The following is a 129,475-nucleotide window of genomic DNA, read 5'->3' on the forward strand; positions in this document are numbered from 1 at the left end:
CAGAGGATTCAGAAAGCTTGAACTCACACAGCTTTAGATGATGAATTCAATACTTCAGTGGGGTTCTTTAACAGCACTGCAGAAAAGTGTCTCGCATGCAGAACTTCTCATGAGTTACAAGATCAAGTTAAAGCTTTGTAAACCAGGCCCTTCAACTAGACAAACATTTCAGCTAAAGCTTTCACCATCACACACTATAACAAAAACTCTGTCAAAGACAGATCTTTTCATTTCAGGATGCTCAGATTGCACCTGCTCTGTGAATAAATGGAGATGCACAAAAAATAAATCATTTAAATACAATATTAGTAACATACCTCCCCAGCCATGGATGTAAAATCAAGACAAGTCTTATCAGTGTCATGAGAAAGCCCCACGAGGACCTACATCCACTGAGTCTGGAAGCAACACCCCAGTAATGTTGTTGAAGCTGACACCCTGGCATCCTTCAAGGAGCTGCTTGATGAGATTCTGGGATCATAAGCTACTAACAACCAAACGAGCAAGATGGCCTGAATGGCCTCCTCTCGTTTGTAAAATTTCTTATGTTCTTAAGTTCTTATGAATGTGCACAATGTGAATGTGACAGACAGACATCTCTTCTTATTCCCAGATTCTGGTTCTGTCAATACACTAATGAACACCCTCACCAAGTGTCACCACAACTGCACTTCAAGATAGAAATGTGAATATGAACCAGGTAAAATCTCTATTAACTGAACTAATAGGGACCAGGGATTGTTCATTAATTGTTCAGATAATTGCTTTAAAACTGTAAAATTGTTTATATGAGTCCCAATAAAATCTATGATACCCCTTTATCTTTAACATCATATGTACAGTACTGAACTATATTTTAAATCCCGGAGGTTGAGGGCTGAATAGTGCATTTTCAACGATAACAGGGCAGAAAAGCACAGCACACAAGACAGGATCACCAGTCCATCTGAAAAGACAGAAAGAGTTCAGATCAGCAGGGCTGAGAGACGGGTCAGGATTGAGGAGGCTGCAGGATCACCCATTGATCCGAGACAGAAAGAGTTCAGATCAGCAGGGCTGAGAGACGGGTCAGGATTGAGGAGTCTGCAGGATCACCCATTGATCTGAAAAGACAGAAAGAGTTCAGATCAACAGGGCTGAGAGACGGGTCAGGATTGAGGAGTCTGCAGGATCACCCATTGATCCTGTTGCTAATAAAAAAAGTCTACTTGTAAAATAAAATAAAGATACACAGAGCAGTTTCATGAATATCAAACAGACTTAAAAGGGTCAGAACAATCTTTTACTCCATAAAAACGTTCATGGAGGGCAGATGTTGCAATCAACATTATTAACTAGCAATACAAAGTATATTAGTAGGATTTTACATTCAGCTCTCAGAAATCCATCAATAACACAGGAGACCCACAATCACTGGATAATGAAATAAATACTTTATCATAGAAAACGGTGCTTTCCTCTTGTGGGAACGAGCCATTACTAATGTAACGTTTGTATTTCACCTCCTAGCAGAGCTAAATGTGAACGAGCCATTACTAATGTAAAGTTTGTATTTCACCTCCCAGCAGTGCTAAATGTGAACGAGCCATTACTAATGTAAAGTTTGTATTTCACCTCCCAGCAGAGCTAAATGTGAACGAGCCATTACTAATGTAAAGTTTGTATTTCACCTCCCAGCAGTGCTAAATGTGAACGAGCCATTACTAATGTAAAGTTTGTATTTCACCTCCTAGCAGTGCTGAATGTTTGTTTAACACCCCCTCCCCACATTGTGTGTGTGGCCTGTGAAGCAAATAACAAATTCAGTGTATATTTCTTAAATAGAATGTGACACATGTTGCTAAAGCTGATAACATGCTGGTAAATAAAGAAATAATGCTGAATAAATCAAGCGCTCGTGTGCTCTCTTCCTGTGCTCAGTTTAACACTTTGTTCCAACAGGAAGTGTCAGTGAGCTGCTGTAGCTACAGTTCAGACCAGTTCAAAGGGCCTCAGCAGCATCAGCATACATTACTGTGAGAGCACTTTCTGTACCACTATTTTAAATTTATTGTATATATATATATATATATATATATATGTATATGTGACCAAGTTGGCCGTACCTTTGGGTTCGTGACCCAGAGATAAAAACATTTATTCGAAACATAAAACAAACAAACAAACCCCCTGCTCTCATTGAGCTCTCACTACACACATGCAGATCACTGTCTAACATGCAGGACAGCTAAGCTGTGTACCTGACATAGAACACCAAAACAAAACACTTTAATACAAATTTTTATAAAACCAAACGTAGGTTTTAAACAGACCTTTATGACTTTCCATCAGGCTCTTCACTCAACAGCAGCAGCCTCAAGCAAACTGACTGCTTCCCTTTTATACCCTGCACCTGGCTCGAATTTACAATAACTACCAGGTGCAGGTGATAATTAAACAAAACAATAAAACAATTAAATTAAACAAAAGCAATTACCTTGGCATAAAACAAAACATTTTTATATTGCAGGCCCCTCTGTCCAGCTACATTGTGTTATATATATATATATATATATATATATATATATATATATATATATATATATATATACAGTAACAAAAACTTTGTTAAAATAACGTTAAGGTTGCAGTTCAAAATCACAAGTGTCAGGAAATGCGACGTTAAGGCACGGAACCTTAACTCACCCCTATGATGCCGATGCATCGCATCAGATATGACAGCATACATGACATCGGCAATGACATCAGCAATGACTGATCACATGACACATGCTCCACCAAGACTGCCCAGAAGGACATTACCTGGGTGTGTTTATTGGTATGTAGAATATTGTGCCGTCAGCTATTTTTAGGAACTCATATGACAATAACAAGACAAAGGAGCACAGTTTGATCTTCATTCTCCATGGCACTGTTCCAGAAAAAAAAAACCTTTTAGTGAGTGAGATACATATTCAAATGCATTTGGTAAACCAATGGTCTTGGATAGATGTGTGGCAATGCCATATTGCATAGTGGCAAGCGTGCCTAGTTTTGCATTGGAAGTAACAGCAGTAATTATGCAACACCTATATCACGTTGTGACAGGAATGACTGGGCGGTGAGGTCACGGCAGAAGAAGGAAGGTAAGTACTGACACCAGGCCCTCAGTTTTCAAAAAGAAAGACGCGGCTGGCCGCTGTTTTTATAAAGCAACACAAAAATAAATAAATATTTAAACAAAAACACACTGTGTGCTCACAGAGCTAAATAAAAGGTTTAATTATTATTTATTATTATTATTTATTTCTTAGCAGATGTCCTTATCCAGGGCGACTTACAATTGTTACAAGATATCACATTATTTTTACATACAATTACCCATTTATACAGTTGGGTTTTAACTGGAGCAATCTAGGTAAAGTACCTTGCTCAAGGGTACAACAGCAGTGTCCTCCACCTGGGATTGAACCCACGACCCTCCGGTCAAGAGTCCAGAACCCTAACCACTACTGCACACTGCTGTTTAAACAAAACAAATCTCGAACACAAAATAATAAATACAGGTCAGGCTGGGCTGTCACTGTCACTGTGCCTGTATATCTTTTTAAATACAGTTTAATCTGTCTTTCTTTCTTTCTTTCTTTCTTCCTTTCTTTAACGTAACGCAGCAGCCCTTTATGTCAGTTTAAAGAGGTTTTAATGGACAAGACATAAGGTTAATTTCACAAGGTCTTCCACAATGAAATCCTTCTGGTCACGGGCACATTCTTCTGGGGTTTTTGTGTGTAGGCATTTAAATTCTCACTGTCTAACTGTGATGTCGTTTTAAATCTTGCGAACAGTCAGTCTGTGTTTATGGGCTATATACCGACTATATATATTTGGATGGGGGTGTTTTAATGGTTTTTATGGGTTAAAATGAAAATCAGAATCCCTATTTATAATGCAATCTTCATTAACAGTAAAATAATAATAATGAACATGAAACATAAATGTAAATAATTATTACAATTGAGAGCAATGATTTAACATATTGCTCATTATTCCCTAAAGTTAGAACTTTTTAAAAGTGATTCTATTCAATGTAATGTTAAACTGCAGTTACAGTGTGATCTTACTGCAGTGTGGTGTTAAACTGGAGTTACAGTGTGATCTTACTGCAGTGTGGTGTTAAACTGCAGTTACAGTGTGATCTTACTGCAGTGTGGTGTTAAACTGCAGTTACAGTGTGATCTTACTGCAGTGTGGTGTTAAACTGCAGTTACAGTGAGATCTTACTGCAGTGTGGTGTTAAACTGCAGTTACAGTGTGATCTTACTGCAGTGTGGTGTTAAACTGCAGTTACAGTGAGATCTTACTGCAGTGTGGTGTTAAACTGCAGTTACAGTGAGATCTTACTGCAGTGTGGTGTTAAACTGCAGTTACAGTGAGATCTTACTGCAGTGTGGTGTTAAACTGCAGTTACAGTGAGATCTTACTGCAGTGTGGTGTTAAACTGCAGTTACAGTGAGATCTTACTGCAGTGTGGTGTTAAACTGCAGTTACAGTGTGATCTTACTGCAGTGTGGTGTTAAACTGCAGTTACAGTGTGATCTTACTGCAGTGTGGTGTTAAACTGCAGTTACAGTGTGTTCTGACTGCAGTGTGGTGTTAAACTGCAGTTACAGTGAGATCTTACTGCAGTGTGGTGTTAAACTGCAGTTACAGTGTGTTCTGACTGCAGTGTGGTGTTAAACTGCAGTTACAGTGTGTTCTGACTGCAGTGTGGTGTTAAACTGCAGTTACAGTGTGTTCTGACTGCAGTGTGGTGTTAAACTGCAGTTACAGTGTGATCTTACTGCAGTGTGGTGTTAAACTGCAGTTACAGTGTGATCTTACTGCAGTGTGGTGTTAAACTGCAGTTACAGTGTGATCTTACTGCAGTGTGGTGTTAAACTGCAGTTACAGTGAGATCTTACTGCAGTGTGGTGTTAAACTGCAGTTACAGTGTGATCTTACTGCAGTGTGGTGTTAAACTGCAGTTACAGTGAGATCTTACTGCAGTGTGGTGTTAAACTGCAGTTACAGTGAGATCTTACTGCAGTGTGGTGTTAAACTGCAGTTACAGTGTGATCTTACTGCAGTGTGGTGTTAAACTGCAGTTACAGTGTGATCTTACTGCAGTGTGGTGTTAAACTGCAGTTACAGTGTGATCTTACTGCAGTGTGGTGTTAAACTGCAGTTACAGTGTGATCTTACTGCAGTGTGGTGTTAAACTGCAGGTACAGTGTGATCTTACTGCAGTGTGGTGTTAAACTGCAGTTACAGTGTGATCTTACTGCAGTGTGGTGTTAAACTGGAGTTACAGTGTGATCTTACTGCAGTGTGGTGTTAAACTGCAGTTACAGTGTGATCTTACTGCAGTGTGGTGTTAAACTGCAGTTACAGTTTGATCTTCATTCTCCATGGCACTGTTCCAGAAAAAAAAAACCTTTTAGTGAGTGAGATACATATTCAAATGCATTTGGTAAACCAATGGTCTTGGATAGATATGTGGCAATGCCATATTGCATAGTGGCAAGTGTGCCTAGTTTTGCATTGGAAGTAACAGTAGTAATTATGCAACACCTATATCACATCTATAGACAATAGTGCAAAGAGTGACCCGAGTGACAGTGAGCTCAATGAAAGTGTTCTTGTTTTGTCTATGATTGTGTCTACGTTGGCACGTACGCCAAGAAGCATGATAGCTACAGTCCAGCACAGAGAATTTTTTTTCCAGTGTAATGTCCATCTGGGCAGTCTTGGTGGAGCATTTGTTATGTGATTAGTTATGTGAACATTCATGTTAAATTTAATTACAAAAAAAGACATATTCCTCTAGACCAGGGGTGGGCAATTCCGGTCCTGGAGGGCCGGTGTCCCTCCTGGCTTTTGTTCCAACTGTGTTCTAAATTACTTAATTAGACCAATAATTAGTAATAATTGGTCCAATTAAGTAATTTAGGGCAAAGTTGGATCAAAAGCCAGGAGGGACACCGACCCTCTAGGACCGGAATTGCCCACCCCTGCTCTAGACGATTAGATTTGACCTCTGACCTAAGCAAAGACACCTTTATATTGTCTTTTTTTTTTTAACATATACTAATATCGAGGTACTATAAAAAATAAAAGATGTACTTCAGTGAGTTACAGGTTCTGTGACTGTAAACTAAAGGTCTCCTAGTGTATGATGACATCACAGAAACTCTCCAAAGGTTTATTATTTTGATAATGTCCTTCTGGGCAGTCTTGGTGGAGCATTTGTCATGTGATTAGTCATTGCTGATGTCATTACTGATGTCATGTATGACGTCATATCTGATGCGATGCATCGGCATCATAGGGGTGAGTTAAGGTTCCGTGCCTTAACATCCCATTTCCTGACACTGAACTGCAACCTTAACGTTATTTTAACAAAGTTTTTGTTAATGAATTTCCATAGTTTCTTTCTTTGTTTTACTTGAATCTACTACAGTATATATTTCTAAAGTCTTACACATGTGGAAGTAAATATGTTGTACAGCATCCCATGAAGTGGAGACCACACAGAAAAAGGCAGCCAGCCTGGTATAACGCAGGTGAAACAGGACTGTTCTAAGAGATCCAAGTAACACACCGCATCCCAACACATTTCTTTTGTTTTTCACCCAGGGTCAGGGACATAAGAATGTGAGATCAGCTACTGAAATGTGTCATCTGGCTTATTTATGAAAACATCTGTCATCATGCACATGACTTTATTATACAATACAGCAAATCCAGTAATGAGACCAGCTTTGTTGTTGTGTGCAAAATTTTCTACTGCAAAAACATGCTAGTAATCATCTATTAGTGAAACATATATAATACTCCATACAGCATACCGCATATACAGTGTGATGAACATGAGACATAAATGCAGCCTATCATATAAATATTACAATCGAGTGCAAATGTTAAACTTATTTAAGCATTTGAACCCGAAGGAGCGCTATTAGAATATGGATCTGTTAAAAAATAAAAAAAATAAATAGTTTTTATCCTGATTCAGGTTCTTTCAGTTTAATCCAAGTGGACCCTGTGGTCTACTTCCAGTTGTGGCGTAAATAGCAACTTCATACAGCACTGTATTTAATTTAAATATTCTACTGACATGCAGCTGTTCAGACTCTGTTTTGTGACGGGTTTGTTATCAGTAACTTTTTTTTCTTTATTTTTTTAATAGGGTTTGAGTGCATATTTTATGCAGCCAGCTGAATTTCAGTATGTTAGGCTATTATTATTATTATTTTTAGGCTGAGGCGGGGCAGTTTGGGGTGGCTGTTCAGAGCGCTGGCTCTGAAAACGCCTCCTGTGACGCTGGTGTATGGACTGGCCACATCCTGCGTTCCCTCTGCCTGCCGGTTGGGCCCGGTTGTTTGCTGCTGATGTGCAGGCCTGTAGGCGATGCCTTGGGTCACCCAGCAGAGCCGTATGGACGAACTGTTCTGGTGACAGTCCGCATATGAGAAGCTAGCCAGCGGCTCCACCTGCCCCAGGCAGAGACGCGGGGAGGGAGCAACGCAGCCATCTGCTGGGACGCCTTGTGTACCCGGTGGGATTTCTGTAGGATCTCATCCACGGCTGGCCCAAATATATGTCCTGTGGATATAGGTGCATCAAGCAGCGCGGTCTTATCCGCATCAGGAACTCTGGCTTGTGACAGCCACAGCTGTCTACGAGCCACGATCAAGCTAGCCAGGCTCCGGCCAAGAGCTTGCCCTTGGAGACCGGAGATCTGCAGCAGTGTGCTGGACAGGAGACGCAACTCCATGGCCACCAGCTCGGGGAGCGGGGCCTCGCGCAGTACACCGTCCAAGTAAGCAGTAAGCACACTCACTGTGTTAGACAGCTGAGTTGCCTGTGCCCCTGCTGTATATGGGGGTTCGTCACCCTACACTGAGTGTTCGGGCACATCGAGTCCCTCGCCAATCCACCTACCGACAGGGCCTTAACCAGGGCCACGATGGTGGAGTCTGCCAGGGGGAACCCTGCCAGGCCAAGCTTATCCGCGCCCTCCAAGGAGGCAAGCGGTGCTGCATGTTTCAGCACACTAGGACTTGAGGCTGGATGATCCCAGGAGAAGTGTACCTCCTCCATGAAGTCTGGGAAGGCTGGGAACTGCTGAGGGCGAGGAGCCATCGCCTGCATCCAGAACACGAACCGGCGTGGTTTCGCTGGTGGCGTCCAGGGGACCTGCAAGAAAGCTGCAGCGCATCCCATAAGAGCCGAAACTGAGCTGGACAATGGGGTGCACTGGCTTCCGAGGCCACCTCGAAGCAAGGTTCTTCCTCAGCACGAGTCTCACCCACCTGCATGTCAGAGGAGAAGGAGGCCCCCTCCCCAGAGGCCGCTATGAAGAGCATGTCCTCCTCTTGCATTGGCTGGGAGGGGGGGGGTATGGCAATTGGGGCTGCAACGGGGCCTGGGCGGCTGGTGCCTGTTTAGCCAAGAGCTCTAAGACCTGGGCCATCTGGGCCTTGAAATCCATTATGTCCCTTGCCTGCTTGGAACGCTTCACCCTTCTCGCTCGTGGCGATGGGGAGTGACTGCAGGCAGCCTGCGCATCGGGGATGTCTAGTAAGGGGTCCTGGGACAGGTCATTGAGGAGGAGCTCTGGGGCTCCAAGAGCTGCCGACGGTCCAGCCATAGAGGACATGGAGCTCAACCTCATGGCCCTCCCCAAACGAGCTTCTTTCACCCGGGGCTGGAAAGCCTCACAGATGCTACAGGCCACGTCCCTCTCGAGGGCCAAGGTGGCATGTTGAATGCCCAAGCATCGCACACAGAGGGTATGCTTGTCCTCTTGCGGGATATTGGCGTTGCAGGCCGTGCAAGGGTGGAACCCCGACTTGCCTGACATGGGCCTGGTGTTTTGCATGGACCGTGCAGAAAACACCACTTGCACTGCACTCGAGCACTGATAAGTGTGAATGCCGTGCGCTCACCTACTAGCGCTGTAGCAGAGGGTACCTCACACCTAGCACCACACACTGAGTACCATAGCCACCTTGTGCACCACATACCGTGCCACACCGTATGTCTGTGCAGTAGTGTAGTACCAAGCACCGTGTGCACCGCGTGCAGAGCCCGTGCCCACCGAGTATCGTGCAGCACCGTGTGTTCTCGCACTAGCGTTGTGGCAGTGGGTACCAAGCACCGTGTGCACCAAGCACCGCACACACCGAGGACCGTGCAGTGCTGTGACTCTGCACTGACGCTGACGCACTGGGTACTGTGTGCCGTGTGCACTGAGCAGTTGTGCACCGAGATACCTGAGTATCAAGGGCTATGCGTGCGCCACAGTACCGAAGCACCGGGGAGGCCACTACACAATGTGCCTACCCTAAACGCATGGTCAACACACTGGTCAGAACGTAGCTTATACCAGGGGGATACAAGGCCGAAGCCCCCGCTGGGCGTGCTGAAGCAGACAGCAAAACACTATTTGTTTACAAGGCCCGATTAACCGAAGTGGGCGGGCCTACACAGCCGGCAGGGTCTACTCGACAGCGGGGATGCGGCAAGGCCTAGCCCCGTGGAGGAGAGCGTGGCTGGAAGAGTCACTCAACAATGGAGATATGGCAAGGCCTATCCCCGTGGAGGAACTGTGTACTCTCCAGAAGAATAGACAACCACTCACGGATGACTGCACAGGCAGTCGCTCACACATGACAGACAGATACAAAGAGCGGCCTACCACGCAAGCGAGGAGGCTGCTGAAAGACAGAAAGCAAAAAAGACTTGGTCTGGGAAAGCGGCAAGCCAGCTTTCAGCACGAATGCAAGTGAAATGCAATCGACTCGATTCGACTCGAGAAGATCTTTTCTATCAATACGCTCAGCTCAACACAGAGGTCTTACCGTACCGTCTTGAGAAGGAAAAAGAGAAATGGCTTCCTTTGGATGGCAGTTTTATCCCCTCGGTGGGTGGGATCGAGTGCATCATCCCAGGAAGGGGCCTATCGGCAGCTCTGGTATAGAGAGCTCAGCGATACCTATCTAATGGGCAGGCATATCCCATACGTAATGTCTTTGGTGGTCGTCTTCAAATTGAAAGGGAACCCAATTCCAACAGAATGAGGAATGTTATGCAAATGAAGTGGGTACCTAATTAACATATCCCCCCGTGCAAATATCAAAAGGGTTGACGTGGTCGGAGTGAGTATTTTCCATCTAAAGTGGTTCCGCTTGTTTCAAAAAGTCCTAATGGAGATGGGAACCTATTTCAATCAGGCTGCCCTGAATATCAAAGTGTCTTCCTACAGCCCAGAACTCGCTGTCTCCGTCTGTTTGAACATGACTCTTATCCTGAACGATCATGGCGAATTAGGAACGAGCCCACAGGTGTTGAAGATAACACAATGATAGACCTGTGGTCAGCGTACTTGCCTGCCATGACGTCAAGGAGTTAACGTGTAAACAGGCTGCAGGTGTGGTTAGGTAGGGGATCAAGGTTGGACTATGATTAATTCTCATTAGCTTTAATTGGCCTGCACCAGTAGCCTGTAACCGTCCAATTCCAAGTCAAGGGTGGCTTCCAACCAGTGAGCAGTGTGAGCTTATCTACAACCAGTACTGAACGGGAATACAAAAGAGAAGCTAAAACTGCCTTTGTGACTGAAATCTTCTTTCCTGGGCCGACGCTGTTGGAAGGGAAATACAGCAAAGTGGAAAGAGACGCTGCTGGTTTTCACATGCTGGGGGACAGGCTGAAGCTAGCAAGAGACCTGGTAAAACCCAGGAACCAATTACTTCAACTGGACGAGGTTAACTGTCCAGTTAGTTTACATTGTTTTTTTTTTGTTTTTTTTGTTACACAAATCCTGTTTGAACTGTTTATTTTCTTTATATCTCATCTCGCTACTAGGATTGTATTTTCTTTTGTGAAGTAAGCAAGCAAGTTAATTTTTTTCCCTTTGTGAAGTTTAATAAACAAACTTGGATTATATTGGAAAAAACTGTCTCACTCTCTCTCTCTCTCTATATATATATATATATATATATATATATATACACAGTACTGTGCAAAAGTTTTAGGCAGGTGTGAAAAAATGCTGTAAAGTAAGAATGCTTTAAAAAATAGACATGTTAATAGTTTATATTTATACCTAGAAGAATTGATGCTGTTTTGAAGGCAAAGGGTGGTCACACCAAATATTGATTTGATGTAGATTTTTCTTCTGTTCACTCACTTTGCATTTTGTTAATTGATAAATATAATCTATTAACATGTCTATTTTTGAAAGCATTCTTACTTTACAGCATTTTTTCACACCTGCCTAAAACCTTTGCACAGTACTGTATATATATATATATATATATATATATATATATATATATATATATATATATGGATGGGGGTGTTTTATCGGTTTTTATTAATTAAAATGAAAATCAGAAGCCCTATTAATAATGCAATCTTCATTAACAGTAAAATAATAATAATCATCATGACCATGAAACATAAATTTATATAATTGTTATTACAATTGAGAGCAAGAAATTAACATATTGCTCATTATTCCCTAAAGTTAGAACTTAAAAGTGATTCTATTAAAAGTAATATTAAACTGCAGTTCCAGTGTGCCTATTGTTGGACCTGCAGTTTATTGTTCAAAGCCATTTAACATAATGAAGGTCCTGACCAGTCGATAAAGTGCTTTTAAGAGGGTTATATTGCTATTAGAAGATGGATGCGTTGAAAAAATAACATTTCCAGTTTTTGTGTTTGTTTTTTTCGTGATTTTATGCAGCACTAGTTTTTGTTGCGAATTAATACAGACACGTTCCTCCTTATTCTATGAGTGATGCGGTTTGCTCAGGATTCCACCTGCGGTCCGGTCGTCTTTACTCGAGCTTCATCCCAGCTGTGGACACTTCGTGGTTGTTTATCGGGTAAAAGTTTCATGGAGCTGCTCTTCAGTTCAGGTACCTCGTACAGAAAAGCGAACATGTAAAGAATAAAAGCACAGTTAACTTTTAATCTTTTTATAAGGATTAGAGTGCATGTTCGTGTGTTTGGTCTCTGTGTGTTCACAAGTCAAAGCCTCCTTCCTGACTTTAGAAAAGACAGCGCCGAGCCTGTGTTGTTATGATATGCTGAAATAAAGTTACTGAGTGTATTCAGACTGCATCCAATTGATTTCTTCAACTCATCATTCAAACCAGAGACTAGTTGTGGTTACTGTGTTGACGCCGACAGCAAACACTATTCTCGTCCACGCACTTGGACTCACAGGGCCCTCTGGTGGTCCTTTAAGGAAAGTACACCTGCGGCAACTTTAGGTGATAGAAGTAGGGATCTACCTAAATCGCGATTTCGAGGAAATCGTGAAATTGAGGGGTCACCAAGAAATTCACCTTTTAGGGGCAAATGCATACAAACAAGTACTGAGAGGGGAAAAAAAAAACTCGTTTAAATGAACTACTGCACAACGACGCAACTACGTGTCTTCCTGTTTTATTCCTTCGCCGTCCCGTTTGCATTGCACTTAAGCAAATAACAAACAAACAAAAAATGTCCACCAATAACATTTACAAAATAAATTCTCCAAAGCAGTTAACGTTGTTCTTTACTATTCAAATGACAAAGTTTTAATCAGCCTATCAGTGCGTCTTTACTGCTTTTATGTGCTGAGTGTCACAAGTGACAAATTTCAATGGGTTCCTGGGTGTTTATGTTGTATATTTTAAATGTGCGTAGAATCTGCTCCTCTTAAACCCCTGCTGTTTGTTTTTTGCTGTGCTGATTCATGGACAGGGTGCAGTTCTGCCTAGCAACAGGAAGCCCTGCCTGGTTAGTGCCACGGCCAATGGTGCTCTAGGTAGGACTATATAAGGCAGGGAGTTGAGACAGGAAGGGAGAGATGTGGAGGCAGGAAACAGAAGACTGGACTGGACTGGACTGGACTGGACTGGACTGGACTGGACTGGACAGGACAGGACAGGACAGGACAGGACAGGACAGGGCAGGGCAGGGCAGGGCAACAGGAGTGCATGCAGGCAGAAGCAAGTAGCCTTGGAGGAATCATTTTGGGAAATCGACTGTTTGCTGGATTATTTTTCTTCTGGCTGGAATGCTGCTGAGGGAACTGGCCAGAGTTTCAATCATTGGATCCAACGGGTTTGGAAAAACCTTTTTTATTATTCTTATCTTTTTGTGCGGGACAGTATAGGACAGAAGGCTGTATTTTGTGGCTGTTACTATATGTGATAACCAACATAGCTATCTTATCTAAACAAAAAAAAAAACCACAAAGGGATTCACATTCATGGTTTTTTTTGTTACTTTATTGTTGATTTAATTTGGACACTTTAATTTTTTCTGTTTTCTTTTGTTCATCGCTTTTGTTACTGCACTGTTTCTGGAACAAGATACGGGTTATTGGTTGGTGTCCCAGCTTTTGCACACCTGGGCTTTTCTCCCCACGGATCTGGGAGAGGGCTTATATTTTGAATTCTACCCGCGCTGAAAGCATGGAAAGAGGGAAACACGATGAAAGACTGGCTGAAGGGAAGTTCTTTGGGGTGTTGGTTGATCGGCCGGGAGAGGTCCAGCAGACAGCAGCTGTCCTACCAGCGACGAGGAGTCCGATTACGGACCAAGCAAGTTGGAGGGGGAGACCCCGGGAGCGTGGGATTTACCCCCGTTTGGTTGTTAGTAGCTTATTGATCCCAGAATCTCATCAAGCAGCTTCTTGAAGGATCCCAGGGTGTCAGCTTCAACAACATTACTGGGGAGTTGGTTCCAGACCCTCACAATTCTGTGTAAAAAAGTGCCTCATATTTTCTGTTCTGAATGCCCCTTTATCTAATCTCCATTTGTGACCCCTGGTCTTTGTTTATTTTTTCAGGTCAAAAATGTCCCCTGGGTCGACATTGCACCCTAGTGGTCATGATGGGAATGGTGACCCATTGTTTGACCCTGGGGCCCCACTAGGCTAAGAGAGGTCATATCTACAGAGTAGAGAAAAACTCAAAATGAACGCAAAAATGCATAACAGTACCAGATATGTGACCTTAAAGTAGCATAGTCTGGTTCATGACAGGAGGCGCTTTGAATAAAGTCATGCTGTAACCCTTTCAAGACCAGCTTATTTATTTAAACCTGCAGACAATGTCAGCAACTGCTGGTGAACTGGTGATCAGCTCCGACTTGGGAACTGTTACAAAGTGAACAGCAAATAGATTAATTTAGGAGTGTAGACAACAAACAGCTGATATAGATCCATTCAACCAGCACCCAGTCTCCTGAACCACACTGTATAGAAAGGGATCCATCGCTATAGAGCAGTCTCTGTTCAGCCCCTGTGCTGCCCATCACCCAGTCTCCTGAACCACACTGTATAGAAAGGGATCCATCGCTATAGAGCAGCCTTGTCAGGGGACTGCAGTCTCTGTGAAAATAGTAATAATAATAAAAACATAGATTGAGATTGAAACTTTATTGAAATAAATAAGCAAAAACACATTCAGAAATACAGAGTAGTAGAGTATCATTATCATGCACAACCCTTCATACAATACAATGACATGAATCACATATTTTCTTTGGTACAGCTCGTGTGATTTCTATGTGTTTGCATGAGATGAACATGTTTCATGAATGCATGGATTTGGTTCCCCTCCCCTGCTCCCCATACACTATAATGAGAAATAAAACTTTTTCAGTGACCCTGTTATTTTTTGTTTTTACAGCAATGTAAATTAAATATCATCAGAAACAATAAGACATTTCCATTTAAATCATAAACTGTAGCAAACCACCCTACTCATAGCCTTAATGACTTCACCCCATGTTGCATTGCACCCTGCAGACTGCACATATATTTCTGTGTGATAATGCAGACCTATTTAAAGACCATAGGGGGCGCCACAGTGCTAGTATATGCTGTAGCTTCACTTGCATTGCGACAGGCTCCAGTCCTGGAGGGCTTTTCCTCCAGGTAGAAACGCAGCCATGGTTGGAACGCAGACCTGGACTGGAAGAGACCAGCTTGCTGAGCTGCACTAGGACAACTCCTCTCACTTACCAGACAAAGGCTCAGAGTGACCCAGGCCAGAGCTGCCCATGTCATTCACTGGAGGATCATGTGAAAAACAGAACTGTCCTTCATCTGCCATCTACTTTAGCCCTGTCCTCCTGATAACAATTCAACACCTGTATCCTGGCTGTTGTTTGTAATGTACTGCAGCATTAAGACCTTCCAGGTGATTGTATAATTATACAGGAGCTTCCTCCCTTCCTCCCTCAGTAAATGTGTTTGTGGTGCCCTCTATGGGATTTAATAGTACACTGCAAGTTGTACATTCATTCTGTAAATCCATGCTCTGCCATGCCATGGTGAAGAGGCCTGTTACTCTGTTATCACTCTGAATATATTCTTTACAAGGTGAAAGAAACTTGCACCAGCAACTAATGTAACCTCTATTAGCATCATTTACTACATTAAAACACACACACACACACCTCACCTTAATATAAATATGTGCTGCACCAGTAAATAATTTAACATATATTTAAATTATCATTAAATTAAAACACACACACCCCATCACCTTAATATAAATATGTGCTGCACCAGTAAATAATTTAACATATATTTAAATGATCACTAAAGATTAAAAAAAAACACCCCATCAACTTAATATAAACCAGTGCTGCACCAGTAGATAATGTCAGATTAATGTAAACCAGTAGATAATGTCAGATTAATATAAACCAGTAGATAATGTCAGATTAATATAAACAGTAGATATTGTCAGATTAATATAAACCAGTAGATAATGTCAGATTAATATAAACCAGTAGATAATGACAGATTAATATAAACCAGTAGATAATGACAGATTAATATAAACCAGTAGATAATGACAGATTAATATGAACCAGTAGATAATGTCAGATTAATATAAACCAGTAGATAATGTCAGATTAATATAAACCAGTAGATAATGTCAGATTAATATAAACCAGTGCTGCTCTGAAAGCCCCCGCTTGTCATTGTGGGCGCTGGTATCTCACGGCTTGAAGTACTTCTTCTTCTCCTCCTCCTCCTCCTCTTCCTCCTCCTCCTCCTCCTCTTCCTCCTTGTGGAATATCTTCCCGTCTTGTTTTCTCCAGCGCAGATTAACACCGTCCATTGGAAAGTTCTTGGAGAGGTGCTCCCGAATCTGAAACAGCAACACAAGAAACACAGTGTTATCAAGGAGCACCACATCTCTCTGTGTATCTATCAGGGAAACGAGAGGACACTAGAAGGAACTAAAGGGAAGCAAAGTCAACATGAGATTAGCTCATCAGTGTCACACGAAGCCCAGTACACAGGAAGCAGTGTCAGTTTGGATTTCTGAAAGGGAATGTCACCTACCTGCTCTAAAATGGCTTCGCTCACTTTGGGGTCCTCAAGATTCACTCCTTTGGGTATGTTTAGTTTGACCCTTGCTGTTGCCATCTTATCTGTGCAGTCAAACAGAAGAGTTCACACAGCCATTAAATAAACCCCATGTCAAACAATAAGACCCCATGTAGTGAGTAATGTGCCGCACAGAAGAGTTCACACAGCCATTAAATAAACCCCATGTCAAACAATAAGACCCCATGTAGTGTGTAATGTGCAGCACAGAACGGGAGCAGCGTTTCCTTTTTAGATTCAGAGATATTTGCAGATTTGACTGAGAAAGGGTCCATTATCAGTTAGGAACCCTCGACGACGCACTAACCCTTTGAATGTATTCATTTTGTTGCATTATACAATTTTGAAATAGAATTTAATTTTAAAAAAAATGCCTTGGTTTAATATTGCTAATTACAGCTTTATTAAAACACAGGTGGCATAGAAAGAAATAAAAGTAAACAATAATTAAACACGCAATTCATTTTCCTTCCTTACTTCGGGAAAGCCCCGCCTTGAATGCAGTGTCTTAGATCTCAGTTTTCAGCATAGTGAATGCAGTGTCTTAGATCTCAGTTTTCAGCATAGTGAATGCAGTGTCTTAGATCTCAGTTTTCAGCATAGTGAATGCAGTGTCTTAGATCTCAGTTTTCAGCATAGTGAATGCAGTGTCTTAGATCTCAGTTTTCAGCATAGTGAATGCAGTGTCTTAGATCTCAGTTTTCAGCATAGTGAATGCAGTGTCTTAGATCTCAGTTTTCAGCATAGTGAATGCAGTGTCTTAGATCTCAGTTTTCAGCATAGTGAATGCAGTGTCTTAGATCTCAGTTTTCAGTATAGTGAATGCAGTGTCTTAGATCTCAGTTTTCAGTATAGTGAATGCAGTGTCTTAGACCTCAGTTTTCAGTATAGTGAATGCATGCTTTGCCATTGTTGCCGTCTTATTTGCTTTCTTGTTTCCTCTACATGTTTATGACTGGCAATATGATCTTTTAATGGTATTGACTCATACATGATCAACGGCAGTAAAACTTGAACAATAGTGTCCCACCATCCTCATAGAGATAATCAGATTTTGTTTTAGCTCTGTCTTTCACTGAAACATTGCCTTTTTTTCTTCATTGGTGCAGCTGTCATGTTGAGTTTCAGCAGCAGAGACACGTGAGTGAAGTCACCTAAACTCAACTTGCATGAGTGATGAAGGTCATGGAAACAGGGTCCTCACCATCACAGCAGAAGAAGGGCAACTGAAAGTTGCAGCCATAGTCGATCCATTCACCAGTCTGTCTCATCACCACACAGTTTTGATTGCCTCCCCAATTATTTGGTTCCCAATATGTCCAGTTGTGAAATGTGTAGTTATCCCCCTGGTGTAACCACTTCCAGGGCTCATTGAACAGGCCTATCCAGAAGGGCTTGCCCTGCGCTTTCTTCACTAGGTCTTCATTTTCACTGGCGTTCTTTATACTGACGAGGTCGGTGTGGTGTTCTCTACAGTACTGCTGAGCTTCAGTCCAGGTTTTCAGTTCTTCAATCAGGGTGTATCTCTCAGTGATGTTGCTGGTCTCTGTGAACACAAACAAACAGCAGCTGAGAGGCTGGGAGCTGTGGAGGTGAGCTGGCTCTGAACCCATAACAAACTTTGTGTTTTCATCAATCCTACAATTTAAAAAAAACGGTGTCTTGTTGTGACAAGAATGGCTGAGTGGGTGACGTCAGACCAGAAGACAGGAACACAAACGACAGAGATGTGGAGTTTGGTTTAAGCTGAGCGCGTGATTGCGATCAGCATTTAATAAACAGAAAATAAAAGGTTTTAAACACAACCAAAAACACAGGACACGGCACTTGCGCCAAAATAAACAGGTAAACAAAACGGACTAGACAGTAAACAGACAGTGCACAGACAGACAAACGAAACACGGTGAGTGAGACAGTTATTTACGTTCTTACTTTCTTACTATTTACTTTCTCCTTCTCCACACTCGTTCTCCACTCACCGAACACCAACCCCCAGTGAGTGAAAACATGCAGCTTTTATGCAGTTGTACCGAGATTCGATTGCTAGTCAATCATTCAATTGGAATCTCGGTACAACTGCACGTGAATTAATTAAAGTGCAATTCCCCGTGCTCACATATTACTTTTTACTTGCACGTGATGTGATGTGCCATCCCCGTGCCTAAATACAAATATATAATTTACACACACGTGAAACACAGACCGCTTATATCCCGTGTACCAATGCCTATACACCAACATTTACACACAACACGTAACATATAACACACACAGGGGGGGCACTTTGCCACATATACCCCCCCTTGTGCAACGCACACATGGCCTCAACGGCCACCTCCCCCCTTAAATACCCAGCAGTCCAGGCAAAAGTCTCGGGCTGGGAAGGGAGGCTTCAGTGGGCCCATGGCTGGAAATGCTGTCAGCTCCCCTGCCGGTAGTGGCACGGCTGACAGCATGCTGGTCCCGTCCTGCAGCGAAAAAGCTGCGGGGGCAGGTGGTCCCCCGACCTCCCCCTTCTTCATAGCCGGCAGCTCCCTCCTGTGGGGCTCCGGCCACAAGAACTCCTGCAGCGAAACTGCTGCTGGGGAAAGTGGTCTCCAGACCTCCTCCCCCTTCTTCGTGGCCGGCAGCTCCCCTTTCTGGGGCTCCGGCCACCGTACTCCCTGCGGAGGTACGGGCAGCAGAGGCAGCTCCAGCTCCTCTGCTCCTGGCGGTGGTGGAGGCAGAGGTAGCTCCAGCTCCTCTGCTCCTGGCGGTGGTGGAGGCAGAGGCAGCTCCTGCTCCTCTCCCTCGGGTGGTGGAGGCAGAGGCAGCTCCTGCTCCTCTCCCTCGGGTGGTGGTGGAGGCAGAGGCAGCTCCTGCTCCTCTCCCTCGGGTGGTGGTGGAGGCAGAGGCAGCTCCAGCTCCTCTGCTCCTGGCGGTGGTGGAGGCAGAGGCAGCTCCAGCTCCTCTGCTCCTTGCGGTGGTGGTGGCGGAGGCAGAGGCAGCTCCTGCTCCTCTGCTCCTGGAGATGGTGGAGGCAGAGGCAGCTCCTGCTCCTCTGCTCCTTGCGGTGGTGGTGGCGGAGGCAGCGGCAGCTCCTGCTCCTCTGCTCCTTGCGGTGGTGGTGGCGGAGGCAGAGGCAGCTCCAGCTCCTCTGCTCCTGGCGGTGGTGGAGGCAGAGGCAGTTCCTGCTCCTCTGCTCCTTGCAGTGGTGGTGGCGGAGGCAGAGGCAGCTGCTGCTCCTCTCCCTCAGGTGGTGGAGGCAGAGGCAGCTCCTGCTCCTCTCCCTCGGGTGGTGGAGGCAGAGGCAGCTCCTGCTCCTCTCCCTCGGGTGGTGGAGGCAGAGGCAGCTCCTGCTCCTCTCCCTCGGGTGGTGGTGGCAGAGGCAGCTCCTGCTCCTCTCCCTCGGCTGGTGGTGGAGGCAGAGGCAGCTCCCCCGACAGCGGGGGTAGGGCTGGTGGCGCTGCCGGCTCCTCCGACAGCGGGGGTAGAGCTGGTGGCGGGCGTCTCCGCTGGGCTCCCTTCAGCAGCAAAAACAGCGGCTGCTGTGGAGCCTGAGCTTCACGCCCTCGTCCCTCCCAAAAAAAAATAGGGGTTTGGGCCTTCAGCTCCTCCCCTCCGGACACAGGACGCACCGACTCCTCCCTCTCGGGCCGTGGACGCACCGACTCCTCCCTCTCGGGCCGTGGACGCACCGACTCCTCCCTTTTGGGCCGTGGACGCACCGACTCCTCCCTCTTGGGCCGTGGACGCACCGACTCCTCCCTCTTGGGACGTGGACGCACCGACTCCTCCCTCTTGGGACGTGGACGTTCGGGCTCCTCCCACTCGGGCTGTGGACGTTCGGGCTCCTCCCACTCGGGCTGTGGACGTTCGGGCTCCTCCCACTTAGGCGCAGGACGTTCGGGCTCCTCCCACTCAGGCGCAGGACGTTCGGGCTCCTCCTCCCCTGGCTCCTGCTCTGGGCAGTCCTCGTCCTCATGCCCATATGCAATGCACATGGTGCACCACCTTGGCTCCCTCTGCTTCCTCCTCATTTTTCCCCCTCTCTGCCTCCTTCTGCTCACCTTCCTCCTTTGGGCTGGTTCCTCCTCCTCTTCCTGGAAGGGGCAGACAGCCACCGTGTGCCCATAAACCCCGCAGGCAAGGCACCAACCTTGGTCCTCCAACCTGCCGAGGAGATCCTCCAGCTCACTGCAGCCGTCTCTCCAGTTCCAGCCTTCCATTTTTTTTTTTTTTTTTATTTACTTTTCCACAAAAAAAAACTGCGGTTCCCGCTCTGGCCTGAGCCCTGGAGGCGCTGTTATCCCGGTTCTGACACCACGTGTGACAAGAATGGCTGAGTGGGTGACGTCAGACCAGAAGACAGGAACACAAACGACAGAGATGTGGAGTTTGGTTTAAGCTGAGCGCGTGATTGCGATCAGCATTTAATAAACAGAAAATAAAAGGTTTTAAACACAACCAAAAACACAGGACACGGCACTTGCGCCAAAATAAACAGGTAAACAAAACGGACTAGACAGTAAACAGACAGTGCACAGACAGACAAACGAAACACGGTGAGTGAGACAGTTATTTACGTTCTTACTTTCTTACTATTTACTTTCTCCTTCTCCACACTCGTTCTCCACTCACCGAACACCAACCCCCAGTGAGTGAAAACATGCAGCTTTTATGCAGTTGTACCGAGATTCGATTGCTAGTCAATCATTCAATTGGAATCTCGGTACAACTGCACGTGAATTAATTAAAGTGCAATTCCCCGTGCTCACATATTACTTTTTACTTGCACGTGATGTGATGTGCCATCCCCGTGCCTAAATACAAATATACAATTTACACACACGTGAAACACAGACCGCTTATATCCCGTGTACCAATGCCTATACACCAACATTTACACACAACACGTAACATATAACACACACAGGGGGGGCACTTTGCCACACTTGTCCACAGTCAAGTACATGTTTTGATCGATTATTATACTATAGAACTTCACGTCTTCATGGTCACGCATCATAAAAGTTACTTCCGCATCTCAGCCACTTTGGATTCCTGCGTTCAATAAGCAGAACTCTTTTTTGTGGCTCTACGAGGAGGAAGTTGGGTCTTATTGAACGGTATGTTAGCCAACATTTTCAAAAATGGAGGACAAAGTTGCAATGGGGTTAGTTTTGCAGGAGTTTCTGGAAGACAGACAGCATCATGCCTACATGACAGTATACTCAGCAATGAATATTGCGGCGTTAGCGACTGTGACAGCAGTGAACTCAAACAGTTCAGTGACGGTAGAAGATGACGTTGAGAATGTTGTGATGGAGCCTACTACACCAATGCTGCATTTAAAACTCATTTTCAGATGGAGCGAGCAACATTTGAGGTAGCCTGTCATGTTTTATTTTAATAATACTAATAGTAATTGTAATAATAATAATAATAATAATAATAATAATAATAATAATAATAATAATAATAATAATAATAAAGTTAATGTCACTTTCCCCCCTTTTTTTAACTGTGCAGGGGTAACTATGAGAACTATAAGACTGTTTACTTCTTGAACGTGTGGAAACGTATGAAAAACGTCACTTTTTTAAAGCAAACAAGATTTACACATTAACAATGACTACAAGCCTAGACAATCATGTACTTAACACAGATATCTGGGTGAAATGTGACCGCACTTTGCACACTGCTAGTTCACCCCATTTTGACACGTCCACAGAGTCAGCTCCTGAGAGTGTTAGCTAACGTTACAGAGCGCTATTTTGTAACAGGGTTGTGACAGGATGACAGAGGTTGAGACTCAGAGACAGTGTGAAAAGTTCAAAAATAAAGCTTTTAATACAAAAATACAAAATAAACCGGCACCAGGGCCAAACAAAAAGGTTTCTCAGACACAAAATAAACACAAAATGAAACTTACAAAAACACGGCTTCCAGGCTGGGCTTTGCCTTCACTGGTTCACCAAAACGAACAAAAACAGCACACACAAAAACCCACTCTTACTTCCTCTTCTTCTAGAACTCTCCTTCCTAATGGGAGGCTGAGGCCTCCATTTATGCCAGGTGGCTGGGTGATAACTGAATAATTGATTGCTCCCACCTGACGCAATCAACCTGGGCAGGGAGGAGAATTTAACTAACCATCCCTTCCAGTATTTCCAAGGGCAGAGCCCTGCTCTGCCACACATCTCCCCCCACGTACAAAGTACGCAGACCCCCCCCCCCCTCCTTTGAACCCAGGCCCTCCCCCCAAGAGTCCCCTTATGTCCCTTGGGTGGGCTATTTCAGCGGGCGGTGGTGGGCGGGGTTGATGTCGGATCCCCCAAGCTTTCTTCAATAGCGGGGGCCCCGGACCTTCCAAGCATGCGAACGCTGGTAGGAAACCTGTACCCTCCAGCAGGAGCAATGCTGGTGGCACCTCTGGTGGCGGAGGCGGGAACGGCGGCCCGTCTCCCTCTGGTGCCGGAGGCGGGAGCGGCGGCCCGTCTCCCTCTGGTGCCGGAGGCGGGAGCGGCGGCCCGTCTCCCTCTGGTGGCAGAGGCGGGAACAGCAGCCCGTCTCCCTCTGGTGGCAGAGGCAGGAATGGCGGCCCATCTCCCTCTGGTGCCGGAGGCGGGAGCAGCGGCCCGTCTCCCTCTGGTGGCAGAGGCGGGAACAGCAGCCCGTCTCCCTCTGGTGGCAGAGGCAGGAATGGCGGCCCGTCTCCCTCTGGTGCCGGAGGCGGGAGCAGCGGCCCGTCTCCCTCTGGTGGCAGAGGCGGGAACAGCAGCCCGTCTCCCTCTGGTGGCAGAGGCAGGAATGGCGGCCCGTCTCCCTCTGGTGCCGGAGGCGGGAACGGCGGCCCATCTCCCTCTGGTGGCGGAGGCGGGGACGGCAGCTCGTCTCCCTCTGGTGGCAGAGGCAGGAATGGCGGCCCGTCTCCCTCTGGTGCCGGAGGCGGGAACGGCGGCCCATCTTCCTCTGGTGGCGGAGGCGGGGACGGCAGCTCGTCTCCCTCTGGTGGCGGAGGCAGGAATGGCGGCCCATCTCCCTCTGGTGGACGAGGCAGGAACGGCGACCCCTCACGAACAGCAGGCGGAGATGGCGGACCTTCTGGAACAACAGGCGGAGACGGTGGCCACTCCGACAACGGCAGTTCCAGCTCCTCCAGGTCCAACAGTTCCAGACACTCCGGCACTGGCTTTGGTGGCTGTGGCCATTCTAGCGGTCTAGCGGTCGTAGTCGGGTGCGCCTCCCCTGAACTCCTCTCAGCAGCATGTGCAAGGGCTGCTGAGGGGCTTCAGCCCTCTCTCCTTCTGGCTCTCGTTACGGCAGCTCCACCCCCTCTGGCTCTCGGGACGGCAGCTCTACTCCCTCTGGCTCTCGGGACGGCAGCTCCACCCACTCTGGCTCTCGGGACGGCAGCAGCAGAGGAACCAGCAGGCATGCTCCCTCTGCTGGTGGCGGCGTTGGAGGCAAAACCAAAGATGAGATCTGCATCCAGAGTTGCCACTATGCTGCTGTCGGGGGCGACAGGGCCTCAAAGATGAGATCTGCATCCAGAGTTGCCACTATGCTGCTGTCGGGGGCGACAGGGCCTCAAAGATGAGATTTGCATCCAGAGTTGCCACTATGCTGCTGTCGGGGGCGACAGGCCCTCAAAGATGAGATCTGCATCCAGAGTTGACACTATGCTGCTGTCAGGGGCGACAGGCCCTCAAAGATGTTGAAATCCAAAAGTACATGGTCCAGAAGAAAAACCCTAACTTCCTCCCTTACTTATGATGTAACAAGATTGAAGAGGTGAGTGGGTGAACTTGACCTAAGCACTGCAGCCGAGGATTTACAGAATAGAGAGAAACAGATCGAAGATCTCCAGCAACAGATGGAGCATCAAATAAACCACTAAGCACGCTGCTGCAACAAGAGGAGGACATTCCCAGGCTCCACGCAGAGCTAGAACATGGAGAGGAGGAGCTCGAGAAAGCAAAAGCAGAGATTTGCAGCCTAACCAGTAGTGGTTAGGGCTCTGGACTCTTGACCGGTGGGTCGTGGGTTCAATCCCTGGTGGGGGACACTGCTGCTGTACCCTTGAGCAAGGTACTTTACCTAGATTGCTCCAGTAAAAACCCAACTGTATAAATGGGTAATTGTATATAAAAATAATGCAATATCTTATAACAATTGTAAGTCACCCTGGATAAGGGCATTGGCTAAGAAATAAATGATTTCAACTCAAATACTTTTTCTTGGAATTAACAGGGAAGTTGCACGGCTCCAGGACAGGCCAACGTCTCCAAGAAACTGTTCCAAGCACTGCTAAGAGCGTGTGGCAATGTGCCCCGCCCCTGTGTGCATTTGTGTGTTATGTGTTGTATGTTGCGTGTGTTAATGTTGGTGTATAGAGATTGGTACACAGGATATGCATTTAAAGTATAGTATGTGAGCACGGGGTTGCACAGAATTAATTCACGTGCTGGGATTCAAGTGAATAATTAATTAGTAATTGAATCCCAGCACAACAGTATATATAGATGCACGTTTGACTCACTCGGGGTTGGGTGTTCGTGAGTGGAGAACGGGTGAGAAAGAAGGAGAAATAAAAGCTAAAGTAAAGAATAACAATTGCTACAGTGTGCTGGAAGTGCCAGCACGATACTTGTTTAAACGTTCGTCCGCTTGTTTTGTGTGTTAGTGCATTTTGTTTATATATTTATTTTGGCGTAAGTGCCGTGTCCTGTTTTTTGTGTTCTTTTGTTTTGTTTATTAAATGCTGAGCACAACCAAGTGCTCAGCTTCACCAACCTCACCGTCTCTGTCTGTCTGTTTCTTCCGGGTCTGACGTGTCACCACTCAGCCAGCCTTGTGACAGAGCGTAACCTCACTTCCTGAATACACTGCACAACCAAGAAGGAAAGTCCCTGGAGAGCCTAGAGCCCAGTCTACAACTCTGCAATGTGCAATGGTGAAGCACGCCAACCTGAACTGAGAACTAATGGTTTACATCACAAGTTAGCATCAACTACCTGCAGCTAAAAAGAGCATCACCACTGAGGGACACACCAGTCATATCCAGGACATTATCGACGATTGGGGACTGACAAGTGATCTGAATAAGGCCAGACTGCTCTCTCACACTTGTAGAAACAGCACTGGAGTGGACATCTGCATTGTCAGCTGAGACCAGGAAAATCTTTGAGAAACCGTGCACTGCCTTAACAGGGAAATGCTCCAAGTATGGCGATCCCTGCACAGCCCTGCACACAGCCTGTCTCAGACAATGTAAGAAGGATGAGGACCTGAGAGACTTCTACAAGGAAATGAACTCCCTCCTTTACTATGCAGGTGAAGCACATCCAGGGGACAATGTAGACAAGAGCTTCAAGCTGCTGTTCATACGTAACCTGTCTGCAGAGGTCAGAGTTGCAAGAGGAGTGAGCACGGGAGGAAGGAGAGTGAAGAGAAGGAGCGAGCACAGGATGAAGGAGAGTGAAGAGAAGGAGCGAGCACGGGAGGAAGGAGAGCGAAGAGAAGGAGCGAGCACAGGAGGAAGGAGAGTGAAGAGAAGGAGCGAGCATGGGAGGAAGGAGAGCGAAGAGAAGGAGCGAGCACGGGAGGAAGGAGAGTGAAGAGAAGAAGCGAGCACGGGAGGAAGGAGAGTGTAGAGAAGAAGCGAGCACGGGAGGAAGGAGAGTGTAGAGAAGGAGCAGCATGGGAGGAAGGAGAGCGAAGAGAAGGAGCAAGGACGGGAGGAAGGAGAGCGAAGAGAAGGAGCGAGCATGGGAGGAAGGAGAGTGTAGAGAAGGAGCGAGCACGGGAGGAAGGAGAGTGAAGAGAAGGAGCGAGCACGGGAGGAAGGAGAGCGAAGAGAAGGAGCGAGCACGGGAGGAAGGAGAGTGAAGAGAAGGAGCGAGCACGGGAGGAAGGAGAGTGAAGAGAAGGAGCGAGCACGGGAGGAAGGAGAGTGTAGAGAAGAAGCGAGCACGGGAGGAAGGAGAGTGTAGAGAAGGAGCAGCATGGGAGGAAGGAGAGCGAAGAGAAGGAGCAAGGACGGGAGGAAGGAGAGTGAAGAGAAGAAGCGAGCACAGGAGGAAGGAGAGTGAAGAGAAGAAGCGAGCACAGGAGGAAGGAGAGTGAAGAGAAGGAGCGAGCATGGGAGGAAGGAGAGCGAAGAGAAGGAGCGAGCACAGGAGGAAGGAGAGTGAAGAGAAGGAGCGAGCATGGGAGGAAGGAGAGTGTAGAGAAGAAGCGAGCACGGGAGGAAGGAGAGTGAAGAGAAGGAGCGAGCATGGGAGGAAGGAGAGCGAAGAGAAGGAGCGAGCACAGGAGGAAGGAGAGTGAAGAGAAGGAGCGAGCACGGGAGGAAGGAGAGTGTAGAGAAGAAGCGAGCACGGGAGGAAGGAGAGCGAAGAGAAGGAGCGAGCATGGGAGGAAGGAGAGTGTAGAGAAGGAGCGAGCACGGGAGGAAGGAGAGTGAAGAGAAGGAGCGAGCACGGGAGGAAGGAGAGTGAAGAGAAGGAGCGAGCACGGGAGGAAGGAGAGTGAAGAGAAGGAGCGAGCACAGGAGGAAGGAGAGTGAAGAGAAGAAGCGAGCACGGGAGGAAGGAGAGCGAAGAGAAGGAGCGAGCATGGGAGGAAGGAGAGTGTAGAGAAGGAGCGAGCACGGGAGGAAGGAGAGTGAAGAGAAGGAGCGAGCACGGGAGGAAGGAGAGTGAAGAGAAGGAGCGAGCACAGGAGGAAGGAGAGTGAAGAGAAGGAGCGAGCACGGGAGGAAGGAGAGTGAAGAGAAGGAGCGAGCACAGGAGGAAGGAGAGTGAAGAGAAGGAGCAAGCACAGGAGGAAGGAGAGCGAAGAGAAGGAGCAAGCACAGGAGGAAGGAGAGTGAAGAGAAGGAGCGAGCATGGGAGGAAGGAGAGCGAAGAGAAGGAGCAGCACGAGAGGAAGGAGAGTGAAGAGAAGGAGCAAGCACAGGAGGAAGGAGAGCGAAGAGAAGGAGCAAGCACAGGAGGAAGGAGAGCAAAGAGAAGGAGCGAGCACAGGAGGAAGGAGAGCGAAGAGAAGGAGCAAGGACGGGAGGAAGGAGAGTGAAGAGAAGGCATAACAAGTTGGCCAGTAGAGGATGAGCGGAGAGGGCGAGAGGGAATATAAGGAGACACGAGGGACTGGAGATAGGATTTGGGAAGAGTGATGAATAGAGCAATAGGCAAGAGCCAGGGTCTTAAATATTTGCAAGCTGTAATAGTTTGAGATATTAGATTTTCAAGATTTTCAAACCCATACAAGCTCCCCTCACAGGGATGCTTAATAATTATAAGAACTAAAATAAATGAATAATCAATTGCAATATCGCGACAATTACGTCTTTACCTTTGTAGCACATGAAGGCTTTCTGAAGGTTGCAGGGTAAATCAATCCACTTTCCGTCTGAATTGACTGAAGCACAGAACACGTCTGCCCTCCAGTTGGAGTAGATGACGTCATCGCTGTTAGACCACTGCCAGTTCTGTGTGTCATCACGATACAGCCCGATCCAGGAATCCCTGAGAGAAGCTCCTGTAATATTTAAGAGCTGCTCTGCTTCTTCCTGGCTGCGCACAGTGGCCAGGTCTATGTAATTCTCTCTACAGTAGCTCTGAGCTTCAGACCAGCTCTTCACAGTTTCCACAAACACGTGTTTTCTGATCTGGTTGTATGCAGGCACACAAAACCCTGATAAAGAAAAAAAACAACACCATTAACATATCTCATTTTGTCCAAAAGCAAAGCAAAACATTTAAATTAATCTCACAAATCCTGACTAATTTAGCTGTCACACTAAATTCAGCTTCTTTTTATATAATATTGCCATATAATCCAAACACAACATGCTTTGAAACAAAAGAAGGTAATGTGTAATAGATTTAAACCAAAACATCGAACCGAGGGACAAACAAAAATACGAATGGACAACATTCACACAAGCACCCTGAGGTCACGCCTCGATCCAGCTCCCCCACCCCCACAGGTGCACTCGCTCACAGGCACAGGCAATCAGGACATAGACACAAAACACTCCGTACAGATCACTACAGTATAAACACTGATGCGCGGCACGTGGCAAGCCAACACAAATGTGATGCAGGTTCCGTTAACAAAACTAAAAAACAATAATAATAATTTTGCCGCCCCCTGAATTTCGTCGCCCTAGGCATTAGCAGACTCTGCCTATCACTAAGGCCGGGCCTGCCCCTCGGCCATAGTCTGCACGAGTATAATAATGATGCTAATTAAATAATTACTAGCTCACAGTCACGCATTCCCACGAGGTATTTAAAAATACAAAACAATAACAAATAAATGGCGGACGGAATCTCCCTCGTCCTTAAATCAAAACAGCGCCTTCATATCTAAAATACCTAAATCATAACAACAAGACATAAACATACAAATTAATGGAAAACATGCACAGGGGCGGGGAGTACCGCGTCACAAGGATATATGTAAAGCATACATAACATACATTAAGAACTACTATTGTTAGAGTATTCAAAACTGTTCAGTCATGAATTGCAACCATTAACTGAGAACTGAGCTAAGAATATAAATACATGCTGATCATCTTAAAAAAGAGACAGAAATGTACGTCTTTTTAAATGAAGCAGTTGCTTTAAGGGTATTAACATAGAATTAAATCCGAAACAATTTATATTAATCCCAATTCAAATCATCAGACATTATGTCAATTCACACAGATAAACATTAAACACAGATATATAATTTATACAATAGATGCCACTTATTAGCAACTCTGATAAAGACAACTTTTGGTTTTTAAATTTTTTTAAAGGAACCAATCCTATCCTATGGTTTTTCTCTTAACAACTCTCAGATAATGACAACTTTTTGATGGCTACCAAGCAGCATCTACTATATATAAATAAAAAGCTGAATTCAGGAGTTGTAAAACTTATATTCCGTGGAAAATTGAAAAGGGAGATATTACTATTTTTTTTACTGTGTTGTCACAATTGAATGAATTTGTGACCCCTGGTCCTTGTTTCTTTTTTCAGGTCAAAAAAGTACCCTGGGTTGACGTTGTCAATACCTATTAGAATTTTGAATGCTTGAATAGAATCACTGTGTAGTCTTTTTTGTTCAAGACTGAATAGATTCAATTCTTTTAGCCTGTCTGCATACGACATGCCTTTTAAACCCGGGATAATTCTGCTCGCTCTTCTTTGCACTCTTTCTACAGCAGCAATATCCTTTTTGTAACGAGGTGACCAGAACTGAACACAATATTCTAGATGAGGTCTTACTAATGCATTGTAAAGTTTTAACATTACTTCCCTTGATTTAAATTCAACACTTTTCACAATATATCTGAGCATCTTGTTGGCCTTTTTTATAGCTTCCCCACATAGGTCTTTTTCATAGATTCCTTCTTCAATTTCAGTATCTCCCATATGATATTAATAATGCACATTTTTATTGCCTGCATGCAGTACTTTACACTTTTCTCTATTAAATGTCATTTGCCATGTGTCTGCCCAGTTCTGAATGCTGTCTAGATCATTTTGAATGACCTAGACAGCATTAGGCATGGATGGAAGTTCCCATGTTAAATCAGTGGAATTGACCATCTTGTGTAGATAGATAGAAGGTCTGTGTCCTTACTAATTACCACTCGTGAATACCTATTTTATACACCCATGTCTGGAGCCTAATTAATCACATAATCATGTATTCACTTGTCAGCTCCAGCCACATTCCCATGTGATCTGACAGGGAGAAATGTAACCCCCTAACTCCCTGCCAACCCCCACCCCCTAAACAAACACACACACACACACACACACACACACACACACACACAAACACACACACACACAAACACACACACACACCCTGTGACAGGGAGACTGAACACCAGAGGACTGGGAACCTCTCCAGATACATGGAAAATAATGTGTAACATACCAGCAGGGAATGTGGGAAATATCAAAGCAAACAGTGAGAAAAACAGAAATAAAGGAAACCCACCTGCAAGCAGAAGGATGAGCAGCCCTCTCTCCCCCATCACAGCAGACTCTGCATTAGAAAGAGAAGACTTTCTATTAATCGCCTTCATAAGGGAAAGCTTCAAATATAAAAAACACAGCAAAACAATAAAAACACTCAATCACATTGGAACCTCAATAGAAATGTTTATTTAACCTCAATAGAAATGTATATTCTTATTATTTATTGAGGAATTACATTGCATATATGTTCCATGTTCCAAGTCTGCTGTTTACAAAATAAAGACCACAGTATATTTGATAGCTCTGTGATACCACAGTACTGAAGAGAAATAATGTAATTAGAACTGAATATTTTCATTTGTTCAGTTCAGTGTTCAGTATTGAAGAGTTTGATGCATGCCCATGCTTAAACACATAACAATTCCTCATCTGCATTGCTTTCTTTAGGTTCATGATGTATTGGTGCTTTCACAGTAATGTTTTACTTAACAATTACAGTAGAACCTGCAATATCCAATTTAATTGAAATGAACATGGCGGCAAAAACAAAACACTGTACATGGACAGGACGGGAAAACATGCTGTATTACATAACAACGGATCCGCTTCTAACAGATGTGACAGCGGTCGTCATGGAAACGAGTTCAGAGCCCCAACACTGTCGAATTAAACATACATGAATTTGGAAAGGTATATCGCATCTGTATCTGTACTGTACCGGTACTGGAAAGTGAGTTAGGACAGAATATCGCATCTGTATCTGTACTGTACTGGTACTGGAAAGTGAGTTAGGACAGAAAGTGGTTTCGTACGGGTATATTCTATACCGAAACAAACTGTACTGATACAAGTGTGAACAGCGCTTAAAAACACTGTTGCGCTAGCTGATCTGATTGAGATCAGTCGATTGAATGGGACGTGATCAAGCAAGAATCATCCCATAGGAATGGGCCAGTAGGTACCTACTAGCTTCCTAACCCCTAAATCTACCCCCTACCCGTAAACCTAATGTCTACAACTAACCTAATCTCTACCCCTAAACCTAACTGAGTTACTATTAAAGTTTACTATTATTTCAACACCGCTTGTTCAGCGCCCTCTAGCGGCTACTACATCCGACGTCCATTAAAGTGCTTTACCCGGACCGACTCTACCTGTTAGGAGCCTAATGGCCCATTCCTATGGGATGATTTTTGCTTGACAATGTCCCATTCAATCGACTGATTTCAATCAGATCGGGTGGTTGTTCATAATAGTTAAACAAAAAGGCAAAACGTGCATTCAGATTGGAACACGTATTAAAAAAGAAATACAAAGGACTTGAGTTTTTAACAACTGGAAAGAATATGCATGTGAAATGCATCGGATGTGCCTTTAACACGAGAACCGCCGTGGTCATACGCACACCTAAAACCAACGCAGTCCCTTTAACACGAGAACCGCCGTGGTTATACGCACACCTAAAACCAACGCGGTCCCTTTAACACGAGAACCGCCGTGGTCATACGCACACCTAAAACCAACGCGGTCCCTTTAACACGAGAACCGCCGTGGTCATACGCACACCTAAAACCAACGTGGTCCCTTTAACACGAGAACCGCCGTGGTCATACGCACACCTAAAACCAACGCGGTCCCTTTAACACGAGAACCGCCGTGGTCATACGCACACCTAAAACCAACGCGGTCCCTTTAACACGAGAACCGCCGTGGTTATACGCACACCTAAAACCAACGCGGTCCCTTTAACACGAGAACCGCCGTGGTTATACGCACACCTAAAACCAACGCGGTCCCTTTAACACGAGAACCGCCGTGGTCATACGCACACCTAAAACCAACGCGGTCCCTTTAACACGAGAACCGCCGTGGTCATACGCACACCTAAAACCAACGCGGTCCCTTTAACACGAGAACCGCCGTGGTTATACGCACACCTAAAACCAATGCAGTCCCTTTAACACGAGAACCGCCGTGGTTATACGCACACCTAAAACCAACGCGGTCCCTTTAACACGAGAACCGCCGTGGTTATACGCACACCTAAAACCAACGCAGTCCCTTTAACACGAGAACCGCCGTGGTTATACGCACACCTAAAACCAACGCAGTCCCTTTAACACGAGAACCGCCGTGGTTATACGCACACCTAAAACCAACGCAGTCCCTTTAACACGAGAACCGCCGTGGTTATACACACACCTAAAACCAACGCAGTCCCTTTAACACGAGAACCGCCGTGGTTATACGCACACCTAAAACCAACACAGGCAGTCATTATGACAGTTATATTTTAAACAACATCAATATTAAATATTTAAATGAACAATTAAACATAAAAAGTTTTATTTTCTAACATACCACATATAAAGCACTACTTTGAAAAATAAAAAACTATAATAAACATTTCTAAAGAAAGTAGTGTGTAATCATCTATATATACATACAAAACGTAAAAATATATGCATTTTGTAATTTAAAACGAAAGTAAAGTAACAGGTTTTCTCTGCGTGTCACTCTGTGTAGCTCTGAATCCAGGTTGAGCTGCTGCTTTGCAGTTTTCTGATCGAAATGTTTCTGCCGAAGCTCTGTGGCTAGCTTCAAGATGAAATCTCTCCTACTGATATATTCCTGGTGCATTCCTTGTACAAAACGAAGGAATTGGTGGCTGCCTGGTCCAGTAGAGATAACAACAGGCTTGTATATATATATAGTATGTTATATTCAAATTAAAAACATGTATTTTAAAGGGCAGTCAAAGTTCCCACCATGGCAGTCATTTTGACGGTTTTCACTTTTAAAATGTAAATTACTCTGCGTGTGCGAAAGATACGCAGTAGTCTGTTCTTGACTTTTCCTAAATACATTTATTAAATACCCTGATGGCGTTTGAACGGCAGCATCCCCCCCAAAAAAAAAAGTTATAATAATCCCTTCCACCTAGAACAGCGAAAGCCTTCACTTTGACTGCCTTTTACAATACATGTTTTTACTTTGAATATAACCTACAATATTAATTATATATATATATATATATATATATATATATATATATATATATATATATATATATATATATATATATATATATTTAAAATATACAAGCCTGTTGTTATCTCTACGGGGCCTGGCAGCCACCAATTCCTCCATTTTGTACAAGGAATGCAGCAGGAATACATCATCTTGAACTGCACTTCAGCATAAACATTTCCATCACAACACTGCAAAGCAGCAGACTGCTGCAGCTCAGCCTGGATTCAGTGCAACAGAGAGACACACGCGAGAGAAAACATATGCTACTTTCATTTGAAATTAAATACTTTCATTTTTACACTTTCGTATGTACATATAGATGTTTACACACTAGTTTCTTTTGAAATGTTTATTTTATTATAGTTTTCGTTTTTTAAGGTAGTGCTTTATAGTGGTAAGTTAGAAAATAAACCAGATTGTTTAATTGTTCATTTAAATACGGTGTTTCGGCTGTGCAGATGTTTGATGTGATGTGTTGTATCCGTTAGTTTGTCTTTCATTTTAATATTGATGATGTTTAAAATGTAACCATCATAATGACTGACTGCTGCGGTTTTAGGTATAATAATGTAGTGTTTCACGCAGTAGACAGAACAGAAGGAGACAACACGCTGCTTGCGGGTTCAAAGCTTTATTTAGGATCTCTTTCAGAGCCCACTGCTCTAACCACTTACCCTCGAACGACCCCAATGAGCGTGCAACGCCCCGTTTTATATCTTAGCCCCGCCCCTTTATGTTAATCGAGTGCCAGAGCGAAAAGCTATGCCATTGGTCCCCAGCCGTACACCAGGATGGGCACACACAACTAACAGCCAATGACAGGGACCAGGGCGCACCATGCGTGCAGGACAGCTCACAACTACAGGTAATACAGACAGGGGGGAGAGGAACACAATACAATGGCATTAACATCACAGACAATAGAAACGAAAGGGAATACATTACGCAAACAGTACACAGATCGCTACACTAATATCTATCTGAACTATGGGTGTTCATTACTGTTAACATCTTATGTCCAAAAGCAAAGCAAAACATTTGAATTAATCTCACAAATCCTGACCAATTTAACTATCGTACTAAATGCAGCTTCTTTTTATATAATATTGCCATATAATTTAAACACAACATGCTTTGAAACAAAAGCAAAATCGGTAGATTTAATAGATCAAAAACAAAAAAAGTAAAAAAAAAATAAACGTTTTGCCTTTTTTTAAATGAAGAAAACGTGATACAACAGGCCTACTTCTGATTTGGCTTGTCCAGCGAGAATGTACAGGCCTAAAGTGTGTATCCTAGCAACGCGCTAATCTACCGTACTAGCACTAAAAGAAGCGCACTCTCACACACTCAAGGTTTCAATGCAAACCGGCAACAGGAGACTTCAAACTGGGTTCTAATTTGATGCATCGATTCACCAATATGTAATCAATAATTGATGTATCGATTAATTACAGCACTTGAGACACCAAAAAGCACAGAAGAAAGAGACGCACAGCAAGTATGTATTTTTTTTAATCGCCAGATTTATTTACACCAAATCAAATGTGAAAAATGCTAATCCCTGTCCCTGAGGCTGGAGACGTGGGGACAGCAACCGCTGTACCTGAGGCTGGAGATATGGGGACAGCAATGGCTGTACCTGAGGCTGGAGAGGTGGGGACAGCAGCCGCTGTACCTGAGGCTGGAGAGGTGGGGACAGCAACGACTGTACCTGAGGCTGGAGAGGTGGGGACAAATTTGAACAGTAGTGCTGAGAGCAGTGATTCTTCATGTTGTATGGCTCTGTCCACTCTCTCTAGAAAGATCATTATTATAATTATTATTTGTTTATTTAGCAGACGCCTTTATCCAAGGCGACTTACAGAGACTAGGATGTGTGAACTATGCATCAGCTGCAGAGTCACTTACAATTACGTCTCACCCGAAAGACGGAGCACAAGGAGGTGAAGTGACTTGCTCGGGGTCACACAATGAGTCAGTGGCTGAGGTGGGATTTGAACCGGGGACCTCCTGGTTACAAGCCCGTTTCTTTAACCACTGGACCACACAGCCTCCTAAGAGTCATGTAAGAATCGTGTAAGAATCGTGCAGGTTTTTAGGCAGTGTGATGTGTTGTGTGCATTGCGTATCATTACATTGAAACCATTGCTCATCCACAACCAGGCAACACAGTGACCGTGGCTGATGGTTTCCCTTTGTGGGAATTACAACCCTGTCATGCTTGAAATTGACAAGTGCTTTATTAATTACAATATCATATCATTTTAATAAACTCATAAACCATATGGGGGATAATGAATTCCGCATTTGAATTTTAAAATGGTGCTATATAAATCTGGTGATACATAGAATATGGTATAATACAACAAATATAATACAGATATTAATATACAAATATATAAATATAATTAATAATATACACAAATAACACATGCACGCGATGTCTAGAAATGCAATATCATATCATTTTAATAAACTCATAAACCATATGGAATATGGGGGATAATTCTGTGTTTGAATTTTAAAATGGCGCCATATAAATGATACGGAGCACTATGTTTATTTTCTAATTCAGCACAAGTGACATTTCAAAGAAGTCATTTTTGGTATGAATAAACGTATAAATGCATTCATTTCTTTACAAAATCATTTTCATTTAGGAATATTCTTTTAAAAACTGTCGACAGGATCATGTTATTATTTATGTTTGGTTGTCAACCAACATTTTGTTACTGTTAAACTTCTTACATAAAGCACAGATAAGTTAACAGTTTTAATAGCGACAGCAACATAGATTTGTTTGTGGAATGGAACGGTATCACTGAACTCCGACCGTACCATAACAACAAAACTGAGAGGGGGGAAATGAAAATCGTTTTTCCTAAATTATAAAAAAATGTATATTATTAGTTTCCCCAGTGTTGAAGCACAAACACAAAAATACCATTATCACAGATTACCAATTTCAATCCAGACAGAAACACAGATGTGACCCGTGTGGGCTGAACTATATATTCCATGTCTCCCTATTCTGTGCAATTGAACAGTCGCAAGTCATTCTGCCTAGCAATGACGTCAAGCAGCAGTGACGTCACACCGTTATCGTTGACGTTTAGTTTCTGTAAAACTAGTACCCCCAAAATATATATATATATATACCCCGTTGCACATGTACACCCCCGGGGACTGTGTGTGTGCCAAGCATGGTTCTTTAATTTGCTATACTTTGAGATACAGGTGTATAAAAAAAGCATCTTAATCATTAAAAAAAGAATGAAAGAAAAACAGCAGTTTTTTCGCCGCTCTGTATCTCAAAAATTATTCAGCCAAGTGCTACCCCGTTCTCAGGGTTTGTTGAGCCTGTCAATCCGACCACACATAAACATTTTCATGCACATTGGTGGGGTTTCACTCCCCTTTTGAGCTGCTTGTAAAATCGACTTTAAACAGGACCTTCATTCAAACCTTAACGACGCCTGTGCGACCGCACAGACAGAACATAAAACAGATCTACAACCATCTCCATTCTTAAAGAACAACACCTGATCACAAAACTGTATGAACAAAATCTACATATTTCAATAAGAAACTGGGATATGATGATAAAGTAAATACAACAAACTAAGGTTTACTTTACAGTTTTATACATGCATTTGTTAAAAATATACACACTGGCAACTGTTTCTGTTTTTAAAGCTTGTGAGGCATAATAACTTAAATAACAGTTATTCACATTTTGGTTTAGTGTAGACTCATAGTTTAGATACTACAGTAATCTGCCATGATCAAGCTCTTCAACAACGTTAGTTTATTATTGAACAGAGAAGATTAGTTCAGAGATTGCAGATCCCACCCCAGTTTTCGTACACTGTGTTGTATGTGTTCCATGCACTGCCATTGCTGGTAGTGTCACGTGAGCTGTTCAGTGTGTCGATATGTAAATAAATCTTGTTCGCCTGCAGGGGGCATATGAACTTCAACCTCCGTCTCGATCTCCTGTCTGTCACTCAACAGCGAATGCACACATCCACACGGCAGACGGCTACTCTGTCACAAACATTAATATCTTTCTAAACAAGGTATTTAGAGGAGCTCCCTAATAAAAGCTGAATCTCAAAACAAGAATTGTGTGAATATAATAATTGTTACAGCTTTGTATAATGGTATTTAAAACAGGATTCATTCATCCACTTTTTGCATGTCCGCCCTTACTCTGGTCCCACCGCAGTCGTATATGAGACAGATTACTGTACTTTGCAATTATTTCTGTTCAGTGGAGTTATATACTTACAATATGACATACTGCATTAAGAATCAATATTTAATATGCATAATTTGGAATTGATTTTATTATTATTATTATTATTATTATTATTATTATTATTATTATTATTATTATTATTATTATTATTATCCCCTTCTTGTTTGAAAATAAACATACTGCAGTTATATCACTGACCACTTGGTGTCTGTCTCTCTGTGAGTCCAAATGATTATCTTTACTGAAATTATTCAAGAGTTTAGATAACATTCCTAAAACTGTGTATCAGGACACTTTTCTTGCACCAAATAAACAAATTATATTCGAGCAAAAACACATATAAAATGTATAACCACGTGTGTTGTAGAGGTGAATTTAACCCACAGCACCACCTAGCCATCCAGATTGGAACCCAGGCCTCCAGAGAAAGGTGACAGACTATCCTGATGCATTAACAATAGCCACCCATAACTATTACACACTCAATAGTGCTACATTCAGAAATACTAAAAGAAAGTATTTCTTAACATTAACATAAACCCAGTGCAGCACCTAGCCCCCCGCCCCTCCCCCCGCTAGGACCCCAGGCCTCCACAGCAAGGTGAAAGGCAGGACACCAGTTTTGATTTGCAGACAGGTTGCTTTCCCCCATGTGACATATCTAGAGTGTTTTGCATGATCACATTTGAATCAAAGGCGAGCCACAGGACCGGTCTGCTGTGGAGCGGCTTTGATTCAAATGTGATCATGCAAAACAGTCTGTCCTTTTTTTGCTTGTTCTTTTTTTCTATTCGCAGTGAATCACAGAACCTTTAACACTTTGTATCCAGGATCCACAAGTGAAGGGCTTGTAGACTATTCATTTATTTTTACACTTATTTAATGATTTTAAATATGGCTGTCAATTAATCGCAGTTAACTTCTGCGATTAATGCATAAATGTTTTTAGAGATTAATTATTTTAACGCGTGTTAATTGCATTGCTGTGTTTTGAGCATTTCGGCACACCATACTTCAATCCCGGCCGTGGCATCATGGTATTGAGTGTCTGAGTGCAGTTATTGTTTAAATAGAAAGTTAGTCACTGAACCTCTTAATGGAGCAAAGCACTAAAAATGAATGGGATTTTTTTTTTGACAGCTCACTGGACAGAAAGACGCTTACTTGTCTACTGTCAAAGTGAGTTCCAGTATCACACACGAGTACATCTAGCCTGCTGCGTGCTGAACACGCCTTCATCTCTCAAAATACACGAGCAGCTCTTCAGCTACAGACAATAACAACAACAAATTAAACCCACCAGTTTCAATAGAAATGCAGGATCGCTTCAAGCCCATATCAAGCGAAGTATGATCATGATACTAAATGAGTTAGGCTGCGTTGCTCCTTTTTTTCATGTAGTATGTAAAGCCTGACAATTGTTAGTTTGCAGTTTTTGGATATGATGACAGTTTTTTTTTTTTTGTATGTTCTCTTCACAATTAACAGTTCATTTCCTAGAAGTGCTTACTATAGCTACATATTTATAATTTTATTAAACAAAAACTAATTTATTTCTGTTCACAATCACATTTAAAAATAGATATTCTTTGTATTATGTTTTCTGATCTCTGTATGCTGCTGATCAAGCTTGAACCACACATTTTATTGTGTTGGTTGAACTTGTAATTTCTAAATTCTTGCCCCTAGTACATTTTGGTGGTGGTCTCAATGGGTAAATTTCCTGGTTAAATAAATACATAAATAAATACATTTTAAACAATTTTATTTACAGTTAAGGATAATAAAAACAATAGCATCAGTAATAAAACACATTTAAATTCAATGGATGTAGTAATTGTTACAATGTAATATGCAATTAAAACTGAGATTAACTAAGATTAATTTTTTTAATCGTGAGATTAATCGCGATTATTTTTTTTTAATTGTTTGACAGCCCTAATTTTAAATTATAGGCCCAATTAAGGGATTATTTAACTATTCAAAACATTTCTTCCTAATTGAGAATTGTTCAATAATGAGAGTAATTGAACTCTAATTAGATAATTGACATTTCTATTAATAGGCTACATTGTGTATGCGTTTGCTGGTGTGCCGTCATGAGTTCCGAGTCTGATCCTGATATCCCACTGACACAGACAACATATTGTGTTATAAGTGAAGATAGCAACGAGGACTTTGTTTTAAATTTAGACCATGAAGGGGGCATTAGAAAAATAAAAAGAATGAAAAAAACAAAGGAGAAAGCGGAAAGTAAGCGTTTTGCTGCACCTAAAACGGATGAAGAGGTGAATATCTTTGCAAGCGATCGATTTTCTGGAAGTACTCGCGCGCAAAATGTAAATGGTCTGTGAATCTGTTTGAAGTTTGGTTAAATGAAAGGAATTCAAAAGCTGACTTTAAATCTGAGATGCGTGTAATTAGTGGAGATTTAGTCAATATGGATCATGCTGCTTTGTCATACAGCCTTAGCTGTTTTGTGACAGAAGTAAGAAAATGTAACGGAGAGGAGTACGGTGGTAATTCACTATAGGAACTTGTAATGTGTAGACAGCATTTTCTAAGACTGCAGGGACGCACTTTAAATTTCTTAAATGACCCAGCAATGAAGCACAAGAACATATATTGTACTGAACTGTGTGCTGAAATTGGAAATCAATTATGTTTAAACGGTATAAAAGTATAGCTAATTGTTGTTTTAATTGCTGCTTATTAAAAAGACACGCGCTTTTTTTGTCAATTGTTTGTGACTGTGGTTTGTTAACGAATCCACAGTTTTCTGTGGATTCGTAGCTCAAAGTGTGGATTCGTTTATCAACAATTCATCTGCCCCGCACTCCCCTTCTCTTCAAAGCCACGCTGCCACTTTAGTTAGACGATTCGTAGATATAATCCACTGAAAGATCAAAGGCTGACGTCACAGAAATGTTTTAAAAATGGGATAAACCACGGTAAGTGTTGAATCGGTAAAATAATCCACAGCATCTCGTGCCTAACGGCACTCGAAACGGAGGATTATTTTACCGAGTCAACACTTCCCGTGGTTTATCCCTTACAGACAGTTCACATGGGTTTCAAAATCACCAGTGTGGAGTACACATGTTACACTATGGAAACAATAATAAGACTATCCTCAGTATACAGTCACAACACTGAGGTCTGCTGCTGGACTACAGTCTGCACGTTTTATAAAAGAAAATACAAGTCAGGCTGATCAGATTAATGTGATGGAAAATCCCTTTAAATATAAATTGTGGCTAAGTCGCTTATTTTTAAACAAACTAATATTCCATAAGCTCCCATTGCCTCTGCTTGTGTTATCCCTGCTCTGTGGAGACATAAAGAGGACTGGTCTCCAATCCACCACCTTCAGAGGAATAGAAAAATAAAGAAATGAAAGAACATTTGAAAAATCATTGAGATGTGTGCTTACTGATTACTAGTGAGTGGAGTAGCTGCTCTCTGTCTCTGTGTCCTGCTCGTTCGATGTGAAGGTGCTGCTGTATTAACACCTGCACATGAATGAGATCACACTGTCAAACCCAACCCAACATGCAAATCAATACTGTGCAAGACATCGAGACATCTTTTATTATAGATTCACAAAGAAACACATTCCCAATACAAACAGGGTGAATACTTATCTAATGAAGACTTTTCAGGTTTTTATTTTTAATTGATTTGTTTTTTCACCCCCCCCCCCCCCCCCCCCCCCCATTTTTCCACACGTTGAAAGTGTTGAGTAGGTTGTGTAAATCAAAGGAGAAAAAATCCCATTTAAATGCATCAAGATTTCAGGTTGTAACACAACAAACGGTGAAAACATCCAAGGGGGGGGGGGGGGGGGGGGGGGGGAATACTTACTATAGGCACTGTATATAGCGAAAAGTGATGAATTAAAATCAAGGGAAGTAATGTTAAAACTTTACAATGCATTAGCAAGACCTCATCTAGAATATTGCATTCAGTTCTGGTCACCTTGCTACAAAAAGGATAGAAAGAGTGCAAAGAAGAGCAACCAGAATTATTCCAGGTTTTAAAGGCATGTCATATGCAGACAGGATAATATAACTGAATCTATTCAGTCTTGAACAAAGAAGACTACGCAGCGATCTGATTCAAACATTCAAAATCCTAAAAGGTATAGACAATGTCAGCCCGGGGGACTTCTTTGACCTGAAAAAAGAAACAAGGACCAGGGGTCACAAATTGAGATTAGATAAAGGGGCATTCAGAACAGAAAATAGGAGGCACTTTTTTACACAGAGAATTGTGAGGGTCTGGAACCAACTCCCCAGTAATGTTGTTGAAGCTGACACCCTGGGATCCTTCAAGAAGCTGCTTGATGAGATTCTGAGATCAATAAGCTACTAACAAGTAAACAAGCAAGATGGGCCGAATGGCCTCCTCTCGTTTGTAAACGTTCTTATGATTTTGTTTCGATCAGCCATCAACTTATTTTACATTTTCCCATTAGTGGCATAGTAGAACACTGAAAGCCTAATTTAAAAAGCAAAATGAGTTAAACATAATAATCTATTTGAAGACTTACAAACTAAACACAAATGTTTGTGTACATTCACTTTATTATGCAGCAGTTTAAACTAAGAATTAAAGAATGCTTTATATTGTGGAGCACATTGTTTTTATGTGTGTATTGTATCACAAAAATATCAGTAATTATGTTTGAAATATCTAGGCCCGCCCCTTTTTACTGAACTCATTCAAGCAGGAATGTACATTATCAACCAATGCAGTCTAAACTGTACAATGTAAAAGCTGAACAGTGTTTTGGTGCCACCTACTGGATACATTGAAGCACTTACATTTTGACGGTTTTGTTGCAATTTAACTTGTAACTTGTCACTCAGATAGAATACTGGTGTTATTAATAAAACCTGAGAGATGTCTCGTCATGTTTTAATAATAAACGCTTTCTGCAATGCACACATTCTGTAGGCTGCTTATTCACCTTCACTCGTGTTGCTTCTCCTGAATGAATACAAAACTAGAACCAAACAGCTGAGTAATACACTGTATTTCAAGCCCTCTTCAGCACTCTCAGTGTGTTTAGATTTTCATGTTGTAACATTAACATGATGTCTTGTCCTTTTTTAAATCAATAGCAGTTAATTAAAGCCTGGAGGAAGCGCTTTGATAATGCGGCCCCTCGAGTCTCACAGAGCAGCGCACTCCTTGGCGTGTCTCATTGCTGGTGACTCTTCTGCTGCTGTGGACGCGGCTCTGTTGCCTGGTTTAGTTCGCAGCGCAGTCTGAGGAAGATTCTAAATCTGTGCCGCTGGACAGCAGGGAGGAATACTGTCCTGGATAAAGAATAGGACACAAGAATACAGTTTAAGAGAAACGAAATAAAAGCATGGGGTAGAAATAGCAGAGGTTACTGCCTGGAAGTTTACTCGTAAAGAATGACCTTTCTGCGACCCTGTGCTGTATTTACCAAAAACAAGTTCACACGCCCTGAACCTGCAAGACTAGCGAAGAGAAAGCTATGAAACTGCGAGCATGCCTGCGCCATTGTGGATCTGTTTGTGAGAACGGCGCTCAACTTGAATTAACCTGATATACTTCTAAAAACATTATCAGGGGTATCGCGTTAGTGTTTGAACATCTCATTCGGAAGAAGAGGACGGGAAATATCAATATAATTACACGAAACACAGATTATATATCTGCGTGAAACTCGCTGCATCGACGCTGCTGCCGCCTGATAGAGAAAGGACTATACCAACTCCGGCATGGGGGAGGAGTTACCTGAATTCAAATTGTATTCAGTGGGAAAAATATAGAGCTACAAACAGCTCGATTATGATGTTAAAATTGAAAGTCATATTCATTTTTTATTAAAAGATCCCCGGTATCACAATTCCCTTTGCGGTTCATATTAGATGAATTGTTAAACCGCGCTGATCGGTTTGTATTTTGTGATTGGTATATTCCTCGTTCTGTGGGAGACAGACCCGTTCAGACACTGAGGGAGAGCAGAGAGGAGGTGAGAGAGTCTGCATGGAGCTCTACAATGTGTTTATAAACTACAGAGCGCTGTTATATTGTATTATTTTGAAAGGTCCGGGTTGTAGTGTGGTAGGAGCGCGTTGTTTTATCCGTTCAGACACTGAGGGAGAGCAGAGAGGAGGTGAGAGAGTCTGCATGGAGCTCTACAATGTGTTTATAAACTACAGAGCGCTGTTATATTGTATTATTTTGAAAGGTCCGGGTTGTAGTGTGGTAGGAGCGCGTTGTTTTATCCGTTCAGACACTGAGGGAGAGCAGAGAGGAGGTGAGAGAGTCTGCATGGAGCTCTACAATGTGTTTATAAACTACAGAGCGCTGTTATATTGTATTATTTTGAAAGGTCCGGGTTGTAGTGTGGTAGGAGCGCGTTGTTTTATCCGTTCAGACACTGAGGGAGAGCAGAGAGGAGGTGAGAGAGTCTGCATGGAGCTCTACAATGTGTTTATAAACTACAGAGCGCTGTTATATTGTATTATTTTGAAAGGTCCGGGTTGTAGTGTGGTAGGAGCGCGTTGTTTTATCCGTTCAGACACTGAGGGAGAGCAGAGAGGAGGTGAGAGAGTCTGCATGGAGCTCTACAATGTGTTTATAAACTACAGAGCGCTGTTATATTGTATTATTTTGAAAGGTCCGGGTTGTAGTGTGGTAGGAGCGCGTTGTTTTATCCGTTCAGACACTGAGGGAGAGCAGAGAGGAGGTGAGAGAGTCTGCATGGAGCTCTACAATGTGTTTATAAACTACAGAGCGCTGTTATATTGTATTATTTTGAAAGGTCCGGGTTGTAGTGTGGTAGGAGCGCGTTGTTTTATCCGTTCAGACACTGAGGGAGAGCAGAGAGGAGGTGAGAGAGTCTGCATGGAGCTCTACAATGTGTTTATAAACTACAGAGCGCTGTTATATTGTATTATTTTGAAAGGTCCGGGTTGTAGTGTGGTAGGAGCGCGTTGTTTTATCCGTTCAGACACTGAGGGAGAGCAGAGAGGAGGTGAGAGAGTCTGCATGGAGCTCTACAATGTGTTTATAAACTACAGAGCGCTGTTATATTGTATTATTTTGAAAGGTCCGGGTTGTAGTGTGGTAGGAGCGCGTTGTTTTATCCGTTCAGACACTGAGGGAGAGCAGAGAGGAGGTGAGAGAGTCTGCATGGAGCTCTACAATGTGTTTATAAACTACAGAGCGCTGTTATATTGTATTATTTTGAAAGGTCCGGGTTGTAGTGTGGTAGGAGCGCGTTGTTTTATCCGTTCAGACACTGAGGGAGAGCAGAGAGGAGGTGAGAGAGTCTGCATGGAGCTCTACAATGTGTTTATAAACTACAGAGCGCTGTTATATTGTATTATTTTGAAAGGTCCGGGTTGTAGTGTGGTAGGAGCGCGTTGTTTTATCCGTTCAGACACTGAGGGAGAGCAGAGAGGAGGTGAGAGAGTCTGCATGGAGCTCTACAATGTGTTTATAAACTACAGAGCGCTGTTATATTGTATTATTTTGAAAGGTCCGGGTTGTAGTGTGGTAGGAGCGCGTTGTTTTATCCGTTCAGACACTGAGGGAGAGCAGAGAGGAGGTGAGAGAGTCTGCATGGAGCTCTACAATGTGTTTATAAACTACAGAGCGCTGTTATATTGTATTATTTTGAAAGGTCCGGGTTGTAGTGTGGTAGGAGCGCGTTGTTTTATCCGTTCAGACACTGAGGGAGAGCAGAGAGGAGGTGAGAGAGTCTGCATGGAGCTCTACAATGTGTTTATAAACTACAGAGCGCTGTTATATTGTATTATTTTGAAAGGTCCGGGTTGTAGTGTGGTAGGAGCGCGTTGTTTTATCCGTTCAGACACTGAGGGAGAGCAGAGAGGAGGTGAGAGAGTCTGCATGGAGCTCTACAATGTGTTTATAAACTACAGAGCGCTGTTATATTGTATTATTTTGAAAGGTCCGGGTTGTAGTGTGGTAGGAGCGCGTTGTTTTATCCGTTCAGACACTGAGGGAGAGCAGAGAGGAGGTGAGAGAGTCTGCATGGAGCTCTACAATGTGTTTATAAACTACAGAGCGCTGTTATATTGTATTATTTTGAAAGGTCCGGGTTGTAGTGTGGTAGGAGCGCGTTGTTTTATCCGTTCAGACACTGAGGGAGAGCAGAGAGGAGGTAAGAGAGTCTGCATGGAGCTCTACAATGTGTTTATAAACTACAGAGCGCTGTTATATTGTATTATTTTGAAAGGTCCGGGTTGTAGTGTGGTAGGAGCGCGTTGTTTTATCCGTTCAGACACTGAGGGAGAGCAGAGAGGAGGTGAGAGAGTCTGCATGGAGCTCTACAATGTGTTTATAAACTACAGAGCGCTGTTATATTGTATTATTTTGAAAGGTCCGGGTTGTAGTGTGGTAGGAGCGCGTTGTTTTATCCGTTCAGACACTGAGGGAGAGCAGAGAGGAGGTGAGAGAGTCTGCATGGAGCTCTACAATGTGTTTATAAACTACAGAGCGCTGTTATATTGTATTATTTTGAAAGGTCCGGGTTGTAGTGTGGTAGGAGCGCGTTGTTTTATCCGTTCAGACACTGAGGGAGAGCAGAGAGGAGGTGAGAGAGTCTGCATGGAGCTCTACAATGTGTTTATAAACTACAGAGCGCTGTTATATTGTATTATTTTGAAAGGTCCGGGTTGTAGTGTGGTAGGAGCGCGTTGTTTTATCCGTTCAGACACTGAGGGAGAGCAGAGAGGAGGTGAGAGAGTCTGCATGGAGCTCTACAATGTGTTTATAAACTACAGAGCGCTGTTATATTGTATTATTTTGAAAGGTCCGGGTTGTAGTGTGGTAGGAGCGCGTTGTTTTATCCGTTCAGACACTGAGGGAGAGCAGAGAGGAGGTGAGAGAGTCTGCATGGAGCTCTACAATGTGTTTATAAACTACAGAGCGCTGTTATATTGTATTATTTTGAAAGGTCCGGGTTGTAGTGTGCTAGGAGCGCGTTGTTTTATCCGTTCAGACACTGAGGGAGAGCAGAGAGGAGGTGAGAGAGTCTGCATGGAGCTCTACAATGTGTTTATAAACTACAGAGCGCTGTTATATTGTATTATTTTGAAAGGTCCGGGTTGTAGTGTGGTAGGAGCGCGTTGTTTTATCCGTTCAGACACTGAGGGAGAGCAGAGAGGAGGTGAGAGAGTCTGCATGGAGCTCTACAATGTGTTTATAAACTACAGAGCGCTGTTATATTGTATTATTTTGAAAGGTCCGGGTTGTAGTGTGGTAGGAGCGCGTTGTTTTATCCGTTCAGACACTGAGGGAGAGCAGAGAGGAGGTGAGAGAGTCTGCATGGAGCTCTACAATGTGTTTATAAACTACAGAGCGCTGTTATATTGTATTATTTTGAAAGGTCCGGGTTGTAGTGTGGTAGGAGCGCGTTGTTTTATCCGTTCAGACACTGAGGGAGAGCAGAGAGGAGGTGAGAGAGTCTGCATGGAGCTCTACAATGTGTTTATAAACTACAGAGCGCTGTTATATTGTATTATTTTGAAAGGTCCGGGTTGTAGTGTGGTAGGAGCGCGTTGTTTTATCCGTTCAGACACTGAGGGAGAGCAGAGAGGAGGTGAGAGAGTCTGCATGGAGCTCTACAATGTGTTTATAAACTACAGAGCGCTGTTATATTGTATTATTTTGAAAGGTCCGGGTTGTAGTGTGCTAGGAGCGCGTTGTTTTATCCGTTCAGACACTGAGGGAGAGCAGAGAGGAGGTGAGAGAGTCTGCATGGAGCTCTACAATGTGTTTATAAACTACAGAGCGCTGTTATATTGTATTATTTTGAAAGGTCCGGGTTGTAGTGTGGTAGGAGCGCGTTGTTTTATCCGTTCAGACACTGAGGGAGAGCAGAGAGGAGGTGAGAGAGTCTGCATGGAGCTCTACAATGTGTTTATAAACTACAGAGCGCTGTTATATTGTATTATTTTGAAAGGTCCGGGTTGTAGTGTGGTAGGAGCGCGTTGTTTTATCCGTTCAGACACTGAGGGAGAGCAGAGAGGAGGTGAGAGAGTCTGCATGGAGCTCTACAATGTGTTTATAAACTACAGAGCGCTGTTATATTGTATTATTTTGAAAGGTCCGGGTTGTAGTGTGGTAGGAGCGCGTTGTTTTATCCGTTCAGACACTGAGGGAGAGCAGAGAGGAGGTGAGAGAGTCTGCATGGAGCTCTACAATGTGTTTATAAACTACAGAGCGCTGTTATATTGTATTATTTTGAAAGGTCCGGGTTGTAGTGTGGTAGGAGCGCGTTGTTTTATCCGTTCAGACACTGAGGGAGAGCAGAGAGGAGGTGAGAGAGTCTGCATGGAGCTCTACAATGTGTTTATAAACTACAGAGCGCTGTTATATTGTATTATTTTGAAAGGTCCGGGTTGTAGTGTGGTAGGAGCGCGTTGTTTTATCCGTTCAGACACTGAGGGAGAGCAGAGAGGAGGTGAGAGAGTCTGCATGGAGCTCTACAATGTGTTTATAAACTACAGAGCGCTGTTATATTGTATTATTTTGAAAGGTCCGGGTTGTAGTGTGGTAGGAGCGCGTTGTTTTATCCGTTCAGACACTGAGGGAGAGCAGAGAGGAGGTGAGAGAGTCTGCATGGAGCTCTACAATGTGTTTATAAACTACAGAGCGCTGTTATATTGTATTATTTTGAAAGGTCCGGGTTGTAGTGTGGTAGGAGCGCGTTGTTTTATCCGTTCAGACACTGAGGGAGAGCAGAGAGGAGGTGAGAGAGTCTGCATGGAGCTCTACAATGTGTTTATAAACTACAGAGCGCTGTTATATTGTATTATTTTGAAAGGTCCGGGTTGTAGTGTGGTAGGAGCGCGTTGTTTTATCCGTTCAGACACTGAGGGAGAGCAGAGAGGAGGTGAGAGAGTCTGCATGGAGCTCTACAATGTGTTTATAAACTACAGAGCGCTGTTATATTGTATTATTTTGAAAGGTCCGGGTTGTAGTGTGGTAGGAGCGCGTTGTTTTATCCGTTCAGACACTGAGGGAGAGCAGAGAGGAGGTGAGAGAGTCTGCATGGAGCTCTACAATGTGTTTATAAACTACAGAGCGCTGTTATATTGTATTATTTTGAAAGGTCCGGGTTGTAGTGTGGTAGGAGCGCGTTGTTTTATCCGTTCAGACACTGAGGGAGAGCAGAGAGGAGGTGAGAGAGTCTGCATGGAGCTCTACAATGTGTTTATAAACTACAGAGCGCTGTTATATTGTATTATTTTGAAAGGTCCGGGTTGTAGTGTGCTAGGAGCGCGTTGTTTTATCCGTTCAGACACTGAGGGAGAGCAGAGAGGAGGTGAGAGAGTCTGCATGGAGCTCTACAATGTGTTTATAAACTACAGAGCGCTGTTATATTGTATTATTTTGAAAGGTCCGGGTTGTAGTGTGGTAGGAGCGCGTTGTTTTATCCGTTCAGACACTGAGGGAGAGCAGAGAGGAGGTGAGAGAGTCTGCATGGAGCTCTACAATGTGTTTATAAACTACAGAGCGCTGTTATATTGTATTATTTTGAAAGGTCCGGGTTGTAGTGTGGTAGGAGCGCGTTGTTTTATCCGTTCAGACACTGAGGGAGAGCAGAGAGGAGGTGAGAGAGTCTGCATGGAGCTCTACAATGTGTTTATAAACTACAGAGCGCTGTTATATTGTATTATTTTGAAAGGTCCGGGTTGTAGTGTGGTAGGAGCGCGTTGTTTTATCCGTTCAGACACTGAGGGAGAGCAGAGAGGAGGTGAGAGAGTCTGCATGGAGCTCTACAATGTGTTTATAAACTACAGAGCGCTGTTATATTGTATTATTTTGAAAGGTCCGGGTTGTAGTGTGGTAGGAGCGCGTTGTTTTATCCGTTCAGACACTGAGGGAGAGCAGAGAGGAGGTGAGAGAGTCTGCATGGAGCTCTACAATGTGTTTATAAACTACAGAGCGCTGTTATATTGTATTATTTTGAAAGGTCCGGGTTGTAGTGTGGTAGGAGCGCGTTGTTTTATCCGTTCAGACACTGAGGGAGAGCAGAGAGGAGGTGAGAGAGTCTGCATGGAGCTCTACAATGTGTTTATAAACTACAGAGCGCTGTTATATTGTATTATTTTGAAAGGTCCGGGTTGTAGTGTGGTAGGAGCGCGTTGTTTTATCCGTTCAGACACTGAGGGAGAGCAGAGAGGAGGTGAGAGAGTCTGCATGGAGCTCTACAATGTGTTTATAAACTACAGAGCGCTGTTATATTGTATTATTTTGAAAGGTCCGGGTTGTAGTGTGGTAGGAGCGCGTTGTTTTATCCGTTCAGACACTGAGGGAGAGCAGAGAGGAGGTGAGAGAGTCTGCATGGAGCTCTACAATGTGTTTATAAACTACAGAGCGCTGTTATATTGTATTATTTTGAAAGGTCCGGGTTGTAGTGTGGTAGGAGCGCGTTGTTTTATCCGTTCAGACACTGAGGGAGAGCAGAGAGGAGGTGAGAGAGTCTGCATGGAGCTCTACAATGTGTTTATAAACTACAGAGCGCTGTTATATTGTATTATTTTGAAAGGTCCGGGTTGTAGTGTGGTAGGAGCGCGTTGTTTTATCCGTTCAGACACTGAGGGAGAGCAGAGAGGAGGTGAGAGAGTCTGCATGGAGCTCTACAATGTGTTTATAAACTACAGAGCGCTGTTATATTGTATTATTTTGAAAGGTCCGGGTTGTAGTGTGCTAGGAGCGCGTTGTTTTATCCGTTCAGACACTGAGGGAGAGCAGAGAGGAGGTGAGAGAGTCTGCATGGAGCTCTACAATGTGTTTATAAACTACAGAGCGCTGTTATATTGTATTATTTTGAAAGGTCCGGGTTGTAGTGTGGTAGGAGCGCGTTGTTTTATCCGTTCAGACACTGAGGGAGAGCAGAGAGGAGGTGAGAGAGTCTGCATGGAGCTCTACAATGTGTTTATAAACTACAGAGCGCTGTTATATTGTATTATTTTGAAAGGTCCGGGTTGTAGTGTGGTAGGAGCGCGTTGTTTTATCCGTTCAGACACTGAGGGAGAGCAGAGAGGAGGTGAGAGAGTCTGCATGGAGCTCTACAATGTGTTTATAAACTACAGAGCGCTGTTATATTGTATTATTTTGAAAGGTCCGGGTTGTAGTGTGCTAGGAGCGCGTTGTTTTATCCGTTCAGACACTGAGGGAGAGCAGAGAGGAGGTGAGAGAGTCTGCATGGAGCTCTACAATGTGTTTATAAACTACAGAGCGCTGTTATATTGTATTATTTTGAAAGGTCCGGGTTGTAGTGTGGTAGGAGCGCGTTGTTTTATCCGTTCAGACACTGAGGGAGAGCAGAGAGGAGGTGAGAGAGTCTGCATGGAGCTCTACAATGTGTTTATAAACTACAGAGCGCTGTTATATTGTATTATTTTGAAAGGTCCGGGTTGTAGTGTGGTAGGAGCGCGTTGTTTTATCCGTTCAGACACTGAGGGAGAGCAGAGAGGAGGTGAGAGAGTCTGCATGGAGCTCTACAATGTGTTTATAAACTACAGAGCGCTGTTATATTGTATTATTTTGAAAGGTCCGGGTTGTAGTGTGGTAGGAGCGCGTTGTTTTATCCGTTCAGACACTGAGGGAGAGCAGAGAGGAGGTGAGAGAGTCTGCATGGAGCTCTACAATGTGTTTATAAACTACAGAGCGCTGTTATATTGTATTATTTTGAAAGGTCCGGGTTGTAGTGTGGTAGGAGCGCGTTGTTTTATCCGTTCAGACACTGAGGGAGAGCAGAGAGGAGGTGAGAGAGTCTGCATGGAGCTCTACAATGTGTTTATAAACTACAGAGCGCTGTTATATTGTATTATTTTGAAAGGTCCGGGTTGTAGTGTGGTAGGAGCGCGTTGTTTTATCCGTTCAGACACTGAGGGAGAGCAGAGAGGAGGTGAGAGAGTCTGCATGGAGCTCTACAATGTGTTTATAAACTACAGAGCGCTGTTATATTGTATTATTTTGAAAGGTCCGGGTTGTAGTGTGGTAGGAGCGCGTTGTTTTATCCGTTCAGACACTGAGGGAGAGCAGAGAGGAGGTGAGAGAGTCTGCATGGAGCTCTACAATGTGTTTATAAACTACAGAGCGCTGTTATATTGTATTATTTTGAAAGGTCCGGGTTGTAGTGTGGTAGGAGCGCGTTGTTTTATCCGTTCAGACACTGAGGGAGAGCAGAGAGGAGGTGAGAGAGTCTGCATGGAGCTCTACAATGTGTTTATAAACTACAGAGCGCTGTTATATTGTATTATTTTGAAAGGTCCGGGTTGTAGTGTGGTAGGAGCGCGTTGTTTTATCCGTTCAGACACTGAGGGAGAGCAGAGAGGAGGTGAGAGAGTCTGCATGGAGCTCTACAATGTGTTTATAAACTACAGAGCGCTGTTATATTGTATTATTTTGAAAGGTCCGGGTTGTAGTGTGGTAGGAGCGCGTTGTTTTTGTGTGTGTGTGTGTGTGTGTTGTATTTGTGAAGCGGCGTGTTTGTTTTTATTCATATCTCTCAGTTGCAGTCTCCGTGCCGCGGGTTCAGTGCTGCTCGAGTGGCGGGTTTGCAGACAGATTGAGCTCGTGTTGAAAACATCTAGCGAGTAAATATTGTCTTTGGCGGTCTGGCTATTTTTGTCGTGCATGTTATTTTTCTATTCGTGAGACCGCGTGGAACTTAGAGACTAGCAGTAGGGTAAGTTTTTTTTTTTTATAAACGAGATCAAATATATTTTTAGTATCAAACAATTATTTCACTGAGTGGAGTGCGTGCACGTGTACCGTAATGATTGTAAAAGCAGCGCATTCCAAAACGTTAATACAGTGACTATCCCATTTTCACACTTACATGAACACGCATGGAAACCCGGCTTTCTGTCCTTCTTAATGTGTTTGAAATCATGTTTAAACATTCTTTCAATGAAGTGTATCTTTGTTTCCTTCACTAGTTTTATTCTGCTGGTATCATTTTAAACACTGAGGTAGACCTCAGTTCCAAACTCGTGCTGTGGAGCGTCACACAGGGTTTTTAATATTGCTACCTCAAAGAAACACGTTTTTATTTTGATGCAGGATATCTGGTACTACACAAGGTTACAATACGGGTTTACAAGCCTTGCTTTCAGATAGTGCTGCACTTCCTTGATCACCTGGGGGGTGAAATTGCCCCCTCCTCTTGGACGACTCCTTTCACAGTATCTTAATCTGTATTCTTGTAATCTCATAGTACAGTATACATCTGTGAAAGTGAACTAAAGCAAATAATATATGTAAAAAAAAATGAACCTTGAACTAAACAAACACATTTTCAGATCTGAAGAGCAGAAAGGACACATTCACTGAGGAGACGGTCAGAGCGAGTGACTAGAGCACTAGAGCCGTGCTGCACATCCCACTGACAAGACCTGAAGTAAGTGTCTCTCTCTCTATTCATTCAACTTCAATCAGCTTCATACTGGGTTTATATTGTCTCATTGTAACTGAGTGTGTCAGAACAGTCACTGTGTTACTGGGCAGGATTGTAATCGTGTGCAATACTTTGTTTATTATTGTGACATTGTTGCTTAATATTACAGAAGGAAACGTATCTGAAAGGCTAAGAGTTTAGCACAAGAATGCGCGTTACAGTACAATTAATCTCTGTTATTTACACAGATTAAGAAGGGCTGATCACCTGCTTTTAAATTAATTTTTTCAGTAGATCTCTTTTCCATGACTCATTTCTGACTGTTTCTTAAGTGAACAGTACTGTCCAAGTTATTGCTCTGCACACAGAGGTGTCTTCAAATCAATACTATGCAAGTTATTGCTCTGCACACAGAGGTGCCTCAAATCAATACTATGCAAGTTATTGCTCTGCACACAGAGGTGTCCTCAAATCAATACTATGCAAGTTATTGCTCTGCACACAGAGGTGCCTCAAATCAATACTATGCAAGTTATTGCTCTGCACACAGAGGTGCCTCAAATCAATACTATGCAAGTTATTGCTCCACACACAGAGGTGCCTCAAATCAATACTATGCATGTTATTGCTCTGCACACAGAGGTGTCTCAAATCAATACTATGCAAGTTATTGCTCCACACACAGAGGTGCATCAAATCAATACTATGCATGTTATTGCTGTGCACACAGAGGTGTCCTCAAATCAATACTATGCAAGTTATTGCTCTGCACACAGAGGTGCCTCAAATTAATACTATGCAAGACAGCGACTGGACATGGCGCCGGGCTGATCGCGGGGAGGAGTTCTGGTAGTACAAAGGGGAAGCTACGGACTGGTTTTTGATAGTGAATATGTTGTTGGACATTTCATTATTAACCTGCACCTGTCCCCTTGTGACAGTTTAGCTGTCTGGAGATAACGAACAAACCCTTTTATTTAATTGCGTGCTTTGATTTTTAACGTCTGTTTTTAAAATGTAATTTGTATATAAAATGTATGAAATACTGACGGTTAAATATTTTTAAATGTCTGTTAAATGTTTATTCACTTGGGAAGAGGTCAGAGGTCAATAAAAGGAAGATGGCCGCCGGACGTAAAAGATCGTGGACCTTGAGTGTAGAAGCTGTAGCACGTTTGCACTTTTGTTGTTTTTAAATATTGCAATCTACTATAACCTCGAACTGTGTTAGTTTTGAGCACGTTTGCACACTGTCTGTGTCTGGATACTGCACTACGCACTTTGTTTTGGATTTGTTTACAATATCACCGCACTTGACTATCCAGAGGTATGAATTGTTTTTAAAAGAAAGGCTTGCTGTCTATATGCTGCTGTTTTTATGGAACATTTCTTAAGTAAAGATTCTGAACTGAATTACTGCTTGTGACTGAATTACTACTGCTCTGCACACAACACTGCCATAGGAAGTGATATGAACCCTGATTCTCTAAGTTTTGTAATAGTCTGCGGGACAACGCAGCTCGGCGCCGCAACATTTGGTGGCAGCTACGTGGGATTATTTTCGTTTGGACAGTTTCGAACTGTGCCGAGAGTTTTTAAACTTGTAAGCAAAGTTACAAAATGGCAGAAAGAGTATTGACCAGAGTGAAACTAGCAGCACGTGAACAAGAAACTGAAAAGAGAGTAATATAGTCAGTGGGGATTCTACGGAAGAATCAGCAAACGAAAGATTGGAACCAGAGCTACAGCAGGCATCTACACGAAAATCGGGTGCCAGGAAAGGGAAGCAGAGCACGTCTAAACTAGCCAGGGATGTGGCAGTAACAGGGGGCGAATCTGCAAACATGTTCGCATTTTTATGCAATTGGAAAACCGACGCCAGGAAGAGGAAAGGCGCCAGGAGGAACGAGCGGAACGAAACCGAAGGGAGGAAGCAGCTGAACGGCCGCAGTGGATGGAAATGCTGATGCAGCAGTGCAATGTTAGCAGAGCGTCCTCTTCAGCACAGGAACCGTCAACGCCACAGCAGCAGTCCGGGGCTCCAGCATCTGATGCAAGAGTGTGGACAGGTTTGAAATTAACGAAGTTATCTGAAGAGATGATATTGAATGTTATTTAACCTTGTTTGAAAGAGTAGCTACATTATGTGAATGGCCAGAGGCAACGTGGACTGTAAGGTTGGTACCACAGTTAACTGGTAAAGCACACGCTGCATATGTTAGTATGGCACGAGAAGATTATGCAAGAGTTAAAGAAGTAATTTTGAAACGGTACTATATCTGTGAAGAAACATATAGACTGAGGTTTAGGGAAGCCGCTTGTCAAAAGGATGAACGTTTCAGAGACTTATATGTACGTTTAAATGACTTGTGTAATAAGTGGATTTGTCCTGAAGAGAAAAATATTAACAATGTCCTTGAAGTAGTAATTATGGAACAACTCTTGAAAGTTTTAACTCCAGAAGTTCAAATCTGGGTTAAAGAACGCAAGCCTAAATCGGGCCAGGAAGCAGCAGAACTTGCTGATGATTATACTGTTGCAAGGAGTGGAGTGCAAGGTGAAAAGAGAAATATGCAGTATGATAAAAGGTTTGTGCAATTTGAAAAGAAAAACAGTACTGGATCGCAACAGAATGGATGTTTGTCTGAGAAATGGGAACGGGTGGAGAGGCCACAGCGGAATTTTGATAAACCGTTTCCTTATAAGTGTCACAACTGCGGCTGTGTGGGAGAAAGAGCTGCAGATTGCTGTGCGAAGCGAGATACCACGTCCACCAGTGCATGTTGTGAGAACAAGGGGTTGGAGCAGCCTTCACAACTAGACAGTGAGTTGAATATTGGTCCCTTTTTACTTGAACTTGAGTTGGAGGGGCATATGGTTACAGCGCTAATAGACAGTGGAAGTAATCAAACGCTGGTAGAGCAAGATTTTGTAAGGACTGATAAATTGAACACTGAAAAGGCTGCATATTCAGTGTGTACACGGGGATAAACAATATTACCCCACTGCCCAATTGAATTTTAAGATTCAGGGCGAAAGACATCAGCTTTGTGTGGGTGTGGTGCCGACCTTGCCAAGACCAGTTGTAATTGGACAGGACAGTCCTATATTCCAGAAGTTAATGGAGATGTGCTTAACTAAAACTGTATGCGTAACTACTAGGGCACAAGCCCAACAGGCAAGCAAACTAGAGGAATAGCCTTTTAAAGTTTTTCAAGATGACTTGTTTACAGTATCACACAAACTATATAAAACTCGAAGGCAGCGTAGAGCAGAAAAGACTGATGGGACAAGGAGGATCCAGGAACAATTCAGGGGTCCACTCTTTCATTAGCGGAGAGTGATGTTATGGAGTTGGAGATACATCAGTTGACCAGTCAGGACATTGGAGAACTGCAACGTCAGGACACCACTTTGCAACCCTTGTTTCATACCCTGCAGCCAGAAGACAGCCAGGGTGAGTTTTTGTTGAAGGAGGGCCAACTTTATAGGCAGCGGCTTGACCTGACTAATGGAGATAGTGTTGAGCAGTTGGTGGTGTCTCAAGAATGCAGAGCATTGATCCTGGAGCTAGCACACAGTATTCCTTTGGCTGGCCATTTGGGCCGCAACAAGACTGTGAGTAGAGTGACTTCAAAATTTTACTGGCCGGGACTGTACGCTGATGTAAAGCGATACTGTCAATCATGTGAATTGTGTCAGGAAACCTCTGTAAACAAGATAACTGATAGAGCTAAATTAATTCCATTACCTGTGATTACTGGACCCTTCAGTAGGATTGCTATGGATATCGTGGGCACTTTGGATCGCAGTAGGTCTGGTTACAAATACATTTTAGTTATTTGCGATTATGCCACGCGGTATCCAGAAGCAATCCCTCTGAAGTCTATAGATGCAAAACACATTGCTCAAGAGTTGGTACATGTCTTTTCTCAGTCAGGAATTCCATCAGAAATATTAATGGACCAAGGTACAAACTTTGTCAAGTTTATTGCAGGAAACGTACAACATGTTGGGTATAAAAAGGATTAACCCTTTGCGGTCCATTGTCGGACTGGGTCCGACATCATTATAGCAACGCAAAAAACGGGTTTCTAGTCGTTTTTTCTCCGGAAAAAGCCGAGAAAACCATTCAATTGCCGAGTGGGAGCGACAGGAGCCGAAACAAGTCGGAAAAAAAAAAAAAAAAAAAAAAGGCGTATCTCATGAATAGTCATACATGGTATCAGGTATCAGATAACGGGGCGTTCATAGTAAACAAGCTGGCTGAGTGCGTCAGCGCACAGAGACTATCATGGACATTTGCAGAGCTTTTTTCAGATGTTATAGTAATAAAATAATGAATTTGATCGCATTATTGAGGAGTTTGGTGATAAAACGAGTGATCCGGAGATGATTGATTGGTATGTATGACTATTATTTTTATTATTATTTATTTCTTACATAGATGAAAGCGATAGCGAACGAAAGGGTGTGGTGGGGCTGGAGAAGCCTAGTGAGTGCTTTGTTGATTTGCAGGGCCATTTAAACCCGTTTGACTGTGGAAAAATACATTTTAAACAGCGCGTCTAAAATTAACTGCGCGTGTGAAAATAAATTGGACCTGACGCGCCTGACGCGCACTTAATAAATGGACTGCAAAGGGTTAAAACTAGCCCTTACCATCCACAGTCCGATGGTCTTATGGAGAAATTTAATGGCACATTAATTCGAATGCTTAAAAAGTTTGTTCAGGATGATGTTAAAGATTGGGACAAATATTTGCCTTACCTGTTATTTGTTTATAGGGAGGTGCCACAGGACTCAACAGGTTTTGCACCTTTTGAGTTGCTCTATGGTCGTCAGCCAAGAGGCCCTCTAGATGTGTTAAAAGAAACATGGGAGAATGCAATTACAACTAAAGAGAGTGTGGTTTCCTACTTGATTAAAATGAGAGAGAAACCTGCTAGTATGACAGATATTGTGAAAGAGAATATGTCAAAAGCTCAAACAAAACAGAAAACTTGGTATGATCATAGAGCAAAAGATAGAGATTTTGATCCAGGCTCAGAGGTATTGTTACTTTTACCCAGTTCTGAGAATAAGTTGTTGGCCCATTGGCAAGGCCCATACCGGGTAATTAGGAAAATTGGGAAAGTGGATTATGAGATAGCTACTCCTGATAAGAAAAAGAAGCAGCAAATCTGGCATGTGAATCTACTAAAGCATTGGTGCCAACCGAAGGGTGTGAATGTTGTAGCTTCAGCACTATCTGATTGTGAGAGGGATACATTGGATATGGAGTTTGATAATTTGGGGACACTGTTTTTACTTGTCAAGTGACAAACCTGTTATAATTGGTCCTGAACTGTCTATGATTCAAAGGGCAGAAATGGATTCCCTTTTGAAATCGTATACTGATGTGATAATATGTAAGCCTGGGAGAACCACTGTAATTGAACATCACATAGACACAGGTAACCTAAATCCAAATCGTCAAAAGCCCTATAGAGTACCTGAATGCATTCGGGAGACTGAAACAGGGGATTCAACAAACGCTGGAAGCTGGGGTTATTGAAGTTTCACAGAGTGAATGGGCTTCTCCCATAGTTCTCGCAACGAAAAAGGATGGTAGTACAAGACTTTGTGTAGATTTTCGTAAAGTTAACAAAGGTTCGAGATTTGACGCTTATCCAATGCCCAGAATCGATGATATAATAGAGAAACTGGGAAATGCTAAATTTATTACAACACTGGACCTATATCGTGGGTATTGGCAAGTTCCACTGTCTGAAAGTTCTAAGGAAATAGCTGCTTTTATAACCCCTTTTGGTCTGTACCAATATACTGTTATGCCATTTGGTTTGCATGGCGCTCCTGCCACATTTCAGCGAATGGTAGATTGACTGTTGCTGGGTGCTGAGGACTTTGCAGCTGCATACCTAGATGATCTGGTCATTTTTAGTGTGGATTGGGAGAGCCATGTAGACCAGGTGCGCAAAGTGTTAAATTCCTTGAGAAATGCTGGGTTGGACTCCCGAGTGGCGCATCCAGTAAAAGCACTTGCATAGAGTGCAGGATGCGCCCTATAGTCTGGATGTCGCGAGCTCGAGTCCAGGCTATTCCTTTGCCAACCGAGGACGGGAGCTCCCAGGGGGCGGCGCTCAGTTGGCCGAGCATCGCCCGGGGGGAGGGAGGTTTAGGTCGGCCAGGGTGCCCTCAGCTCACCGCGCACCAGCGACCCCTGTAGTCTGGCGGGGCATCTGTAGGCTTGCCTGTAATCTGCCCGAGAGCTGCGTTGTCCTCTGACGCTGTAGCTCTTGGGTGGCTGCATGGTGAGTCCGCAGTGTGAAAAAAAGCGGGCGGCTGACGGCACACGTTTCGGAGGACAGCGTGTGTTCGTCTTCGCCCTCCCGAGTCAGCGCAGGGGTGGTAGTGGTGAGCTGAGCATAATAAAATAATTGGTTATTCCAAATTGGGAGAAAATAATAATAAAAATAATTGGCAACGACTAAATTCATAAAGAGAAAAAAAAAATTTAAAAAAGAAATGCTGGGTTGACTGTAAATCCTGGGAAGTGTGCATTTGGTATGGTAGAGGTGCATTACCTTGGACATGTACTTGGAAGGGGCACTATACAGCCTGAAAAGAGTAAAATACAGACAGTGTGCGATTACCCTAGACCAGAAACAAAAACACAGTTAAGGGCATTTTTAGGTCTGACTGGTTATTACCGTAAGTTTGTGCCAAATTTTACTAAGATAGCAGCGCCTCTTACAGAGCTGTTTAAAAAGAAAGAGCCTAAGAAGGTTAATTGGATGGAATACTGTACTGAAGCATTTAATCAGCTGAAACTTGTGTTATGCTCTGAGCCAATTTTGGCTAGTCCAGATTTCTCTCTCCCTTTTACGGGGGAGGGGGGGGGGCAGGAACACCCAATCGTATATATGAGTCGGAAGTTGTTATCCAGGGAAAGAAATTATTTCAGTATTGAGAAAGAGTGTCTGGCACTTAAGTGGGCGGTTGAGTGCCTACGGTACTATTTATTGGGTTGAAAGTTTGTAGTTCAGACCGACCATAACCCTTTGAGATGGCTGGATCAAATGAAGGACAAGAACGCCCGGCTGACTCGCTGGAGTCTCTTCTTACAACCCTTTTGCTTGAAATACAGTATAGAGCTGGTAAGGCCAATGCCAATGCGGACGTCTTATCTCGGCTGTATATGGGCACAGGAGAGTCAAGCAGTTAAAACATAAGCACTTTGTTAGAATATGCTTCAACTGGGGAAGAAGGGGAGGAATGTGACGGTTTAGCCGTCTGGAGATAATGAACAAACCCATTTATTTAATTGCCTGCTTTGATTTTTAACGTCTGTTTTTAAAATGTAAAGATTCTGATTTTTAAAAGTAAAGATACTGAACTGAATTACTGCTTGTGACTGAATTACTACTGCTCTGCACACAACACTGCCATAGGAAGTGACTTGAACCCTGATTCTCTAAGTTTTGTAATAGTCTGCGGGATAACGCGACACCCCTCCTGATATACAGGCATTTACATTTTAAACAGGGGCTTGAATGATAAGGATCTTTGAATCTGATCCAATCTAAGCCAGTTCAGGTCAGAGTTGTAAGTGTAAACACACCAATGGAGAACAGATGATAAAACTTCATTTCATTTTCTGTTTTCAGGACTGCCTTATCCTAGTGAGAGCCAGGCAACAAAGATGGAGTCTGTTTACATTAAACAGGAGGAAGTTCTGGAATTGGTACCTGTCTGTATTAAACAGGAGATGCCTGAACTGGAGCCTGTCCACATTAAAGAAGAGACTGAACTGGAGCCTGTCCACATGAAAGAAGAGACTGAACTGGAGCCTGTCCACATTAAAGAAGAGACTGAACTGGAGCCTGTCCACATTAAAGAAGAGACTGAACTGGAGCCTGTCCACATTAAAGAAGAGACTGAACTGGAGCCTGTCCACATGAAAGAAGAAGAGACTGAACTGGAGCCTGTCCACATTAAAGAAGAAGAGACTGAACTGGAGCCTGTCCACATGAAAGAAGAGGAGACTGAACTGGAGCCTGTCCACATTAAAGAAGAAACTGAACTGGAGCCTGTCCACATTAAAGAAAAAGAGACTGAACTGGAGCCTGTCCACATTAAAGAAGAAGACACTGAACTGGAGCCTGTCCACATTAAAGAAGACACTGAACTGGAGCCTGTCCACATTAAAGAGGAATCAATTGACTTTAAGGATTCAGAACACATATCCCGGTCAGAGATACCACATCAATGTTCTGAATGTGGGAAGAGCATCAGTCAGTTAGGAAACCTAAAAAGACACCAGCGAATTCACACTGGAGAGAAGCCATATCAATGTACTGAATGTGGGGAGAGTTTTAGTCGGTTAGGAAACCTAAAAACACACCTGCGAATTCACACTGGAGAGAAGCCATATCAATGTACTGAATGTGGGGAGAGTTTCAGAGTATCGGGACACCTAAAAATACACCAACGAATTCATACAAAACAGAAGCCGTATTGCTGTACTGAATGTGGAAAGAGCTTCAGTCAGTCAGGAAGCCTAAAAACACACACACAAATTCATACAGGACAGAAGCCATATCAATGTGCTGAATGTGGGGAGAGTTTCAGAGTATCGGGACACCTAAAAATACACCAACGAATTCATACAGGAGAGAAGCTGCATTGCTGTACTGAATGTGGAAAGAGCTTCACTCGGTCAGGAAACCTAAAAACACACACACGAATTCATACAGGAGAGAAGCCATATCCCTGTACTCAATGTGGGAAAAGCTTCAGTCGGTTAGGAGACCTAAAAAAACACCAGCAAATTCACACTGGAGAGAAGCCGTATCACTGTACTGAATGTGGGCAGTACTTCAGTCGGTTAGGCAGTCTAAAAAGACACCAGCGAATTCACACTGGAGAGAAGCCGTATCACTGTACTGACTGTGGGAGCAGTTTCCGTCAGTTAGGAAACTTAAAGAAACACCAGAGAATTCACACTGGAGCCAGCCATCCTTCCCCCCCTCCCAGTCCCTCACCTCTCCACCCTGCTTGTTTGAGTGTGTGGAGAGCTGACTGATTCCTTGTCTCTCTCTCACCCTGCAGTAAATGAAGTGGGTCCCCAGGAGTGAGAGCCAGTCTGAATCCAGAGACACTGAGAAGGGGAGCATGTCAAACTGATGGAGACAGACCCATTCTTTCAGAATGAACTGGAGAGTCCTGGGATTCAGCTCCACTTCTGCCCCTGAATTGGAAATGAATCTCACTCATCATGCTGTGAGGATTTAGGACAGAGTTACAGGGTCATTCTACTTAGAAGGGACACATTGGAAATATATGCCAAGCTTTTTCTCTGGACACATATATGTGTGATAGCTGTATAAATATACTGTAAAACATGAAAGATTTGCAAGCAAACAATGTTCACTCATTTTACATCTGTTACAAATCTGCAAAACATACATTCTGCAACATTACCATTATTACTACATTCATAGTTTATACAGTTTATGAATAATTGATCTAAACAATCTGCAGAATGAAGTTTCCTCAGACTGTTTGACAGTAACAGGTCTAGTGCTTTTGTGGAATCACCATTAGCTGTTTATTCCTTTTGGGCAAAATCTGGCTTGTTTGCTTGTATTGTGTATTGGTATGCTATCATAAGAGTGACAATACAGTATATCCTAAGGCAGGCTTAGTTATTTAGAAAGGATTGCATTGACATTGAGTTTGAGTTCCTGTACGTTTTCCAGTGTCTCTGTATATAAAGGGTGTGTGAGAAATTCATAGTTGTAATTTAATGTACTTTGTAAAATGACATTTCAAATCTTAAACAATGAAACTTCAGATGCTATGATGTTAATTAAGTTTGTCTTCCCCCTTCCTTCCTTCCCCCTTAACATTCTCTAGATCTACTTCAAAGGACTAGATATTAGTAACAGAGGGTTGTAAAGATCTACATTGGAGAATAGTTTAGATTCCCTGCTGTGCTGACCTGCCCGTCTGGTATAAACAAACAGAGCTGATTCTTATCTTTTAATTAAGAATATCTGTCTGAAAGCCAATGTACAACTAACTTTCTTAAGAAGTGTGACACTTGCTGGACACAAGCTGTCATAACTCTCCCATTAAATTAATTGTTATCATGAAACCTTGAACATTTAAGTGAATATAATTCCTAATTTTCTTATCTAAAAGTGAATTGAAAAACAAACCTTTATGAGGGTATAATATTAACTTGTTTAACAATGACTGTAGACGGGAGCTCCCAGGGGGCGGCTCCCGAGTCAGCGCAGGGGTGGTAGCGGTGAGCTGAGCCTAAAAAAAATTGCATATGCAAAATTGGGAGAAAATAATAAAATAATTGGTGACGACTAAATTTAGAAAAGAAAAAAAAAATACTGATAAATTGGTTTTATTATCATTTTAATAACTAATGTTGTGGATGCAAATTTAAAGAGAGTTGTTTTAAAGAGGTTTTCCCATTAAATATATATATATATATATATATATATATATATATATATGTATGTTTATTGTGTTTTAATTAAGTTTAAACTGAAAATAATTCTTCAATGATTCTGCTTTACTTGTTGTTTAACATGCTTGCAGTGGTCATTTTAGTTAGGAGAATGAAGCAGATTTTTTTTTTATGCTGTGATCAATATAACTAAAATTTGAACTAAATGAACTGAACGTGAAACAGAAATGCCGTCTTCATCCCAACCCACACAACAGACGCTGCTTTACACAGTCACTGTATGCACTGTGTGTGAGTCCTGCGTGCACGTAACCATAGGGAAGCCTGTGTGCTTATGAAAATGTGTGTTGAAATGTGTTACTCCTGCTTGTGTCTGTACTTCTAATTCTGGTACCATGATTTCAAACTTTTAGATTGTTCTTACTTTTGTGAGCCTTAATAAACTTAATAATTTCTATGTGTTGAGTTTCTTTTTGCCTTTTATAAGTACTAAACTAAGCATTTATTATTGATTTGGGATCCTTAAACACACACACACACACCTCCAAAATTATTGGCACTCTTGACAAAGATCAGCAAAAAAGACTATAAAATAAATAATACCAGTACTGAGCTATATTGTAATTTTCCAACATGTGGAATATATTTGACTTTATTAATGATCCAATGGAATCAACCAAAATTACACGTTTCTCAAATAATAAATTTATTTCCAAAAAAAATGAAGTGTCACAATTATTGGCACCCTTGTTTTCAGTACTTTGTGCACCCTCCCCTTGCAAGGATAATGGCGCTGAGTCTTTTTCCATAATGTTTAATGAGATTGGAGAACACATTGGGAGGGATCTTAGACCATTCCTCCATACAGAATCTTTCCAGATCCTTGATATCCTTCGGTCTGCGCTTATGGACTGCCCTCTTCAATTGAAACCACAGGTTTTCAATGGGGTTCAAGTCCGGAGACTGAGATGGCCATTGTAAAATGTTGATTTTGTGGTCAATTAACCATTCGTGTATTTTGATGTGTGCTTGGGGTCATTGTCTTGCTGGAAGATCCACTTGCGGCCAAGTTTGAGCCTCCTGGCAGAGGCAGCCAGGTTTTTGGCTAAAATGTCCTGGTACTAGGTAGAGTTCATGATGCCGTTGACCTTAACAAGGGCCCCAGGACCAGTGGAAGCAAAACAGCCCCATAACATCAAAGATCCACCACCATATTTTACAGTAGGTATGAGGTTCTTTTCTGCACATACATCCTTCTTTCGACGCCAAACTCACTGCTGGTGTGCATGGCCAAAGAGCTCTATTTTCGTCTCATCTGACCATAGCACCTGGTTCCAATCGAAGTGTCAATGCCATTTAGCAAACTCCAGGTGCTAACGTTTGTTGGTTGCTCCCAAAAAAGGCTTTTTTCTGGCAACCCTTCCAAGTAGACTATTGGCATGGAGGTGGCGTCTAATTGTAGATTTGGAGACGGTCTTGGTGACCCCAAGATGCAACTAAGTTCTGTAATTCTCCAACTGTGGCCCTTGGACTTCCCTTTGCCTCCCGAACCATCTGCCTCACTGTGCATGGGGGCAAGATACACTTGTGTCCTCTACCAGGCAAGTTTACCAGTGTTCCAGTGGTTTTGAACTTCTTAATTATTGCCCTAATAGTGGTAAGTGGTATATTTAGTTTTTTAGCTATTGTTTTGTACCCATTGCCTGATTTATGAAGGTCAACAACCATTTGTCTCTTTTCATTTGTGAGTTCTTTGCCTTTCCCTATGGCAATGGATGACAAATGGATTTCATATGCGTGTTACCTCATTTTTATACCCCAGTGAAACAGGAAGCCATGGAAGGCCACAATACAGTTCCTTAAGACTGAGATGAACTTAAAGAAGTAGAATGTTAATGCAGATTTAATTTTTTGTTTGATTTTATTTATAAGAATCTTTAGGGGTGCCAATAATTCTGACACCTATATTTTTGAGAAAACATTTTATTACTTTACTTTTATTACTTAATAAAAAAACTTTTTCTCCGAGCAATTGTATTACAATAAAAGAATATGGTTTTCCCATATATTTGAGCATAAAATACAGCTCATTACCTGTGTTGTTTATTTTATACAGCCTTTTTTGCTTATTTTTTATCAAGGGTGCCAATAATTTTGGAGGTGACTATATATATATATATATATATATATATATATATATATATATATATATATATATAATGTATCCTGATATTGAATCTGGAAAGCATATATAAATATACAGCCTCATATTTCTTTACTATTTTGTTCATATTTTTTTTATTCATTTATAGAATTGAATAATGGAATTATAAATATAATTTGATAAGAAATGTGACATTTTTGAAGGACTAAAACCCTAGTTTTATATTTCAATATTAAGCATCTAATGGAGGTGTCATTCTGTATATTCAAAAAGGAGTATTAATTAACTCCAATCGCATTGGCTCTGATGCTTCCAGGGTGGGGATGGGAACTTATTCTCATTGCACAACAGCGACCCCTACTGGCCAGACACAGAGCACATTCAGAGTGGATGAGAGCGAACCCTACTGGCCAGACACAGAGCACATTCAGAGTGGTCAAAGTGAACCCTACTGGCCAGACACAGAGCACATTCAGAGTGGTCAAAGTGAACCCTACTGGCCAGACACCGAGCATATTCAGAGTGGATGAGAGCGAACCCTACTGGCCAGACACCAAGCACATTCAGAGTGGTCAAAGTAAACCCTACTGTCCAGACACGGACACATTCTGAGTGGTCAAAGTGAACCCTACTGGCCAGACACGGACACATTCAGAGTGGTCAAAGCAAACCCTACTGTCCAGACACGGACACATTCAGAGTGGTCAAAGTGAACCCTACTGGCCAGACACCGAGCATATTCAGAGTGGATGAGAGTGAACCCTACTGGCCAGACACCAAGCACATTCAGAGTGGTCAAAGCAAACCCTACTGTCCAGACACGGACACATTCAGAGTGGTCAAAGCAAACCCTACTGTCCAGACACGGACACATTCAGAGTGGTCAAAGCAAACCCTACTGTCCAGACACAGACACATTCAGAGTGGTCAAAGCAAACCCTACTGTCCAGACACGGACACATTCAGAGTGGTCAAAGTGAACCCTTCTGGCCAGACACCGACCCCGGCCTCTGCTCTGGATTGTTCAGTGTAAAAGTGATTCTGGCTTCAGGCTTGTGAGATTCAAGGACGCTCACACTCTCTCAGAACTGTGGGGACTCGCTGCGGTCAGGGGAAAAAACATAATTGGACATTTCAAACTGGGGAGAAGTAAATAAAAATAATAATTGATCACTCAAAAAAGCACAGCTAGGGCTATTAGAAATAACTACAGCTATGACCAGAAAATTGGCATCACCCTATAGAATGAACAAATTTTGCTTCATAATGTTGAATGAAACCTGCTGAATGTTACATTAACATATTGAATTAAATACTGCTTTGTAGTTTTCCATATACTGCATGAAAAACTGACAACAATTGAAAACAATGTGACATGCTACTGTACTACTATTATGGCTTCAGGTAGACCTGTTTTTGTGAAATCATTTTGTTGTTTCTTTGATTACACAATGTTAAATAAAAGTCTGGAATTATGTTCATATAGTTTTATTTTTAGTTTTGTTGTTTGTTTTGTTTTTTTATTATACAGAAAATTCTAGGTGATGCTAAACTTTTGTCCGAGCTGTACATATACATCATCACTGCCATTAAAATAGAATGTTTAAATCTTTATATATTGTGTATCAATTGCATCCTATAAGACAGTGTGAAGTGAAGATGATGCTATTAAAAGAGAACATCTTTACACATTTCACTATTCAGAAGCCACTAATAAACTCTGCATTGATTTTACACTGAACTGTTGTGAAGTGTTTTGTTCTTTATTGCTTTACTGCTGGGCTCCACTATTTGTGCTGCCTGTCTAGGAGAAGAGAAGTCTATTAATCCAAACAGCATGCAGATTTATTTAGATTGGATCAGGAGCAATGGATCCTCAGACAGGTTTGCACTGTACAGGGATGTCATGCATGCGGAAATGGGAAAAACAACAAACAAAATCCAGCATTACTTTAAAACATTAAGGTCACAGAAAATGACACCACTGCAGAGGTGCTTCATGTGGAGCAGCTTTGAGGTGCTTCATGTGGACGAGGTGCTTCATGTGGACAGCTTTTGGAAACACATTTAGAAGCACACTTCTGGAGATTGATTACTAAAATATGTATTTTATTTTTAATCAAATGAGGGTCAAGTGGTACAAACAGTAACATGTAACAATAATAATCCTGGTTTGTTAACTTTAGTGTTTCGTTGTATTGGAACCCAAGGGCTGAAGCTGAAATGTATAGAAGAGGTTCAGACTGATACAAATGAACAAGGAAATGTCACTTACACTAACAAGGACCATATTAGAAAAGGAAACATAAATTACACCACAGAAATCTAATAGCGTGTTATTAATGTCCAAGAATAAACTGGATTGCTGGACTGCATTGAAAAAAATAAAAGTAAAAATTCTGCCATCTACTGGTCACTTTTATGAACTGATTCAAATATTAAATTCAGAATCTTTAACAAAAAGCCACATTTGTGTTTGAACTGGTTTCTCCTTAATGTGTTTGAAATAATGTTTAAATATACGTTCAATGAAGTGTATCTGTGTTTCCTTCACTAGTTTTATTCTGCTGGTATCATTTAAAACACTGTAATAAAATCAACATTATTATGATGTTGTGTTTCTATATATTATGCTCTTTAAAAACACTTTTCTTTTTTTAAATGTTCAATAGGTTTTAATTGACTTGGGGTTACACTTCAAGTATGCTGTATGCTTAAAAATAATCTGTAATAATCTAGCCATCCGATAGACACCGATGAGACACTGAACTAATGACCCATTAATGCTATGCCTAATACTAGAATGCCTATGCGTTTTGGAGAGGGGCTTCAACTGATTCAACTACGTTAGTGCGGAGCTTCTAATCATTCACGAGGTTCATTGCTCATGAGGCTTCACATCGCTCACAGGAGCTCATTGAGACTTCGGATCAGTCACATGATTCAGTGTTTCACTACTTCAGGTGATTCAAATGACCACTGCTTCATGTGAAGCAAACAAATGACGTAACCCGCCTCGAACCATCTGAAGCAAACAGTGTTCCGCATGAAGCAACACATCACGTGATCTGACTGAACCAGAATCAATACAATGCTTTGTTGAAATATAGCCTAGATTACTCCTGGAAGGAAGCATGTATTATTTATTTATCTTTTTTTTCAATTAGTTTATTTAAAAAATATCATAAAATATGATTCTTTTAGTTTTGCATTTTGGAAAATGTAATTATTATTATAATCTAAAACTAGTTCTGTACACGCACACTTCCTCACAGGAGTAGGGATTTGATCCTGAGCTTCACAAGCATTTCTAATTACACGATTTACTAACTTGTTGCGCCACCGGGAAACTAGCTAACAAATGAAATATCAAATATCTTACTTGTTTCAACACTAATTTCCTAGCCGAGTACATCTGAGGTCATGTACATTAGGCTACAGATCATAATTTCTAAATGCCAAGTTCCAGGCAATAGCAGCCTGTGTGTAACTCGTGTGTTCAAGTTCCAGTATGTTAAATGACGCGGCTCTACCAAGAGATGTCACTATGGAGCACGAAGCGCTTCAAGTGATTCGGCTCAGTGAATCTTTTATGAAGCAAATGGTTCAGAGGGTTCAGTGGTTCAAGAAGCTTCACTTTCCCCACCACTAGAGAAAACCGCTAACGACTCCCTCTGGAAGAGAACAAAGAGAGGCTAACACCGCGCAGCTGACACCCGGGGAGGGGCTGACGTGTTGGGGGCGTGGTCTTGTACCTGGAACTGAGAGAGGGGTTTAAATCTGCAGTGAGGACTAGTCTAGTCACACAGATTACCCGTCGCTGTCAGTTTGAACTGCCTCTTTACCCTGGAGAGAAGAACCGAGACGGTCAGAGCCGTGCTGCACATCCCACTGACAATACCTGAAGTAAGTGTGTCCCTCTTTTTTCATCTTCTAAATCAGCTTCATACTCTCCTTATACTGTCTAATTGTAACTGAGTGTGTCAGAGCAGTCAGCGCATTGTCGTTTGCATACGTGGCGTTCACTCCGTTCAGTTTGTGTAACTCCAGCACTGGCGCCACTTTGAAAGGGAGCTCTTCTGCAATACAGTGAGCGCGCGGTGTTCATTCTTATGCACAGCCCCTCTTCCTGTGCTTTGCTGTGGGTTGATTCAGTTTGATGGAAACACACGGAGATGCTCTGCTCTGTAGGTTGCGTTTGCTTTCCTGAAATATGCTGCTGATCCTTTGCATGTCCTGCACCACTCTTCTGTTTAATTAGTGTTTTATTTCTTAAGCGGCTACAATAGGGCAGTGAAGCGAGTTGATTCTCAACCGAACCATTTAGTATAGGAGAGGGGGGAGTGTTACACAGAGTTAATAATGACGGTGTTTTAATCATGTGTGTATGAAACTGGTTATGAAAATATCTATTTAATATAAACAGCTATACGTATAGTGTCTTGCATATACTATTGCTTTACAATAATACCTGGTTGTGTGAATTTGTAATGAATTGGTGCTCATCTCTTTCAAATACGGGAACTACTGTAGTTTAACTGCGGTTCAGTTGAGTGGATGGGCAGGGCCGCGCAACGATTTTTGCCGCCCTATTATTATTATTATTATTATTATTATTATTATTATTATTATTTCTTAGCTGACGCCCTTATTCAGGGTGACTTACAATTGTTACAAGATATCACGTTATTTTTACATACAATTACCCATTTATACAGTTGGGTTTTTACTGGAGCAATCTAGGTAAAGTACCTTGCTCAAGGGTACAGCAGCAGTGTCCCCCACCTGGGATTGAACCCACTCCGGTCAAAAGTCCAGAGCCTTAACCACTACTCCACACCGCTGCATAGGCAAACAAATTGATTTATTTCTGTTCTAAAATGGAACGTTTGCCTCTAAAAAATCTTTTTGAACCTACAGCCTTCAGCTTACAAGCGTGTTGTGTTAACTGTCAGCGCTACACGATGATTAGTTGAGACAAACAGTATTTTGAAAGATTAGTCAGCCAGCTGAAAATTCTCCAGACTGTTATATTTCGAATCATCCTTCATCTTCATCATCCTCATTCTGAGATTTTGAGCTGGAGCTCTGAAAATGGTTGGTTTCCTGTGAGTGTAACACTCATTGTGGTCCCTATTGGCACAAGGAAGTACGGTTTCCTCTGTCTGTGCTGGTTGAGAGTAACGCTATTTGTGGTCCCCGTTGGACAAAAAAGAAACATCGTTTCTAAGAATTAGCTATGCTGAAGGATAGCCTATATACTTGGTAAAAGTGAAACATAAATAAATATTAATATAAATATTGAAATAAATGAATACATAGACGTGTGTGTAATTTGTGTTTACATTACTATCATATAAACAATGACATTTTAGTACTGTATGAAATTAAATATTCAACAGTTCTTGTTCAATTGTATATTAGTGAAGATTTTTGTACATAAAGGTTGTCATGCTTTTTATATAGTTTCTTATAAATATATTGTAACGACCTGGACAATTGCTTTGTTGCAGGACTTGTTGTTCAGTTTGTATTGGAAGGGGAACGGGGCGGGTCACGGTGTTAGTGAATGGGGAGAATGTGTGCAGGACTTGTTGTTCAGTTTGTATTGGAAGGGGAACGGGACGGGTCACGGTGTTAGTGAATGGGGAGAATGTGTGCGGGACTTGTTGTTCAGTTTGTATTGGAAGGGGAACGGGACGGGTCACGGTGTTAGTGAATGGGGAGAATGTGTGCGGGGCTTGTTGTTCAGTTTGTATTGGAAGGGGAACGGGACGGGTCACGGTGTTAGTGAATGGGGAGAATGTGTGCGGGGCTTGTTGTTCAGTTTGTATTGGAAGGGGAACGGGACGGGTCACGGTGTTAGTGAATGGGGAGAATGTGTGCGGGGCTTGTTGTTCAGTTTGTATTGGAAGGGGAACGGGACGGGTCACGGTGTTAGTGAATGGGGAGAATGTGTGCGGGGCTTGTTGTTCAGTTTGTATTGGAAGGGGAACGGGACGGGTCACGGTGTTAGTGAATGGGGAGAATGTGTGCGGGGCTTGTTGTTCAGTTTGTATTGGAAGGGGAACGGGACGGGTCACGGTGTTAGTGAATGGGGAGAATGTGTGCGGGGCTTGTTGTTCAGTTTGTATTGGAAGGGGAACGGGACGGGTCACGGTGTTAGTGAATGGGGAGAATGTGTGCGGGGCTTGTTGTTCAGTTTGTATTGGAAGGGGAACGGGACGGGTCACGGTGTTAGTGAATGGGGAGAATGTGTGCGGGGCTTGTTGTTCAGTTTGTATTGGAAGGGGAACGGGACGGGTCACGGTGTTAGTGAATGGGGAGAATGTGTGCGGGGCTTGTTGTTCAGTTTGTATTGGAAGGGGAACGGGACGGGTCACGGTGTTAGTGAATGGGGAGAATGTGTGCGGGGCTTGTTGTTCAGTTTGTATTGGAAGGGGAACGGGACGGGTCACGGTGTTAGTGAATGGGGAGAATGTGTGCAGGACTTGTTGTTCAGTTTGTATTGGAAGGGGAACGGGACGGGTCACGGTGTTAGTGAATGGGGAGAATGTGTTGCAGGACTTGTTGTTCAGTTTGTATTGGAAGGGGAACGGGGCGGGTCACGGTGTTAGTGAATGGGGAGAATGTGTGCAGGACTTGTTGTTCAGTTTGTATTGGAAGGGGAACGGGACGGGTCACGGTGTCAGTGAATGGGGAGAATGTGTGTTGTTGTTTACGGGGGTTGCAGAGCATTTGAGAATTCAACACCGTCTCCCTGAGTTGGGGCTGCCACCGGTCCAGGTTTGACCCGGACAGTCCAGGAATTAGCATCTGTGTCCGGGTGGCAGAAATTAACAAGCCTGGATTCCCTGATGTCAGGTTTTTAAGTGAAACGCATCAGAAACACCAACCTTCCTATAATATTTTCTTTGACATACATTAGTTACTTAAGCGATTTCCACTGTTGTATTTAGAAAAATGCACTGTTTAGTCCTGATCTGTACATTCAACTTTGTCTTCAGCATTATTCAAATGCTGGGGGACTACGAACATATCCACGTGATGTAAACAATCCAAGTGAGAGGTTGCAGTCACGTGACCCCAGCAGGCTACATGCTGTCGGTATTTTGCAACCACAGAGTATTCTTCTACCTTCAGTCACAGGAATTAGAAAGATATCATTTATGATGTGCCAGGTACTTGGAATCTGTGACCTCTACTGTGCATCACCGGTGAGCGAGCACACTGACGTGATTTGAACAAGATTCCTTTATCCTTTTAAGAAAACGTACATACTGGTACATGTTTAAGAAAAAACACATTTTCAATAGTTTGTTATAAAATACAATATGAATTATGTACAGTTTCAATGTTCGTATATAAACGTTTAACATCTTTCATTTAAATATACTCGCAATTAAAACCATGTATAAGATTAGTATAACTTTGTACGGGGATTAAACAAACTTAGCCATGTAGCTTCAGCGAGTGACAGCTACATGGCTAAGCTATGGAGACTTCTGTTCAGTTTAAGTTGCCTAAAATTACAGGTAGATGGATGCTGTTTGCAATTGTTGTACTTTTAAATATGTTATAAATGATGATGCTTCATATTAGCTCAGTAAATAATAAATGTAGCGCAATGCATTCTGTTAATGGTAAAGGCATATTTTATGTAAGGACTGGGAATCACCAACCTGCTTAATTGTGTTAAACTGCAGTATGTAATTCAATATGTTAACGTAACATTATATTCGACTATGATGCAACATTGGTTAATTCTGTACATTGCTGGGCACAGGTATAATTGCAGTAATTTATCTTAAATGGCACTTATATGCAGGGGTCGGCACAGTCATGTTGCACAACAGACACCTTACAAAATACTGACCTCACTAGGACAAGATCGTATATTTTGTCCGTTAGTATTACATATATTTCATTATATCCCAATATCAAATAAACATACCTCATAATGCTGTGATCGCATTACAGCAAGGACACTGGAACTAGAGGACCTCTCAGCACCCCTGCTTTAAACATGGTTCCAGTGCCACTGCATTACTGCAAGGACACTGGAACTAGAGGAGCTTTCAGAACCCCCGCTTTAAACATGGTTCCAGTGCCACTGCATTACTGCAAGGACACTGGAACTAGAGGAGCTTTCAGAACCCCCGCTTTAAACATGGTTCCAGTGCCACTGCATTACTGCAAGGACACTGGAACTAGAGGAGCTTTCAGAACCCCCGCTTTAAACATGGTTCCAGTGCCACTGCATTACTGCAAGGACACTGGAACTAGAGGAGCTTTCAGAACCCCCGCTTTAAACATGGTTCCAGTGCCACTGCATTACTGCAAGGACACTGGAACTAGAGGAGCTTTCAGCAGCCCCGCTTTAAACATGGTTCCAGTGCCACTGCATTACTGCAAGGACACTGGAACTAGAGGAGCTTTCAGCAGCCCCGCTTTAAACATGGTTCCAGTGCCACTGCATTACTGCAAGGACACTGGAACTAGAGGAGCTTTCAGCACCCCTGCTTTAAACATGGTTCCAGTGCCACTGCATTACTGCAAGGGCACTGGAACTAGAGGAGCTTTCAGCACCCCTGCTTTAAACATGGTTCCAGTGCCACTGCATTACTGCAAGGACACTGGAACTAGAGGAGCTCTCAGCAGCCCTGCTTTAAACATGGTTCCAGTGCCACTGCATTACTGCAAGGACACTGGAACTAGAGGAGCTCTCAGCAGCCCTGCTTTAAACATGGTTCCAGTGCCACTGCATTACTGCAAGGACACTGGAACTAGAGGAGCTCTCAGCAGCCCTGCTTTAAACATGGTTCCAGTGCCACTGCATTACTGCAAGGACACTGGAACTAGAGGAGCTCTCAGCAGCCCTGCTTTAAACATGGTTCCAGTGCCTCTTGTTTTCTATCGCTTTTCTTACAAACATATTTTTTGCTGCAGACGTGTTTTAATATTTTGTACACCATTTCTTGGCAATGCTCTGGCCACTGCAGATTAATTCCACCCTTGATTGTTCAAAAATAAAATATTCATTTTCCCAAGCAGGATTGAAATATCATCTTTTAGGTTTCGTTGCAGCTATCTCCGGAGGCTAACTGTCATTCTGTCTGATTTATTATTATTATTATTATTATTATTATTATTATTATTATTATTATTATTACTTAAAATTGCATATGAGGGAAACAGTACAGCTTCAAAAAATCTGAAAAGTTGCACAATGGTAATTCTTTTTAATTTGGAGGAGATATACTGTATATATTATTCCTTCTTGGTCCATTTTCAGTCCAGCAATACGTTATACAAGAAATAGATGGAGATGCATTGCACGTTTTAGTTTTTGTTGTTCGGATCAAGAAAATTTGAGTGATAACCATTTTTTTCAGCTCATGGTGTCGTTACGTAGAGCTGTTTGTTTGCTAGAATCCATTTTAATGGAAACCTGTTTTTGTACGATAAGATTCGCATATATATACACTACCGGTCAAAAGTTTTAGAACACCTCAATTTTTCCAGTTTTTATTCAAATTTACGCAGTTTAATGTCTCAATGTACTCTGAAATTAAAGCATAGAACAAATAAACAATTGGAGATAAAAAAGAAATCATGGAATCATTTTGTTTAACAAAATTTAATCTAAATTTTTGACTCATCAAAGTAGCCACCTTTTGCAGATATAACAGCCGAACACACTTGTGGCATTCTTTCTACAATGGAAATCAAATATTGTTTGGAAAGTTCTTCCCAACACTGTTGCAGATGTTTCCACAAATGTGTTGCACTTGTAGGTTGCTTTGCTTTCACCCTTCTGTCCAGTTCATCCCAAACCAGCTCGATGGGGTTTAAGTCTGGAGACTCTGCTGGCCATTCCATGATTTGAAGCCTACTGTCTTGTTCTTTTCTTTTAAGGTAGTTCTGACATAGCCTGGAGGTATGTTTTGGGTCATTATCTTGCTGTAGGATGAACCCCTGACCAACTAGGCATATACCAGAGGGTATTGCATGGCGCTGTAAAATGCTGTGGTAGCAGTTTTGGTTCAGGGTGCCACTCACTCTGTGCAAGTCGCCGACTCTGGATCCAGCAAAAGAGCCCCAGACCATCACGCTTCCTCCTCCATGTTTGACAGTTGGTGTCACACACCGAGGAACCATCCTTTCGCCTACTCAACGGCGTACAAAAACCCTGCGTGATGAACCGAAGATTTCAAATTTTGATTCATCGGTCCATAAGACCTTCTTCCAGTCTTCAGTAGTCCACTGGCGGTGCTTCATGGCCCAGGCAAGCCTCTTTTTCTTATTTTGCCATCTTAGCAATGGCTTTCTTACTGCCACTCGACCTGTCAAACCTGCAGCTCGAAGTCTTCTCTTCACAGTTGAAACTGAGACTTGCTTACTTCGACCAGTGTTAAGCTGTGCTTGAAGCTGTTGTCCTGTGAGCCGCCTATCACGCAAGCTGTTGACTCTCAGAAACTTGTCTTCTGATTCTGTTGTGGGTTTGGGTCTGCCAGACCTCTTCCTGTCAGAGTTTCCTCCAGTTTCCAAGTGCCTTTTGATGGTGTAGAAAACTGTACTCACTGACACCTTGGCTTTCTTTGCAATTTCTCTAAAGGAAAGACCTACACTTTTAAGGGTTATAATGGTCTGTCTGTCTTCCTTTGTTAATTGCCTTTTTCTCGCCATTATGAGAGCAATATACTACTTCCTGCAGTACAATACTGTCCAAATAATGCTTAAGAGGGTGTAGTAACACAGTCTGTTCCAACACTGCTTTTATACAGACAGAGGGTTTGTAAGTAATCAACAAAAGTTGGGACACCTGTAGGAATTGTTAGCATCAACTTTCAAGGCTTAATTTACTTCCATTGCTGCAGAACAGCTGTAAGTTGTTAACCCATTGCTTGTTCCCTGAAAAAGGCCTTTTTGTATAACTCTGAAATGTACATTATTTTTCAGTTTTTCGTAACCTAAACTTTTTTTTTTTAACCTCTGGCAGTTTACGGCTTACCTTTGTACCATTTCAGGTTATTCACTGGACTTGAACTGCTTAAATTTCAATAAAAACTGGAAAAATGGGGGTGTTCTAAAACTTTTGACCGGTAGTGTGTGTATATATATATATATATATATATATATATATATATATATATATATATATATATATATATATATATATATATATGCATGCCACATTTTGCAAGTTCGCTAGAAATGTGTTCTTGTTGATGGAAACATAGCTATTATCAGAGTAATTAAATGAAATCCAACAATGCACGCTCCATTTGAATACGCAAGTAACTTCAATGTGTCCTTTTCTTAGCAACCGGTTCAAAACCGCAAGCCTGTTGCCAGGGGAGACCAGATTTCGCGTGACCTCACACTACACTGGGCAGCAGTGTGGAGTAATGGTTAGTGCTCTGGACTCTAGACCGGAGGGTCGTGGGTTCAATCCCAGGTGGGGGGGACACTGCTGCTGTACCCTTGAGCAAGGTACTTTACCTAGATTGCTATATAGTGTAGTATATAGTAAAGCCAGCCCTGCTGTTAAGGACAGATTCTGTCGGTCCCTTCAATGGCCTTAGTAGTACCTTAAATAAATAAATAAATGTTTTCTTTTTTTCAGCAACTTCTAAACAGAATCCTGTGTGCTGTCATGGACAGTGTGGAGATGGAATCTGTCCAGATTAAAGAGGAGTTCCCTGAACTTGAACCTCTCCCCTTTACAGTGGAGTTCTTTGGGCTGGCTTCCCTCCTCATTAAACAGGAGCTCTGTGAGATGCAGTGTGACAGCAGCCAGCCAGAGGTCTCTGAGATTAAAGCTGAGCACAATGAATTTGAGATCCCCCAGACAGAAGAACCCCTTCCTGTTAAACAAGAAGAGGTGCTGGAAACTGTCCGTATTAAACAGGAGCCCCCTGAAGTAGAGTTTGCCCACATGGAACCAGGGAAGGAAGAATCCGAGGACTTCAAACCAAACATCCCTGAGCTGGAGCCTGTACGCCTGCGGGAGTGTAGCGTGGTGCTGGAGAGAGTCTGTGTGAGAGAGCAAGGCGCTGGAGAGGAAGGCTCTCTCAACAGCATGCAAGGAGGTGGACAGGGAGACAGGTGCTCACATTCAGAATGCAGTCTAGCAGGTGAGTGACTCCCAGTAGCTGTGACATTGCCATTCTAGATTGCATGATATCCACAGTGTGGTTGAGAGGGAGGGAGGGAGCATGTGGGTTACATTACTAGCTATTTGTTTTTCCTGTACCACTCACACCAGTTCAGGATAGGACTCACTACTGGTGATCTTAAGATACAGATATAAGCCCCTTTCACACGGGCACTCCTATACCCAATTATACCAAGGTGGAGAAGAGCTAAAGTACTGTATATAACATTAGAAATGTTCAGTGTCAAAATAGAGGGATATTATTGTACATGTGTGATGTCATTATGGGTGCTAGATTCCATTACATGTATCAAGTTTAAACTTTTGAAAATATATAGTTTAAATGTTAAAATACAAACATTGAGATAGTGCTATTACTCATTTTTAACATAAATAGCTTTCTCTAAATTACTGCATATATGTTATAAATAGGGCTTCTGGTTGTCTGTGTTGTACCTCTGCTATTCTACTCTCTTTAAAGAATGCAGTTGATCCTGTTCATCCATTCGTGTATCTCAATCACACTGAGAAACACGTTCATGTGAAACAACTAAATGGGGTTTTCATTTAAATGCAGAAGCGACTCCTCTTAATGTAAATACAGACATGCAGAACGACTGTAATAGAGTGTGTCCAGCATAAAATACTGTACTGTTCATTCTAGCTTTAATAAAGAGGAGTCTCTTATTAACATGTCGCGATCTCGTCTGCACGTCCTGCTTGTAATGAAAATGAAGGCTTGGCTGATTTAAATGCCAAGCCTTCCGATGCATCTGGTGAAGGCAACGAAAGAAAACTCTGAGTAGCTGTATTTGCAGATACGCTCTTGTTGTTAATATTTGGCCATTTTTGACAAAGTTTAAACAATTGAGCACAATTAAAAATGCTTGACTCCTTGGGTTTGACGCGCTTCATTAAAGAAAATGCCCTTTTCTCCAGAGCAGAGAATCGTCAATGTTTTGACATACAAGTATATTCAGGTGTTTCCTATGGTAGCTTTCTATACCCTGTAGAATTGTGTACCCTTGATGATTCCATCCCGACACAGTTGCATTTTCTTTCAAAGATCGCTGGATATGAACACTTGATGATTCTGGACAGTACATGTGAAAAAAATGAAAACGCGTTTTAAAAGAAGAAAATCTTTTCTAAGGTTACTTTAAATCAAGGGTTTCATGGATGAGCAACACAGGAGGCTGAATGTCCTGCATATCTAGAAAATCAGTGGAGTTAAATGTGCGGTTTTTATTTTGCCACATCACTAGTTTTGTCTTGTTCACAATATGTGTTGAAGCTGCAGGAGTGCTTGAGAAAACACCTGGGCTCGGGTACAGAAATATCGCGTGTGCGCGTCCGCATCCAGCAGTCTGAGAAACTGCATCTGCACAGGGGGGATGCAGAATTCTATGGGGTACAGAAATCTGCATAACACCCGTCAGAACAATTTTGATTTTGAGATGCATGCCTCAGTTCGAATGTCAGGGATCATGTGTTAATCAGCCCTGCACATGCCCTAAGGTTTGGTTCATACACCTGTGGCAGGAGTGTGGATGGCATTATTCAACCTGTCGCAGGGGGTCGGAGACCCTCAACTCCAACCAGAAATTGTCAGTCTGAAGTATGAACCAACCTTAAGCCTACAAGCAGTCCCTGTTTCTGTCTTTCCTGTTCATATTTAAGCCTACAAGCACTCCCTCTTACTGTCTTTCCTGTTCATATTTTCCAGGTTCCAGTCCAGCAGCTAAAGTGAGGGCAGGCGGTGGAGAATATCCTGACTGTGGGAAAGGTATCACGCTGTTCGTGCATTTAAACAAAACCCAGCGGACTTACACAGGAAAGAAACCGTATCACTGCTATGACTTTGGGAAGAGTTTCAGTCAGTCAGGATACCTTGTTTCACACCAGCGAATTCATACAAGAGAGAAACCGTATCGCTGCTCTGACTGTGGGAAGAGTTTTAGTGTGAAACAAGGCCTTCAAAACCACCAGCGAACTCACACAGGAGAGAAACCGTATCGCTGCTCAGACTGTGGGAAGAGTTTCAGTGTGAAACAAGGCCTTCAAAACCACCAGCGAACTCACACAGGAGAGAAACCGTATCGCTGCTCTGACTGTGGGAAGAGTTTTAGTTGCTCAGGAAACCTGAAAGCACACCAGCGAACTCACACAGGAGAGAAACCGTATTGCTGCTCTGACTGTGGGAAGAGTTTCCGTGTGAAACAAGGCCTTCAAAACCACCAATGGACTCACACAGGAGAGAAACCGTATCGCTGCTCTGACTGTGGGAAGAGTTTCACTGTGAAACAAAGCCTTCAATACCACCAGTGGACTCACACAGGAGAGAAACCGTATCGCTGCTCTGACTGTGGGAAGATTTTCAGTTGTAAACAAGTCCTTCAAAAACACCAGCGAATTCACAGGAGAGAAACTTTAAAAACCATGTTCAATGGGACTTTTCACTCATGAGGGGAAAATAATATTAACCTTGCATTACGAATCCCTGTGTAATAACTGTTTTGTAGATCACTCTTAAGAACATGCATTTAAAACTCTCTTGCACTCTGTGTCAGATAGTGGGTGATGATGCGGACACGTCACAAGAGGCTTCTCTGCTGTCAGTTTAACTCAGGCTGTCAATGCAGTCAGTGCCTGGGAGTGGGAATATGCAGAAAGGAAACTATTCCACACCTCATCTGATGGACGAGTCAGGAGAAATCGATAACTCAGTGTGGAAATGAGTTTCAGGATTTAACATTTTGAACTTACACTATTTATTTTCAAGTTTATCATGCTTTTTATTTTTTTTAATGATCTAATGTACAATAAATGATGAATTGTTTGTTTGTCATGATTTGTGTGTGATGCTGTAGAGAATTCCTGTTTTCCAAGGTGCTGGTTAATCTTCCCCTCTGGTAACAGCTCGTGCACAGCTCCTGGGTATTGCAAAACGTCAGCAAGTTTAGAGCTAGAATTCAGTACTTTTAACCATTCCAGGTAAAGAAGATGGAAACCAGTTTCCCCCCCCTCTACAAATTTATATAATTAAGAGTGAAATTAAACTTTTTAATATCGCAGTACAGAACTATTTATTCTCATTTCCCACTTGCTGCTCTGCTCTGCAGGGACAGGTGTCCATGCTCACACAGCTGCTTTGCTGCGGAATGCAAACGTGTCATGTGACAGAGTTGCATTCCACAGCCGGTGCAGAGCTTCCCTTTAAGAGTTCATTTTAAAAGAATAATATGTATCAGAAATTAATGCACGATGATACCAAAGAAAAAAAATGTCATTGTGTAAGACTGGATCCTATTATAACACAAAGCGCAGCACAATCTGAGTTCCATTTAGTTTAGATTCAAGTTTAGTTGTTTGTGATGCACGGGTGTGGCCGGCCCTTTGTTTGTGAAATGAACGCGGCATGGCGGCATCAACAAGGGTCCTACTGAAAAGAAGATCAGGATGACTGGGGTGAGTGCCTGCAATTACTCTCACTGACACTAGAGGCCACTACAATAATGTCTATGCTTTATTTACTGTGCTTTGATAGACACCTCTTTAAACACATCTGTAATTGTGAAATATGCACTTGAATGCACATTTTCAGGAGAAATACTGTTATTAATACAGTCTGCAGTGGGAAAATGGCAAAAGACACAAACAACTTTTCTGCCAGTTCTTACTGGCATGATGGGTATTGATATATTTGAGTAATGTAGCAAACATTGTGTAGCTACACAAATCACTGCTTTCTAGCTATTATTACAAGTTTTTATTATTGAAGATGGCCAAGAAACCCTGTCTAGTTACTCACATCCCTGCTTCATCTTCCCACTAATAGCTAGAAAGCAGTGATGTAACGTTTAAAGTTTCTTTATTTATATAGCACCTTTCACACAGTGTCTCAAAGTGCTTTACAATACAATAAAAAAACAACAAAACACAGAATTAAACACCATTTTTACAGCAAAATTGGTAATATTAATGAAAAGTAAGCAACAACTCTGTTTAAAAACAGAAATACAGTGAACAAGTTTAAAATAATAACAGATTGATACATAAAACCAGGATTCAAAAGCTAATCTAAAAAAATGAGTTTTTAACCTTGATTTATAAACATGCAGTGACTCTGCTTCTGTGATGTCGGATGGCAATCTATTCCACAGTCTTGGTGTGTTATTATAGCTGAAAGCTCTTTCACCCTTTCTCTTGGTCTTAATCTTTGGAAGAAGCAACAGACTGGAGTCGGCTGACCTTAGAGCTCGGACAGGTGCATGTGGGCACAGGAGCTCTTTAGAGAGTCAGGAGCCAGACCATGGAGCGCCTTGCAAGTCAGCAGCAAGACCTTCAAATCAATTCTAAAACGTACTGGAAGCCAGTGAAGTGCAGCCCACACTGGAGTTATGGGCTCTCTCTTCTTTGTTCTGGCAGCTGCATTTTGAACAAGTTGCAAACAGAATAAGGCATGATTTGGTAGCCCAGATAACAGAGCATTGCAGTGATCCAGTCTAGATGAAACAAATGCATGAATTAGCTTCTCAGCATCAGGCAATGATAAAAAAGACCTAATCTTGGCAATGTTACATAAATAATAAAAGGACACTTTAGTGGTATTGTGAATATGACCCTCAAATCATAAATCAGAATCAATTACAAATCCCAGGTTTCTGGCTTTGGAATTTATATTTGAATTATATTTACCTAAATTAGTTTTTATAGAATTTACCAACTCCAATTTCTGCTCCAACTTCAGTCTTACCTGAATTTAACTGCAGAAAATGTTGGGACATCCAGCTTTCCACCTCCGACAGACATGCAATTAGGGTGGAGACAACCGATATATCCCCAGGTTTCACAGAGATGTAAAGTTGTGTGTCATCAGCATCACAGTGAAGATGTACATGGTGTTTACAGATAATCATGCCCAATGGTAGCATGTATAAGGAGAATAGTAAGGGGCCAAGAATGGAGCCCTGGGGTCACCACAGGAGATAGTGGATAATTGTGATACAGAGTCTGCTATTGAAACAAAATTCTGCCTGTCCGTAAGATACCTAAGCCAGTCTAAAACAGTTCCTGAAAGCCCTATCCAACTTTCAAGGTGATCAGTTAAACTAGCATGATCAATAGTATCAAATGCTGCACTTAGATCTAACAGAACCAGAATGGATATGTGACTGGAGTCTGCGCTCATTAGTAAATCATTCAGCACTTTGACTAGGGCAGTCTCTGTACTGTGACCAGATCTAAAGCCCGATTTAAACTTTTCAAGTATTTGGTTATCACCCAGAAATATATTGCATTGGCCAGCTCCCACCTTCTCTAAAACCTTAGCGGGAAAATGTAAATTGGATGGAGGTCTAAAGACACTAGACAGTGTTTCCTGGACATCTTCCCTAATTAAAACAAAGCGTTAGTGTCAACGCTGCAGTTCAGGGTGTTTTTATTGATGAATTGAAAATGAGTATCTGGTAATCTGTAAATAAACAATTAAAAAATAAAATATATATATATTATGTTACCATAGGATGTAAACATAACACCAAATTCAAGTACTGTGCAAGGATTTTAAAACTCTTGCTTCCCTGACCTTGTAGTTGTTTAGCTTGGCATGTGACCCCAAATACACCCATGTGGGAGTGACTGGCTTTTCATAACTCAGAGTGCAGCTGTGACCTCGGAGGGACGATCAAAACTTTGTTTCTGCTTAATAAGCTGTTTTGAGCCTGTGTACAAACCATAATCAAACCAATTCAAACTGGTTTAAAATCCCTTACTTTTGTTAAAAGTGACATGCTGTAACTTCAGGTAAGTGTCACGGAACTCATAATAACACACTATACAATTGGAACACGCAGTTTTTTTCTGATAAGCACACACCGCGTGTGGGGCAGGGTACACACTGTTCCAGTTAAATGGCATGAGCTCTTATTATTTCATCAGCCTTTGTTCCTTTTCATTATACAATCCGTTACTTATGCTTCCCATTTAAATGTTGAAGGAAGTGAGAAATCATTGAAACTGTAAACATTGTGTGATTTTCCTGTGTAAGCTCTGAATCAACGCAGGGTTAATGAACTCTTCACATCAAGCTGTACATGGCTGGTGCACATCAGTAGTTTGCAATCACCAGTCTTGTCGTTCAGCCTTGTGATGCATGAGTATAGCGCTTTGCTGCCTGTGAGAATTGAGCAAAACTCATATCATTGTTCTTAAATGGAACTTCTTGTTATCTGGGTTTCTGCTGACATTGGTAAAGTGAAGAAGAAACGCTTTTAATGTTTAATGTTCACTTTTAATATGCTTTGTCTCTCACACCATGGATCATGCTAGGGAAATGAGACCAAATTTGGGCAAGGAAATTACATAAGCTAGCTGTATATCTGTGCTGTATGAAGTCATTTATTTGCTTAGAAACTAACATCTCTGTGCCATGCCAGCTCAAAAAAAACAAGATCTCCGATGCCATGAAAGCTCAGCTCAGCTCAGAAAATAACATCTACACTGATGCCAGCTCAGAACACCAACAGCTGAGACCTGTGTGTGAGATCATTGAGGTGTGTGAGATCACTGAGGTGTGTGAGATCACGGAGGTGTGTGAGATCACGGAGGTGTGTGAGATCACCGAGGTCTGTGAGATCACTGAGGTCTGTGAGATCACCGATGTTTGTGAGATCACGGAGGTGTGTGAGATCACGGAGGTGTGTGAGATCATTGAGGTCTGTGAGATCACCGATGTGTGTGAGATCACGGAGGTGTGTGAGATCACTGAGGTGTGTGAGATCACTGAGGTGTGATAGATCACCGATGTGTGTGAGATCACGGAGGTGTGTGAGATCACGGAGGTGTGTGAGATCATTGAGGTGTGTGAGGTCACTGAGGTGTGTGACATCACCAATGTGTGTGAGATCACGGAGGTGTGTGAAGTCACTGATAGCTAAATATTTAAATAAATCTTAAATCTCTCTTAAGTAGATTTAACATTTAGCTAAATATTTAAATACATCTTAAATCTCTTAACTAGATTTAACATTTAGCTAAATATTTAAATACATAACATTTAGTTAAATATTTAACTTGCCTCTAACATAACATAATTGTACCTGTGTGTGTGTCTCAGTTTGTTTGTCTAAGTGTGTGTGTGTGTGTGTCTCAGTGTGTGTTTGTGTCTCAGTGTGTATTTTGTGTATCAGCCTCCACACAAAGCCGAGCGCAGTGCGGTATACTGTAATGATGCTGCAGTCAGTCTGCCCGGACTGCACCTGAACCATCTTAAAAACACGAAGCCTCCAATAAGCTCATTTGTAAAAGTTAGTAAAGAATGGCGCTATATAATCTAAGGAAGCTGAATGTGAACTCCTAGCTGGAGCAACGAGAGAGGGAGAGAGGGGGCGGGGCAGAGAAGGAGGCGGAGACGCTGCTAGGCAACCGGCTCCTGAACATTCCACTCCGCTGAGCAGAGACCGTTAGGATTTAAAAATGCCAAAGTTCCGAGCGGCGTCAGGCGCTTCGTATAATTAACACACCGTTGCTGATATTTTAATTTTGAAGATAACCATATTTTAAATACTCAAATAGCACTGTATTAAAAACTACTTGCTTTGACCAACTAAAAGCTATGACCAGCAATTATAAGCGAGATTAAATATACATGCTTGACGCGCACTGACATTTAGGGACACACACACACAATAATAATAATAATAATAAACATGTTTTGCTTAAACGTATTGTTGAATGTCTACAGATCTTTTTTTCCTTCTTTCTTACATAACACGTGTGCAGTTTAATTCTTTTGCATCAACACGATTAAAATGGTTAACGTTTTATTTATTTATTTATTTATTTATTTATTTATTTATTTATTTTAGCTGTCTGCTCGCATGTTCCTCAGAAGGCGCTGCTTGCTGTTCATGGCGGCGCGCTGAGCTGCCTCTCCGTTTTGAAGCGCTGTGTTTAAGATATTTTCATGTTTGAACTCCTGGCTCTCTGTTAAAATGCAGTCTGTCCTGCCATCAGTTCCCCCGCATCCTGATGAAACGGGAACAACATGGATTTTTTTTTAACATTGTCAAACTTAAGCCAGGGGAAATCTTTTAGCCACTGTTGGTTGAACTTGTATTTTACTCGACTGTGAACACGCTGTAACTAACTCGAAGCTCCCTGTTCGCTTTCAATTTCTGAAACACCTGCATCGCTCATTCCCTGTGAAGACGCCGACATCTCTGAATTTGTTATTTTCCTCATCTTGGTTTGACAAACTGTCTGGAAACGAGTAGCCATCGCACTGATAAATCAGTGAAACTGGCGGGTATGGGATTTGTAGTTTTTAATGTGTGATTAACAGTGGGCAGTGGACACCAATAAACTACATTCCCAGGGTGCATTACGATTGAGCTTTGAGTTTAGAGCCGAATGTGAGGTTTTTTTTGTTTTTCTTTCCAGCTGAAAAAATAAATCACGTTTATTTTTTTATAGTCTACCTTTAGGAATGTCTAGTCGCCTACGTGCGCCTAAATTAATATGTATTTTCGCACAAGCATTTTGTTCGTCTCGTACGCAGAAACTGTTGAGATTTCATCTGTGCTACTGGACGACACAGAAGACTCTGCCCATCATCCGAAGCAAACACTGTTGTGTGAGTATATGCTGTGATTCGACCCGACATCCACCGAAAATCTCTGCGATCCACGTACCGGCCACCACTGTATTAAACTAACATGTTATTTGATCTGAACACAGCTCCGTGACAAGCGGTCGCTGCTGCCCTCTGCTGTTTACAAGAGGTAGTACAGGTAGTGAAAATCAGCAATGACATTACTACTGTTATTAATATTTATTTCTTAGCAGACATTCAGGTCGACTTACAGTTGTTACAAGTTATCACAGTACAAAGTATCACGCTATAAAACATCACATTACAGAATATCATAATACAGATAAGAGCAGATATGAAAGTACCATAAAATCAATTCAAGTAAGATCAAAATAATAAAGCACACAGTAAATTATAAGAGCAAATTCGACTAAGAGCAGCTAAACCTGATAGTAACTATTTGCTGATATGAGTCCAGTAAGAACAGGCAGTAAGCATGATAAATACAAGAGAATGATTTCAAATAAGAGCAATTACAGAAAACGTTATTATTTATACACACAGTACTCTCCTGGCTATCCTGTAAATATTCTGTTTGCTGTATTTTAAGAATGTATCTGAAATGACTATTTTTACACAGGGGTTAAGGTTATTACGAGTCATTTCAAAGGGCAACTGAGCTGATAGATAGATAGATAACAAACAGTTCTAGTAAATGACCACACGATGGCAGCATTGGATAAGGAATAGCGAGAGCTGCGTTCTGCCCGTCTCCATGACGACCGGGTTTACAGCACAGGAAGCCCCGCGACCTGACACCTCCCCATGTGAGTTTAATTATTTATTCTTAAAACCAATACTATTTTAATCCACAGCAGTGACTGATGAAACAGCCTTTGTACAGCAGTTGTCCTGCGGTGTGCAGGTCAGGGAGCGGTGTGGGTGCTGGTGTGCTGCAGAGCAGATTTCCACTCGATCATAGAAAAACAAATAAAAATGTAACTTTAAATATGCTCGTTTACGTTAGGATTTAAAAATGCGAAAGTTCCGAGCGGCGTCAGGCGCTTCGTTTAATTAACACACCGTTGCTGACATTTTAATTTTGAAGATAACCATATTTTAAATACTCAAATAGCACTGTATTAAAAAGCACTTCAGTTCCAGACCGTTTCCCAACAAATAAAAGAAGGTGCGTATTTATAATAAGTATATTTGTTATGATATTAAGAGTAAACGAATGTGCTACAGTTTGGTGTATCATGTATTTGTTTATAAAATGTTGTAGTATTTATTTATTTATTTAGTTATTTATTTATTAATATTGTATTGTTTTCACAAAGTAACATCCTTCCATTATCAGTTCACCTGCTGGTGTAATCAAATCACAAATATGAGTCAGTAATTCATACATAGACACGGGGGGGCGTGACTGTGACTAAAGGGGCAGTTCTGTAAAAAACAAAAAAAGCTAAATACATAAATGTTAACAAACACATTGTTAAAAGTCGGAGTGTAAGCGCAGCTCTGCAGCATACAATGCCAAATCAAACACGTCAATGGGCATGCAGGGCTTGCATGTTGAAAGAGCTATGCACACCGGACGCGAGCAAAAATAATGAAAACTATTGATTTAAATGGAGTAATGCACAACACAAGCGGCGCGAATGAAGCGAGCAAATACAGAAATTTGTTTTATTTGTATTTTTGCTACGCGCTGTTCGCATCGCAATGGACCAATCAGAAATAAGGTCAAAGGTAGCGGCTGTCAGACAAAGAGTGCGTTCACGAGACGCAGACTTTGCTAAGTCTGCGCAGATTCTGTAAGGATTCTGAAAATTCATTGGCTACTTGCTCCGATTCTGTGCAGAATGGCGAAAGTGTGCATGGCGTGAACGCACCCTGTCTGTCTTGCTCAGGCAACATTACCACAGAAATGAAAAATCGACATCAATTTAATTATTAAAGTCAAAAAATATAATGTTCTTTATGAGCCAGTGTCTGATAATACAATGAAAAGAAGGACGCCACATGTCAAGAAATAGCAGAACAATTGAAAATTGACGGTATGTCTATCTCTCGACGTCCGAGTCCTGCCTTGTTTCTGCCTCTAATCAGTTATTTACAGGTGTTTTTATACCCTACTCATCTCTCCCTCTCAATTAATCTGTGCCGAATGAGCATAACAGACACTTCACCTACAATAACGGTGCCATCTCATTATACAATTAGTCCATCACAAAGCTGCAAGCAAACTACAATTCCCAGAATCCCTTGCCTGTGTTTGTAGTCCCATGTGTGATGTCATAGGTCTGCCAGTCTCTGAGTTGTGATTACACAGGCATATTCTGCTGATTAGATTCCTTCTTGCTTTGACATGTTACTTTCAGTGTGCAAGTTTAGGGTGAAATTATCAACACTCCTTATATATATACCCTGTTCCAGCATCACAAAAAGTGTTTAGATTTATATGGGTCGAATATGTTTGTTTTTTGTTATGAATGCAAGTTTTTGTTTATTTTTTTCACTGCGGTTTATACGTCTCTTACTGGAAGTACTTCCTGGTGTGAGCCCCAAGTGAGGTATTAGCTTTTCAGTTTTAACACTGTGCGTACAAATTAGTCTTATTTTACTCGAGGAATTGGTTAAACAAACCTGTACTTAACAACATGTAGGCACCGGTTTCCCCTATGGGGGGGATCTTTAAATCCGTGCACCAGTCGGAATCGGAAGTTACATTGCTTGGGTTGCTTGGAGAAAAAGACACGAGAAAACAGAAAGAATATAAGGTAGAGAGAGTAAGAGAGCGGTGAGTTATTGGAATTGAATTCAGTACAACCGCTGGACACCCCGTGTGTGGTTCGGGGGTGTGTAATGTGTTCATATTATCTAGAGGACCGGGAGTTTGATGCGAGACTCGAGCAGACACAGCAGCGCATTCATTATTATTAAAGCTGCTCGCAGACTCTCCGGCGCTCTTTGAAACAGACTGAGTTCGGATCGGATTTGTATTCATGTCGGGTTAATCAGAGATGAGTATCGGCGGCTCGTCTGTAGTGCTGCAGGAGATTTGAATCGCACAGTTTGTCCCGCTCTGTGCAGCGCCGTCCCGTTTGTAACGCGGTGCATGAACTGCATTGTGCTAAACTGTCCGGTGTCCTCCTGTACTGTACGTGCATCGGCGTGCTTCATCATAATAACACAATGACCGCTCACCTGTACTGTACGTGCATCGGCGTGCTTCATCATAATAATAACACAATGACCGCTCACCTGTACTGTACGTGCATCGGCGTGCTTCATCATAATAACACAATGACCGCTCACCTGTACTGTACGTGCATCGGCGTGCTTCATCATAATAACACAATGACCGCTGCTTTCTACACGATCGCAATGTGCTGTGTGTCAACCAGGGCTACCAGATTCCCTCACGGAAAAAAAAAAACTGGGGCTTTTTTTCCTTCAATTCATTGAAGCTGTAACAACTCCTAAGCTGTTAAAATAACTGTGTATAATAACACGAGCATAACTTAAAAGTTAAACATCGGGTGTGTTTATTGCCGGTCATGACAAGTCATTGTGTTCTTTCTATTGTCACCTGACCAAAACGCATTAAAAGTACAGAAATACAGATTCGTAAATAATAATAATAATAATAATAATAATAAATAGATCAGCTTACGAGAATGTTAAGCATGTGGTATAAGACATGCACTTATCTAACCAGCACTGACATTTCTGAGTGACCCGCGTTACTGTCTGTGTATATATATATATATATATAGTGTGTGCGTGTGTATATATATATATATATATGTGTGTGTGTGTATATATATATATATATATATAGTGTGTGCGTGTGCGTGCGTGTGTGTATACAGGGGTGTGCAAGCAAAAAAAAAAAAAAAAAAGTTGTGCAAGGGACAAAACGCTCGAAAAACCACTTTTTCTTAAAAACAGCTCTGCTTTTGAGCATCTGATCCACAACTGATCCACAAACACAAAAAACATGAGCCTGAGTAAAAAGAGTTAAAGGGCCAGGGTCTCCGGCAGGATATTTAACATTGGACGGACCCTATAGAGTTAATAACCATTTTTGTTTCATGAAATGAAAGATAAAAAGTAAAAGTAATTCAGTCTAAACACACTTGTCAAAATGTAGCCCTTCTAATGTGTGTTCATGGCAAAACCAAAATAATAAAGATTGAAACTACATCAGCCCTCATGCACCAAGAGAGTCCCAGAGAAAGATGTCTCTTCTGGCCCCACACATGCTTGGGACCACCAGAAGTAAGCCAATATTCAGTAACTCTGCTGGGGTCGTGCTCCTCAAATTCAGAGCCTTAATATTCAGTAGCTCTGCTGGGGTCCTACTCCTCAAATTCAGAGCCTCAATATTCAGTAGCTCTGCTGGGGTCCTGCTCCTCAAATTCAGAGTCTCAATATTCAGTAGCTCTGCTGGGGTCCTACTCCTCAAATTCAGAGCCTCAATATTCAATAGCTCTGCTGGGGTCCTGCTCCTCAAATTCAGAGCCTCAATATTCAGTAGCTCTGCTGGGGTCCTACTCCTCAAATTCAGAGCGTCAATATTCAGTAGCTCTGCTGGGGTCCTACTCCTCAAATTCAGAGCCTCAATATTCAGTAGCTCTGCTGGGGTCCTGCTCCTCAAATTCAGAGTCTCAATATTCAGTAGCTCTGCTGGGGTCCTACTCCTCAAATTCAGAGCCTCAATATTCAGTAGCTCTGCTGGGGTCCTGCTCCTCAAATTCAGAGCCTCAATATTCAGTAGCTCTGCTGGGGTCCTACTCCTCAAATTCAGAGCCTCAATATTCAATAACTCTGCTGGGGTCCTACTCCTCAAATTCAGAGCCTCAATATTCAGTAGCTCTGCTGGGGTCCTGCTCCTCAAATTCAGAGCCTCAATATTCAGTAGCTCTGCTGGGGTCCTACTCCTCAAATTCAGAGCCTCAATATTCAGTAGCTCTGCTGGGGTCCTACTCCTCAAATTCAGAGCCTCAATATTCAGTAGCTCTGCTGGGGTCGTGCTCCTCAAATTCAGAGCCTCAATATTCAGTAGCTCTGCTGGGGTCCTACTCCTCAAATTCAGAGCCTCAATATTCAATAGCTCTGCTGGGGTCCTGCTCCTCAAATTCAGAGCCTCAATATTCAATAGCTCTGCTGGGGTCCTGCTCCTCATATTCAGAGTCTCAATATTCAGTAGCTCTGCTGGGGTCCTACTCCTCAAATTCAGAGCCTCAATATTCAGTAGCTCTGCTGGGGTCCTGCTCCTCAAATTCAGAGCCTCAATATTCAGTAGCTCTGCTGGGGTCCTACTCCTCAAATTCAGAGCCTCAATATTCAATAGCTCTGCTGGGGTCCTGCTCCTCAAATTCAGGCCTCTCACTCTCAAGAGCATCAAATCTTGTAAACTGACGACACCGTTGTTTGCATCTGTAAATTTAAATCTATAGTGTTTATCATAATATCTGCGGGAAATGCGTTATTTTTCAGAAATTGCACAAATGTGCTCTAATTACTTAGACGCAGGGTGTTTTAAAATGTTAGTAAAATGACAATACGTAGACATGCAGCTTATTTCAAGTGTCTGATTCATAAGATGCGAAACACTGAAGCATGGATTCTTTTTCACTATGCTCTGTCGGTTGCCAGCTGTAAGGTGTTTTTTTTACAGTGTGAAATCGATAAATCAGAAGTGAACATTAATAATCATATTATAGTGGCGCAATAGCTTTCTGTTAAACCTCTAACTGCACTTTAATAACTTTGGCGGGGTTTGTTGGAATTGCCCACAATGGTGAATGTTCCTCTTACGCCACCGCGTACGGTTAACGAGGTCTGGATACCTGTTTTTTCGTAAAGATTCTCTTTTCCCCCTTTACCTAACATGTTTTTTTGCTCACCGAATTGAATTTATGCACCAGACTGAGTGAGGTACACGCGGTCTGTGCTGAGGACGGGCCTTTCGAGGGTTTGGTGAAAATATATGAAACATTTCCTGAGTTATAGTAATAAAAATGATAACAGTCCAGCATTTCTTATCTTAAAATTATGTGTCATAGATTAAAAAAACAATGTATATACAATCAACCTTGTTTTACTATTTTGCTGGAATTCCTGAGATTGCACTCTTTGCATTAACGTGTCTAATACAATGTGGTGAAATGCAGCAGTCCTGTATGGAACACCTCCACACAAGAGCTCTAGTTTATAATAAATATAAAAACTGTCTTCTCAAAAAGCAAAGAAATTCATTGCAATAAACTATGTTAATGCAGCAGTTATGGTTGAACTCATCGCCACAAAAGCAAGGGAACGTGGCATTAGTGTTTTTAACCCTAACTCTCCATTCCCACCCCACACAAGCAGCCAAAGGAACCAGACAACACAAGTAACTTCAGACTGCCATCATCAGGCAAGAGGTAGAACATGCAGCTCTTTCCAGATGACACAAGACACATCCATCATCCACTGGTGCTGCAGCAATGGATATACTAGGGATGGGAAGTTTAAATGTATAAACTCTACAAAGGTGGTTAAACGTTGAATAATATGCTAGATGTATAACCGGTCACGTGACAAATTTCACCAAACGCATACTTTATTTATGTATTCATTTTAGTAATTTATCATCATATACAGCAGGCCATCGCGTATCCAACTGCTGTGGTAAGGGTGGAAATTATAAAAGGGAAGGGGTTTGGCAATTGCCTCCAAGTAGTTTTTAGAATTGGTGCAATAGAAAGATTGACACTGGGGCTGGTTTTATTCTCAACACGTCTGTTCATGCTGTAGTGGGCATGGTTCAGTCCACATGGGGTAAGAAAAGTGTTTTTTTCTGCTGTATTTTAAATAGAATTGCATCTCTAAACAAAGGAACGAGGCAAAAGCACATTTGAGGTTATTTTGAGGAACTGGACAAGAGAACTGTGGTATGTAAATAATTATGCCAAACAAAATTGCCCGACCACAAAAACACAAGTTCAATGCTTCACCATTTGAAATGAAAGCATTCAGAATTACTGTGGATGGAGTTACTGAATGCAGTAAAAAGCAAACATCCAGAATAAACAGAACGCGCTGGATGGTGACTGTGATTACGTGTAACACGATTTAAAAAAGATCATTTTTTTCAATATTCAGAGAATGCAAATGTAAATTAGTTATGTATAGGCTTTAATTTACAGGGTTTGCTGTGCAGTGATAGCTGTGCTCTGGGGTTTGTGCTGTGCAGTGATAGCTGTGCTCTGGTTTGTGCTGGGCAGTGATAGCTGTGCTCTGGGGTTTGCTGTGCAGTGATAGCTGTGCTCTGGTTTGTGCTGGGCAGTGATAGCTGTGCTCTGGGGTTTGTGCTGTGCAGTGATAGCTGTGCTCTGGTTTGTGCTGGGCAGTGATAGCTGTGCTCTGGTTTGTGCTGGGCAGTGATAGCTGTGCTCTGGGGTTTGCTGTGCAGTGATAGCTGTGCTCTGGTTTGTGCTGGGCAGTGATAGCTGTGCTCTGGGGTTTGTGCTGGGCAGTGATATCTGTGCTCTGGTTTGTGCTGGGCAGTGATAGCTGTGCTCTGGTTTGTGCTGGGCAGTGATAGCTGTGCTCTGGTTTGTGCTGGGCAGTGATAGCTGTGCTCTGGGGTTTGCTGGGCAGTGATAGCGGTGCTCTGGGGTTTGTGCTGGGCAGTGATAGCTGTGCTCTGGGGTTTGTGTTGTGCAGTGATAGCGGTGCTCTGTGGTTTGTGCTGTGCAGTGATAGTCGTGCTCTGGGGTTTGTGCTGGGCAGTGATAGCTGTGCTCTGGGGTTTGCTGTGCAGTGATAGATGTGCTCTGGTTTGTGCTGTGCAGTGATAGCAGTGCTCTGGGGTTTGCTGTGCAGTGATAGCTGTGCTCTGGGGTTTTGCTGGGCAGTGATAGCAGTGCTCTGGGGTTTGCTGTGCAGTGATAGCTGTTCTCTGGGGTTTGTGCTGGGCAGTGATAGCTGTGCTCTGGGGTTTGTGCTGTGCAGTGATAGCTGTGCTCTGGGGTTTGCTGTGCAGTGATAGCTGTTCTCTGGGGTTTGTGCTGTGCAGTGATAGCTGTGCTCTGGTTTGTGCTGTGCAGTGATAGCAGTGCTCTGGGGTTTGCTGTGCAGTGATAGCTGTGCTCTGGGGTTTTGCTGGGCAGTGATAGCAGTGCTCTGGGGTTTGCTGTGCAGTGATAGCTGTTCTCTGGGGTTTGTGCTGGGCAGTGATAGCTGTGCTCTGGGGTTTGTGCTGTGCAGTGATAGCTGTGCTCTGGGGTTTGCTGTGCAGTGATAGCTGTTCTCTGGGGTTTGTGCTGGGCAGTGATAGCTGTGCTCTGGGGTTTGCTGTGCAGTGATAGCTGTGCTCTGGTTTGTGCTGTGCAGTGATAGCTGTGCTCTGGTTTGTGCTGTGCAGTGATAGCTGTGCTCTGGGGTTTGCTGTGCAGTGATAGCTGTGCTCTGGGGTTTGTGCTTTGCAGTGATAGCTGTGCTCTGGGGTTTGCTGTGCAGTGATAGCTGTGCTCTGGTTTCTGCTGTGCAGTGATAGCAGTGCTCTGGGGTTTGCTGTGCAGTGATAGCTGTGCTCTGGGGTTTTGCTGGGCAGTGATAGCAGTGCTCTGGGGTTTGCTGTGCAGTGATAGCTGTGCTCTGGGGTTTGCTGTGCAGTGATAGCTGTGCTCTGGGTTTGTGCTGTGCAGTGATAGCTGTGCTCTGTGGTTTGTGCTGGGCAGTGATAGCTGTGCTCTGGTTTGTGCTGGGCAGTGATAGCTGTGCTCTGGGGTTTGTGCTGGGCAGTGATAGCTGTGCTCTGGGGTTTGTGCTGGGCAGTGATAGCTGTGCTCTGGTTTGTGCTGGGCAGTGATAGCTGTGCTCTGGGGTTTGCTGGGCAGTGATAGCTGTGCTCTGGGGTTTGCTGGGCAGTGATAGCTGTGCTCTGGTTTGTGCTGTGCAGTGATAGCAGTGCTCTGGGGTTTGCTGTGCAGTGATAGCTGTGCTCTGGGGTTTTGCTGGGCAGTGATAGCAGTGCTCTGGGGTTTGCTGTGCAGTGATAGCTGTGCTCTGGGGTTTGCTGGGCAGTGATAGCTGTGCTCTGGGGTTTGTGCTGGGCAGTGATAGCTGTGCTCTGGTTTGTGCTGGGCAGTGATAGCTGTGCTCTGGGGTTTGCTGTGCAGTGATAGCTGTGCTCTGGGGTTTGTGCTGGGCAGTGATAGCTGTGCTCTGGTTTGTGCTGGGCAGTGATAGCTGTGCTCTGGTTTGTGCTGGGCAGTGATAGCTGTGCTCTGGGGTTTGCTGGGCAGTGATAGCTGTGCTCTGGGGTTTGTGCTGTGCAGTGATAGCTGTGCTCTGGGGTTTGTGCTGTGCAGTGATAGCTGTCCTCTGGGGTTTGTGCTGGGCAGTGATAGCTGTGCTCTGGGGTTTGCTGGGCAGTGATAGCTGTGCTCTGGGGTTTGCTGGGCAGTGATAGCTGTGCTCTGGGGTTTGTGCTGGGCAGTGATAGCTGTGCTCTGGGGTTTGCTGGGCAGTGATATCTCTGCTCTGGGGTTTGTGCTGGGCAGTGATAGCTGTGCTCTGGGGTTTGTGCTGGGCAGTGATAGCTGTGCTTGGTTTGTGCTGGGCAGTGATAGCTGTGCTCTGGGGTTTGTGCTGGGCAGTGATAGCTGTGCTCTGGGGTTTGCTGGGCAGTGATAGCTGTGCTCTGGGGTTTGTGCTGGGCAGTGATAGCTGTGCTCTGTGGTTTGTGCTGGGCAGTGATAGCTGTGCTCTGGTTTGTGCTGGGCAGTGATAGCTGTGCTCTGGTTTGTGCTGTGCAGTGATAGCTGTGCTCTGGGGTTTGTGCTGGGCAGTGATAGCTGTGCTCTGGGGTTTGTGCTGGGCAGTGATAGCTGTGCTCAGGTTTGTGCTGGGCAGTGATAGCTGTGCTCTGGGGTTTGCTGTGCAGTGATAGCTGTGCTCTGGGGTTTGTGCTGGGCAGTGATAGCTGTGCTCAGGTTTGTGCTGTGCAGTGATAGCTGTGCTCTGGGGTTTGTGCTGGGCAGTGATAGCTGTGCTCTGGGGTTTGTGCTGGGCAGTGATAGCTGTGCTCTGGTTTGTGCTGGGCAGTGATAGCTGTGCTCTGGGGTTTGTGCTGGGCAGTGATAGCTGTGCTCTGGGGTTTGCTGGGCAGTGATAGCTGTGCTCTGGGGTTTGTGCTGGGCAGTGATAGCTGTGCTCTGGGGTTTTGCTGGGCAGTGATAGCAGTGCTCTGGGGTTTGCTGTGCAGTGATAGCTGTGCTCTGGGGTTTGCTGGGCAGTGATAGCTGTGCTCTGGGGTTTGTGCTGTGCAGTGATAGCTGTGCTCTGGGGTTTGTGCTGGGCAGTGATAGCTGTGCTCTGGTTTGTGCTGGGCAGTGATAGCTGTGCTCTGGTTTGTGCTGGGCAGTGATAGCTGTGCTCTGGGGTTTGCTGGGCAGTGATAGCTGTGCTCTGGGGTTTGTGCTGTGCAGTGATAGCTGTGCTCTGGGGTTTGTGCTGTGCAGTGATAGCTGTCCTCTGGGGTTTGTGCTGGGCAGTGATAGCTGTGCTCTGGGGTTTGTGCTGGGCAGTGATAGCTGTGCTCAGGTTTGTGCTGGGCAGTGATAGCTGTGCTCTGGGGTTTGCTGTGCAGTGATAGCTGTGCTCTGGGGTTTGTGCTGGGCAGTGATAGCTGTGCTCAGGTTTGTGCTGGGCAGTGATAGCTGTGCTCTGGGGTTTGCTGGGCAGTGATAGCTGTGCTCTGGGGTTTGTGCTGGGCAGTGATAGCTGTGCTCTGGGGTTTTGCTGTGCAGTGATAGCTGTGCTCTGGTTTGTGCTGGGCAGTGATAGCTGTGCTCTGGTTTGTGCTGGGCAGTGATAGCTGTGCTCTGGGGTTTGCTGGGCAGTGATAGCTGTGCTCTGGGGTTTGTGCTGGGCAGTGATAGCTGTGCTCTGGGGTTTGTGCTGGGCAGTGATAGCTGTGCTCTGGGGTTTGCTGTGCAGTGATAGCTGTGCTCTTGGGTTTGCTGGGCAGTGATAGCTGTGCTCTGGGGTTTGTGCTGGGCAGTGATAGCTGTGCTCTGGGGTTTGTGCTGGGCAGTGATAGCTGTGCTCTGGTTTGTGCTGGGCAGTGATAGCTGTGCTCTGGTTTGTGCTGGGCAGTGATAGCTGTGCTCTGGTTTGTGCTGGGCAGTGATAGCTGTGCTCTGGTTTGTGCTGGGCAGTGATAGCTGTTCTCTGGGGTTTGCTGTGCAGTGATAGCTGTGCTCTGGGGTTTGTGCTGTGCAGTGATAGCTGTGCTCTGTGGTTTGCTGTGCAGTGATAGCTGTGCTCTGCTTTGTGCTGTGCAGTGATAGCAGTGCTCTGGGGTTTGCTGTGCAGTGATAGCTGTGCTCTGGGGTTTGTGCTCACCAGTGATAGCAGTGCTCTGGGGTTTGTGCTGGGCAGTGATAGCTGTGCTCTGGGGTTTGTGCTGGGCAGTGATAGCTGTGCTCTGGGGTTTGCTGGGCAGTGATAGCTGTGCTCTGGTTTGTGCTGGGCAGTGATAGCTGTGCTCTGGGGTTTGTGCTGGGCAGTGATAGTGGTGCTCTGGTTTGTGCTGGGCAGTGATAGCTGTGCTCTGGGGTTTGCTGTGCAGTGATAGCTGTGCTCTGGGGTTTGTGCTGTGCAGTGATAGCTGTGCTCTGGTTTGTGCTGGGCAGTGATAGCTGTGCTCTGGGGTTTGCTGTGCAGTGATAGCTGTGCTCTGGTTTGTGCTGGGCAGTGATAGCTGTGCTCTGGGGTTTTGCTGGGCAGTGATAGCAGTGCTCTGGGGTTTGCTGTGCAGTGATAGCTGTGCTCTGGGGTTTGCTGTGCAGTGATAGCTGTGCTCTGGGGTTTGTGCTGGGCAGTGATAGCTGTGCTCTGGGGTTTGTGCTGGGCAGTGATAGCTGTGCTCTGGTTTGTGCTGGGCAGTGATAGCTGTGCTCTGTGGTTTGTGCTGGGCAGTGATAGCTGTGCTCTGGTTTGTGCTGGGCAGTGATAGCTGTGCTCTGGTTTGTGCTGGGCAGTGATAGCTGTGCTCTGGGGTTTGCTGGGCAGTGATAGCTGTGCTCTGGGGTTTGTGCTGGGCAGTGATAGCTGTGCTCTGGAGTTTGTGCTGGGCAGTGATAGCTGTGCTCTGGGATTTGCTGTGCAGTGATTGCTGTGCTCAGGTTTGTGCTGGGCAGTGATAGCTGTGCTCTGGGGTTTGCTGTGCAGTGATAGCTGTGCTCTGGTTTGTGCTGGCCAGTGATAGCTGTGCTCTGGGGTTTGCTGTGCAGTGATAGCTGTGCTCTGGTTTGTGCTGGGCAGTGATAGCTGTGCTCTGGTTTGTGCTGGGCAGTGATAGCTGTGCTCTGGGGTTTGCTGTGCAGTGATAACTGTGCTCTGGGGTTTGTGCTGGGCAGTGATAGTGGTGCTCTGGTTTGTGCTGTGCAGTGATAGCTGTGCTCTGGGGTTTGTGCTGTGCAGTGATAGCTGTGCTCTGGTTTGTGCTGGGCAGTGATAGCTGTGCTCTGGGGTTTGCTGTGCAGTGATAGCTGTGCTCTGGTTTGTGCTGGGCAGTGATAGCTGTGCTCTGGGGTTTGCTGTGCAGTGATAGCTGTGCTCTGGGGTTTGTGCTGTGCAGTGATAGCTGTGCTCTGGTTTGTGCTGGGCAGTGATAGCTGTGCTCTGGGGTTTGCTGTGCAGTGATAGCTGTGCTCTGGTTTGTGCTGGGCAGTGATAGCGGTGCTCTGGGGTTTTGCTGGGCAGTGATAGCAGTGCTCTGGGGTTTGCTGTGCAGTGATAGCTGTGCTCTGGGGTTTGCTGTGCAGTGATAGCTGTGCTCTGGGGTTTGTGCTGGGCAGTGATAGCTGTGCTCTGGGGTTTGTGCTGGGCAGTGATAGCTGTGCTCTGGTTTGTGCTGGGCAGTGATAGCTGTGCTCTGGGGTTTGTGCTGTGCAGTGATAGCTGTGCTCTGGGGTTTGTGCTGGGCAGTGATAGCTGTGCTCTGGTTTGTGCTGGGCAGTGATAGCTGTGCTCTGGTTTGTGCTGGGCAGTGATAGCTGTGCTCTGGGGTTTGCTGGGCAGTGATAGCTGTGCTCTGGGGTTTGTGCTGGGCAGTGATAGCTGTGCTCTGGAGTTTGTGCTGGGCAGTGATAGCTGTGCTCTGGGATTTGCTGTGCAGTGATTGCTGTGCTCAGGTTTGTGCTGAGCAGTGATAGCTGTGCTCTGGGGTTTGCTGTGCAGTGATAGCTGTGCTCTGGTTTGTGCTGGGCAGTGATAGCTGTGCTCTGGTTTGTGCTGGGCAGTGATAGCTGTGCTCTGGGGTTTGCTGTGCAGTGATAGCTGTGCTCTGGGGTTTGCTGTGCAGTGATAGCTGTGCTCTGGGGTTTGTGCTGGGCAGTGATAGTGGTGCTCTGGTTTGTGCTGTGCAGTGATAGCTGTGCTCTGGGGTTTGTGCTGTGCAGTGATAGCTGTGCTCTGGTTTGTGCTGGGCAGTGATAGCTGTGCTCTGGGGTTTGCTGTGCAGTGATAGCTGTGCTCTGGTTTGTGCTGGGCAGTGATAGCTGTGCTCTGGGGTTTGCTGTGCAGTGATTGCGGTGCTCTGGGGTTTGTGCTGGGCAGTGATAGCTGTGCTCTGGGGTTTGTGCTGGGCAGTGATAGCTGTGCTCTGGTTTGTGCTGTGCAGTGATAGCTGTGCTCTGGGGTTTGCTGTGCAGTGATAGCTGTGCTCTGGGGTTTGTGCTGGGCAGTGATAGCTGTGCTCTGGGGTTTGTGCTGGGCAGTGATAGCTGTGCTCTGGGGTTTGTGCTGTGCAGTGATAGCTGTGCTCTGGGGTTTGTGCTGTGCAGTGATAGCTGTGCTCTAGGGTTTGTGCTGTGCAGTGATAGCTGTGCTCTGGGGTTTGTGCTGGGCAGTGATAGCTGTGCTCTGGGGTTTGTGCTGGGCAGTGATAGCTGTGCTCTGGTTTGTGCTGGGCAGTGATAGCTGTGCTCTGGGGTTTGCTGTGCAGTGATAGCTGTGCTCTGGTTTGTGCTGTGCAGTGATAGCTGTGCTCTGGTTTGTGCTGTGCAGTGATAGCTGTGCTCTGGGCTTTCAGCAGATTCAAGACTTCCACAATCCTCACACCAATTAATCAATTCAACACTTACACAATCCAATTAAACAGTTTTATAATATTAATATTGCTGTTTTAAAGCCACAGTTGTTATAGAAATGTATAGGTTTAATCAATGTAAATATTTAAATTCAATTGCTTAAAATCAAAAACAGTATTGTTTCCAAGTATGAAACAGCAAACCATGTATAATAGAAGGTTACATTTTTGTAACTAGTTTCTTAAAGTCTTTCATTTTTTATTTTCATGACAAGTTATAGAGTAAAAAAAAGTTTGGTGTTATTGCAAAGAATGAGTAGACCTGTTTAAAATTTTAAAACACTTGTAATTTTTCGATTTTCCTCCTTTTTGAGTTTTGAATGAATCATGTAAATCGAGCTAAATCTGTAAATTTCTTGTAATTTTTGCAAAAAATTGAGAAGGGTTCTAGAATTATTCTGGTATTTTAAAGGGTTTTTATCTCATTGTATTCTAGTAGTGTACTGCCCTGTAACACATGTAAGTCTCTTTGGATAAAGTCTGCCTAATAATAATAATAATAATAATAATAATAATAATAATAATAATAATAACCAGGCTACGGTAATGATCAATGTCCCACAACATGGCGTCTTCCAGACTGCTCTCACAAACGCAGTAATGATGCGGCCAGTATGTACATTATTTACTATTAAAATGTGCATTGTTTCAAAGAGATCCCTGTGCTCAGCGTTCCTGCCTAACTCTTTTTCTCTTTTCCTCTTCATGCTGCCACCCTGCTGTCCTGCTGTCCTCCTTTAACAACAGGTAAGTAAACTGGCCTTTATATTTTACTTTTCACAGGTATTCTATAAAGACTAACATATTATACATGTGCACTTAACCCTTTAAGGACTTCATTTTTTTGACTTACTGGGACACCATACTGCCGTGCAAGTTGGAAACGCATATCATTGCATTAGGGAGGGATTGGATTTCACTCTCTGATCTCTTATTTTTTTGCGTGACATCACTGAGACACGCATTTATGTTTTAAACGGGGGGTCAAATGATAAGAATCTTTGAATCTGATCGAACCTAAGCCAGTTCAGGTCCAAGTTGTAAGTGTAAACAGCGATAAGAGAACAGATCGTAATACTTCATTTCATTTTCTGTTTTCAGGACTGCCTTATCCTGGTGAAAGCAAAGTTAGAAAGATGGAGTCTGTTTACATTAAACAGGAGGAGTTTCTGGAATTGGTACCTGTCTGCATTAAACAGGAGATGCCTGAACTGGAGCCTGTCCACATGAAAGAAGAGACTGAACTAGAGCCTGTCCACATTAAAGAAGAGACTGAACTGGAGCCTGTCCACATTAAAGAAGAGACTGAACTGGAGCCTGTCCACATTAAAGAAGAGACTGAACTGGAGCCTGTCCACATTAAAGAAGAGACTGAACTGGAGCCTGTCCACATTAAAGAAGAGACTGAACTGGAGCCTGTCCACATTAAAGAGGAAGAGACTGAACTGGAGCCTGTCCACATTAAAGAGGAAGAGACTGAACTGGAGCCTGTCCACATTAAAGAGGAAGAGACTGAACTGGAGCCTGTCCACTTTAAAGAAGAGACTGAATTGCAGCCTGTCCACATTGAACAGTCTGTTGATTTGTTGTGTAAGGATTCAGAAAACATATCCCGGCCAAAGATATCACATCATTGTTCTGAATGTTGGAAGAGCTTCAGTCGATTAGGAAACCTAAAAACACACCAGCGAATTCACACTGGAGAGGCGCTGCATCACTGTCCTAAATATGGGGAGAGTTTCAGTCAGTTAGGAAACCTAAAAACACAGCAGCGAATTCACTCTGGAGAGAAGCCGTATCACTGTTCTGAATGTGGGAAGAGCTTCATTAAGTTAGGAAACCTAAAAAGACACCAGCGAACTCACACTGGAGAGAAGCCATATCACTGTACTGAATGTTGGAAGAGCTTCAGTCATTCAGGTCACCTAAAAACACACCAGCGAACTCACTCTGGAGAGAAGCCGTATCACTGTACTGAATGTTGGAAGAGCTTCATTAAGTTAGGAAACCTAAAAAGACACCAGCGAACTCACACTGGAGAGAAGCCGTATCACTGTTCTGACTGCGGGGAGAGTTTCAGTCAATTAGGTCACCTAAAAACACACCAGCGAATTCACACTGGAGAGAAGCCGTATCACTGTACTGAATGTTGGAAGAGCTTCAGTCATTCAGGTCACCTAAAAACACACCAGCGAACTCACACTGGAGAGAAGCCGTATCACTGTGTTGAATGTGGGGACAGCTTCAGTCGGTTAGAAAACCTAAAAAGACACCAACGAATTCATACTGGAGAGAAGCCATATCACTGTACTGAATGTGGAAAGAACTTTAGTTGCTTAAAAAGCCTACAACTACACCAACGAATTCACACTGGAGAGAAGCCATATTACTGTAATGAATGTGGGAAAAGCTTCACTGAATCAGGACAACTAAAAACACACCAACGAATTCACACTGGAGAGAAGCCGTATCACTGTACTGAATGTGGGGAGAGCTTCACTGAATCAGGAACCCTAAAAACACACCAACGAATTCACACTGGAGAGAAGCCATATCGCTGTACCGAATGTGGGAAGAGCTTCAGACAGTCAAGCACCCTAAAACGACACCTGCAAATTCACACTGAAGCCAGCCTCCCTCCCTCCCAGTCCCTCACCTCTCCACCCTACATGTTTGAGTGTGTGGAGAGCTGACTAATTCATTCTCTCTCTCTCTCATCCTGCAGTAAATGAAGGGGGTCCCCAGGAGTGAGAGCTAGCTTGAATCCACAGACACAGAGAAGGGGATCGTGTCAAACTGAAGCAGACAGATCCATTCTTTCAGAGTGAACTGTAGAGCCCTGGGATTCAGCTCCACTCCTGCCCCTGAATTGGAAATGAATCTCACTCATCATGCTGTGAGGATTTATGACAGTTTCAGGGTCATTCTACTTAGAAGGGAGACATTGGAAATATATGCCAAGCTTTTTCTCTGAACACTATATATGTTTGATGCAACACATTAAGCTGCCAGTAGCATATATAAAGCTCTATATATCATTAATTTTTTTTTTGTATCTTGACTTTTCGTAGTTTTTTTGTGACTTTGTAGACCTAGCCGTGATGTATTAAAGTAATTTTCATTCCTGTAACTTCGTTTCATCCTTTCTGCGGTAGTTTAATTATGAATGTTTGTTTCAAACTACTTTTGTATACAAATGCTTACCCTTCATGTGTTATCATTTTTTTTCCTGATTTAAGACTTCGGATTGTGCCTGTTGTTTTACGCATGCCTCCCACTGGTGTAGATTCAACTCGTTGTTCATATGTATGTGAAACTTCCTGTTTAAGAGTTTCAGGGCTTTGAGTTACTTTTAAAATAAAGCACCTTAAAATATAAAAGAAAGCAAAAAATGTGTTAATAGTATGTTAAATAACAATGGCAATAAATACATTTGGTTTTCCTTTTAGATCTTAAGGTGATTTATGAATGAAGAGAAGCATGTAAACAGATCATTGCAGAGTTCTTTAATTAAACACAAACGGAAATCTTTTCTTCTCAGTAATTAATGTAGTGCACAGACAACTGAAATATGCTAAAAGTATTTACTTGCGTAGCCTACTGTATACACTGTACTTTCCTTTTACACAACCAAAATTATTATTATTATTATTATTTATTAGCAGACACCCTTATCCAGGGCGACTTACAATCGTAAGCAAATACATTTCAAGTGTTACAATACAAGTAATACAATAAGAGCAAGAAATACAATAACTTTTGTTCAAGTGTGACAAACCACAATTCAATAATACAGCAGATAATAGTGAAAGTTACATCAGGATATGATTAAATAGTGATAGTTACATCAGGATATGATTAAATACAAAGTACTACAGGTTAAACACTTGGCAGATTACAGTATTCTGAAGTACAGGATTAAATGCAGTAAAATAGAGAGGTGTTGAGGAGGGAGGAGATGAAGAGAGCAGGAGCAGCAGCTTGAAAGAGGTGAGTGGGGAGGGGGTCCAAGGCACACGTGGTGGGTTTGTGACCCTGGAGCAGGGAGGAGAGGTCAGAGTCCGAGAGGGGCAAGAAGGTGGAGAAGGAGGGCGAGTCAGTAGGGGTTGCAGTGGGTGTAGGGGTTGGAGCAGGAGGGGGTGCGGGGGAGGGAGAGGTGTTAAAGAGTTTGCGGATATCTGAGATTTTCTGAGAAGGAGGCAAAGTCATCAGGGGAGATAGAGGAGGAGGGAGGAGGAGGGGGGAGGGAGGAGGAGGGGGGAGGGTTTAGGAGGGAGGAGAAGGTAGAGAATAGTTTACGTGGGTTGTTAGTGGAGGCTTGGATTACAGATTGGAAATATACGTAGACAAACAAAAAGTGATGATATTCTTAAATTAACATGCTTTTTGGGATATTAACTTCTTAAGTGTGTTCATAGAATTATGTTTTCGCTTATGCGTTGTAACGAATGCATGTGTGCTGCTGGCTGGGTTTACTTGGTCCAATTAAGTAATTTAGGGTACAGTTGGAACAAAAACGAGGAGGGACATTGAAGATACAAAATTTACAAAACAAGGGAAATTTACAAAACAAGACAATTGCAGACAAGCAAGCAAAACACTCCCAATACGTAATTTTTCACAGGGTCTCTTGCGGTCCTTACAGGTTCAAAACTCAAACCAAAGTGAAGGAACAGATTGCGTCATGACCCCTTGGTATACGAGTGCAGCTGCCCCTCCAATCTGCGGCTGCCATGTCATTTCCCTTCCGGGTCAATGCATTAATGCAATGGAGTGCCGCCCCCTTTCTAGCATCCAGGGAACTCTGTTCTTGGGGAGATTTATTGTATTTCTGTCACAGCGCTACATTTAAATAAAAACAGGCATGAACTCCTCTTTATCTTGGGATTTGGACTCCTCTCACAATGAAGTAACCATTGAGCCTCTGCTTGAATGGGGCTTCATTTGAAGCACTGTAATGCAGACATCCATCCTATGTCTCGACTCCACATCCAACTGCAACTCTTTGTGTCACAGAGAATACCAACTACATTCCAACTGTGCTTTTCAGCAAGTACCACATCTCCAGAATAAGTGTTACCTTTCAAAGAGTTTAAGATTCATGTAAAATACTATGTATAGGAAATATCTACATACGAACCAGAAGGAAAAACATGTAATACAATGTAACGCTTTAAGATTAAAAATAGAAACAGTTATACTTTGATGAACAATTGAAACAAGATAAGACTTTAACTGATCTGATGATATTGTGTGCATTTGAAAACTACGAACATCAGAACCATTTAAACATTGATCTATCTATAACAAAAACATTGTCAATGTAAAAAAACAAGTTAGAAAAACGCAACAGCCGTTTAAAGGGGTGATATCAAATACAAAAGAACAAGTTAGGAGAAGCAATCAGGCCAATCTTGTCAAGCATCAAGCAAATAGGCACAATTGGAAAAGTGCTGGGGCCCAAGATTCACACAATTCTTGCTCCTAACTTGGCTGAATGAATGAACCATGGATTCCATGAGTACAAGTCTGGGAAACACAGTAGGTCTAGTTTTTTCCCCCCATTCTTCCAGAGGGTCATCTTGTATGTGAAGCATTTGGTAAAGATCAGTAGCTGTACCTTTCTTTCACTGTGTGTGGGATGTATTGTGTAATTGTGGTAAATGACAGCCTCTTCCTCCGGTTCTTTGGGGTGAGGTTGTTCTTTGGTTGTTTCCTCCACAGTGATTTCATTGTCAGAATGACACTGAAATGTGTTCAAATTGTGATTAAGCAATTTGACAGTTTTGTGGCAAGATGCTATCTTTGTAGAAAGGATTGATTTCCTTTAACTTCCGTGAAACATGATACACTTTATTGAGATCCACGATGTCTTCACAAACAGTTTTGGACTTTGTTGGTGCACTGCGTACCAGGATGTGGAGTTCCAAGTCATCTGACAAGGCTTGGTTTGGTGGGGGCAGTTTGCTGAGTGTTTCCTGAAGAGGCAAGGGCAGGTGAAAGGTTCGGCCATGCACTTTCTGAACCCTCTGCCGGTGAGGCAACTTCTTGCTAGTGGAAACTGCAGATAAGAACATAAGAAAGTTTACAAACGAGAGGAGGCCATTCAGCCCATCTTGCTCGTTTGGTTGTTAGTAGCTTATTGATCCCAGAATCTCATCAAGCAGCTTCTTGAAGGATCCCAGGCTGTCAGCTTCAACAACATTACTGGGGAGTTGGTTCCAGACCCTCACAATTCTCTGTGTAAAAAAGTGCCTCGTATATTCTGTTCTGAATACAGATAGTGGCACACACACACAGATAGTGACACACACACTGATACACAGACACACTGAGACACTGAGACACACACACACACACAGATAGTGACACACACAGGTACTGACACACACACACACACACACACACACAGGTACTAACAGACACACACACTCACAGGTACTGACACACACACACAGGTACTGACACACACACACACACACACACACACACAGGTACTGACACACACACACACACACACACACAGAGGTACTGACACACACACACACACACACACACACAGGTACTGACACACACACACACACACACACACACACACACACACACAGGTACACTTATGCTATGCACTTTAGCTGCCAGTTAAACATTTAACTAAATGTTAAATCTAGTTGAGAGATTTAAGTTTTATTTAAAAATTTAGCTAACTGTTAAATCTAGTTAAGAGATTTAAGATGTATTTAAATATTTAGCTATCTGTTAAATGTTGTAACTCGATTTCTAAATGATATCTGAATGCACACATTTATAAAAAGCTGTATTTATTTTCTCCTCATTTCTGGCAGCCCATACTAACGGCGCTCGGAACTTTGGCATTTTTAAATCCTAACGGTCTCTGCTCAGCGGAGTGGAATGTTCAGGAGCCGGTTGCCTAGCAGCGTCTCCGCCTCCTTCTCTGCCCCGCCCCCTCTCTCCCTCTCTCGTTGCTCCAGCTAGGAGTTCACATTCAGCTTCCTTAGATTATATAGCGCCATTCTTTACTAACTTTTACAAATGAGCTTATTGGAGGCTTCGTGTTTTTAAGATGGTTCAGGTGCAGTCCGGGCAGACTGACTGCAGCATCATTACAGTATACCGCACTGCGCTCGGCTTTGTGTGGAGGCTGATACACAAAATAATGAACGACTGGTAAAGAAATCACATGGATTGCTTTTTAATGGTAAATGTGTATCTGGTATTCCAAGTATTATCTAGTTAATAACTCAGCTATATTCATATTCAGAATGTGATACAGTATTAAGTTCCTGGTTAACCTGTGATCTTTGAAATTGACGAGGAAATCAGTTTATGGGAAAGTAATCAAGCACTTTGTTTTTAAGTAAGTCTCTCGGAAGTGGTGTTTTGGGATTGCAATTAACCAGTCGGTCTGGAGTAGAGACGGTCCGAATCTGTGGAGGAGTGAATTCCTGGGAATTCGCACTCCTCCAGGGAGCCGCCATCTTCCTCAGCGACATCGTCATCGGAATGATCACAAACGGACCGCTAAAGTGACCTGGAATACATGAACTCAGCTGCTCGCTTCTAGTTTTGTGAAATCGACAGACGTTGTGTCTCCTTTTAAGAAGTAGGAGTTCATAAAGGCTGGAGTTGAGGGTTTGAAAACGTGACCCAATGAGAAGTCTTGTTTTTGTTTGACAGCGTATAAAGATTTTACTGACAAAAAGGCCTGATATGTTACATTGGAAGTGCTTCGCCTGTAAAGAGTTTGATAGTATGTTTACTTGATTTCCATTTTTATCATTCAAATACTAAACAGGTAAGATGCTCCCTCTGCAGATTACAGATTCTCTTCAGATTTCCGCGGTTCTGTGCAGTTTGGGACGGCCTCTAGGCTTGAGGTTTGCAGACATGTGATAGACAGTCTCTGGGTTCGGGCAGCGATGCACATTTTAATTTGAGCTGCTGTGCTGTTATAGATTCATCTGATAGAGACACAGGGATATCTTCAGACGGCACGGTTCAGGTGTTTTGAGACTTGTGGAAAGGATGGAAGTTTTACAAATATTACAATTTTTTTTTTTATCAATAACTAGAGTAAATTATCAAAATCCGTTGTTCTGTATATGACTGGTTGTATGTTAACCTTACAGAGGATTCTATGAAGAGAAATGTAATAAATGAATTTTCAAATTTGACAGGCCCTCGATGTGCGTCTCTTGTTTTGTGTTTTGTTGTTCTTCAGAGCCGGGCTCGCTGACAGGTTTAAAACACAACGCGTCGCTTTCCCTGGCGTTCGGCTGCCTGGACTTATTCCTGCGATATCTTTATCAACACAATCGCCATGGTTTATGTTTTTATTAACATGTCCCTCGTCATGAATAGTTCTGAGGAGTTGTTTTAGTTTTCCATCAGTTATGAACGGAGCGCGGGAGGGGACTTGAGACAAAAAATATATCTCCTACAGACACACAGGTACTGACGCACGCATGCGCACACACACACACACACACACACACACAGGGGTCAACAAGGCTGAACACACACACACACACACACACACACAGGGGTCAACAAGGCTGAACACACACACACACACACACAGGGGTCTACAAGGCTGAACACACACACACACACACACACACAGGGGTCAACAAGGCTGAACACACACACACACACACACACAGGGGTCAACAAGGCTGAACAAATGCACACACACACACACAGGGGTCAACAAGGCTGAACACACACACACACACACACACACACACACACACACAGGGGTCAACAAGGCTGAACACACACACACACACAGGGGTCAACAAGGCTGAACAAACACACACACACACACACACACAGGGGTCAACAAGGCAGAACAAACACACACACACAGGGGTCAGCAAGGCTGAACAAACACACACACACACACACACAGGGGTCAACAAGGCTGAACACACAAATACACACACACACAGGGGTCAACAAGGCTGAACACACACATACACACACACACACTTATGTGTTGCTAATTGGTAGATATGCATATTTAAACATTACAAGAGCCAATCAAATCGCGTGAAAGCACAAAGCGGGCGGAGCTCATTTGCATACAAACTCCAGATTTAGCGGCCATTTAAATATTTAACTAAATGTTAAATCTACCTAAGAGATTTAAGATTTATTTAAATATTTAGCTAAATGTTAAAGCTAGTTAAGAGATTTAAGATTTATTTAAATATTTAGCTAACTGTTAAATCTAGCTAAGAGATTTAAGATTTATTTAAATATTTAGCTAAATGTTAAATCTAGTTAAGAGATTTAAGATTTATTTAAATATTTAACTAAATGTTAAATCTACCTAAGAGATTTAAGATTTATTTAAATATTTAGCTAAATGTTAAAGCTAGTTAAGAGATTTAAGATTTATTTAAATATTTAGCTAACTGTTAAATCTAGCTAAGAGATTTAAGATGTATTTAAATATTTAGCTAACTGTTAAATCTTGTAACTAGATTTCTAAATGATATCTGAATGCACACATTTATAAAAAGCTGTATTTATTTTCTCCTCATTTCTGGCAGCCCATACTAACGGCGCTCGGAACTTTGGCATTTTTAAATCCTAACGGTCTCTGCTCAGCGGAGTGGAATGTTCAGGAGCCGGTTGCCTAGCAGCGTCTCCGCCTCCTTCTCTGCCCCGCCCCCTCTCTCCCTCTCTCGTTGCTCCAGCTAGGAGTTCACATTCAGCTTCCTTAGATTATATAGCGCCATTCTTTACTAACTTTTACAAATGAGCTTATTGGAGGCTTCGTGTTTTTAAGATGGTTCAGGTGCAGACCGGGCAGACTGACTGCAGCATCATTACAGTATACCGCACTGCGCTCGGCTTTGTGTGGAGGCTGATACACAAAATAATGAACGACTGGTAAAGAAATCACATGGATTGCTTTTTAATGGTAAATGTGTATCTGGTATTCTAAGTATTACCTACAATTAATAACTCAGCTATATTCATATTCAGAATGTGATAGAGTATTAAGACAGGGTCCAGTATTAGAAATAAATAAACACGCTTTAAGAGAAACAGCAGTGATGTTTATTGCCCATTCCCATCCATTCTCTAGATGTTTCTACATTGTGGTTTCAATCCACAGGGACAAGGAACTCAGCGATGTTAAATAAAAAAAAAACTAGAGCCCACAATTAACCAACATAGAAAGGAAGGGGGGAGAAATGTATTGCCTGCGTGCAGCACCTTCCTCTATTAAATGTCATTTGCCATGTGTCTGCCCAGTTCTGAATGCTGTCGAGATCATTTTGAATGACCTTTTCTGCTGCAACAGTGTCTGCCACTCCTCCTATTTTTGTGTCCTCTGCAAATTTAACGAGTTTGCTTACTATACAAGAATCTAAATCATTAATGTAGATTAGGAATAGCAGAGGACCTAATACTGATCCCAATGTGCATTATAAATATGGGAGATACTGAAACTGAAGAAGGAATCTATGAAAAAGACCTAGGAGTTTATGTTGACTCAGAAATGTCTTCATCTAGACAACGTGGGGAAGGCCAACAAGATGCTCGGATATATTATGAAAAGTGTTGAAATTAAATCAAGGGAAGTAATATTAAAACTTTACAATGCATTAGTAAGACCTCATCTAGAATATTGTTTTCAGTTCTGGTCACCTCGTTACAAAAAGGATATTGCTGCTCTAGAAAGAGTGCAAAGAAGAGCAACCAGAATTATCCCGGGTTTAAAAGGCATGTCGTATGCAGACAGGCTGAAAGAATTGAATCTATTCAGTCTTGAACAAAGAAGACTACGCGGCGATCTCATTCAAACATTATAAATCCTAAAAGGTATTGACAATGTCGACCCAGGGGACTTCTTGGACCTGAAAAAAGAAACCAGGGGTCACAAATGGAGATTAGATAAAGGGGCATTCAGAACAGAAAATAGGAGGCACTTTTCAACCATCACAGACTAGCAGTCAGCTCTGCACACTCCTATAACACTGCATGAGATCAAAGAACAGCCACATGAACTACAGCCAGGGAACTCCTGTGGGACAGGCATGAGTAAGGATCCGCACAAAGTGATGTGCGGTTTCAAACCCCCGTGAGAGGCTGTGTGCTCCCGTGGTTAAAGACAAGGGCTTGTAGGGAAATAAGCGGCACGCACGCTTTCATTTTTGAATTTTTGTTTGTAAAAAACAGCAAGTTAAAGACCACGTTCATTTTCTTTACTTTTTTTTTTTTTAAACAGCTTCAGTGGTTTCAATCTCTCCTCGCACTAAATCACAGAGTCAGCTCTGAACACGGCATCCTTTATATTCCCTTGTGTGATCGAGTGGAAATCTGCTCTGCAGCGCACTCCAGCACCCACACAGCTCCCTGACCTGCACACCGCAGGGCAACTGCTGTACAAAGGCTGTTTTATCAGTCCCTGCTGTGGATTAAAATAGTATTGGTTTTAAGAATAAATAATTAAACTCACATGGGGAGGTGTCGGGTCGCGGGGCTTCCTGTGCTGTAAACCTGGTCGTCATGGAGACGGGCAGAACGCAGCTCTCGCTATTCCTTATACAATGCTGCCATCGTGTGGCCATTTATTAGAACTGTTTGTTCTAATAAATGTATATCCATATCTATCTATCTATCCATCTTTATATCTATCTATCAGCTCAGTTGCCCTTTGAAATGACTCGTATTCACCTTAACCCCTGTGCAAAAATAGACATTTCAGATACATTCTTAAAATACAGCAAAAACAATATTTACAGGATAGACAGGAGAGTACTGTGTGTATAAATAATAACGTTTTCTGTAATTGCTCTTATTTGAAATCATTCTCATGTATTTATCATGCTCACTGCCTGTTCTTACTGGACTCATATCAGAAAATAGTTACTATCAGGTTTAGGTGCTCTTAGTCGAATTCACTCTTATAATTTACAGTGTGCTTTATTATTTTGCTTTTACTTGATTTTATGGTACTTTCATATCTGCACTTATCTGTATTATGATATTCTGTAATGTGATGTTTTATAATGTGATACTTTGTACTGTGATAACTTGTAACAATTGTAAGCAGCCCTGGATGTCTGCTAAGAAATAAATAATAATAATAACAGTATCAATGTCATTGTGAATTCACTACCTGTACTACCCATTGTAAACAGCAGAGGGCACCAGCAACCGCTTGTCACTGAGCTGTGCTCTGATAATAAAAAAAAAAAAAAAATTTAATAAACCAACAGTTCTACTAAATGGCCACACGATGGCAGCATTGGATAAGGAATAGCGAGAGCCGCGTTCTGCTTTTAGTCGAATTTGCTCTTGTTTATAGTTTACTGTGTGCTTTATTATTTTGATCTTACTTGAATTGATTTTATACTTTCATATCTGTATTATGATATTTTTTAATGTGTTACTTTGTACTGAGAGAACTTGTAACAATTGCAAGTCACCCTGGATAACGGAGTCTGGATAAGGAAGTCTGCTAAGAAATAAATACGACTGCTACACAACGGTCAAGGGTCAAGTCTGGAAACAGCCACCCTGATTGAACTGATGAGGATGAGGAGCATGATGAGGATGAGGAGGAGGATGATATACATGTACTGTATATATATTTTTTTTTATCACATTTGATGTAAGAGTGTTTCAGTCTTTTGGTACAGATGGTAATTCTAAGTGATTTCGTTTTGCCGCTGCAACATGGTGAAAACAGCTAAACTCTTGGAGCTGTATAGAGACTCTCGGTCATTTCAAACACGTTTTTCTAACTCCTCTCAATCCCACGACAAAAACATTGTCAATGTAAAAAAAACACGTTCGAAAAACGCAACAGCCGTTTAAAGGGGTGATATCAAACACAAAAGCCCAAGTTAGGAGAAGCAATTAGGCCAATCTTGTCAAGCATCAAGCAAATAGGCACACTTGGAAAGGTGCTGGGGTTCAAGATTCACACAATTCTTGCTTCTAACTTGGCGCCTTTTTTTGATCGCTTCGCTCCACTTTATCGCTCCACTTGAAATGCTCTTTGTATGACTTGAAGTGACTGAGACACACACACACTGAGACACACACACAAAATGAGACACAGACAGACACTGACTGACAGACAGACACACACACACACTGAGACACACACACTGAGACACAGACACTGAGACAAACACACTCACAGGTATTGATACACACACACAGGTACTGACACACACACAGATGTAGTGACACGCACACACACATAAACACACACACAGGTACTGACACGCACACACACAAACAGACACAGGTACTGAGACGCACACAGGTACTGACACACACACTAATGTTATTGTAATTGGTAAATATGCAAATTTAAACATTACAATAGCCAATCAAATCACGGGAAAGCACGAAGCGGGAGGAGCTCATTTGCATACAAACTCCAGATTTAGCTGCCAGTTAAATATTCAACTAAATGTCAAATCTAGCCAAGAGATTTAAGATTTATTTAAATATTTAGCTAAATGTTAAATCTAATTAAGAGATTTAAGATGTATTAAAATATTTAGCTAACTGTTAAATCTTGTAACTAGATTTCTAAATGATATCTGAATGTACACATTTATAAAAAGCTGTATTTATTTTCTCCTCATTTCTGGCAGCCCATACTAACGGCGCTCGGAACTTTGGCATTTTTAAATCCTAACGGTCTCTGCTCAGCGGAGTGGAATGTTCAGGAGCCGGTTGCCTAGCAGCGTCTCCGCCTCCTTCTCTGCCCCGCCCCCTCTCTCCCTCTCTCGTTGCTCCAGCTAGGAGTTCACATTCAGCTTCCTTACATTATATAGCGCCATTCTTTACTAACTTTTACAAATGAGCTTATTGGAGGCTTCGTGTTTTTAACACAGGTACTGACAAACACACACAGATACTGACAAACACACACACACAAATACTGACATACACGCACACACATGTACTGACAAATAGACACACACTGAGACACACACTAAGACACACACACTGAGACACACACACACAGATAGTGACACACACTGATACACACAGGTACTGACACACACACACAGGTACTGACACGCACAGGTGCTGACACGCACACACTGACACACACAAAGGTACTGACACACACACTGAGACACACACACACAGGTACTGACACACACGCACACACAAATGTTAAATCTACTTAAGAGATTTAAGATTTATTTAAATATTTGGCTAAATGTTAAATCTAGTGAAGAGATTTAAGATGTATTTAAATATTTAGCTAAATGTTAAATCTTGTAACTAGATTTCTAAATGATATCTGAATGCACACATTTATAAAAAGCTGTATTTATTTTCTCCTCATTTCTGGCAGCCCATACTAACGGCGCTCGGAACTTTCGCATTTTTAAATCCTAACGGTCTCTGCTCAGCGGAGTGGAATGTTCAGGAGCCGGTTGCCTAGCAGCGTCTCCGCCTCCTTCTCTGCCCCGCCCCCTCTCTCCCTCTCTCGTTGCTCCAGCTAGGAGTTCACATTCAGCTTCCTTAGATTATATAGCGCCATTCTTTACTAACTCTTACAAATGCGCTTATTGGAGGCTTCGTGTTTTTAAGATGGTTCAGGTGCAGTCCGGGCAGACTGACTGGAGCATCATTACAGTATACCGCACTGCGCTCGGCTTTGTGTGGAGGCTGATACACAAAATAATGAATGACTGGTAAAGAAATCACATAGATTGCTTTTTAATGCTAAATATGTATCTGGTATTCTAAGTATTAACTACAATTAATAACTCAGCTATAATCATATTCAGAATGTGATACAGTATTAAGACAGGGTCCAGTATTAGAAATAAATAAACACGCTTTAAGAGAAACAGCAGTGATGTTTATTAACCATTCCCATCCATTCTCTAGATGTTTCTACATTGTGGTTGCAATCCACAGGGACAAGGGACTCAGCGATGTTAAATAAAAAACTAGAGCCCACAATTAACCAATATAGAAAGGAAGGGGGGAGAAATGTATTGCCTGCGTGCAGTACCTTCCACTTTCCTCTATTAAATGTCATTTGCCATGTGTCTGCTCAGTTCTGAATGCTGTCGAGATCATTTTGAATGACCTTTGCTGCTGCAACAGTGTTTGCCACTCCTCCTATTTTTGTGTCATCTACAAATTTAACAAGTTTGCTTACTATACCAGAATCTAAATCATTAATGTAGATTAGGAATAGCAGAGGACCTAATACTGATCCCAATGTGCATTATAAATATGGGAGATACTGAAATTGAAGAAGGAATCTATGAAAAAGACCTAGGAGTTTATGTTGGCTCAGAAATGTCTTCATCTAGACAATGTGGGGAAGCTATAAAAAAAGGCCAACAAGATGCTCGGATATATTGTGAGAAGTGTTGAATTTAAATCAAGGGAAGTAATGTTAAAACTTTACAATGCATTAGTAAGACCTCACCTAGAATATTGTGTTCAGTTCTGGTCACCTCGTTACAAAAAGGATATTGCTGCTCTAGAAAGAGTGCAAAGAAGAGCAACCAGAATTATCCCGGGTTTAAAAGGCATGTCGTATGCAGATAGGCTAAAAGAATTGAATCTATTCAGTCTTAAACAAAGAAGACTACGCGGCGATCTGATTCAAGCATTCAGAATCCTAAAAGGTATTGACAATGTCGACCCAGGGGACTTTTTCAACCTGAAAAAAGAAACAAGGACCAGGGGTCACAAATGGAGATTAGATAAAGGGGCATTCAGAACAGAAAATAGGAGGCACTTTTCAACCATCACAGACTAGCAGCTCTGCACACTCCTATAACACTGCATGAGATCAAAGAAGAGCCACATAAACTACAGCCAGGGAACTCCTGTGGGACAGACATGAATAAGGATCTGCGCAAAGTGATGTGCGGTTTCAAACCCCCGTAAGGGTCTGTGTGCTCCCGTGGTTAAAGACAAGGGCTTGTAGGGAAATAAGTAGCACGCACGCTTTCATTTTTGAATTTTTGTTTGTCAAAAACAGCGAGTTAAAGACCACGTACATTTTCTTTACTTTTTTTTTTTTAAAAAAAACAGCTTCAGTGGTTTCAATCTCTCCACGCACTAAATCACAGAGTCAGCTCTGAACACGGCATCCTTTATATTCCCTTGTGTGATCGAGTGGAAATCTGCTCTGCAGCGCACTCCAGCATCCACACAGCTCCCTGACCTGCACACCGCAGGGCAACTGCTGTACAAGGGCTGTTTTATCAGTCCCTGCTGTGGATTAAAATAGTATTGGTTTTAAGAATAAATAATTAAACTCACATGGGGAGGTGTCGGGTCGCGGGGCTTCCTGTGCTGTAAACCTGGACTTCATGGAGATGGGCAGAACGCAGCTGACGCTATTCCTTATCCAATGCTGCCATCGTGTGGTCATTTACTAGAACTGTGTTATCTATCAGCTCAGCTGCCCTTTGAAATGACTCGTATTCACCTTAACCCCTGTGCAAAAATAGACATTTCAGATACATTCTTAAAATACAGTAAACAGAATATTTACAGGATAACCAGGAGAGTACTGTGTGTATAAATAATAACGTTTTCTTTAATTGCTCTTATTTGAAATCATTCTCATGCATTTATCATGCTTACTGCTTGTTCTTACTGGACTCATATCAGCAAATAGTTACTATCAGGTTTAGCTGCTCTTAGTCGAATTCACTCTTATAATTTACTGTGTGCTTTATTATTTTGCTCTTACTTGATTTTATGGTACTTTCATAGCTGCTCTTATCTGTATTATAATATTCTGTAATGTGATATTTTATAATGTGATACTTTGTATTGTGATCATTTGTAACAACTTTAAGCAGCCCTGGATGTCTGCTAAGAAATAAATAATAATAACAGTAACAATGTCACTGTGAATTTCATTACCTGTACTACCCATTGTTAACAGCAGAGGGCACCAGCAACCTCTTGTCACTGAGCTGTGCTCTGATAAAAAAAAAAAAAAAAAAAAAAAAATTTAATAAACTAACAGTTCTACTAAATGGCCACACGATGGCAGCATTGGATAAGGAATAGCGAGAGCTGCGTTCTGCTTTTAGTCGAATTTGCTCTTGTTTATAGTTTACTGTGTGCTTTATTATTTTGCTCTTACTTGAATTGATTTTATACTTTCATATCTGTATTATGATATTTTTTAATGTGTTACTTTGTACTGAGAGAACTTGTAACAATTGCAAGTCACCCTGGATAACGGAGTCTGGATAAGGAAGTCTGCTAAGAAATAAATACGACTGCTCCACAACGGTCAAGGGTCAAGTCTGGAAACAGCCACCCTGATTGAACTGATGAGGATGAGGAGGATGATGAGGATGAGGAGGAGGAGGATATACATGTACTGTATATATATATATATATATATATATATATATATATATATATATATATATATATATATATATATATATTATCACATTTGATGTAAGAGTGTTTCAGTCTTTTGGTACAGATGGTAATTCTAAGTGATTTGGTGAAAACAGCTAAACTCTTGGAGCTGTATAGAGACTCTCGGTCGTTTCAAACACGGTTTTCTAACTCCTCTCAATCCCACGACAAAAACATTATCAATGTAAATAAACAAGTTAGAAAAACGCAACAGCCGTTTAAAGGGGTGATATCAAACACAAAAGAACAAGTTAGGAGAAGCAATTAGGCCAATCTTGTCAAGCATCAAGCAAATAGGCACACTTGGAAAGGTGCTGGGGCCCAAGATTCACACAATTCTTGCTTCTAACTTGGCGCCTTTTTTTGATCGCTTCGATCCACTTTATCGCTCCACTTGAAATGCTCTTTGTATGACTTGAAGTGACTGAGACACACACACACTGAGACTGCGACAGACACACACACACTGAGGTACTCACCCTCACCCACACACACACACAGGTGCTAACACACACAGAGGTACTGACCCGCACACACACATCGGTACTGACACACACACTCACCCGCACACACACACACACACACACACTGAGGTACTCACCCTCACCCACACACACACACAGGTACTGACGCACACACATATAATTAATCTTTAGTAAGCTGACTTTAGTAAAGGGTATCTATTTTTATTTGGGAGATCAAAGGCATGTTTTTTCCACTAAATATTAAATGCTATACGTTTTGTATCGATATTTTCTGCTGATTTATCTAAGAATGGAAAAATTCACCTTTCACACAACACAGATTTCCCTGCAGGTACTGACACACACACACACACACACAAAGATACTGACAAACACACACACACACACACACACACAGGTACACACACACACACACACACAATTATGCTATGCACTTATTTTATGCTAATTGATAAACATGCAAATTTCAACATTACAAGAGCCAATCAAATCGCGTGAAACCCTCAATTGCATACAAACTCCAGAGTTTGCTGCCAGTTAAATATTTAACTAATTGTTAAATCTAGTTAAGAGATTGAAGATGTATCTAAATATTTAGCTAACTGTTAAATCCTGCTAAGAGATTTCAGATTTATTTAAATATTTAACTAACTGTTAAATCTTGTAACTAGATTTCTAAATGATATCTGAATGCACACATTTATAAAAAGCTGTATTTATTTTCTCCTCATTTCTGGCAGCCCATACTAACGGCGCTCGGAACTTTGGCATTTTTAAATCCTAACGGTCTCTGCTCAGCGGAGTGGAATGTTCAGGAGCCGGTTGCCTAGCAGCGTCTCCGCCTCCTTCTCTGCCCCGCCCCCTCTCTCCCTCTCTCGTTGCTCCAGCTAGGAGTTCACATTCAGCTTCCTTAGATTATATAGCGCCATTCTTTACTAACTTTTACAAATGAGCTTATTGGAGGCTTCGTGTTTTTAAGATGGTTCAGGTGCAGTCCGGGCAGACTGACTGCAGCATCATTACAGTATACCGCACTGCGCTCGGCTTTGTGTGGAGGCTGATACACAAAATAATGAACGACTGGTAAAGAAATCACATGGATTGCTTTTTAATGGTAAATGTGTATCTGGTATTCTAAGTATTACCTACAATTAATAACTCAGCTATATTCATATTCAGAATGTGATACAGTATTAAGACAGGGTCCAGTATTAGAAATAAATAAACATGCTTTAAGAGAAACAGCAGTGATGTTTATTGCCCATTCCCATCCATTCTCTAGATGTTTCTACATTGTGGTTGCAATCCACAGGGACAAGGGACTCAGTGATGTTAAATAAAAAAACTAGAATTAACCACAATTAACCAATATAGAAAGGAAGGGGGGAGAAATGTATTGCCTGCGTGCAGTACCCTCCACTTTCCTCTATTAAATGTCATTTGCCATGTGTCTGCCCAGTTCTGAATGCTGTCTAGATCATTTTGAATGACCTTTGCTGCTGCAACAGTGTTTGCCACTCCTCCTGTTTGAACTGCAAACACAAGTCAAAAAGGAAGTTAGAAAGGCCAACAGAGAGACAGAAATGAACATTGCTAAGGGGGCTAAAACCAATTCCAAAACGTTTTTCCAATATTATAACAGTAAGAGAGGAGGTTAAATGTCTAAGAGACATCACAGACGAAGGAAAAAAATAGCGAGTATATTAAATGATTACTTTTCACAGGTTTTTAAAACGAAGGACTCGGACAACATGCCTCACATGTCGACCTGTTCCTATCCAGTTTTAAATAACTTTAGCATAACAGAGGCAGAACATAAGAACATAAGAAAGTTTACCAACGAGAGGAGGCCATTCAGCCCATCTTGCTCGTTTGGTTGTTTGTAGCTTATTGATCCCAGAATCTCATCAAGCAGCTTCTTGAAGGATCCCAGGGTGTCAACTTCAACAACATTACTGGGGAGTTGGTTCCAGACCCTCACAATTCTCTGTGTAAAAAAGTGCCTCCTATTTTCTGTTCTGAATGCCCCTTTATCTAATCTCCATTTGTGACCCCTGGTCCTTGTTTCTTTTTTCAGGTTGAAAAAGTCCCCTGGGTCGACATTGTCTATACCTTTTAGGATTTTGAATGCTTGAATCAGATCGCCGCGTAGTCCTCTTTGTTCAAGGCTGAACAGATTAAATTCTTTTAGCCTGTCTGCATACGACATGCCTTTTAAACCCGGGATAATTCTGGTTGCTCTTCTTTTCACATTACTTCCCTTGATTTAAATTCAACACTTCTCACAATATATCCGAGCATCTCGTTGGCCTTTTTTATAGCTTCCCCACATTTCCTCGGGTTGAGGCTGTGATTAAAGGTATTGAAAGCGGTCTCTCTCTGGGGTTCCCCTGTATCAGTGGTGTGGGGTTTCCTCGTGTTGAAGCTGTGATTAAAGGGATTGAAAGCGGTCTCTCTCTGGGGTTCCCCTGTATCAGTGGTGTGGGGTTTCCTCGGGTTGAAGCTGTGATTAAAGGTATTGAAAGGGGTCCCTACCCTGGAGTCCCACTCGTTGAGGGTCTTGACGTTGATGAAGGACACTTCCCCGTTGGCTCCGGTCATCACACCATCGTGTTCACAGCGAACGATCAGATCGATATCCTCCCCCAGCTTCCAACACCGGAACCTGAAACACAGAGACACACACAGGGGTCAACAAGGCTGAACACACACACACACACACACACACACACACACACACACACACACACACACACACACACACACACACACACACACACACACAGGGGTCAACAAGGCTGAACACACACACACACACACACAGGGGTCAACAAGGCTGAACACACACACACACACACACACACACACACACACACACACAGGGGTCAACAAGGCTGAACACACACACACACAGGGATCAACAAGGCTGAACGTACACACACAAACACACACACAGGGGTCAACAAGGCTGAACACACACATACACACAGGGATCAACAAGGCTGAACGAACACACACACACACACACACACACACACAGGGGTCAACAAGGCTGAACACACACACACACACACACACACACACACACACACACAGGGGTCAACAAGGCTGAACACACACACACACACACAGGGATCAACAAGGCTGAACGTACACACACACACACACACACACACACATACACACACAGGGGTCAACAAGGCTGAACACACACACACACACACAGGGATCAACAAGGCTGAACGTACACACACACACACACACACACACACACAAAGGGATCAACAAGGCTGAACGTACACACACACACACACACAGGGGTCAACAAGGCTGAACACACACACACACCACACACAGGGATCAACAAGGCTGAACACACACACACACACACACACAGGGATCAACAAGGCTGAACGCACACACACACACACACACAGGGGTCAACAAGGCTGAACACACACACACACCACACACAGGGATCAACAAGGCTGAACACACACACACACAGGGATCAACAAGGCTGAACACACACACACACACACACACACACACAGGGATCAACAAGGCTGAACGCACACACACACACACACACAGGGGTCAACAAGGCTGAACACACACACACACAGGGATCAACAAGGCTGAACACACACACACACACACACACACACACACACACACACACAGGGATCAACAAGGCTGAACGCACACACACACACACACACAGGCGTCAACAAGGCTGAACACACACACACACCACACACAGGGATCAACAAGGCTGAACACACACACACACAGGGATCAACAAGGCTGAACACACACACACACACACACACACACACACACACAGAGGTCAACAAGGCTGAACACACACACACACACACACACACACACAGCGCTCAACAAGGCTGAACACACACACACACACAGGGATCAACAAGGCTGAACACACACACAGGGGTCAACAAGGCTGAACACACACACACACACAGGGGTCAACAAGGCTGAACACACACACACACACACACACACACAGGGATCAACAAGGCTGAAGACACACACACACACAGGGGTCAACAAGGCTGAACACACACACACACACACACACACACACAGGGATCAACAAGGCTGAACACACACACACACACACACACACACACACACACACAGGAGTCAACAAGGCTGAACACACACACACACACACACACACACAGCGGTCAACAAGGCTGAACACACACACACACACAGACACACACAGGGGTCAACAAGGCTGAACACACACACACACACACGCACACACAGGGGTCAACAAGGCAGGACACACACACACACACACAGGGGTCAACAAGGCTGAACACACACACACACACACATAGGGGTCAACAAGGCAGAACACACACACACACAGGGGTCAACAAGGCTGAACACACACACACACACACACACACACACAGGGGTCAACAAGGCTGAACACACACAGACACACACACACAGGGGTCAACAAGGCTGAACACACACACACACACACAGGGGTCAACAAGGCTGAACACACACACACAGGGATCAACAAGGCTGAACACACACACACACACACACACACACGGGTCAACAAGGCAGAACACACACACACACAGATACTGACACACACTCACTGACACACAGATACTGACACACACACTGTGACACACACACACACACAGATACTGACACACACTCACTGACACACAGATACTGACACACACTGTGACACACACACACAGATACTGACACACACTCACTGACACACAGATACTGACACACACTGTGACACACACACACAGATACTGACACACACTCACTGACACACACACGCACGCAGAGATACTGACACACACACACACACAGATACTGACACACACACACACAGATACTGACACACACACACACTCACTGACACACAGATACTGACACACACACTGACACACACACACACTGACACACACACACACTGTGACACACACACACAGATACTGACACACACAGACACTGACACACACACACAGATACTAACACACACTCACTGACACACAGATACTGACACACAGTCACTCACACACACAAAGACACACACACTGTGACACACACAGACACAGGTACTGACACACACAGGTACTGACACACACACGCAGAGAGATACTGACACACACACACACACACACACACACACACTGTGACAAACACTGAGACACTCACACACTGAGACAAAAACACTGAGACACACACACACAGGTACAATTATGTTATGCTAATTGTTAAATATTCAGATTTAGCGGCCAGTTAAATATTTAACTAAATGTTAAATCTAGTTAAGAGATTTAAGATGTATTTAAATATTTAGCTAACTGTTAAATGTTGTAACTCGATTTCTAAATGATATCTGAATGTACACATTTATAAAAAGCTGTATTTATTTTCTCCTCATTTCTGGCAGCCCATACTAACGGCGCTCGGAACTTTGGCATTTTTAAATCCTAACGGTCTCTGCTCAGCGGAGTGGAATGTTCAGGAGCCGGTTGCCTAGCAGCGTCTCCGCCTCCTTCTCTGCCCCGCCCCCTCTCTCCCTCTCTCGTTGCTCCAGCTAGGAGTTCACATTCAGCTTCCTTAGATTATATAGCGCCATTCTTTACTAACTTTTACAAATGAGCTTATTGGAGGCTTCGTGTTTTTAAGATGGTTCAGCTGCAGTCCGGGCAGACTGATTGCAGCATCATTACAGTATACCGCACTGCGCTCGGCTTTGTGTGGAGGCTGATACACAAAATAATGAACGACTGGTAAAGAAATCACATGGATTGCTTTTTAATGGTAAATGTGTATCTGGTATTCTAAGTATTACCTACAATTAATAACTCAGCTATATTCATATTGAGAATGTGATAGAGTATTAAGTTCCTGGTTAACCTGCGATCTTTGAAATTGGCGAGGAAATCAGTTGATGGGAAAGTAATCAAGCACTTTGTTTTTAAGGAAGTCTCTCAGAAGTGGTGTTTTGGGATTGCAATTAACCAGTCGGTCTGGAGTAGAGACGGTCCGAATCTGTGGAGGAGTGAATTCCTGGGAATTCGCACTCCTCCAGGGAGCCGCCATCTTCCTCAGCGACATCGTCATGGGAATGATCACAAACGGACCGCTAAAGTGACCTGGAATACATGAACTCAGCTGCTCGGTTCTAGTTTTGTGAAATCGACAGACGTTGTGTCTCCTTTTAAGAAGTAGGAGTTCATAAAGGCTGGAGTTGAGGGTTTGAAAACGTGACCCAATGAGAAGTCTTGTTTTTGTTTGACAGCGTATAAAGATTTTACTGACAAAAAGGCCTGATATGTTACATTGGAAGTGCTTCGCCTGTAAAGAGTTTGATAGTATGTTTACTTGATTTCCATTTTTATCATTCAAATACTAAACAGGTAAGATGCTCCCTCTGCAGATTACAGATTCTCTTCAGATTTCCGCGGTTCTGTGCAGTTTGGGACGGCCTCTAGGCTTGAGGTTTGCAGACATGTGATAGACAGTCTCTGGGTTCGGGCAGCGATGCACATTTTAATTTGAGCTGCTGTGCTGTTATAGATTCATCTGATAGAGACACAGGGATATCTTCAGACGGCACGGTTCAGGTGTTTTGAGACTTGTGGAAAGGATGGAAGTTTTACAAATATTACAATTTTTATTTTATTTTATCAATAACTAGAGTAAATTATCAAAATCCGTTGTTCTGTATCTGACTGGTTGTATGTTAACCTTACAGAGGATTCTATGAAGAGAAATGTAATAAATGAATTTTCAAATTTGACAGGCCCTCGATGTGCGTCTCTTGTTTTGTGTTTTGTTGTTCTTCAGAGCAGGGCTCGCTGACAGGTTTAAAACACAACGCGTCACTTTCCCTGGCGTTCTGCTGCCTGGACTTATTCCTGCAATATCTTTATCAACACAATCGCCATGGTTTATGTTTTTATTAACATGTCCCTCGTCATGAATAGTTACACATCCTCCCCCTCAAGGAGCGCGGGAGGGGACTTGAGACAAAAAATATATCTCGTAGAGACACACAGGTACTGACGCACGCATGCGCACGCACACACACACACACACACACACACAGATACTGACACGCACGCACACACATGTACTGACAAACACACACACTGAGACAGACACACACACTGAGACACACACACAGATAGTGACACACACACACAGGTACTGACACGCACACACACACAGATAGTGACACGCACACTGATACACACACAGGTACTGTCACACATGCACACACACACAGATACACACACGCACAGGTACACTTATGCTATGCACTTTAGCTGCCAGTTAAATATTTAACTAAATGTTAAATCTAGTTAAGTAATTTAAGATTTATTTAAATATTTAGCTAAATGTTAAATCTAGCTAAGAGATTTAAGATTTATTTAAATATTTAGCTAACTGTTAAATGTTGTAAGTAGATTTCTAAATGATATCTGAATGCACACATTTATAAAAAGCTGTATTTATTTTCTCCTCATTTCTGGCAGCCCATACTAACGGCGCTCGGAACTTTGGCATTTTTAAATCCTAACGGTCTCTGCTCAGCGGAGTGGAATGTTCAGGAGCCGGTTGCCTAGCAGCGTCTCCGCCTCCTTCTCTGCCCCGCCCCCTCTCTCCCTCTCTCGTTGCTCCAGCTAGGAGTTCACATTCAGCTTCCTTAGATTATATAGCGCCATTCTTTACTAACTTTTACAAATGAGCTTATTGGAGGCTTCGTGTTTTTAACATGGTTCAGGTGCAGTCCGGGCAAATTGACGAGGAAATCAGATTATGGGAAAGTAATCAAGCACTTTGTTTTTAAGGAAGTCTCTCGGAAGTGGTGTTTTGGGATTGCAATTAACCAGTCGGTCTGGAGTAGAGACGGTCCGAATCTGTGGAGGAGTGAATTCCTGGGAATTCGCACTCCTCCAGGGAGCCGCCATCTTCCTCAGCGACATCGTCATCGGAATGATCACAAACGGACCGCTAAAGTGACCTGGAATACATGAACTCAGCTGCTCGCTTCTAGTTTTGTGAAATCGACAGACGTTGTGTCTCCTTTTAAGAAGTAGGAGTTCATAAAGGCTGGAGTTGAGGGTTTGAAAACGTGACCCAATGAGAAGTCTTGTTTTTGTTTGACAGCGTATAAAGATTTTACTGACAAAAAGGCCTGATATGTTACATTGGAAGTGCTTCGCCTGTAAAGAGTTTGATAGTATGTTTACTTGACTTCCATTTTTATCATTCAAATACTAAACAGGTAAGATGCTCCCTCTGCAGATTACAGATTCTCTTCAGATTTCCGCGGTTCTGTGCAGTTTGGGACGGCCTCTAGGCTTGAGGTTTGCAGACATGTGATAGACAGTCTCTGGGTTCGGGCAGCGATGCACATTTTAATTTGAGCTGCTGTGCTGTTATAGATTCATCTGATAGAGACACAGGGATATCTTCAGACGGCACGGTTCAGGTGTTTTGAGACTTGTGGAAAGGATGGAAGTTTTACAAATATTACTATTTTTTTTTTTTTTTTTTAAATCAATAACTAGAGTAAATTATCAAAATCCGTTGTTCTGTATATGACTGGTTGTATGTTAACCTTACAGAGGATTCTATGAAGAGAAATGTAATAAATGAATTTTCAAATTTGACAGGCCCTGGATGTGCGTCTCTTGTTTTGTGTTTTGTTGTTCTTCAGAGCCGGGCTCGCTGACAGGTTTAAAACACAACGCGTCGCTTTCCCTGGCGTTCTGCTGCCTGGACTTATTCCTGCGATATCTTTATCAACACAATCGCCATGGTTTATGTTTTTATTAACATGTCCCTCGTCATGAATAGTTCTGAGGAGTTGTTTTAGTTTTACATCAGTTATGAACGGAGCGCGGGAGGGGACTTGAGACAAAAAATATCTCCCAGAGACACACAGGTACTGACGCACGCATGCGCACGCACACACACACACACACACACACACACAGATAGTGACACACACAGGTACTGTCAGACACGCACACACACAGGTACACTTATGCTATGCACTTTAGCTGCCAGTTAAATATTTAACTAAATGTTAAATCTAGTTCAGTGATTTAAGATTTATTTAAATATTTAGCTAACTGTTAAATCTTGTAAATAGATTTATAAATGATATCTGAATGCACACATTTATAAAAAGCTGTATTTATTTTCTCCTCATTTCTGGCAGCCCATACTAACGGCGCTCGGAACTTTGGCATTTTTAAATCCTAACGGTCTCTGCTCAGCGGAGTGGAATGTTCAGGAGCCGGTTGCCTAGCAGCGTCTCCGCCTCCTTCTCTGCCCCGCCCCCTCTCTCCCTCTCTCGTTGCTCCAGCTAGGAGTTCACATTCAGCTTCCTTAGATTATATAGCGCCATTCTTTACTAACTTTTACAAATGAGCTTATTGGAGGCTTCGTGTTTTTAAGATGGTTCAGGTGCAGTCCGGGCAGACTGACTGCAGCATCATTACAGTATACTGCACTGCGCTCTGTTTTCTGTGGAGGCTGATACACAAAATAATGAACGACTGGTAAAGAAATCGCATGGATTGCTTTTTAATGCTAAATGTGTATCTGGTATTCTAAGTATTATCTACAATTAATAACTCAGCTATATTCATATTCAGAATGTGATACAGTATTAAGACAGGGTCCAGTATTAGAAATAAATAAACACGCTTTAAGAGAAACAGCAGTGATGTTTATTGCCCATTCCCATCCATTCTCTAGATGTTTCTACATGGTGGTTGCAATCCACAGGGACAAGGGACTCAGCGATGTTAAATAAAAAACTAGAGCCCACAATTAACCAATATAGAAAGGAAGGGGGGAGAAATGTATTGCCTGCGTGCAGCACCTTCCACTTTCCTCTATTAAATGTCATTTGCCATGTGTCTGCCCAGTTCTGAATGCTGTCGAGATCATTTTGAATGACCTTTGCTGCTGCAACAGCGTTTGCCACTCCTCCTGTTTGGAACTGCAAACACAAGTCAAAAAGGAAGTTAGAAAGGCCAAGAGAGACAGAAATGAACATTGCTAAGGGGGCTAAAACCAATTCCAAAATGTTTTTCCAATATTATAACAGTAAGAGAGGAGGTTAAATGTCTAAGAGACACAAACGGCAAAATCATAGATGAAGAAAAAAAAATAGCAAATATATTAAATGATTACTTTTAACAAGTTTTTAAAAAGGAGGACACGGACAACATGCCCCACATGTCGACATGTTCCTATCCAATTTTAAATAACTTCAGCATAACAGAGGCAGAAGTGTTAAAGGGACTAGGAGCTCTTAAAATAAACAAATCCCCTGGGCCGGATGAGATCCTCCCAATAGTTCTCAAAGAAATGAAAGAAGTTATTTACAAACCGCTAACCAAGATCATGCAACAGTCTCTTGACACACGGGTTGTACCGACAGACTGGAAAATAGCAAACGTAATACCGATCCACAAAAAGGGAGACAAAACCGAACCAGGTAACTACAGACCAATAAGCCTGACTTCTATTATATGTAAACTTATGGAAACTATAATAAGATCCAAAATGGAAAATTACCTATATGGTAACAATATCCTGGGAGACAGTCAGCATGGTTTTAGGAAAGGGAGATCATGTCTAACTAACCTACTTGACTTTTTTGAGGATGCAACATTGAAAATGGATAACTGCAAAGCATACGACATGGTCTATTTAGATTTCCAGAAAGCTTTTGACAAAGTCCTGCATAAAAGATTAATTCTCAAACTGACGCAGTAGGGATTCAAGGAAATGCATGCAC

The 129,475-nt window shown here is 42.8% G+C and overlaps 2 protein-coding genes across 5 annotated transcripts; both read left to right on the forward strand.

Annotated features, from left to right (window-relative positions):
• Nucleotides 1–43,513: 43,513 nt before the first annotated feature.
• Nucleotides 43,514–81,016, forward strand: LOC131722717 (zinc finger protein 23-like). The gene is made up of 6 exons (XM_059015719.1): nt 43,514–43,721; nt 53,041–53,138; nt 60,806–62,211; nt 69,593–69,697; nt 77,421–77,931; nt 79,678–81,016. The coding sequence occupies exons 3-6, from the start codon at nt 60,841–60,843 to the stop codon at nt 80,415–80,417; spliced, it is 2,727 nt and encodes a 908-aa protein (XP_058871702.1). The 5' UTR covers nt 43,514–43,721; nt 53,041–53,138; nt 60,806–60,840; the 3' UTR covers nt 80,418–81,016.
• Nucleotides 81,017–86,557: 5,541 nt separating this feature from the next.
• On the forward strand, nt 86,558–103,835 carry LOC131722743 (zinc finger protein OZF-like). Of its 4 annotated transcripts, none has more exons than XM_059015791.1 (2): nt 86,558–86,586; nt 101,807–103,835. In XM_059015791.1, the coding sequence occupies exon 2, from the start codon at nt 101,842–101,844 to the stop codon at nt 103,396–103,398; it is 1,557 nt and encodes a 518-aa protein (XP_058871774.1). In that variant the 5' UTR covers nt 86,558–86,586; nt 101,807–101,841; the 3' UTR covers nt 103,399–103,835. The 4 variants fall into 4 exon arrangements, with proteins under 4 accessions (XP_058871774.1, XP_058871770.1, XP_058871772.1 ...); XM_059015787.1 differs by lacking the exon at nt 86,558–86,586 and adding an exon at nt 89,221–89,350; XM_059015789.1 differs by lacking the exon at nt 86,558–86,586 and adding an exon at nt 89,221–89,330.
• Nucleotides 103,836–129,475: the final 25,640 nt, after the last annotated feature.

The sequence above is a fragment of the Acipenser ruthenus genome, chromosome 51 (genome assembly GCF_902713425.1).
Source record: "Acipenser ruthenus chromosome 51, fAciRut3.2 maternal haplotype, whole genome shotgun sequence".
In the NCBI taxonomy this organism is placed as follows: Eukaryota; Metazoa; Chordata; class Actinopteri; order Acipenseriformes; family Acipenseridae; genus Acipenser; species Acipenser ruthenus.

Coding starts and splice junctions, on each gene's coding strand:
- LOC131722743 (XM_059015791.1), top strand. CDS start 101,842: ATGGAGTCTGTTTACATTAAACAGGAGGAGTTTCTGGAATTGGTACCT.
- LOC131722717 (XM_059015719.1), top strand. CDS start 60,841: ATGGAGTCTGTTTACATTAAACAGGAGGAAGTTCTGGAATTGGTACCT. Junction 62,212..69,592: donor CTGCTTGTTTGAGTGTGTGG/AGAGCTGACTGA, acceptor GGACTAGTCTAG/TCACACAGATTACCCGTCGC. Junction 69,698..77,420: donor TCCCACTGACAATACCTGAA/GTAAGTGTGTCC, acceptor TCTTTTTTTCAG/CAACTTCTAAACAGAATCCT.